This window comes from Pholcus phalangioides, unplaced genomic scaffold (genome assembly GCF_987345545.1).
Source record: "Pholcus phalangioides strain wild (caught in Gottingen) unplaced genomic scaffold, Ppha-v1.0 ptg000008l_1, whole genome shotgun sequence".
Taxonomy (NCBI): domain Eukaryota; kingdom Metazoa; phylum Arthropoda; class Arachnida; order Araneae; family Pholcidae; genus Pholcus; species Pholcus phalangioides.
Window position 1 is genome coordinate 53,351,607 of NW_028301601.1, and position 144,179 is coordinate 53,495,785.

A 144,179-nucleotide genomic window follows, 5' to 3' on the forward strand; every position below is an offset into this window, starting at 1 on the left:
GGGATAGAGCAGGCCAGGGAAGGGTGGTAATGTGGCGGAGGCAGTCTTGTGACATCCTTGCTGTGTGTGGCCTAGCATTGTCTTGTTGAAAAATGGCTCCTGGGAGCCCTGCCATGAGTGGCAACACATGTGGCTGAAGGATGTTATGGACGTACCGCTGGGCTGTCATTGTGCCATGGATCAATATTAGGGGTGACCGTGTATCGTAAGCAATGGCACCCCATACCATGACACCAGCTGTGGGAGCGGTGTGTCGCTGTAAAGCGAAGGCAGGATTGAAGCGTTCACCACGGGGCCTCCACACACGAACACGATTGTCATCACTGCTCAAGTTGAATCTCGATTCGTCGCTGAAGACGACCTGGTTCCATTCCGTTGCAGTCCAATCCCGTCGTGCTCGACACCACTCCAAACGGAGGCGTTGGTGGGTGGGTGTCATTGGCAGCACACGTAATGGGCGCCGCGATACCAGATGTCCTTCAGCCAGGCGCCTTGCGATGGTTCGGGAAGACACAGGGGCCCGTAGTGAAGCTGCTGCCTGTGTCTGGATAGCGGCCAATGAGGCAGTTGGCTCTACGCGTGCGTTTCGGATGATGTGACGGTCTGTCGAGGGCGTCCTGAATCTGGTCGCCGTGTAAATGACGTCTCTTCTGTCCACTGGTCCCAACACCTCCTCACAGTAAAATCAGAACGGCCTAGTTGACGAGCTACTCGCCGAGCTGACCACCCAGCTTCCATCATCCCGATGATTCTTCCCCTGTTTATACTCCAAGGAGAACGAAGTTCAACGCCCTCTAGTGGCATTACGTAATCACGCTGCATTTCTAATCATTTGCATATCTGCCCGACATGTACCTTCAGGCCAACTTTCGTTTCGATCCCACAATTATTTCTTGGTGCGCAAATTTTTATTTCAATGAGTGTACTTATAAAGAATCATAGCTCAAATTTTAAGCAGCAATGCACCGATTTAAGAAATGAACACAGATTGAAGTTCTAAATGCTTAAATTAAGTGAAATTTGAAGGGTGTATAGAAAACGCAAAAAAGAATAAATTTCAAATCTTGACTGGTCTTAAGAAACGTTCTCATTTTCTGCGAAGTACACACAAGGAATCAATGATAAACATATATCAGAAACATATATCATGTGGGACTAATAAGAGAACAAAAGGAGGAAAATAACTGATTCATTAAGGAAACAGCAAGTACATCAAAGACTTAAATAAATTCGAAAAAGTTTCTTGTGCGGAAATTCTCACGATGCGGTGCATCAATTAATAACTTTTTTTTTTGGTCCATTCATATTTAGGACGTGGAAACAACGAAGAAAAGATTACAGCAAAACGTCTATAATAACCCAAAACTAGTTTTGACTATTTGAGCTCTATCTATATATATACAGGGTGGCAACCAAGTCTATGTCCGTCTGTAGGTATGCAATCCAAAACCTTACAGCATGCTCCGATCCAAGACGAACCGACCCTCGGAAAAGCGGAAGGATGACTTTTTCGAGAATGAAACCGAGCATTCTATTCGATTTTTTGACCACCGCTGAACAATGTTCAGAAAACCTGAGACGCTCGTCAATGAGAATTCCCAAATCGGTGACCCTAGTTGCATCCGGGATAGTGGCACCATTCAACTCGTAAGAGAACCGTAAGTTGTTCGAACCGAAATGAGCGACCATGCACTTGCCAACGCTAAACATCATGCTCCATTCATTTGGCTCCAATCCTGTTTAAGTTGGTCTGGAGCAACTCCCTATCACTTTGATTCCCGACTATCCACATTCTCCACGCCATTTACGAATTTTCTAGCAATCCCATCGATACCCTGATCGGGTTTATCGATAAGAAGTGAAAAATGTATGGGGCAGGACACTTCCTGCCCCATTGAAGTTCGTTTTCTGTGGTTCCCAACTTCAAGGCGCGAATGCGAGCCGATCTCCCCGTTAAAAAGTTTCGCCACAGAGAGCAACAGGCCTACAACGTTACAAATATTCAATCACTAGCTGTAATACCCGGCGTTGCCCGGGTTTTCTTCAATGAGGCTTTTTGGATCATGCGATATCTCCCCCCCCTTTTTTGAGGGACATGCAAACCGTGTCTAAGTTAACCAATATGGCGACTCATGAAAGAAACAAATCTAGATTTAAAGAAACGCGAGATGAATATATATTTTTGCCCCCTTTTTTAAGGGGCGCTAAGTATTTCGATCCTCCCCCCCCCCCGCCCCTTTGACCTTCAAGTTATCCTTCTGCCTGTTTCAGCTTACAAAAATGCTTAGTTAAAGCTATGGAATTTCTTCAATATACTTTACGGGCCCATAATTAATTTTAAATATCCTAACCCCCCATGAATTTATGCAGTTGAATATTAAAAGACAATACGGAGCCATTAATTTTCATGCTTGAGAAGACATAAATAAAAAGTTGAAATCAATGTGTTATTGCCTGGATATCCAACTCGAAAGCAGGTCCGAGGCTAATTACTTCATATTTAATCTCCTGGGCTTCGTATATCTCTAAGCGAACTGAATATTTCAAAAATCGAGAATTCAATACAATTTTTAAAATTATTCATGTGACAGAAAACCCCACCAAATTTCCGCATTTCTACAGTAAAATCGGCAATTTTAACACTGATTTCTATTAGGATCACCTTTTTCCTGACCCTCAAAGCGATACTTATGATGATTATGACGTCATTCAAAAAACCTCATTACTGGGAGTATTGAAAATGCGGCAAACCATTATAAAGCCATAAATATTGTACATATACATATATTTACAGGATAAAAGAAGTGACAAACCGTTGTAAAGGCATATACACGTCTGAAACTCATTGCTAGGGAACCACGGTAACCGAAGTAAACGTTCGGAAAGTGATTGTTGAGGCCCAAAAAACATTGTTGCCCTACGGTTTTTTGCCCATTTGGGGCATTTGCCCTGCTCTGACAAAATTTTAAAGTAGCCTATCGTTTAAGTCGGGCCCCATTTGGTATATATCCAAAATTCGGCGACGATCGATCTAAAATTGTAGATTTGTATAGAGAACATACACACACAGACAGACAGAAAATCAATTTTATATATATGGATTACACTTCCCTCACAATTTAAAGTATAGATATAGCACTGAAATATCATACACAACACTAACTACACACTCAGACTGTTAGGTGCACTCACTTTATTCCAGACTCTTCCACGAAGCTGGGCTGGAAGAGATCTCGGAAACGGGATAAGTTCGGTGGCAGAGACCCTGGCGTTCATTCATTCATTGCTACAAACAAAGCTCCAACACGATCTCCAAGGAAAGGTGAAAGGACGCGGGTTCGATTCCCCGTAGGGGCAGTTGAATTTTCTCTCTTCCCTAAATATATCTTCGCATCAGCCAGCTGTTAATAACCTTCGTAAACAAAGAGTTGTTGGCATCTTTCATCCAATTCAAAATATAAAATGGAAAGAAAATTACCTCAGCTCATGCGCAAAGGCACTTCTGACTTTTTATACTCAAACTGGCCGCAGTAATGGACATTTCAAGAACCCTTTGCACACATAACATTAAGGTTAACGCAACAGGAACACACAGATCCCGATTTACTTAAATTAAAAGAAAAATACAGTAATACCCCGACTGTTTTTCGACTGTATTTTACAATGAAACCTGTACGAAACGGAACGTCAAGACATTGAAATAATATTTCATTTTACACAAGTTTCCATTTTTATAAAGGTGCACACGCACGCATAAAAGCAATAATCAATGAAGGGACTATTTGATTGATTCCGTCCAAACATAAAGTGTCCGTCTCCGATAGGTTTCACTGTAAAGTGACACTTCGGCTTACGAAGTTTTCGGCTTAACGGACGCGATTCCGGAACGAATTATCTTCGTTAGAAGTGCATTTGCAACGTATGACTTTGAGTACCTTCTACCTTTCACAAAAGACAACTGAAAAAAAAGAAGCAAATTTTCTACTCAGCCGTTTTCAGAGCAACATTTTTCTCGAATATTCCCGTAGACCAGGGGTTGAAAAGTCTAAATTTGAACTAATATAAAAAATGCTGGTCTGAAAAGTTCCGAGTCTTAACAAAAAACACACATTCTTCAATTCTCATATTGCCCCCCCCCCTCGCCCTAAAAAATCAAATGGCTCCTCTTATGACGGACTCGCGATGCGAGGATCCGGGTTCGAGCCCCACAGTGGTGGTCGGCTGAATTTGGTTTCCTGTGGTTCCCAACTTCAAGGCGCAAATGCGAGCCGATCTCCCCGTTAAAAAAAGTCTCGCCACAGAGAGCAACAGTCCTACAACGATAAATCATTCAATCATGACACTTCACTCATAGTTAGAAAAACTGGTGGCAGATGGCAGCACTACACATAACAAGCATTACAGGGAAACAAAAAAAACTTCACGTCAGGTTTCACTACACGTACACGCACATTCCCGCCACGAGTTCCGCGGGGGGGGGGGGGTCGGGGTGCATGTGTGGTGTAGCAGTAGTAGGTGGGGCCTCCAAAAAATGGCTCGGGGATCCATGATGTTCTTGGGTCAGCCACCTCGTTGGGCAATTTGCCTGTTGTGGCGTTGTATTTGTATTTCTAATTGTATTTGTATTTGTATTATGGGTCATGATCCCTTCGTTAGGAATCACTCCTCGGCCTAGAATGAAATCTCTCGCCATCCCATTGAAAAAGCTATTATTTTTCCTAGAAATTTCTTCGAGTTTGTACGACCTTGACTAAGAGAGAGAAAAAAAAAACAAACCCATGATATTTTAATTTAAGCCAATGGATTGACGGCCACACACTCTTATAATACAGAAAACAAACTCTTCATCAATAGCCATCAATCAAATATTACGGACAAATGAAATGCCTGAGATAAAAACCGCATCGAATCTTTTTTTCTTTCCGCGACGGCATTTCTGTCGCCCCGAGAGACGAATTGAGTGGAAATCTTATAATGATAGGCTTTATCCCCCCTCTTTTAACGGCCTATCTACGGGAATGAAGTCTATAATAAAAGCCTCCATCAAGGAATTTATTTTTGTCTGTGCCTTTTTTGTTTTTTCATCACCTCTTTCATCATTATCATTAAAAAGGAACCTTTGCTGTGAAAATAATAGTCCTTTCCTATATTTATGGTGGTATATATTTGATTTTCGGTAATCGTTTGTTTTATGACCACTTCATATTCAGTCGTATTTCTTGGTAAGATATTTCGGCATATTTTATCGGAGGGATAAAGTGGAAAGGACAATCGAAGAATCGCCATGCGTCTGGAAAATTTGTGGATGTTCTACTTTATTCAGTTGATGATTCGTAATTGGTAACAAAAACTAAGTTTATGTACTGCTCTTCTATAGCTAAAATATAAACTTCAACCTTTAGAAGTAGCTAACCAACTTCTAACGCTTCAGAAATATTTTGGCAATTATTCCACACAATAATAATTGCCAAAATATTTCTACTTGTAACTGACAGTCTCGAACAGGTTTCCACGATTAAATATTGTATACCCACGCTGAGTTGGCCTCTGGCTACGTCATGAAACGTAACGATGGGCGATTCCATTTATCTTCTTTCGGTAAAAAAGGTCGCTGGGGAAAGGAGCAGGTTGATATTTTCCGTTGGCATCTTTTAAGCTATTTTAGTGAGTTTTTTTCCCTATTTTTCGCCCCGTTTCCCCCCTCCTTGGAAAATGAACCCTCTCTTCGTGCGTCAAGGTCAGAGGCCAACTCGATATGGGCGTACAATACCTAGGTATTCATATTGGTCATAACCTTTGATGGAAAACTCACGTAAAATATTTGCAAAATAAACTTCGTTATGTAATTTACAAACTACATTACATTAAACCATATATAGATCGCTTTATTATTCATTATTTCATTCCCTACTATTATATGGTTTGGCTATCTGGGGTGGCGACTTCGTTTCAAATCTTACACCAATAATGAAACTCCAAAAAAAAAAGAGCCACAAGACTCATCACAAATGACTTTTTAACCCCTTCAAAACAACTTTTCCATAGTCTTGGAATCCTTCTGTTACGTCAGCTTTACTTCTACAAATCTACAATAATTATTTTTAAACGACAATTTGCTTTGCCTTTAAACGGTTCTCGTTTCCCAAATAGATTGAACAGAAAATGCTCCCTACTACTCATTCACGAAACTCATCTAAAGAAGCATTTTACTTACCTCATCCCGAAATTTTGCAACTCTTTACCACCTGATATCCTCAATATTACTAATTTATTACCTTTCAAAAGACACATGAAGCACAATATCTTTTTTCAATCAGTGCCATTGAGAGTTTCTTTTGATCATCTGTCCTATGCTCCTAACTCAGTTAAATTATTAATCTATTCGATCTTACGCATTGCAAATATTTTGTTCACTTATAAGTCACAGTGCTCATTATAAACTTGCAACTAGTATGGGTCTCTAGACCCCTTGCTTGATTTTTTTGTCGTCTCATTTTGCATTTATGTAACAAAATGAAACAATAAAGTGAATTGAATTGTATATACACGCTAATTTTAAAGGCATAATTACAAGTAAAACTAAACATTTTGTAGGAAAATAATTTTATTTAATATGGTAAACCGCTCTTTGGCGGACACTAAAAAAAAAATAATTCGTAAAAGAGCGGTGATCGTAAATCAGGGGTTTGAACTGCATACTCTTAATATACAAGGGGAAATTCTTATTTGACCGTAAAAGAGGGGTGACAGCATCTGAGGGGTATCTTTTAAGAGGGGTTTTACTGCAATATTTTAATACATAAATATTAATTATTTTAATACTAAATATTAAATAATATTTTAATATGTAATTATATTATGAGATAAACTTTATTTTAGGAGTGTGTAAAAGGTGCATGTACAGTTAAACAGTACTAGTAATGGAAATAATTTTGATGACTGCTGAATTGCTTCAGAAAAAAAAAAAAGATTAAACTACAGTAAAGGTAATACTTGGGGAAAAAGTATAATTAAAAATTATGTGCAAAAATTTTGTTTTATGTGCGGTTATGTGTGCGAGAGGTTTTTCTTCTTTACAATCTTTACCATTCGGGATGTCCTCGATGGAGATGAGCCATGAATAGTTTTGTAACCGTCTTCGAAGCTTGTTTGATCACTGCGTAACATTTGTACACCCTTCACGAGTCAGAATGCAACACAAGAGTGCTCTACAAGGTTAATAAAAGCACCTCTCGATGACCACTCTAGAGGTTCCTCCTGAATTGGCTTCAAATGTACACCTTTTAGACTTTGAAACACGTGCAGAAGCATTATCCTGTTGCAGCAAAAACTATCTGAAAGTTATAAGAGGTGCCTCAGAAAATATAAATTTTGCCGAAACTGTCTTGATATGAACCGGTAATATTTATTAAAGCCACTCGTGTCTATAGAAATAAAAATCACCCGGCTTTGATCTGCTCTTTTTCCGGTATTCGCTGCATTAGAACCGACTCCTAAATTGCTTCTCATCAAAGAAACCATCCTTATCCCACTTGTCACCGAAAGATACACGCTGTTTGTCCAATTCACGTCGCTTTTCTCTGGGCTGTTTTATAAGGGCATGTATTCGATTTTGCTTACTTGAATTATCCCATTAAGCACAATTCAACATGTGCAATAGGGTGGGGTCGAAAAAAAAAATGAATTTTTTATTTTCGAATTGTTATAGTGCGGAAGAGTTGCCTCCTTTAAATAATAAGAAAAACGACGCATAAAAATTTGAAATCGGTTCATATCTTCCGGCCGCGCACCGTACATGAAGTTTATGGAAATTGACGAAATCGAACATTTTTAATGTTAGATAACATTCTGCGATCGACACGCAAAAGTTTGTTCTGCTTATTTTATGGTTCAATAAAGTAAATTATATATATAAATTCAAACATCATTAATATTTCAATGAATATTGGTCGCGCAACGTGTCCCAAAAAACAGAAATTAACCCAAATTTCTACAAGTTTGATTGTGCAGCTTTTCCGCCCGATTTGTCAGAACAAAACTGACCCAGAATTCATCACGAGGAGGTAACTGCACGTCGAGTTCCACCCACACCCTACCCAATCAACCATCCAAAGTAGGCATGTGCGTGTGTGTGTGCACAATTTACATTAAATTTCAAAACTACTCACCAAAACTGACGCGTTCAAAATTTGACTTTTGGGAGAAATCAGGCATAACTGAGATGTTAATAATAGCGTAGATCCGATACACACACACATCTCTATTTTCATGTTTCCACACTTTAGTTGATTCCTCGATAATGAGTTTGATTCATCGCTCGACTGTCTGAGTTCGTCGGAGAAACTTTTCGGTGCGTCTGATGTGGTTAATGGTCGGAATTGATGAATGATTAATATCATCACATACTTCCCGTAGCATTGGTGAAAGGATACAACAGGCGAGTATTCCAGTAAATGATTTCTGTGTAATCGGTATCTTTTCAACGTTTAGCTTATGTAGCATGAAGTGCCTAACAGTTTTTCCCTTTAGAGGAAGATTATCTTGCTTTCAAAATTCTACTATATCTAAGCTCTCTGTCATCAACAGTCATAGCCAACATTAAATTTTCAGGGTGGACAAAGAACGCATTGTGTTCAATTACTGGATTAACAACTTTATATTCGACGAGCCAATGAATTTTCAGAGATATTGACCTTGGCCCGAGTCTATCTCGGGCTAGAAATCAGTGAACTTCCCTTTTGCGGGGAGGGCGTCTCAGCATCATGGGTCCTCTGGAAAAGTGCAGGGTCGTCTTAAGAGCCCCATCGGTCCCCCCCCCTGTATGCAATAATTTTTCTAAGGCTCCGTACTTGGATAGAAATGCCTGTCCAGTATGCTATTTACATATTGAAGCTCTCGAAAATTTTGATTAAATACCGTTATCATGAGCACCCCTTTCAAACTTGAGGAACCAGGCCGTTCCAGGGTGGGCCCACGTATTAAGACGGCACTGACAAAGTGTTCTGGGAGTCATTCGTACTTGGCTGGAGAAAAGTAATAGCTTACATGATGTAAGCTTTTTATTATTATTATTTTATATTACTTCTTACATAATTATACATGTAATTATTACTTCTGTAATAATTACATGTATAATTATTACAGAATGGATTATTACCACCATCCAGAAATTGTTGTACCAGATCTCATCATGTGTTCCCCCCCCCATGGATATGAGGGCCCGGGTCCTGCTCATATGGGCCCGAGGACTTAAATGGTCCTGGCTCCATGCTGTGCTGGATTCAGAAAGTATTAACATTTTCTCCCAGCACAATTCACTTGAAATCTATCACCTCTCTCTCTCAGGGCCCCTTCCGCATTCTGTCGTGGTTCCCCTTCATCTGATTTTCACCTATGTTCCCCCCCCCCCACCAGAATATCCCAGAGACGCTAGAGGGCCATATGGCACTATGTTAAGAACCACCGCAATCTAACATGTTATTAATAACATAAATCATTGATCTGAAATATCTGCTGCCACCTATTGAATAAAGCTGATATGATTTTTCCAGTGACATTTATAAAAATTTTTTGATTGGTGATATATATTGAAAAAAAATATAATATGGTGTAATAAAATATTTTTTTAAACAATAATATTTATTAAATTATCAAATTTGCTTGAAAATTTTACTGGTTAATGTTTTTGTGAAGTAAAGTAACATTAGTAAGCAAGCTCAGTTAAGCCGTCCTGGTTTATGAAAACACCGCATAACACTACTATTGTAACTCAATAGGACACTGTTTGATCCCAGTTATCTTTCAAAGTGAAAGACGACAGCTCTTGACAAAATTTATTGACATATATTGCTGTTTACAAATATCAACTGATAAATTTTTTTCAGTAAATTTGAAAATTATATATATATTATTGTTTTTTAAATATTACTAATGTAGTACAATATTTTTTTATCACTTTATCACGCTATTCAGAAGCCGGTCAGCAACTTCAATCGGAAAATTGTAACGGTTTTAATCGATAGGTGACAGCAAAATTTACAGTGAAATTATTTTTCTTTGCATGCTATAATACTGCAATAGTTTGCAACCTGATGCCATGTGGCCCGTTTGTGACCCTGGGAAACTATAAAAGTGGGGCCACAGATAGAAAGGGAGCCCCTGAAGGGGGTCACACAAACTGAAAGAGAGGTCATGAATTAGAGCTTTCAAGTGAAATTTGTACAGTATATATAATGCAACAACGCCATAAACAAATGTGCGATACGATAATGGATACAAATCAACTTACTCTAAGCAACGAGAGAGAAGAGGAATATTTGGTGGATCCTATTTGATTCGGGGTCCTGAGCTCAGGACCCCTTGTTCGTTCACCCGTTAGAATTGGCTTCACAAATTTTGAAGGCCAAGTATTTGATTATTTGGGAAAATTTCATAAGTATTTGTGAATTTAGAATGGGTCACGAAGTCGATCATGTTGTTGATTTTGGGTCACGGCTATAAAGGGTTAAGAACCCCTGGTTTCTATCATTGAACACCCCAGCATTATCTACTAATAAACCGCACAAGCAACTCATGAAAATTCGTTCGGGGAATTTCTAGCTAATCCGTTCATATGTATACCGGAATCAGTTGCGTAATCCTAATGTATGGATGCTATTTTAGTTATGCGTGTTTTGTAAATGAGGAGTGCTGCCATCTCTCTTCAATATTGGAAGTGGAAATTGCAGACGACGGAAATTTCGTCGTGCTGACGATTTGCTTCTTCTCTGTCGGGAGGCATTTTTGACTGAGTGGGACCCGTCCCTGCAAGCCTCAAGTGGGCCCATGCGTAAAGACTACTGTTAAACTGGCCATGCACATTCCTTTGCGGAATTAATAACGAACTGCCACATCCCGGAACGTGTCGTGAGTTTAATGTTGTCGGAGTTGTGCTCATTTCGTATGCTTGTTGGTGCTGCCATCTGCATGCGTGAAGACTGCTTTTCCCCCCTAACGCCGACTAAATTCACAGTTACGATATAGTGGTACTGGATGGTGGACAAAATTTTTGGGATCTCTTTCTATCAGAAAGAATCGGAAAACGTCAAAAATTCCATAAATTTGTCACCATTAAATCAGGTCGGAAAATGAATAAAATCTGTTCAAATCAGGCCATCGCCTATCTGGATCTAAGCAATTTTTGTGCGCATCTTTACACGACTCTCGGCACGTTATGATTTTAAACCGTCACCTGACAAGAACGAAATAAGTCGTCCAAGTCTATTTTGCTTTTAAACTTCAGCAATCATTGGGCTGGGTAGAGTGAGAATTTTTTTTTTTCATTAACTGCTTTGTCTTTCTAGGGCGCGAACGTCCTGGTGGTGCCGGGCGGCGATGCTGGCTATTGTTGGGTTGGGAATGGGGGGGGGGATGGAGGCATGGTGGCGAGAGGCTCCCTGGGATGGTGGGTTGGCTGATACACCGGTAGGTTTTCCCGTCACGTCCGCGGTCTTATGACCACTGTGTCATAAATTGCAATAGGGGATAGAGCCTGGACGTGCTCGGTTCATTCTGTATTCTGTCCTTCTTCTCAATCGGAAGGAACGAGAGATATCGAGTATCGACAAGCTCATGATATAGAAGAAGGTTGATGAATCCTTGAAGAGGGGGATATTAGAGTGATTTGTCTCATTTCCCCACTACTTTACCGTACATGCACCTCATACACATTCCTCAGTGAAATTTCTAACGAACTGGTGTGTTCCGGCGTGTGTGTATGTACATGCGTGGGGCCTAATATGCACAGGGTGGTTATAAATAAACTGACCCTACTCGGCTTAATTATATTACTTCACCAAACACCAACTCTGGCCATATCGCTGCATTGCAATTTACTGCCATTAGTGAGATGGGTTGGAAGTGAAGGTGCTGTCTATCGGTTGCCGCCTCGAGTTCGTTACGGAAAATATCTTATCTATATCCTCCCTTGGGTTCGAACTCGGGACCCTGACAACAACCTTCACGATGGTAGACGAGCATCTTACCACCATGCCACTCGGGCACTAGCTTAATCATACTGACACTACTATGTAGCCGTCCGTTGTGACGGACATATTTCATTGGAACTAGGTATATAAGTTATTTGGACCACGGAAATTATATCTGCGATAAAAAGCGCCACTTTTTTCACCTGGTGGTTAAAAATCGAACTATTTCTTTATTGAATATTTCTTTTCCCCCCATGGTCCCCATACATCCTATACACCAAGTTTGATCAAAATACATCAGTCAGAATGGGCTCTACATACGTCTGAGTAGTGTCAGTGTATTTATAACTACTCTGCAGTTATGTCGCCAAAGTTGCGCTTGTTTCGTTTTCTTGCTCTAGTGCTGCTATCTGTCGTTCATATTTTCAAATGAAGATGATAAATGCTTGAATTTTCGTGGTAGGAAAGTATAATGGTGAAGGTCTGCCCGTTCCTCTGTGGGGGGCGGGGGAGGACATTTTCAATCCATGAAATGCTGCGAGGTGAAGCCGTCTCTTCGTGTTCATATATCTTAATTTCAAGCTCATGATGCTGAAATATCAGAAAATATTTTAATATCGATCCGAATTCATTGAAAGTGAAATTTGAACTTATAAATTTAAATGAATATGTACACGTACATCTGAATGCGAAGAACAAATTCAATTTTAAAAAACGTGCAGCAAATTTTATCCCTCCCACTCACCCTTTTTTACTACATTTAAACCAGTGATTCCCAACGTGGGCGGTAGAAGCTACGGGTATAACATAAGATCCTAGGGGTTAGATTGCGTTGGGGGAGCTGGGAGAAAAAATTTCTGAAGAAGGGGGCGATGAAAGAAAAAATTTCTGAAGACGGGGGCAATGGGAGAGAAAATTTCTGAAGACGGGGGCGATGAAAGAAAAAATTTCTGAAGACGGGGGCGATGGGAAAAAAATTTCTGAAGAAGGGGGCGATGAAAGAAAAAATTTCTGAAGACGGGGGCGATGGGAGAGAAAATTTCTGAAGACGGGGGCGATGAAAGAAAAAATTTCTGAAGACGGGGGTGATGGGAAAAAAAATTTCTGAAGAAGGGGGCGATGAAAGAAAAAATTTCTGAAGACGGGGGCGATGGGAGAGAAAATATCTGAAGACGGGGGCGATGAAAGAAAAAATTTCTGAAGACGGGGGCGATGGGAGAAAAATTTCTGAAGACGGGGGCGATGGGAGAGAAAATTTCTGAAGACGGGGGCGATGAAAGAAAAAATTTCTGAAGACGGGGGCGATGGGAAAAAAAATTTCTGAAGAAGGGGGCGATGAAAGAAAAAATTTCTGAAGACGGGGGCGATGGGAGAGAAAATTTCTGAAGACGGGGGCGATGAAAGAAAAAATTTCTGAAGACGGGGGTGATGGGAAAAAAAATTGCTGAAGAAGGGGGCGATGAAAGAAAAAATTTCTGAAGACGGGGGCGATGGGAGAGAAAATTTCTGAAGACGGGGGCGATGAAAGAAAAAATTTCTGAAGACGGGGGCGATGGGAGAAAAAATTTCTGAAGAAGGGGGTTGATGGGACAAAAAAAAGGTTGGGAAACTACGGTTTAAACAAACAAACGTCATCCAAATTTGTAGCCAAAAATCTGACCGTAAATTGCTGACCATTTGTAGCAATAAAAACATGCTCAGACTAGAAAATATGGTCAGAAAATGCGTTCTGAGATGTCGGACCAGAAAACGATATCAAAGTATCACTCAGGTCACCAGAAACTCCGCTCGACAAACTCCTCGGATTACTCAGGCGATCTGCAAATATGACTCGGGTAACTTAACTTTGAATGAGCCAGGGGACACAAAAATGACCTGAATTTGTGCCGCGATCCACTAAAGTGATCTGTTAATACGCCGCGATAACGTATTGATGAGTAGTTATGTTCATGTATACAAGTAGGGGCAAAAAGGGGCTTCTGCCTCACCGCATCCTTCTAGTCCGCAGCCATCCCCCACTTTTCCGCAGCCAGCACCTGAGTCATTTTCTTCTGTGATAAGAGATCTTTCTTAAATAAAACTTTAGTGTCTGACATCAAGTCAACGCAGCTGTAATGACGTCAAAGATTTTTCAACGCTGTCCCCATTCCGCAGCCACCGCAACCTTCCATTCCGCAGCCATCACCCACTTTTCCGCAGCCAGCACCTGAGTCATTTTCTTCTGTGATCTTGAGGGGTCTTTCTTAAATCAAACTTTAGTGTCTGATCACTCCCATGACGTCAAAGATTTTTCAACGCTGCCCCCATTCCGCAGCCACCGCAACCTTCTATTCCGCAGCCATACCCCACTTTTCCGCAGCCAGCACCTGAGTCATTTTGTTTAGTGTGATAAGAGAATCACTTCTTTCTTGATTCAGAGGGATCTTTCCTAAATTAAACTTTAGTGTCTGATGTCAGGGGTTGCGTTAGCAAGCTAGATATTTAAATTTCTACCAGGGATCTTTCTCAAATTATCGTTTTTTAACTTAATTTTTTTCTGTCGTTATTCTAAGAGGGCTCAATTATTTTGAAATAAAAATCTCCCAAAATTATCGTTTTTATTTTTAGCCACTGCAAGTCGTGTGGGGTCGTTCTTGAATTAAACTTTTTCATATCATCCTAAAAAGTTTTCCCCAAGTCTCAACGATGATGTCACAACACTCCGTGATAGGATTTAGAAGGATCTTTCTTAAATTAACGTTTTTTAACTAACTTTTTTTCAAAGAGGTTTGATGAGGGCTTAAATTATTTTAAAATAAAAAATTATCGGGTTTTTTTTAGCCACTACGATGCAAGTCGTTCCTAAATTAAATTTTTTATGTCACATTTTCTAAGGTTCCAAGTTGTTATTCTTGTTCCAAGTTGTTACCAAGTTGGTATTTGTATTTGTATTTGTATTTGTAAAAGGGCTCGTCATATATTAAATTATCTTTTGGAATTTCTTATTTCTATCTCAAGTGATGAGATTTTTTTTTTTTTTCAAAGAGGGTGCAATTCCTAAATTATCGTTTGAAATTTTTTTTTTATCCCCATGTTCAAATCTGACTTTCAACCAAATAATGCGATTTTTCACAAGAGGGGACTTGTTCATAAATCAGCTAGTAAAAATGCATGTAAAAAGACTTTAAATCTTACGCAACAAAATATTTGAATAGTAATATATATATATATAATCACCACTTTATATTTTTGTATACGTCCTTCCAAATTAACGTTTTCACTAATACCATGATGTCACAACACTCCGTGATGGGGTATTTTTCAAAGAGGGGTTGTATCGTTTGGAAATTTTTTTTTTTTTGTGAAATTCGTCACAACTCTGACCTCACATCCGTCCCTAATGTTCTATACCTTTTTTCTTTTTTTTTTAAATTTCATGCCCATGACGTCGTCAGGTCATTATTCTGAAATATTTTTTTTTCACAGGGGTCGTTCTTGAATTATCGTTTACGCGTCGTTAAATTATCGTTTGGAAAACTTTTCATTCTGACATGTTTTTTACCATCGTGTAACTTCTCTTGAAATACGAGTTCGTTTACTTATCTGAGAAAATTTTCCGAGCTGTAAAATAAAAGAGTTACTACAAATGAATTGCAAAGTCTTTTTTACAAATCAAGTTTTCAATTATTCAATATTTTAAATAATTTTCTTCAATCATACATTTCAAATTTTCATAATTAATCAAATAATTCTCCGTGGCGTTATGATTTTCCACTAGAATTTCAGCGATGTCATGAAAGTCAAGGCATGATCGTAATATTTGTAATAATGTTAAGTTATCAAGCAACTGCGTGCCCAGCTGATAGCCCATGGCGCATCCACGACAACTAGATATTTTTTCCCCTTCGAAATCATAACTTCTTTTAAACTTCCGACTATAGCAACGGTAATGTAGAACTTGTGTTCATCACTTTAGCTTGATTTTTTCTTTTACGCTAACTCTTCTACTATTTTTTCCAATGACATCCTCTCTAATGTTCTGGGTACAGTAACATAAAGTTAATTTTTGTTGGAAAAACTATAAATTGCGAAAGAAGGAGGGAAAGCTCCAATACAATTCTTCCATCTACCGAGATATCACACTTAGTACGAGAAGAGGTCAAAGAGAAATCGAACTAGCGCAAAAACACTCTTGATCGCTATAGTTCATTCTTTCTTAACAGTCAACCAACAGGTAGACACTTTTTGCTTTCATAAAAAATAATATATATTTTTCACATGCATTTGTTAATCTTGAAGAAACCCCCGCGTCGTTTTAGTGATCTCACAGTCAAATAGTGTGATAAGACAAAATATTTTATCCGAATGTATATGATTTCCTGAAGTAACAAAAAAAAATTAAAGGTCATCTTTCAACGAAGAGTCAAGAATCACTTACCATGGTGGATACTCATTCATCGTTTATTGAGAGCATGCAAAAGAGTTAGCTTACAGTGTTTAGTACTAGCTTCAATCTTTTACCTGCAAACTTACGCATTTGTCAACATCGGGAAAAAATAACAGCGAAGAAGAAGATGCTATAGAAACAATAAAATCAAAAATATAGTAATACCAAGAGGCTTTGAAATACTTTTAACATATATTTATTTTTATTGATTATTCTAGATAATTTCTTTGAATCGTATCATCTCCCACCCAACTCAGCATTATCATCACCGCGATTCATTACTGGATCTCCATTTGGATTTACCCACATGTTTCCTCATTCGTAAAACGTTCTGGGTGCAGCTGTGAATCTGATAATATCGGGGTGGTCGCCCTTGATGGCGAACTTGAGATGTCGATTAAAAGAAAGTCATTGGCTGATTCACGATTATTCGCCCAATCTCGAACCCGTTGTTGAGTCTAAAAATGAAACATTTGGGGGAAAAAAAAACCTTTTATTTTAAAAATAGATAAATTTAAAGAATAATTTTGCTATTTTTTGAGTTTTCCTACAAAAAAAAATTTCAATTTTAGTGATGAGGATTATATAGACAACCGAAGAAAAAACTTTTATTTTGTTTTATTTTTTTATGTCCTCCTAGTATCACAAAACAGTTTGTGAAACTATGACGTTGAAATTGGATAAATCGTGTCGATCAAAAGACGTCTCGCACTTCGATAGTATGTTTAAAATGTTGATACTAATAGGAAAGCAATATTTTGTAGCATCGATTTTATTTTTCTATTGAGCATAAAAAATAGTTTAAACAAAATAATTGAAGAATTGTGTCAGGAATATTATGTTTATTACAACTGACTACATTCGAGACACTTTTAAAAATAGAGCAGTCTATACAAAACGTATGTTTTTAACTATAATTCAGAGATATTTTTTAGCTGTTACACATTATTTCATCGAAATTAGCTTATTTTTATACTTACGCTGAACATTTTACACTGAAAAACTAATGTATATAGTCATTTTTATACACTACGGGGCTATAGCAGTTGTCAATTCAATGAATTAGAAGTTCTAAGATATGCTAAATATTTTCGGAAATATGTTAATTTTTATGAAACAATACATGAAGTTTGAAAGAAAAGAAATTCAATATTTTATATTTAAACACTTGTAAAATACAACTGAGTATATAGCCAGTTCATTGCAGTTAGTATCACCTGAAAACCACGACTAAAAAATTTCATTAAAATATCGAACATACTTTTGAGAAGATGAGTTTTGCACGCAGTGAAGTAACGAAAAACACGAATCTTCATGAACACGTTTAAAAATTAATTGAGACCTATACTCTGGTTGAATTGACTCAGCTAGAATTTTTTTCATCACTTCATATGTATAAGAATAAAATAGTTGTGTATTTCTATGAAAAAAAAAGAATCGCTAATTTCCATGATTTTCGTCATTTGAAGATAGTCACAACCTTAAGTTCACATCGAGAAACGTTCATAACGTTATATAGATCGCTAATAAATGAGAGATGCACATCACACACTCCTTATTTTTACCTTTAAAAATCGAAAACGATGTTAACTCTGTTGGATAATTTTAACCGCTTGATGGGCGTACATATTTAAAATGCAGGTTAAACACAACCCGATAAAACCGACACCACCGATAATTCTTTTCATACTCTTTTAAATTTTCAAGACAAGAGAGGACGAAACTTTTTATAATTAAAGACTAATACAATGTTGTTAGAAAGAAAGTCAAAATTAACAGGAGAACCATATAAAACAATTGTTTTATTTCACAGTAAGAATCGATAAAACGGAATAAATTGAAAACTATATCAATTTTCCTTTTTTTTCTTCGTTAATGAATTTCCCTCCTCAGGAGACCTTTTCATAGATGACTGGGCATTCCCTTCCAAGGTATCACATATCTCATGTTATGCTCTCATTCTATGCTCATTTCAAACTGAGCGAAGTCATTAAGTAAATCACACTCATGCTGCATATTGTAGAACAGCCTAGAAAAATTCAGCTGAAATGTGAAGAAGAAAATCGCTGTCAAATTGAGGTGAGTATCCCGACACGCTCTCGCTGTTTAAACTCCCAATGACAAGTAACGCGGATAAAAAATTAATACGTACGGAAAATCGTGACGTGGAATACAACAATTTCAATTAGAGTGAAATTGATTCGAAGTATATTTTTGATAAGAAAGTTGCTGTCTTTTGAAAATGTCACTATCTTCATAAATCCGTAATTGTAATAGTTCAACCTCTCATAAGAAAGTCGCAAGCAGACGTGAAAAAAATTCTTCACCTCCATTCTTCAATTGGCATATATGAAGTAGTTGCATATCACACGACACCTGCGAGAACACTATGTATCGATCACATATTCAGAGACCCTCGCGAAGAATGGTAATGAAAATTTTTACAACGTTGAACCTCAGCGTGAAGAAAATTCCTCTTCCGTGCGTCATTCAGATCACTGTATAGACTTTTTTCCCCTTCACATCTCTGCTTCTACACTCCACAAACCAATATAGCACACATTTTTTTTAATTAATTTTTTTTTTCTGTTTAAAACATTTTTGTTTTTTCAATTTTTTAATATTTTTAAACTCTTCCCCAGATCTAGTTCTTACATTTTAACCACTCCCGGAACGCTAAAACTTTAGCTAAAGCACAATGGCCCTGCTGCTTTGGGTGATATGAACATGAAACCAGACTTTTCGAAACATTCATCGGGGAATCCAATAGTATATAGGATGGAAGACCGAATTGTCGCTGCAAAATTTTCGCTTTTTCTTCGAATTTCACGAAAATCGTATGATAATTTTCATTTATTCGGACCAAGTCTGCTACAACCATCTCGTACGGGTTAAAACCCAAGTACCACCCAAGTTTGCGTATGTTTCCATACACCCATGAAACCTGGGAGAATTCTCCATCACTTAAATCGTGAACACTAAATGATGCCTTATAAATGTTATGATATGGCTCATCTGTTTCCAAGTTAGAAAAACTTTATTCCTTAACAATAAATTCTCGCGATCTTAACCTATAACACTCAACATCTGACACGCATGCCACAGCAAACAGGAAGAAATTTACTTACTCATAGAGTGTAGAAACAGAGATGGAAAATCTAAATACACTAGCTGGAATCGAACGAAAGAAACAAGGTGATTACAGTTTATTAGACACTCGATCAAATATACTTAGATTAGGCCAAGCTGACGAGTTCCGCTTGTATAGAATTATGCTAAAATATCAAACTTCAACTAATTTGGGGGGGGGGGGGTGTTATGCCGCCATTGTAGCCGTAGTTAACATTTCAACCCTAAGTGGCTAAGAATAGAGGCATTAGTTAGTCAGTCACACGAGTGTTTGTCCATCCTTACGTCTCTTTTTTGATTCATATACCAATGTGTGTGATAATCAAGTGAAACCAACAGATCCGTAATATGCAACCCCTGATACGAGTTCATGAAGTGAGGGGTGCTAAACTGAGATAGTTGTAAATAGTCAAAAAAGTGGGTGATAAGAGGATCGAATGATAAGAGTGAGTTGTTATCTCGAACGTACTCATGCTAACTCATGCAACCTTCTCCTCAGATTCCATCACACATGATGTGTAGTATGTGTAGAGACAGATACATAAGCTCACTGCGAACAACCGAGAGTGCGTGATGAATTAAGTTACAAGTGTTTTTACAGAGGGGAAGGCTGGTGCGTCAATACCAAATCATTACCCCATGATAATGATAATCAGAAGAAAAAAAAAATAGTAAGAATTGTAATCGAAATCACATCAGACACTAATCAACAGTGGACACTTTTAATCGCAATATGATAGAGCACAACTTTTTTTTATTGCAATAAAAAAAGTTAAGTAAATGAAACCAAGGAAGCAAAAAAATAAATAAATAAATCTCTCTTCACACCAATTCCTTATACACTGTATTGCCTTCGCCTCATATACACGCAAGCTAGCAAAAAAAAAAAAAAAAAAGGAATTCATTAAAATTCATACAATGCATTACGTCTCCATCAATCAATCAAATGATTGATCTACGTACACCTTTCAACGTTGTTTCACACAAAGAAAAGTAAAAAAAAAATCAGTTTCCTACGAACAAACTCTAGCTGTGGGGGAAAAAAAAGAATCAGCATGCATCCCTCTCTCAATTTTACTCTGCTGAATTTTGCTGAAATCACCGTTCTTTCAAAAACTTACAAATTTTACGCTAAATTCCCGAATTTTACGTAGCAGTATTTTCAAATTTTTGTTAAATGTTTTGTTTGTCAAATTTTTGTTCAGCGACGTTGTACCATTAGTGCTTCTCAACGCGGAAACCAATGGCGGAGGGGGGGGGGCGACAATCAAAGAACGGTTCTTTGATTGTCGCCCCCCCCCCTCCGCCATTGGTTTCCGCGTTGAGAAGCACTAATGGTACAACGTCGCTGAACAAAAATTTGACAAACAAAACATTTAACAAAAATTTGAAAATACTGCTACGTAAAATTCGGGAATTTAGCGTAAAATTTGTAAGTTTTTGAAAGAACGGTGATTTCAGCAAAATTCAGCAGAGTAAAATTGAGAGAGGGATGCATGCTGATTCTTTTTTTTCCCCCACAGCTAGAGTTTGTTCGTAGGAAACTGATTTTTTTTTTACTTTTCTTTGTGTGAAACAACGTTGAAAGGTGTACGTAGATCAATCATTTGATTGATTGATGGAGACGTAATGCATTGTATGAATTTTAATGAATTCCTTTTTTTTTTTTTTTTTTGCTAGCTTGCGTGTATATGAGGCGAAGGCAATACAGTGTATAAGGAATTGGTGTGAAGAGAGATTTATTTATTTATTTTTTTGCTTCCTTGGTTTCATTTACTTAACTTTTTTTATTGCAATAAAAAAAAGTTGTGCTCTATCATATTGCGATTAAAAGTGTCCACTGTTGATTAGTGTCTGATGTGATTTCGATTACAATTCTTACTATTTTTTTTTTCTTCTGATTATCATTATCATGGGGTAATGATTTGGTATTGACGCACCAGCCTTCCCCTCTGTAAAAACACTTGTAACTTAATTCATCACGCACTCTCGGTTGTTCGCAGTGAGCTTATGTATCTGTCTCTACACATACTACACATCATGTGTGATGGAATCTGAGGAGAAGGTTGCATGAGTTAGCATGAGTACGTTCGAGATAACAACTCACTCTTATCATTCGATCCTCTTATCACCCACTTTTTTGACTATTTACAACTATCTCAGTTTAGCACCCCTCACTTCATGAACTCGTATCAGGGGTTGCATATTACGGATCTGTTGGTTTCACTTGATTATCACACACATTGGTATATGAATCAAAAAAGAGACGTAAGGATGGACAAACACTCGTGTGACTGACTAACTAATGCCTCTATTCTTAGCCACTTAGGGTTGAAATGTTAACTACGGCTACAATGGCGGCATAACACCCCCCCCCCCAAATTAGTTGAAGTTTGATATTTTAGCATAATTCTATACAAGCGGAACTCGTCAGCTTGGCCTAATCTAAGTATATTTGATCGAGTGTCTAATAAACTGTAATCACCTTGTTTCTTTCGTTCGATTCCAGCTAGTGTATTTAGATTTTCCATCTCTGTTTCTACACTCTATGAGTAAGTAAATTTCTTCCTGTTTGCTGTGGCATGCGTGTCAGATGTTGAGTGTTATAGGTTAAGATCGCGAGAATTTATTGTTAAGGAATAAAGTTTTTCTAACTTGGAAACAGATGAGCCATATCATAACATTTATAAGGCATCATTTAGTGTTCACGATTTAAGTGATGGAGAATTCTCCCAGGTTTCATGGGTGTATGGAAACATACGCAAACTTGGGTGGTACTTGGGTTTTAACCCGTACGAGATGGTTGTAGCAGACTTGGTCCGAATAAATGAAAATTATCATACGATTTTCGTGAAATTCGAAGAAAAAGCGAAAATTTTGCAGCGACAATTCGGTCTTCCATCCTATATACTATTGGATTCCCCGATGAATGTTTCGAAAAGTCTGGTTTCATGTTCATATCACCCAAAGCAGCAGGGCCATTGTGCTTTAGCTAAAGTTTTAGCGTTCCGGGAGTGGTTAAAATGTAAGAACTAGATCTGGGGAAGAGTTTAAAAATATTAAAAAATTGAAAAAACAAAAATGTTTTAAACAGAAAAAAAAAATTAATTAAAAAAAATGTGTGCTATATTGGTTTGTGGAGTGTAGAAGCAGAGATGTGAAGGGGAAAAAAGTCTATACAGTGATCTGAATGACGCACGGAAGAGGAATTTTCTTCACGCTGAGGTTCAACGTTGTAAAAATTTTCATTACCATTCTTCGCGAGGGTCTCTGAATATGTGATCGATACATAGTGTTCTCGCAGGTGTCGTGTGATATGCAACTACTTCATATATGCCAATTGAAGAATGGAGGTGAAGAATTTTTTTCACGTCTGCTTGCGACTTTCTTATGAGAGGTTGAACTATTACAATTACGGATTTATGAAGATAGTGACATTTTCAAAAGACAGCAACTTTCTTATCAAAAATATACTTCGAATCAATTTCACTCTAATTGAAATTGTTGTATTCCACGTCACGATTTTCCGTACGTATTAATTTTTTATCCGCGTTACTTGTCATTGGGAGTTTAAACAGCGAGAGCGTGTCGGGATACTCACCTCAATTTGACAGCGATTTTCTTCTTCACATTTCAGCTGAATTTTTCTAGGCTGTTCTACAATATGCAGCATGAGTGTGATTTACTTAATGACTTCGCTCAGTTTGAAATGAGCATAGAATGAGAGCATAACATGAGATATGTGATACCTTGGAAGGGAATGCCCAGTCATCTATGAAAAGGTCTCCTGAGGAGGGAAATTCATTAACGAAGAAAAAAAAGGAAAATTGATATAGTTTTCAATTTATTCCGTTTTATCGATTCTTACTGTGAAATAAAACAATTGTTTTATATGGTTCTCCTGTTAATTTTGACTTTCTTTCTAACAACATTGTATTAGTCTTTAATTATAAAAAGTTTCGTCCTCTCTTGTCTTGAAAATTTAAAAGAGTATGAAAAGAATTATCGGTGGTGTCGGTTTTATCGGGTTGTGTTTAACCTGCATTTTAAATATGTACGCCCATCAAGCGGTTAAAATTATCCAACAGAGTTAACATCGTTTTCGATTTTTAAAGGTAAAAATAAGGAGTGTGTGATGTGCATCTCTCATTTATTAGCGATCTATATAACGTTATGAACGTTTCTCGATGTGAACTTAAGGTTGTGACTATCTTCAAATGACGAAAATCATGGAAATTAGCGATTCTTTTTTTTTCATAGAAATACACAACTATTTTATTCTTATACATATGAAGTGATGAAAAAAATTCTAGCTGAGTCAATTCAACCAGAGTATAGGTCTCAATTAATTTTTAAACGTGTTCATGAAGATTCGTGTTTTTCGTTACTTCACTGCGTGCAAAACTCATCTTCTCAAAAGTATGTTCGATATTTTAATGAAATTTTTTAGTCGTGGTTTTCAGGTGATACTAACTGCAATGAACTGGCTATATACTCAGTTGTATTTTACAAGTGTTTAAATATAAAATATTGAATTTCTTTTCTTTCAAACTTCATGTATTGTTTCATAAAAATTAACATATTTCCGAAAATATTTAGCATATCTTAGAACTTCTAATTCATTGAATTGACAACTGCTATAGCCCCGTAGTGTATAAAAATGACTATATACATTAGTTTTTCAGTGTAAAATGTTCAGCGTAAGTATAAAAATAAGCTAATTTCGATGAAATAATGTGTAACAGCTAAAAAATATCTCTGAATTATAGTTAAAAACATACGTTTTGTATAGACTGCTCTATTTTTAAAAGTGTCTCGAATGTAGTCAGTTGTAATAAACATAATATTCCTGACACAATTCTTCAATTATTTTGTTTAAACTATTTTTTATGCTCAATAGAAAAATAAAATCGATGCTACAAAATATTGCTTTCCTATTAGTATCAACATTTTAAACATACTATCGAAGTGCGAGACGTCTTTTGATCGACACGATTTATCCAATTTCAACGTCATAGTTTCACAAACTGTTTTGTGATACTAGGAGGACATAAAAAAATAAAACAAAATAAAAGTTTTTTCTTCGGTTGTCTATATAATCCTCATCACTAAAATTGAAATTTTTTTTTGTAGGAAAACTCAAAAAATAGCAAAATTATTCTTTAAATTTATCTATTTTTAAAATAAAAGGTTTTTTTTTCCCCCAAATGTTTCATTTTTAGACTCAACAACGGGTTCGAGATTGGGCGAATAATCGTGAATCAGCCAATGACTTTCTTTTAATCGACATCTCAAGTTCGCCATCAAGGGCGACCACCCCGATATTATCAGATTCACAGCTGCACCCAGAACGTTTTACGAATGAGGAAACATGTGGGTAAATCCAAATGGAGATCCAGTAATGAATCGCGGTGATGATAATGCTGAGTTGGGTGGGAGATGATACGATTCAAAGAAATTATCTAGAATAATCAATAAAAATAAATATATGTTAAAAGTATTTCAAAGCCTCTTGGTATTACTATATTTTTGATTTTATTGTTTCTATAGCATCTTCTTCTTCGCTGTTATTTTTTCCCGATGTTGACAAATGCGTAAGTTTGCAGGTAAAAGATTGAAGCTAGTACTAAACACTGTAAGCTAACTCTTTTGCATGCTCTCAATAAACGATGAATGAGTATCCACCATGGTAAGTGATTCTTGACTCTTCGTTGAAAGATGACCTTTAATTTTTTTTTGTTACTTCAGGAAATCATATACATTCGGATAAAATATTTTGTCTTATCACACTATTTGACTGTGAGATCACTAAAACGACGCGGGGGTTTCTTCAAGATTAACAAATGCATGTGAAAAATATATATTATTTTTTATGAAAGCAAAAAGTGTCTACCTGTTGGTTGACTGTTAAGAAAGAATGAACTATAGCGATCAAGAGTGTTTTTGCGCTAGTTCGATTTCTCTTTGACCTCTTCTCGTACTAAGTGTGATATCTCGGTAGATGGAAGAATTGTATTGGAGCTTTCCCTCCTTCTTTCGCAATTTATAGTTTTTCCAACAAAAATTAACTTTATGTTACTGTACCCAGAACATTAGAGAGGATGTCATTGGAAAAAATAGTAGAAGAGTTAGCGTAAAAGAAAAAATCAAGCTAAAGTGATGAACACAAGTTCTACATTACCGTTGCTATAGTCGGAAGTTTAAAAGAAGTTATGATTTCGAAGGGGAAAAAATATCTAGTTGTCGTGGATGCGCCATGGGCTATCAGCTGGGCACGCAGTTGCTTGATAACTTAACATTATTACAAATATTACGATCATGCCTTGACTTTCATGACATCGCTGAAATTCTAGTGGAAAATCATAACGCCACGGAGAATTATTTGATTAATTATGAAAATTTGAAATGTATGATTGAAGAAAATTATTTAAAATATTGAATAATTGAAAACTTGATTTGTAAAAAAGACTTTGCAATTCATTTGTAGTAACTCTTTTATTTTACAGCTCGGAAAATTTTCTCAGATAAGTAAACGAACTCGTATTTCAAGAGAAGTTACACGATGGTAAAAAACATGTCAGAATGAAAAGTTTTCCAAACGATAATTTAACGACGCGTAAACGATAATTCAAGAACGACCCCTGTGAAAAAAAAATATTTCAGAATAATGACCTGACGACGTCATGGGCATGAAATTTAAAAAAAAAAGAAAAAAGGTATAGAACATTAGGGACGGATGTGAGGTCAGAGTTGTGACGAATTTCACAAAAAAAAAAAAATTTCCAAACGATACAACCCCTCTTTGAAAAATACCCCATCACGGAGTGTTGTGACATCATGGTATTAGTGAAAACGTTAATTTGGAAGGACGTATACAAAAATATAAAGTGGTGATTATATATATATATATTACTATTCAAATATTTTGTTGCGTAAGATTTAAAGTCTTTTTACATGCATTTTTACTAGCTGATTTATGAACAAGTCCCCTCTTGTGAAAAATCGCATTATTTGGTTGAAAGTCAGATTTGAACATGGGGATAAAAAAAAAATTTCAAACGATAATTTAGGAATTGCACCCTCTTTGAAAAAAAAAAAAAATCTCATCACTTGAGATAGAAATAAGAAATTCCAAAAGATAATTTAATATATGACGAGCCCTTTTACAAATACAAATACAAATACAAATACCAACTTGGTAACAACTTGGAACAAGAATAACAACTTGGAACCTTAGAAAATGTGACATAAAAAATTTAATTTAGGAACGACTTGCATCGTAGTGGCTAAAAAAAACCCGATAATTTTTTATTTTAAAATAATTTAAGCCCTCATCAAACCTCTTTGAAAAAAAGTTAGTTAAAAAACGTTAATTTAAGAAAGATCCTTCTAAATCCTATCACGGAGTGTTGTGACATCATCGTTGAGACTTGGGGAAAACTTTTTAGGATGATATGAAAAAGTTTAATTCAAGAACGACCCCACACGACTTGCAGTGGCTAAAAATAAAAACGATAATTTTGGGAGATTTTTATTTCAAAATAATTGAGCCCTCTTAGAATAACGACAGAAAAAAATTAAGTTAAAAAACGATAATTTGAGAAAGATCCCTGGTAGAAATTTAAATATCTAGCTTGCTAACGCAACCCCTGACATCAGACACTAAAGTTTAATTTAGGAAAGATCCCTCTGAATCAAGAAAGAAGTGATTCTCTTATCACACTAAACAAAATGACTCAGGTGCTGGCTGCGGAAAAGTGGGGTATGGCTGCGGAATAGAAGGTTGCGGTGGCTGCGGAATGGGGGCAGCGTTGAAAAATCTTTGACGTCATGGGAGTGATCAGACACTAAAGTTTGATTTAAGAAAGACCCCTCAAGATCACAGAAGAAAATGACTCAGGTGCTGGCTGCGGAAAAGTGGGTGATGGCTGCGGAATGGAAGGTTGCGGTGGCTGCGGAATGGGGACAGCGTTGAAAAATCTTTGACGTCATTACAGCTGCGTTGACTTGATGTCAGACACTAAAGTTTTATTTAAGAAAGATCTCTTATCACAGAAGAAAATGACTCAGGTGCTGGCTGCGGAAAAGTGGGGAATGGCTGCGGCTGCGGCGGCTGCGGTGAGGCAGAAGCCCCTTTTTGCCCCTACTTATACATTTTTGTTTGTTCTCTAATTGGCATGTAACAATACCATGTCTCAGGACCTGTGAAGTGCCCTGTTCGGCTCCCCCACAGCTGAGTCTTGCCTTCATTAGTTTCTTTAGCACAACATTTGATCCTCTGGTTGGTGGGCGCTCGGGAGTGCTCGTGGTCACACTGGGGGGATTTGTGTTGGAGGGCAGGGGTCCTGTTTTTTGTCTTTTTGTGTGGCTGATCTTGGGGATCCAGTGGGGAAAGATAAGTGCCCGAGTGGCATGGTGGTAAGATGCTCGTCTACCATCGTGAAGGTTGTTGTCAGGGTCCCGGGTTCGAACCCAAGGGAGGATATCGATAAGATATTTTCCCTAACGAACTCGAGGCGACCACCGATAGACAGCGCCTTCACTTCCAACCCATCTCACTAATGGCACTAAATTGCAATATAGCGATATGGCCAGAGTTGGTGTTTGGTGAAGTAGTGGGGAAAGATGATATCATAATCCGGCGGCGACCTTTCAGTTAGAAATTCCTTGGAATACGGACTGGGCCACCGTTCGGTTAGGACGTTAGGATGATGTTAATACGCCGCGGGTAAGTAACTCAAGTGATCTCGGAACGTGCCACGATCACGGCACATCACTTTCGAGCGATCCGTAAATGTGCCGCGGGCCGCTCAACTGATCTCGGACTATGCCACGGGCCGCCGCTCAATTCATCCGCGAACCATCCACGGACCACACAAGGGAACCTGGAAACACAAAACGTCACAGGCCGCTCAAGTGACGCGGAAACTGCGCACCGCGGGACATTTCAGCGATCTCTGAAAGATCCGCTGGGTTCATTTTTTTTTACAAAAAATTAGGTCTCAGTCGACGAGGGCCACGCCAGATCACTCCCAGAGCCGCATTCGGTTCGCTCGTGGACCCACGCGGTTGAGAGCGTGCGTAATATAAACCATTCCAATTAGTCCGCTAATGGATAGGAACGTTTCCCAGAAGCACGCGCAGGTGGGGTAAAAATAAAAGAAAATCCCCAAAAAAACCAAAAAAACTAAAATTTTTTAAGGAAGGAAAAGATTCAAGGAAAGATAAGAAAAAGAACAAAAAAAATACAAACACAAAAGATGTATTTTTCTATTAAGAGGAATATGCAAAAAACCCTCATATGGTTATTTGGTTCGTTCGATGATGATGATGATGATGATGATGAGGCGTTGTCACCTCGGACGGGCAGGGGGGGGGGAGGCTCTAATATATTATTTTATACTTGAGGTCTTTTTCCATTATTATCATTATTATTTCATTATTTTTTTGTCTCTTTCCTCCTCGTTTTTTTCTTTAAATTTCTTAAAACGCTTATTTACCGAAGAGAAGCGCCATCATCAATTCATCAACTCAAGAAACCGAACCACGTGCCGGCCACGCGCTTACACTTGCGTATGCATGTACGTACTTACGCTTACCTGCTTTTTCTTCTCATTTGATCGTTTTTAACGGTTTTATTTGGTTTTCTTTTTTTTAAAAAAGAAAGTGATGGGGGGAAGGTAAAAATTACGGATCCGAGTCGCTATATAGGTCTAAACTAAAAAGTTAACTTATACAGGGTGATTCAGGGAAGATGGGACAAACTTTAAGAGGTGGTAGCGCGCACGCACGCACGCACAAAATAATAATAATAATGTATTTTTTTTACTTATTTTTTACTTTTTTGCGTTTGTTTTTGTGTGTGTGCTACCAGCTCTTAGAGTTTTTCCCGTCTTTTCTAAATCACCTCGAACGTCACTTGGTGTGATCATATCGGACTCGGGGGTTTCTGATGTAAATATATCCAATTGATAACTATATCCAAGAAGAGATTGTCCTGGTTATATACTTATAGTTCACGCCACTTGGTGTGATCACGTCGGGACTCGGGATTTTTGATAACAATAACCAATTGATAACTACATTCGAAAATGTATTCTCTTGGTTATATACTTAGACTTCGATCTACCAGACATCCCCATATCCGTTGCTCTTTTGAAATATTCACTTTTCTGGTACAAAATTTTAATGTGCTTCCAGACAACATACTCTCTAAGTTTTGTTACAATGCCCCGCTTTTTAAAGCATGTTTTTTTTTTCAAATCAGAACAGATGGTGGGCTTTTTGCGTATGCAGGGCCGTCTTCAGAACATCATAAGCCCCCGGGTCAAGTGATTTTTTCGAATCAGTTAAGATCGGGAATTTCAGTTTAAGATCGAAGAATGGTGATTGATGTAAATAAATCACAATTATAAACCACGGGTTATAAATCACGAAATCGTCATAATAATCGTCACAATCGAAAATAGTTCTTGATAAAATTCGATCTGCTTCCCTTCATGAATTTTCATTGAATCAGTAACTATATCACATCGATGAAAGCTGTCGATCTGCTGCTGGGTTGATCTAATCGCTGCACCGTGTGGTCTGATTTGGTCCGAAGACATTCGTCAGCAATTGCTTCCTGTATCCTGCTTCTCGATAAGCGCACGTGGATCATACTATTCTCGACTATACTCTGGCTCTTCTTCTTCTTCTTCCTCGTCTCTAAACAGATGCGTCACAGAGAACGACAGACTTCAGACAGACATGCGTCACAGAGAATGAACATCTAAATGTAGGGGGGAAAAAAAGGGAAGAGATTATGCGAGTTTCTACTTTCAATTGGGAAGATAGATGGCAGCACCCGAAAGCAGAATATTCACGTCACTTACGTATATGCACAGTTGGATTCTACTGGAACAATTTTTTTTTTAATTTTATTTTTTTTTATTTGACAATACTACAAGTACAATCTGATACAAACACAGAAACAAAAACCACGTATAAATACATAGATTAGGAGCATTCACTCTGTGACCCCAAGCGACTAAGGTGTCCTTCCAGTAGTTCTACAAAAACAATCTGTTGGCACATGGCAACCGCCATTCATTTTTCACAATTTATGTTATTTTTAAAATAATCTTTTATCTTCTTTATAATTAATGTAAAGTAGTGAAAACAATTATTTAATATCAAGTTATATATGTACCCCCACTTTCCATCCCATTTGTATAATCGGTATTGCATACTGTTAGCCATCATTTGTTAAGCATTTTGTTATCAATTATCTGTATTTATTACACGATATTTATTACATATGGTTCATTGTATGAAAAAGATTTAGTATTTTAGGGGCAATGTAACAGAAACTCTTTCAAAACAATGTTTTATTGACTCCTGGCACTTGATAAATATTCCTATATCGAGTAGATGTTCTATTGCTTTTCATGGTTAGCCTTATATTATTTACTGTTGCGAATTTTATAATTCTATAGATTTGCCTTATGTTTAGGGTGTGATATTCTGTTATATTTTTGTTAGAGTTAGTACTTGTGTTATTAGTGATCTAATTTTATTGTAAGTGCTATTTAATCCTTTCATATTTGTATCATATGCCCCACACCAGGCACAAATTCCATATATTATTATTATTAAATAAATTCATGAGTAAAAGATGTCCTTTAGAAAGTTTTTATCAATCATGTATTTGAGTTTATATAGGTTTTACTTTATATAGTTAATTATATATGACACCTCTCTCATTTTCGAGGATGGAATTGTCTTAATGGTGGTAGATGATTCTTATACACATGCAGCAAAGTAAAGGATACTCTCTAATTACGTCCTGCTCTTTCATATCTCCAAGGCTGGTTCCGCGAAAATTGAATTTCAACTTTCCGGCAGATAAAGTAACTGTGCCTAATACAGCTATATATGAGAACGTCTAACAACATGAGTATTTGGTCCCACCTATAATCACCGAAAGTGATGATGAAACCCTTTCGGTATCACTACTTTTTGTGTGATAGACCAAAGTGTATCGCGATAAACCTCTTTACAGGGGCACAATACATCTAATTAATTATTTTTTTTTATCAACCAATCAATTAAAACCTTTTAAAACCAAGTAATACTCAAAAGCGCACTTTTCAATGACACCAACATCGCGCTGGTTTGGAAAAGACGCCAACAGCAGCATAAATTTGATGACACCTGATGAACATGTTGCCTCTTGATATAACGATATTCTGCGGAGCAAGAAATTTCGTTATAAGGTGGTAGGAAAAAAGTTTAAGAACAACCGAAAAATCACGACAATTCGATAACCTGTAGATGTAAATACAGTAAATGAAAATTTTGGAATCATAATTCCAAGTGAAATAATTTTCACGAGTGCTTCACTGCTCCAGAAAAAAAAAGAAGGAAAAAAGTTTAAATTGCAGTACAAGTCAAAACCTGGAAAAAACATAAGGACAATCAAAAATTATGCGCAGAAATGTTGTTTCAATCAAGAAAGACAATTTTTTTTACCTTATAATCTTTATCATTCGGGATCTCATTGATAAAGAGAAGCCATTAATAACTAGTTCTGTAACCGTTTCCCAAGCTTGTTTGATGCCTGCTATAAGACCATGTTTGTTTTCGCGTACCCCTTCACGAGTCAGAAAAGGAGCAACACAAGAGCGCTCTACAAGATAAGAAAAGGGTTTCGCGATGACCACTCGAGAGGTTCCTCCTGAATAGGCTCCAAATGTACACCTTTCAGACTTTGAAACACGTGCAGAAGCATTGTCTTGTTAGAATAAAAACTGTCTAAATGTTATAAGAGGTGCCTCAGAAAGTAGAAATTTTGCCGAAACTGTATTGATATGCCTATATTTCCAAGATATGGCTCTGCCATTGCTTAGGTCAGTAGTATTTATTAAAAGCACCGACTCCTCCTAAATTGCTTCTCATCAAAGAAAACATTCCTCGTCCCACTTGCCATCGAAAGATACACGCTGTTTGGCCAAGTCACATCGCTTTTCTCTGTGCTGTTTTATAAGGGGAGGTTGTACTTCGATTTTATACATCAGACATTTGAACTATTTTTATCACATTAGGCGCAATTCGACGTGTGTGTAAGGCAAGTTGTATTCCTTCTGAATTATTCCAGAGAGATTTTTTTTTTTACTTAAAAACTGTGAATAATCGTCTGTTTTTTTGAGAGATGAATGGTAAGATAAAGAAGCCTTCTTGTGCAAGCTTTCAGTCCATAACTTTCGGGCCTACTTACGAAAATTGCTGTAACCAGTTATTATTATATAACCAAGAGTCTTCAATCTCTTTTTAATTCTCGTCATTTCATGACCAGGCATCACGTTTGTTCTGAGAGCAAGCTTTTCGCCCCTTCAATAGCAGATAAATATGTCGTCTTTGACCGTCTTGACATTTTCAGGGGGGGGGGGGAAACCGATTTCACAGCGCATGACTGATGGAAACAGCCTCGGCTGTTACGCCAATATGAGAAAACATACAAACATCTTACCCCGACGTCAGAAAAAACAAAAGTGTGTCCTTATACTTTATTCAGGCTCTGACCTTTACTATAATTTAATTAAGCAATTTTTGGAGCAATCATCAAAATTATTTTCAGTGAAGAATGCTTAGTTCCACTTGTAATTTCCACTCTAAAATGTTCGTATACAGTATAATCTCTAATATCCGGCTCGCGATTAACCAGCCTAGTCGTTTGGTGCCATGACGTCAACAAATTATCGGAGCTGTAGCTAAACTTCGCTAAGTTCGTCGCTAATTTGGCGATATTTACATAGAAATGCGTTAATTTTCATTTTTACATAAGATCAGTACTATTTGGAGGCGAAAATTTCATAGTAAATGATAAATAAGAACTGTTTACATAATTTTCGTAAAAACGTTTATAGTCTTGGACTTCCTTTTTCTGTAATAAATCTTTAAAACATGCAGTACAAGTACAGCACGTAACAAACATTTACATTATGTATACATTTATGTATAAAGTACTGACCTATACCAATATTTTGTGACCAAAATATGAATAAGAGCGGTTTTTGCGGTCCGTCACTAGAGTGCGGGTCACGTCAAAGTACGTATTTAGTACATTTGTGCTAGAGAGCGCGTGGGTATCGTATAAATACGACGGGCATTGTAAGTGTGTATGGTGTTTGTGTTGCTAGGCAACGATTTCCATTGCTTCTTTCTAGAAGTTTAGTTTGTCGAGTTACTTGGTTTAATAGCTTCAGAACGTACAAGTCGTGTTTTGTAAATTTGAAGCTTGCTTTTACAACATCACAACATTGATAAAATGAGCCATTGTGACGAAAATCAAGAAGTATGTGCTGATGTATTATCGGATTTTTCGTATGATAATAATTCCGAAAGTCAAGATAACGATGAAAGCGACGATGATGACATTATTCGATCATTTTGATCATTTGATCCTATTATTGACATTATTCGACGTTCTCGAGTGTGTTCACTCCAAGAACTATTTCTAGCGGTTCTGATGAAGAAGCCGATGAATGGTCATCGATTGACAGTCCTCCAGTCCTTGAAGAATTTTTGGGTCATCTTGGGATAACTGATGTGACTAATGTTCCTGAATCCACAGTTGATGATGCAGCAAAGTTATTTACCGCTGACGACTTTTTTACATATTTAGTCACGGCAAGGGCGTAGCCAGGGGGGGGGGGACTTGGGGGTCTGGTCCCCCCCCCCGAAATGTGAGAAAATGACCGAAAAAAGGGAAAAAGATGGCCAAATCCATTGTTCTGTCACTTTGGTCCCCCCCCCCCCGAAATGAAAGTGGTCCCCCCCCGAACGAAATTTCTGGCTACGCCCCTGAGTCACGGAATCAAACAGATATTATTATCAAAATATCGATAAGTTTAAAATATCTCGCAAAAGTAGGTGGAGCATATATTTAAGTGTAAAATAAAAAACGTTTCGTTGGGAAAAACGGTGCAGTTATCGATTTATTGCGATTTTACTGAATGAGAGACCAAACTCCCGCGAAGCACCGGCTACACGCGTGATTCCGCGGCGAAATATACCCGCGTGCAAAGGGTGTTTTTTTTTTTTGATGGTATGGACAGTTGCGGATTAAAGTAGGTTGAGGCCCCTGGCGCTGAAGAAAATATTGGTCCCCCCCCCTTTAATTAGAAAAAAGTGTGGAGTTTTGGTTTTTCGGGGCCCTTTGGAAGTTGGGGCCCCGGTTGCGCCCGTTGCACCCGCCGTTAAATCCGCCTCTGGGTATGGGGGGAGAGTATAGAAAGCGAGCATTCATAGAACTCTGGCCTATCCGGCTTTTCTGTTATCCGGTCGGCCTTTCCGCCACATTAATCCGGATTCCACTGTATTTAAATACACAGGTTTTTCGAGTTACGGCAATTTTTCGGTTGCCTTCGAACTCCTTCCCAACACCTTATCAAGGTCCCACTGTAAATGGAAAACTTCATATCGAAAATAACCACACACGCAAACCATTCGAATCAATCAAACTCTCTTATTTCTACCCCAGAAAATATAAAAGTTGTGTTTATTTTGTTGGAAGAATTGCAATTTTTGCACAGTTCCCCTGCCGTTAATAATGATAATGAGAACAGACAAGAAAAGAAGAAGCTTCAACAGCAGCGAATACATACATACATAGGATGGCACGCGTCTACGTGTGTCGCGCGAACTGGTGCAGGTTCGCGTTATACGGGTAGGCAATAGGGCCTAATAATACAGATAATAAAAATAATAAGAAACCAAACAAAAAAATTGGCTCGATTTCTTCTCCACCTGCCACAAAAATAAATAAAAGTGGCACACGTTTCTTCTAATTTGCGACTCTTCTTGCGACTTCTCCTACACCTGTTTGCGGTGTTAATTCGTTAAAGGAATTAAATGATGATGTGGGCCTACTATCGAGACAAACAACGCCGTATCTTTTTGATAGGTATCGATGTAATTACTCATTCGACTCTTGGGCCAGGCCTTCCTTCCTTCCGGAGTGTTTGGTGGCTTTTTCGCCTTCCCAGTTCCGTTCCATAATGTATAAGGTCTCTATCATTTTATTACTAGGATCTATGTAGGCCCTTAGAAGCCTTTAATTATGTTGATTTTTTAGGAAACCTTTTAATGAATATCTCGGGATGGACGTCTTCATTCTCGAGTGAGTGTTTGTATGTGCAGAGCCATGTTTATGGTTTGGCCGCCTGTGTATGAATTTTTTTTTTCTCGTCCTATCCCCCATTATAGCCTAATTTTCTTGCCCGTTCCTCAAATTTGTAGACCCGACAAAGCTCGTCGAGCCCTTGCAAAGCCCGCTCAGCTCCCGCTCCTAAAAATACGCATCCTTCTTTAGCTCACTCATATCCTTGCACAATAGATCAGTGTTTTGGTCTCTCACTCATCTGAACCCTCCCCATTCTTTAGGTAATTATTTCGGTCATTCCCATGCTTACACACACTTGGGTCACTCTTTTGGTCGCTCATAAACCTGGTTCCTTCCTTTCTATGCTGCTTTTGTTCACGCCCACGCTCATATACTCTCTAGGCCACTCTTTTGGTAAATACTATGCTCACATGGACACCCTTTTGGTCTCACACATGCTTTCAAACTCGCTAGGTCACTGATTTGGTAACTCACATGCTTACAAACTCTATAGTTACACTTGGTCGCTTGCTGATTTGGTCCCACGCTCCTTAACTCTCTACGTTAATATTTTTATCATTCACATGCTTGTACACTGTTTTTGTTACTTACATCATACTCATCATACTCGAACACTCTCTAGCCCACTCTTTAGGTCACTCGCTAATTGATCTATCACTCACTACATCATTATTTGGGTCATTCGCATGCATGCATGCACACTAGTTTGGTCATTCACATGCATGCATGCACACTAGTTTGGTCACTCACATGCGTACAAACTCTCTAGGTCACGCTTGGATGCTCAGTGACCTCGTCCCTCACGCTTTAGGTCACTCTTTTGGTAGATCAATTACCTGGCTCGCTTCCTAGGTCACTCTTTTGGTAGATCAATTACCTGGCTCGCTTCCTTGGTCACTCTTTTGGTAGATCAATTACCTGGCTCGCTTCCTAGGTCACTCTTTTGGTAGATCAATTACCTGGCTCACTTCCTAGGTCACTCGTTGGCAAACCCTCTAGGTCAGTGGTTCTCAACCTTTGGAATCCCGCAGCCCGGTAAATCTCTTTTGCGTAAGTGAAAGGCTCAAGGCCTGGCCATACACACAACTAACGAGAAATTAATGGGAGAATGAAACTGCGAATCACACACGGCCCGCTGTGACTAGTGTTAGGGCCCGGCGGTTGAGAAACACTGCTTTCGGTCACTTACCCTCGCTGTGTAAGCAGAGACGGATTTATGAGTTACCCAGAAAATACTAATTTTCTGGGTAACTCATTTAACAAATTTGTTACCCATTCGAACTTGCGGTGATGTCCCGATCATCCTTTCCCATTTCATCCTTTTGCTGAGATAGTGCCGTTTCATCCTCAGGCGATAAATACCAGTTCAATTTCATCAACTCCATTCTCTTCCCGTTCGTATATTGACATCTTAAAAATGAGGCGCGAAGTTCATTTTAATATTTTTTGAGTCAAGAGCACCGGTGCCTGCCTATCATTAGGAGAAGAGCACCTATGTCAAGGGTCAACGCTAAAGAGAGTGTGGGTCGCTTCACTGGTTTAAAATGGGCCGCGGGCCGCTTTAGTGCTCTGGAACTATACTGCAGGCCACTTAAATTATCTGTAAATATACCGAAAGTCTGAAATGCTGTGATCTGCAAATGTGCCGCAGTCTATTTAAGGGTGCAAAATGTGCCGCCAAGTTTATTTTTACAAAATCTGGTTCGAGTTGGCGGACTACATCAGGTGACTCCTAAGGCCACATTTGTCCCGTGGGACATTGGTTGTATATGTATAACCTATATATGCATATGCTCAAACTATGATCAATATAAATGAGTGAATGTTCAAAACGGGTATCGACCTCGCGAGTACAGAATTGAGAGCACTCTCAGTACTTTAAAGAGCACCACGGTGCTTGCGGACTGTCATCGGCACGCAATTCGGATCAAACCCAGCTGCAGGAATATGCACATCTTAGGTCCTCTTTTATTTGACTTGGAAGGGGGTTAGAGAGGGGTTTTTCTAATTAAAGGGGGGATCAATAAGACACTCGCCTAAAGTACCAAAGGATGGCTAGAAGTGTCGCGAGTTCGATACCCGGTTCGTCCTTGTCAGAAAACTTTCCTGACACAGGATTACAACAGAAACGGCGACATGACCGCAGAAAAAATTGCTACCGCAGGGAGTTCCTCCCTTCGAGGGGTTAGCGTACCAACCTCTCGACGAGCATAAAAAACAATCCCGCCGTTCGGAATCGGCAATAAATTGTAGGTCCCGGTCTAATTAGCCCTCGTGTGCAGAAAATGACCGTGGTGCGACAAAAATGATCAAATGAAAGGGGGGTTAGAAACAAAAAACGGCTGAATAAAAGAGGATCAAGACACTTATTAATCAAACTTAGGATGAAATGGCGTTGTTTTGACTTGAGGATGAATCGGGAAGGGATGAAACGGTACTTTGTCGAACTCTCCTGTAAATATGGTTCTCCGTGTATGTGTTTTTTGTTTGAATATGACGGTTTACGTCGAGCTATTTTGTTGTTTGACAATGTCTTTGGAGCCTGAACTGTCAGCGTCTTTTTATCCGACTTCCCACGCAAGGGTGGCCACCCTTTACACGAGAAAAAAAATCTCTTCCAAATGGAGTCCAACAACGATGGCAGCTGACGATGATACCTATAACTGAAGATGATGAACAAAAAAGAAGGGCGTATGAGCTTGAAATCTGAGAGCCATTTCCCGTTGACGTCGAGCCCGATGGTGCTCTTGTTTGGTTTTTTTTATTTTGTCGTATTAAAAGGAGAGACATATCGTTGATTATTTCCATACAACCGCATCCCTTCTCTATTGTAGGCCCGATCGATGGCGTTTGAGCGACCTCCGTAAGAAGAACTCTCCGAGAGCATCACACACACACACACACACCATTCTTTTCCTATACAAATCCTATTCAAATTGTGTTTGAGTGGAGGGTGACTAGATTTCAAGATGACGAAAACGGTCATTTCTAGCTGATTGCCACCAAAATACAGTCGAGCTCAGTTATAATGACATCGAAGATTCAGTTAGTTTTTATCGTTGTAACCGAGGTGTGGTTATACGAGAGGTTGCCATTTTCGACACCATTTTTGATAAAAAAAATGCAATCAGATGCTGTCAAATGTGCTTTGCAATCGGTTATTTCATTATGATTATGGTGACCATATCATAATGAACGTGGCAAATAAGTGAGAAGAATATTTATACAGCCATATTCATTTTTACTCAATACCTTAATTTCTGATTTTAGTAAAGATTAATGATGTGAATTTCGTCCAAAAAAAACGAAGAAAACGGGAAATTTTTGTGATGGGAAAAGTCGGAAAGGGTGAAATTTTGGGTAAATACAATATTGTGTCTTGTATACGGGCCATGGTAATTTGGAGCACGTAGGAAAGCCTAACTTATTGAAAATCATTTTTCTTTTCCCTCTTTAGGTATCAAAAACGCCTTAAAACGACAAAAATGAGTCGTTATATCCGAGTTCGAGATATTTTAATTAATATTATTCTCTATGAGGATCCGCCCGGACAGCCAGTTCTTGGCTGTTAAACCTGTATCGTGATAAATGAGTTCGACTAGTTCTCATTCTCGCTTAATATAGATATTTTTTATTCTATTGTTCACGACCAAATTTTAGGTGGTTCCAGATGTTACGTTAACGCACATAATTCAGCTAGTGAAATGTCTACATAACGATACTCAAGGGACGGGTGAAACATATCATTAATAGATAGAATATAATTAACACTATGAAAAATGCATCGGAAAAGAAAGTAAAATCATTATACACTCGTGTGCAAAATTAAGAGAATTAGCACATTATGTCGAATTTCTGAAAAACTAGTGTACAGATTTCAATGAAATTTGGTACGAATACACAGTTATAACAGAGAAAGAAATGTACCATACAAAAGTCATAGTACGCACGCATGATTGCCAGTAAAGCTCATCATTGGAGGAATGTCCGAAATCGACTTTGTGAAAATGAGTTGGGGATATGGTCCCCTCTCACAGTCAGACAAGTCGCACAGCGCGACGGCATACTGGACACGAGGCAGTTGAGGAGCCCATGAGGCAATCGGTCCCACCACTGCAGCAATACAGTTTTCTTCTCCGAGTTGGTTCTCGTAGGTTTAATGGCGAGATGCAATTCCTCTCCCAACAGCGTCCCAGACATAGGGTTTCGGTCAGGAGATCTTGCTGGCAAATTCATGAGCCGAATATTTTCACTTTCCAGATAATCGTTGACCAGGTGAGCCCGATGTGGATGAGTCTTGTCGTCCATGAACAGGAACTGAGGGCCAACTTCGCCCCTCAAAAGTCGAACATAGGGCTCTAAGATCTCCTCTATATACTTCCTAGCAGTCAGGGAACCTCTGTCAAACACATGGAGGGGTCTGCGGCCATCCAACATGATGCTTGCCCAGACCATGACACCTCCACCACCATAGTTACCCCTTTTCCCTGATGTGGGAGGGATGGTATCGGGTAACAGCTCTCTCCAGGTGAAGGTACATCGAGAATCAGTGCCCATTCACAAATCTGGTCTTAATTGTTAAAGTTAGCTTATCTATGAGGAAATGCATCGACTTATATATGAAATATTTAAAAATTTGAATGTCTTAGAGCAGTGTTGTTCAACATTTTTACAGTTGCAGACTGGCGGAAATGTGAGAGATAATATGCGGACCAGCCAAAAATAAATAAATGGGAGAAATAAATTTGCAGACCGACAAAAAATAAATAGGGAGAAATGATTTGTGGTCCGACCGTACTGTGAGAAATAATATGCAGAAAGGTCAAAAATAGAGAAATAAATTTGTATACCGACAAAAATAAAGAGGAGAAATGATTTGCGGAAATGCCATAAATACAGTAAAATCTCTCTGTTGCGGACACCAGTGGGACGAAAAAAAAATTGTCCGTAAAAAACGGGTTGACCGTTAATCAGGGGGTTTGAAATGTATGCTTTTTTGTACAAGAGGAAATTATTATTTTGCCGTAAAACGGGGATGACCGCATCTGAGGGGGGTGTCCATTAAGAATGGTTTCACTGTAAATAAATGGGAGAAATAATTTGCAGACCGAAAAAAAAATATATAAAACAAATGGGTGTGTTGTGTGGGAGAAATAATTTGTGGAAAGACAATAAATAAATAAATTTGAGAAATAATTTGCAGACCAAAATAATATAAATCAAACAGGAGATTGTTTGCGGACCGGCAAAAAAAAAAAAATTAATGGGGAAAATAATTTCCGGAAGGGAAAAAAACAAACAGATGGGAGAAATAATTTTGAGGAAAGGCCAAAAATCAAGTTGTTTTCAATTACAGTCGAACCCCGTTTTAACGAATACCGTTATGACAAAAATTTCTTTTTAACGAACGCTTTTCTAATCCCCCCAGATAAGTTTATATAGGAACAATGCAAAACAAAATCGAATTCTTTTACAACGAAATTTCGTTATAACGAAGCGATTTCTCCGGTCTCTTGGAGTTCGTTATGATTCCACTGTACTTATACAATATAAAATGTTAAATATTTAACTAAGTTTGAATTAAACGTGTAGGTATTTCACCGGTTAATTTTTTATAAATGTATTTTCCATCGTAAGACGGTAATAATACAGTACATTGTGATAGCAATTGATTCACAAAGTTTTGTTGTTTCATTATCTAAAGAAATTCGATTTTTTTTTGTTACTTTTCTAATATCATTCACGAATGGTCATCCATTCTGTGTGGCCATTCTTCCCTCGTGAATTACGTTATTTAAATACCAATTTTTTATCACAAATAAGGGGGGTGTCATTATACTCTACGGTTTCGAAAATACATTGTACTATATTGCGTAACGTGACGCTTTATGAGCACGATACGCACGTGCGATGCTCACTTCTATGTGGTTTTTATTGCACGGTCTTTGCTCACCCTTCTGTGCAATATGATCTATGTGCGCGCGCGAGTACTGGTTGTTGAATAGCTTGGATTTGACATGATCGTATTATAAAAAACACGTGGTTTTAATATTCAATTCAAGCATAGAATAACGGTTAGTCTTTTTATGGGTGATTTTTTTTTTTTCAATCTTACTGTAGTTGGTTAGTGAGATCTTACGTAGAATTCACATGCAGCGAGAGCTTTACACGATACACGGATCAATTTTTTTCAAACAAGCACAGTAGAGTTTGACTATCCGGCCTAGTGTCTTGGCGCCACTGCATCGCCAATTCATCGGAGCTGTCGCAAAACTTCGCAAGTTTGTTACCAATTTGGCATTATTTACAGAGGAATTGGTTAATTTAATAATTTTATAATCAATAATGACTATTTATGGGTGAAAAATGAAAAGAGCTACTGTAAAACCTCCCTTTTGCGGATGCCGGTAGGAAAAAAAAACACAGTGAAACGCCTATTAACGTACACCCCTCAGATGGGGTCACTTCTATTTTACGGCAAAATAATAATTTCCCCTCGCATAATAAAAGTATGCTTTTCAAACACCTGATTAATGATCACCTCTCTTTTACGGACGAATTTTTTTGGTCTACCGGTATCTGCAAAAGAGCTACAGTCGGTGGTCCAGTTATATGGTATTTCAGCGGCTCCCGCGCCAGAAACTTGTATACTTTCGAGTGATCATATGACCTGACCATATCCACGGGACATTTCCGCAATTTTGGTGATCCTGACGTTTTTTTAAAAATAAAAATGTCCCGTTTTTTTTTTTTTTTTGGCTGTACTTAACCTTCGCAAATCTTTCTGCTGTAATTGGCAATTTAACTTGAATTCCACAAATACATTTTTTGGGCTGGAATTGATAACTTTACTTGCATTTGACAGTTTTTCGGTGATAATTGTCGATATCCCGTATCGATACCAATTTTCTGTATATTTAGGGAGGAAATATGGTAAGTTTAGGACAGTGCTTCCGAACTTTTTGATGTCGCGGATCCCCTGTAGCCTCAGAAGGTCAATATCGAAGCGACTCTCCCCCCATAAAATTCAAAATTTACTGGTTTTTTTTTATATTTTGTATATCATAAAATAGTGAATAAATTACAAATTCACAGTACAAAATATGCGTTTCACGTAATCATAGTAAATGAAAATGGACTCGCTGGCCTTTCACAAATTACTCACGGACTCCCAGGGGATCCGCGGACCTCAAGTTGCAAAACACTGGTCTAGGTATTTGTCATGTTATGTGCATTGATACTGATCTATAAGAACACGTTTCCTGGGACGGAATGGAAGCTCTAGGCGGGCCGCATTCGGCGTAGAAAGTTGTTCTATTGCTGTCTCGAAGTTGGCAACCACACAGATTCGAACCCAGGTCCTCGCTGCGCGATTCTATCGAAACCGGGTTAAAATAGTATCGTGACGTTAACTTGGGTCGCAGGGACATCCGAGATGGGTCGTACGAGTCCAATTACAGCCAGGGACTCTTGAGCCATGGGTCATGGCGCAAACTTGATTCACAGCGATTCCTGAGAAGGCTATTAGGAATCTACTCACAGCCAAGGGTTTTTGAGCTATGGGTCACAACCGAAACTGGATTCGCAGGGCTTCCCAGAAGAGCCACCCAAATCCACTTACAGTGAATGCACTTATTGTGTGTCTCCTTGGTTTCCCTATTTTCGAAGAGTAAGTACTCTGGAGCTGTGCCGCGGGCCACTTGAGTAATCTGGAGCTTGACCAGGCACTGCTCAAGTGATCTGAAGATGTGCTGTGGGACACATAAGTGATGTAGAACTGGAACACGAGTCACTTAAATGATCTGTAAACGTAGTGTGGGACACATAAGTGATGTAGAAGTGAACCATGGGTCACTTAAATAATCTGTAAATGTGCAACGGGTTACTTAATTGCTCTGGAACTGTGTCGCGGATCACTGATGTGACTGCAACTGTGACACGAATCACTTGACTGATCTGAAAATGTGCCGCGGGTCACTCAAATGATCTATAAATTTACCGCGGATAACTTGAGTTATCTGTAAATATGTCACGGGTGACTTAAGTGATTTGGAGTTGTGCCGCATGTCACTTGAATGATCTATAAATGTGCCACGGGCTGATTGAGTGCTGTGAAACTGTGCCGAGGCGATTTGTAAATATGCTGCGGCTCACTTAAGTGATCTGGAGCAGAGACGCGGGCCACTTGAGTGCTCTGGAACTGTGTCGCAGTTATGTAGCTATGCTGTGGGTCATTTGAGTGATCTGAAAATTTAGCGCCATTTAAACAATCTGGGAATATGCCGCGAACCACTTAATTGACGTGGAACTGCACAGCGGGTCCCTTAAGTCATATATAAATATGCCCCTTGGTTCATTTTTATATAGGTTTGAGGTCACGGGCCACATCAGCTAACTCCAAGGGCTGCATTTGAAACCACCCCCCCCCCACCCTTGTTCACAACAAGGAAACAACACCCTTTTCAAACGGGCTTATAAATTGCATATGCCTATCTAGCTCACTCTCACGTGAATAAAGTGACACTTGTGGCGGAAATTGTTCAAAATATCGTCACCTAAATTGGAATCAACCGATACATACACACACACAAAGATATTGGGGACATTGACTACAATATTTGACGTCATAACTCGTTGCAACGATTAGTTGTCCAAAATACGGGCTCGTACTTAAACACGACGTGAAACTTAATGAGATTTTCCACGAACAGGTGACGACAAGAATTTCGGTTTTTGTTCCTTTTCCTACTCACGAAATAAACAAAAAGAAGAGAAAAGCCGTCGTCCATCTGCTTCTCTGATTGGTTCTCTTTCCCGAATGAAAGCCTTGCATATATCATATCAGAACTACTACAATTATTATTATTATTACCCACATTGTTCTTCCAATAACTGGTTTCTCTTGGTAAAGATAAACGTTTCCGTCCTGAGTTGATAACCTCAAATCAATCAATATTTTTCCCTGATTGATTCACAACGAAGTACGTTCTTAATCAGTAAAAAAAATTTCAAGGACCTATTCCTTATATCATCAGCGTTTCTCAATCTATGGTCCGCATAGGTCAGAGGGTGGTCTTCAACTCATGTCCCGCGGGCCTCATTTCGCCGTCGGAGATTTTTGTGTCGTGGCCCTCTGATCATTCTCAGAAAATGGTTAGAAACATTGAAAGACGATGAATTCTAGAACTGATGAAGGAAATAATTTCTAAATTAAGGGAAGAAATAATTCTAGATTCAATGAAAGAAATAATTTCGGAATTAGTGAAAGAAATCATTCTATAGTTAATGAAGGAAATCATTCTAGAGTTAATGAAGGAAATCATTCTAGAGTTAATGAAGGAAATCATTCTAGAGTTAATGAAGGAAATCATTCTAGAGTTAATGAAGGAAATCATTCTAGAGTTAATGAAGGAAATCATTCTAGAGTTAATGAAGGAAATCATTCTAGAGTTAATGAAGGAAATCATTTTGGAGTTGATGAAAGAAACCGTTCTAGAGTTGAAAGAAAAATCATTCTAGAGTAAATGAAAAAAATCATTCTAGAGTAAATGAAAAAAATCATTCTAGAGTAAATGAAAAAAATCATTCTAGAGTAAATGAAAAAAATCATTCTAGAGTAAATGAAAAAAATCATTCTAGAGTAAATGAAAAAAATCATTCTAGAGTAAATGAAAAAAATCATTCTAGAGCTAATAAAAGAAAGAAATTCGGACTTGTGTGTGATGAAAAATAATTTTAGAAATATTGAAATAATTAAATAACCTTAATAACTTACAGAAATGTAAGTTAATCATTTTCAATTAAATTGATCAGAAACTTGTCAGAATTGTTGAAAAAAGTTATTTCGGAACTAATCAAAATTGATAATTAATGAAATAAATAACTTCAGAATTAACAGTTTCGCTGGCAAAAAATAAACACTAATAGAAGAAATTATTTGCAGATTAGCAGAACATGAATGAACAGGATAAACGTTTGCGGAGGAAAAAAATAAAGTAGAAAAATAATTTGCTCGTACCAGCAAAAAAATGTTTGGGACACTTATTATTTTTTTGCGGACCGGCGAAAATATGCAGAAAAAATAATTTGCAGACTGGAAAAAAAATTGAATAAATGAAAAAAAATGATTTGAGGACGGAAAAAAAATAAATAGAAGAACATTTTTTTTATGGACCGGCAAAAAATATAATAGGGGGAAAAAAATTGCGGACTGGGGAAAATTAATATGAGAAATTTATTTTTGTCCCTCCTATTTAAATAGGAAAAATAAATGTAATGCAATGTAATAAATAAATGTAAATAAATACAGAGGACGCTCTTGTTAATTTTCTTTCAAATGTGTATATAGCAGATAACAATAATTGTAAAGTTGCGTCATTATTTTTAGATATCAGCAAAGCTTTTGATACCGTGAATCATAGTATTCTTCTAACCAAACTAGAATATGCAGGAATTCGGGGTTTGCCACTTAAATTTTTCAAAACATATCTTACTAACAGAGTTCAAAGTGTGAAAGTAAATTCCGTTTTGAGTCCTAAAAGACAAATTACATCTGGTGTACCTCAAGGATCAGTACTTGAACCTATTTTATTCCTAATATATATAAATGACCTGTGTCAGGTCAAGGAAAAATCACTGCTTTTGCTGATGATTTAGCTCTTTGTTACTCTGAAAGCTCTTCAATTAACTTGAGGAATAACATGCAAAATGATCTTAACTCAATAAATATCTGGTTTGGAAATAATAATTTAAAATTAAATACAGATAAAACTAAATATATGTTATTTGGTTCTGGTACTTTCGATGATTTTGGTGACCTAAAATATCATAGTATGACAGATGGCTGTATCTCGGATTGTATGTGCACAGTTGTAAATAGAGTAGACACCTTTAAGTATCTAGGGATTTTTTTAGATTCAAAACTATCCTGGAAAACACATATTAATTATTTGAGTGTAGAATTAAATCGGAACATTAGGAAATTTTATTTCATCAGGAATAAATGTTCCCAATCCATTTTAAAACTTCTTTATTTTGCGTTGGTAGAATCTAGATTGAGTTACGGCATTACATGTTGGGGTGGGACATACTTCAGCAATCTTTCTTCACTTTTTGTCACACAGAAGTCCTTCATCCGTATCATTCTGAGTAAAAATAGACTCACGCATACATTTCCACTTTTCAATCAATTAAAGCTACTCCCTCTGCAACATTTGTACGTTTATAAAAGTTTAAAAATGTTTTATAAAAGAAGTGGCCATCTCAATCTGAAATTACATAAGTCTGGAATGCAATTTAGACGTCATACTATACAGGGACCAAGGCCAAATAAAACTCGTTTCCAAAAATTTTTCCTTTATTTAGCTTCCAAAATATTTAATTTACTTCCTCAGTTAATAAAAGAACAATCTTCATGTACATCTTTTTTTTATCAATTTAAAATCTTGGTTGTTAACTCAAGAAGATTTATATTATCTGTTTGATATTGTAATTTAATCTTCTTTTATCTTGCATACGCTGCTAAATGCCAAATTTTTTTTGTTTATCAATTCCATTCCTGTTGCCACTTATTTCTTGGTGTTATATATACGTGTGTTTTTTTCTTTCTTTTTTTTCTCTCGTTAGAGAGCTTAAATAAAGGAAATTTGAATTTTAGTTCGAAGAGGAATTGCTAGGGACTGGACGAGTCTTGATCCTTAGGTTGCGGGGGGGGGGGGGGGGGAGCTTCGGGAGATGCCCAGGCCATAATTTTCCCACAGGCCCCTTCTGTAGTAAATTTATAGAGTGGAAATCAAATTATATTTTCATATCGGGTCCCGAAGGGTTGAAGCTCCTGTAAGCCTTTCTGATAAAGATGTCATGGGTCTTTTCCTAATCTGTAATGAATTAAGCTTCAAGAAAAAAAAAATAAATAAAATAAATAAATAAATATATATATATATATAGTATATTATATTATATATATATATTTACATATATATATAGTAAGTACGAATACACAGGCAGCAAAAAATAAGTTCGAACAATTATGTTTCTTCAAATCAGAATTCAATTATCAACGCGTTAACTTCAATTGAATGTACGTCTTCATTCAAGTACATGACACCACACAAAAGAGAGGCTGGGCAAATATCCCAGGGACAGACACACCTTGTATTTTCTTAATTTTTCCCTCCCTATTGCATACAGTACATTTGCCATCACATAAACATGCGAGGTCCTCCCCACCACTGAATTTCATTTTCTATTGTTTTTCGGATATATTCAGTAATTCTAGATAGCCTCGGTCCCGTTTATCTCGGATTAGCGAGACTCTTCTGTAATCTGTTATTGCTAGAAGTCTAGTGCAGCGTTTCCCAACCTTTTGAAGTTCACAGCACCCTTCCTTTAATGCAGAATACAGTTTCACTACAACAAAAATCACTGAGCAAATATACGTCAACAGAGTTTTGTGAAATAAATCATTAATGCAAAACTTATGATTGATGCTTAGAGCGCAGGTACTTGAAATCAGACCTTACAGATAGGCCTTACAACGAAACACATAAATTGACCTCAATGTCTTGCAGTCTCCAATTTCTTGCTTTGTATTTTATTGTCGCAATAGCAGAGAAGGCTTGCTCGCATAGATATGAGTTGAAAAGGGTAAAAGTGCGTTAATTGCTTTCTTCATCAGATTAAAGATACTCCTCTCCCAGTCTAAGCTAAAAAAGCAGCCACCTCACTCTTGGTGAACGTACCTTTGAGTATGAAATCGGCGCAAAGATCAATAAATTCATCTTGTTCGCGTAAGCAGTGAAATCTATTTCCCCCCGCACTGTTTGCGAAATCAAATGGTGAGGCAACCAAATCGAGATTCTCAGTGGAAAGAAATGGAAAGTAGTATTTATTGCATCTTGCCATCTTGATGAGAGCTGACAAATGAGGTCTTCCAGCTTATCCGAAGGTGATGTCACTCTCAGCTATTACTGCGAAAGTTTCGAAAGCTGGCTGATGCGAAGATAAACCCAAGAAAAAAAAATTCAACTGGCCTTGTGGGGAATAGAACCCACGTCCTCTCACTTGCTGGGTGAGCGCCCTAGACCACTATACTACAAAGCCAATGAATCCTCTTTCCTTAGAGCTCGTGTACGCTGAACGTGGCAGTATATGGACAGCCATACCCAACTCGGGAGAAAGCTCGCATTGCTGAAACTGCCACAAATGGTGACTTGAATGACAGTAATTAATTCGACTTAGTCTATTTTAAGACGTTAGGTCGACAGTAATATTTTTGTTGATTTATTCCCATAAGTTCTCCGTGCCGCGGCACACCAGTTGGGAAAGACTGGTCTAGCGTCTTCACGAGAAGTGACCGTCCACTCCCCACATTGCCCAGACTTCAGACAGTGCATGAAATTATCGACCAGTTCCTGACCACTTCGCGAAGACGCTAGACTTCAGACATTAGACCGCAGCATCTATATACATTTATAACAACTTTCATACAGACAGTGTATTTGGTAGAAATATTCGCTCTTACTTCAAGATACAATGTCCGTCCGTTTTTTCGATTTTCTTCCTCGAGCACGAATTCTTTTGATATAATTATAACTTATCATAATGTCTCTGATTCCCGTGGCGATAAGGCTCCACTCGAAGGCAGGACTTGTCTTGATTTCTCTGTGTATAGGGACCTACGTATATAATAAGAGATTCATCCTCTTGATGTGGAAATAACATGGTCTTACTGTACGTTTATAATGAACCGACAACACAACCCTATCGGGACGTACAAACGGAGAAAAATTTCTGTTATTTCGTATCGAAAAAGAAATATGGCTTCGCGAGGTAAGTTGGAACAAAAGATGAACTTTGACATGAACGTCATTCCTCTCTCTTCTCTCCTTCTCATACAACATAGTAATGCCAAACTACAAAGAAATGCCCATTGGCTGTTCTACAAGTAATAAGAAATAGAGTCCAACTCGGTTATAACGACCTCGGTTGTAACGACACCTCGGAGTTAACTTGAATAATTGGAGGTCCGGGCTAATTCCCATAGAGAATAATATTAATGAACCTTGCGTATAATCCCAATGAAAACTCGACGAACTCGGATATAACGATAAATTTTTCGTTGCTTCTGCGTTTTCTCAACAACGTTTTCTCAAGAAAAATTCCTTGAAGCAATATGGGAACTGAAAATTTCACCGACAATTCGCAGCATTTTCGGCGAGAATTAGCGATGTCCCGTATTTACGATCTAAATTTCGGGAACGAATGTGGCCACTTTTAACAATATTAATGGAATGAACAATTTTATGCACAGCATATGATTGCAGCTGATTGTAGCTTTTAATTAAAGAAAAAATATTCTCGAAAACGTCAACCTCGGTTGTTATGAAAACTTGGCTATAACGGCAAAATTTCGCCGACTCTCCGACGTCGTTACAACCGAGTTCGACTGTATAAACCTTATCGGGAGCGATTTTAGGAAATTATCGCCCTTTTATTTCCGATCTGGAATCGACCAATCTGCGGATAAGTACACCAATTCGGCTGAACACAGTCCTTTGTTTTTTATCAGTCACTATAAGGACTGTTGGATCTTTGGCGAGAGAGTAAATATATATATAAACGAACAACACCTCATAAAATTTGTCCTTATCTGAATCACGCTCCCATCTACTGAATTGTCCGGTAGTAAAGCCATAGTCCGGGATTCTCTCTCTCTCTCTCTCTCGTCCCCGTTTTATCCCACGAAAAGACTCAGTGTTCCTTAAGTACCGGAACGTTCCGATCGTCAGTTTCGCGTTAAGTGGCGTTTCCGATCCCAATCGAACGATATAGGTGGAATAGAAGAGGGGAAAAGAATAAGTAAAAGAGTTGGGGGTAAATCCACCCCAATCTGGTCGGGAAAATCCCTTAAATATATATATATATAGAGAGAGAGAGAGGAGGAGGAGGAGGAGAAAGCAAACGCGAGTCATTGAGAGTCATAAATACCTTGGGAAAAGCCTGAAAAAATAAATAGTTTCGTCTTCTTTGCGTTTTGTTGGTATTGAAGTGAGATCAAAGGTCGACTCGATCAAAAAAACTCGGATTTGTGTGACTTGCTGAGCTCGAGAGAGAGAGAGAGAGAGAGAGAGATAGAACTGCGAAGGGTGCGAGTAGGTGGCTCTTGTCTGTGTATTCAAATGGTTCGTGTTAGACCTCCTTGAAATACAAGGCTGAGACTCAACCGCCATCTTTGAGCGAAAGTGTGACGTCAGTGTTACCGCTATGCCAAATCGCTGTTACCTATCCAGTTCTTTTTCCTTAGCGGTTAGACGCCACTTGGAGCCACATTTTAGCCAATTGGAGCTGCAAACCAGAATTTTGTTCAAATATGGATGGACGATCAGTAAGCCCCTCTTTTAAAGGCGCCATGCACACACCATCTATAGCAGAGGGCCGGTTTAGAGGGCAGCCAATGCCCGCAAACGGGCAGGTACTGCCAGAAATCCCTTCGAGCCATCTATAGCAGCAGGCCTTCGCGCGAAGCTCGTGAGGTCATGGTCATCTCACTTATAGTAATTGGATATAGCAGGCAGACGCATGCGCCATCTTTACCCTTTTTTGTAGTACATCCAATAAGTATAGGTGAGGTGACCATCTTCGGTGTCGTCACGAGCTACGCGCGGAGGCCTTCTGCTATAGATGGTGTCGGTCAGGACACCCGAGACACGTGTATGGTGACTCGGAACTGTAATTACCTTCCTGATTTCCGGTGCTTGACTTTCTGGATCTTCTTGAGCCTGACGGGCTTAATAGTGCGGGTGTAGATTAAGCGAGCATAAATAAAAGTTGAACAAGTCCCGAGTGAAGGTTTTTGAACAGCTGGCTAATGCGAAGATGAATTCAGGAAAGAAAGAAAATGAATTCAACTGGCCTTGCGGGGAACTGAACCCATATCCTCTCACTTGACGGGTGAGCGTGATAGACCACTGGACTACAAAGGCAACGAATATCTCAATCTTTCCTTTGTGCACTGAACGGGACCGTACATGGACGATCGGATCTGACTCAGGCCAAAGATCATAACTGCTCACACCGCTACAGCGGAGAGTGACATTATCCTTGGATAAGTCACCACCTGGTGGCAGTTTCAGCATTTCTGGGCTTTGGCCTCCGGTCCGACCGTCCATGTATGGTCCCGTACACACGTGCTCTAAGGAAAGATTGAGATTCGTAAAAGCTTTCTTAGTCTGTTGCGCTCACCCGCCAAGTGAGAAGACGCGAGATTCCTTTAAGAGCACCTTGAATTTTCTCCCTTTTCCCAAATTCGTCTTCGCATCAGCCAGTTGTTGAAAACCTCCGTATGGATAGCGGAGAGTGACATCACCCTCGGATAAGTCCCCGAGTGACTCAACTTTTTTTCGCTCATAGTCCCCTTTGGACAATATTTTGTTTTCGTGGCCCACCCCTGTCTTATCCAGAAATTTCCCTTACCCTCGTATAGAAACGCGAAACCCTTTTTACTTATTGAATTTATTTTTCATTTTTTGGGGAAATTTATGACGAATAAAAGTTTTATAAATAAGTTGTATTTCTCTAGACGCCCCCATCTTGGCTAGACATTCATCAGCATCTCTCTTGGGAAGGGGGGGGGGGTCTCATAAAATCCTGAAAGAACCCTACTTGACTCAAAATTACGTTCTCTTTCTCCCCTTTCCCCACCGGTGTGTATCACTTAAATGTCTCACATCTAGTCTCAGCATTTCTCAAGTCCATGTGATCCCCCTGATCCCCCTTCCACCGTTCTCCCATTTACTTAATTTTAACCCATGATCCACTCAGAATATTCCATGGCCGCCATTATCACGGTCTATCTTTTGAAGATGATAAAAAAAAAAAGAAATGATGGTCCAGTACGCTTATGGCGTTTTCCCGCTTACTACGAATTATTTTCATAGTCTCAAAACTCTAAGTAATTCTCATTACGATTTTTCCATTTTAAAAGCGTTTTCCCGCCTACAAGGTTTTTTCGTGGTGGTTTTTTTTTGAATAACGTTATAAGCGGGATCCACTGTACATATCCATGCGTGTGCGGCAAGAGGGACTGACCTGATGATTCCGTTCAATAAGGACTGTCTTAACGAGTTGCACGAGGCACACACGAATATTTTGGGGTCTTTTTCAAATTCTGGGTAAAAAGATATATTTCTCAGTAGTTGGAATACCAAACGAAATTCTGAATTGAAAAATGAAAAGGGATATTGATGTAAGAAGGAGCAAAAAAGGATTTGAAATAAATTTACGAAAAAGATCTGACAAGGATTCAGGCAATTCGTGGGAAACTTGCCACTGGAAGTCAGACAATTCTTGGAAAAGAATTAACGCAAAGAAAACGTCCACGAAAGGTCAAACAATACTTTTAAAATTTTCGAGGAGAATTCATAAAATGCTTAGAAAAACTACTGAAAGAAATTAGGGAGATACAAAAAGATATATATATATATATAGAGAGAGAGAGAGAGAGAGGGAGAGAGAGAGATTATACGCCTAAAACAGAAGTCTCCGGTGCATGGCCCGTGGGGTGACATGTGGTCCTTAACGCTTTTCGTAGTTGCCCGCCGACGGAATGGCTTGCATAATGATGGAATTCATAGATATGCTAGAAAGCTAACATCAATGAAAAAATGTATTCTAAAAGTTGGTGAAAGTAATTTCAAATTTACTTTGAAAAGAAAATTTCGGAACTAATTGAAAGAAATAATTTCAGAATTAACAGGAAAAAAATATTTCACAATTCATGAGAAAATTTACAATAATTGAAAATATTTCCGCAATAATTGAAAATATTTCCACAATAATTGAAAATATTTCCACAATAATTGAAAATATTTCTGCAATTATTGAAAGAAATAATCTCAAAATAATTGAAATCCATATTCAACAAAAAAAAAATATTAATTCGAAATTTTTTTATTGAGAATTCACGTTGAAGAACGAAACAAATCTCAGAATAAATAAAACTCTCAAATAAGCATAATAGGGCCTCCTGTTTGACTCGGAGCTCGTGGCTCCATTGAGCACACGGGTTAACACAGGGGCCCTCAACCTTTACCGAGCCGCGAGCACTGGCTATGCCCATCATCAAACGAAGAGCACCCTTTAGTAATCCTTAGATGTAATTTTTCACAGGGTGTTTAATTGAAGCTTTGATTAAGTGCTCACGAGCATAGAGCACTTTTGGGGCTACGGAGCTTCGGGCTTCGCGAGCAACAGGTTGAAGATGCCTGGGTTAACACGACAGACAGTATGAATCTAGATACCACAGTATGACTTGGCCCTCGGGCCTCATGGGAATATTTTTTGGCCCACAATGTAGGAAAGGTCGAAAACTCCTGACCTAAGGCCGGGATTACACTATAAAAATTTGACAAAAGTTTATTTATAAAATATGAAAAATGCATCCAATAAGCGCATTGATTACATTCATGCGAATGTAACCAAAAGGCTCATTGGTTGGTTTTTTTTTCAGGTTTTGTAAAAGATCTTTTGTCGACAGCCAGATAAATTTGGCCAATCAATGGAAAACTTTCCAGAGAAAGTTGGATGATTTCCCTACAGACAAAGCCTGGAGAAGTCTAAAGCCGGGATTACACTATAAAAGTTTGATGAAAGTACTTTTATAAAACTTCCGGCCTTCGGCCGGCATTACACTATAAAAATTTCATAAAAGTTCATTGATAAAACTCGAAAAATGCAACCAATAAGGGCGTCGGTTGCACTTGCTCGAATGTAACCTATGGGCTTTATTGGTTGGATTTTTTGTTTTATAAAAGGGATTTTATCATACTTTTATAGTGTAATACCGGCCTTAGATGCCAACAAAAAAATTATTGGTTACATTCTAGAAAATGCAACCGATGTTGACAATGCTGCGAATTGTCGGTGAAATCGCCAGTTACCATATTGCTTATGAAGCTTATCAATATGTATAAAAGGACTTTTATCAAACTTTTATAGTGCAATCCGGGCCTAAGGCTGGGACTACGCTATAAAAGTTTGATGAAAGATATTTTACAAAACTTGAAAAAAAAACAACAACCAATAAGCCTATTGTTGACATTCACTCGAATGTACCCAATACGCTTATTGGTTGCATTTTTCAAGTCTTATAAAATAACATTCATACAACTTTTATAGTGAAGCCTAAGAGAAGTCAGACAATCTTAAGGGAAACGAAAAGTGTCTGTGCTATCAACACAGCAGCAAGTGTAAACGTGAATACGTCTTTGCGACACATTTTGTCTGGTAAGTAAACCTGAAGGAGGAGTCTTCGCAGGCGTAGGGTCTTCTGTGATTTGTCTGAACGATATCCATGTTCATCTAGTATATCACGAGATGGTAAAACTGTACTGAGAGAGACTATAACTATACTAACGAGACTGTGATAAAACTTTCGAAAGCGGTCAGCAAAGGAATAAATAACATTGGTTTTTCCCTCAGCGATATCTATATAAGAAAAGCATTTCTCCCAATCTTCTGAACCCAAGGACAGTAAAATGTCTGAAACAATTCGATGCATCACAAACTTAGAACATGATTAGAGGGACCATATGATCCGTATTTTACGGGATATTCCTGTATTTGTTTTGGATATTCTAACTCTATTTTCATCCCGTTTTCCGATGAAATTATGATAGCTTTTAACAATTATAATTACGGTTCTCACATACTTGTTTTCAGTTGTTTTTTTTACATTTTTACGTGTATATTATTATCTCTCTCTTTTTTTTACTTGAACTACATTTCAATTCACTGGCCGTGTATTTCCAGTAGTCCTCCATTTCCGACCTTTGGTAAGTTTTGAATAATTTTAGCAATTATTGGCAACGTTTTTGGGGTGCGATCGGCGATGGCTTGTATTCTTGGTGTGTTCAATATATATATATACAAGAATATTATACAAGCCTTATATATATATATATATATATATATATATATATATATATATATATATATATATATATATATATATATATATATATATATATATATATTTATTTATTTATTTTGTTTGTTGTGATTTGCAGTAATCCTTTCATTTCCCTGTCAATCAGAAATAATTTGCAGCAAATTTTTCAATTTTTTTTTAATATTTTGGCTATACAATTACAGCGGTATCCCGTATTTGGGATAAAAATTTCCCGTATTTTCCTCGATGAAATATGTTATCCCAAGTATGAGGGTCTAGTATTTCATTTAAACTCATGAAAATATTATTAATAGAAATGGCAACAACTGTTTTTATTCACACAATTGTCACGGAGGGAGACAGAACTGAAGCCGCTGTGGACATCCCGTATAAAATCCGGGACTGTAGGACGTCTGTAATGGGAGGGGTGCGTGTGTTATGTGTCCATTAATTATTGGAAGGTGGAGCAATTCGAAGTTCTAGACAGAAATTGACTCTTTTTTCGAATCGTGTGTGGTATTGACTTTAAATCTAATGATAAACTCGTCGATAATCATATCCTTGTTTACGTTGAATCCCTCTGTAACGAGATTTTTTTTACGAGATGTAAATCCGCTACAACGATATTTTCTTATAAGTTACTTGAAATTATCTTCAATGCGTTTGGAGACATATGACTGGTTCTTGTTCTAGCAGGGGCATTTTGCGACAACGGTATGTTTCACTACGCACCGTACGAAAGCGTTGATATAGTTGCCGTTGTTGCTGTGCTTTTATGTACGGCACAGAAGTATAATGCAGTAAACTCCTCCAAAGGGCGGGAAACACACAACTGAGTTTTATTATGATTTAACACTCAATTAAAATGCCGTGCGAACAATAAATGCTCATATCATGGGCAGAGATACGGGGGGGGGGGGGGGCTCGCCTTCCCAGCGTCAAAGGTGAAGTCGCCTGATCTAATGCATATGCGTATATATGAGTTGACATCATCATCATCCCCCCCCCCCCCACCTCAGACTTTCAAGTCTATCTCCACTTATGACTCGTATGTGCATTCCTAGGGCGATTTAGAAGAGATGCCGACAGCGGCATGAAGTTAGTGTTGCGTGATGGCGATGCTTCCTCTTGATATAACGACAATCCTTCTAGACCAGCGGTTCCCAACCGCGGGTAAGCAAAAAGAAAATGGTAATGGCGGCCACCCATCTAAAAAAAGAACAAATTAATTAAAAAAAAAAGATTAAGAAGAATTTTTAAAAGTAGGTAAAGGTTTTTACTAATATTGCCAGGTGTAATATATTGACCTCCCTATCAATTAAATTTTCTAATAACAGAGGGGTTGAGTCTGCTTTAAGGATCAGCTTTCCCTCCCGCGCCCAACCTGTGATCCGGATTCGCGGATCTTTTTTCCGGCGTTTTCAATTTGATTGTTGACACATGCCGGGCTGTGCATAAAAGCGAAGAATTAATTCGTGTTGTGCCCACAACTTTTGTTGTGGACTTTTGTATTGAGGCGTGTGCGTGTTAATCACACAATTTCCTACGTCAACTTTTCTACCAAGCACCTAATACTCACGTGATTTACGCTATGGATCAGTGGCTAAAAACTGAAATGTGTGCGGAAGCGGACTGAAACACCAAAATTAAATACCGTGCACCCGTGAACGTGAAAACATATTTTGTATTTTCCAAAAGTGATCCTGATAAAGCTACCGAGACCTCCTACTATACATTAGCTATCGTATTGCGAGACGAGGAAAAAAATCACACCATTGGTGAAAAGATGCTGTTAGATGCATGTTTGCAGAGGAAAGTGCTCTTATAATGAGTTTAATATCTCTGTCAAATAATACGGTGTCTCGAAGAATACAGGACGCGTCAGCCGATGTTGAGAGCACAGTCATAAGTCACGTCAAAGGTTGTGAATTTTTTGTCTATCCAAGTCAATGAAAGTACCGACGTTGCACAATATCCTGTGCTACTCGCAACTGCTAAGTACTTGAAAGAGAATTCGAAGTAAATCTTTATATTTGTCACCTATCGAAGGGGTCATGCGACTGTTAAAGACTTATTTGAAGCAATTAATCATTATTTCGTTGAAAAAAGAATTCAATGGTCAAAATGCATTGGGCTTACCACAGATGGAAGAAAATCCACGGAAGGTTGCTACTTAGGCCTTCTTGCACGCGTGGCAGAAGTCGCCCCCAAAATGAAATGGACTCGCTGCTATATTCACAGACAGAGCCCGAAACCTTTGCCTCCAAATTTGCGAAACGTTCTTCATGAAGCGGTCAAGGTTGTCAACTTTGTCGAGGTGAATCCTACCAACTACAGGTTGTTTAAATTGTCGTGGGAAGACATGGGCAGCCTTCACAACGCTTTGCTTTTGCACACCGAAATAAGGTGGTTGTCCCGGGGTTAAGTCCTGACGTTGCTGTTCGAACTTCGGCACGAAGTACCCCAGTTTTAGGAAGTGTTCGAAACACTTCAGATTTCTTGCCACAAGCCGAGCTAAATTTAACAGTCGGCCACTTGGAAGGATTAAAATCCGCGTTTGAAAAATATTTTTCAGAGCTGGAAATGGGTGATCGGTGGACATCTAATCATTTCAAAGAAGAGTATTTTGAACCGGCTTCATTGTTGATTCCAGAAAAGGAGAAATTGCTAGAACTCGCATCAGATACCCCTCTGAAGATCCTCTTCAATGGCGGAATGGCGAACCTAGTCAGTTTCTGGGCTTGCCGCGTGACAAATACACTGAACTTTCTAGAAAAGCCATAATGTTTTTGTTGCCGTTTGTTAGAACGGAGCTTATTAAACGGGCGTTTTCTTCGTATACTTCCATAACAAATAAATATAGAAGCAAATTGAACGCGCTCCAGATCTGAGTTTGTATTAATCCTCTTTTGAGCTTAATTTTTCAAAACTTTGTAATTCAATGCAGTCCCAAACATCGCATTACTTTTTTTCCCAATCTTTGTGTCAATTTGTTTGCTTACTTCAAAAAGAAAAAAAGCTAAATAATGAAAACAAATAGAACTATTTAATGTAATTAAACATGTACCTATATTTTTTTTGAAGTTTTCGAAATCTGTAATGAGTGAAACAGATTGGGAGGGTGGGGGGAACGTCTGGAGGATTCGGAATCGGGGGTACGCGAAAAGGAACCGAGCCAGCTGGGAGTACGCGGACTGAAAAAGGTTGGGAACCTCTGTTCTAGACTGAAATTTGGTTTTTTGCGGAACTTATGTTCTACGTCAGGGCATCAGGGCATAAGGCTAGGCGCATGTTTTAAACCATAGTCTCCCAAACTTTTTGTTTCATCGCTCCCTTCATCAGAAATTTTTTCCTCTCATCACCCCCCAACTGAAGTAAACCCCATAGGATCCCATGTTGGATCAGTAGGTTCCATCGCCCCCTTGGATTATTCCATCGCCCACCAGGGGGCGATATTGCCCACTTTGGGAAACACTGTTTTAAACTATTCATGTGGTTTTTTTTTAACATTTTAAAACTAGCATTTCTTGTCTACACGGTAAAGATGAAAATCTGCTGCGTTACCCAGTCCGATTTTTATCGTAATCGATGCATTTTGAATATTTAACACGGTTTTTAATACCGGCTGATCAAAAGTTGTACTGCAAGTACTTAATACTTTTATTTAGTTAAGAAGTCTATTGAGGTGGTGCTTTTACGTTATTTCGACCGCTTGGTGACGTAATCACTCCCGGAATGTCATTTTAGAAGAAGAGGATACGAATGGATGATGATGACGATATCGGTTGGACTGGATGAAGATGAATGTGGAAATCGAAGAGCACAAGCATTGGCCATCACACAGTTTAAGCTTTTCCTTTATTTAAGCTTGTCGAAACCGCTATTTATTTCATTAATAATGTTATGGGGTGAAAATGAACAATTATTCTTGATAGCATCTGATATATTTCAAACAAATATCTTGAAAAACCCCAACCTCTATCCAAATCCTGTTTCGTATAAGTTCGGGACCCGGCCAAATATGCATTTTTGCCCCCCCCCCCTCCATTACATATATAGAGTCTTTCAAAGTGAAGGCGTGGGGAGGAGTCTGTGCCAATTTCGGGACCCATGAAAATTTATGGGTCCTGGGCATGTGCCTCGTTTTCTTCCCCCCCCCCCCGCCTCTTCTAACGGCAACTTCGTTATAAGAACAAAATTTCACGGTCCGTTATATCTGACTTTGGCTGTGTTTCAGGTGTTACGTTTCGAAACATTTGAAGGGTCTTTTACACCCGACAGAATTTTATCGGGTAAAATTCGAGAGAAGGTTCCACAAAAATTCAAGAATGCTTTGAAAAATTTCGAAGTCACTATAAAACTTATCTTTAAAAAAAAGATTACTAACCATCATATTCAACCAGGTCCGGAAAACCTCTCGTCTGTCTTCCGCGGTGAATTCTCGCCAAATTCCATCCCGAAATATCGCCAAGGGGAAACATATCGCCTCGTTGGATGCTAGAGATTGGGCGGGGATTTGAAAAGAAAGAAGGAAAAAAAAAAACCCGCCCCTCCATGAAAGATTTCTCTTCTTATGGTGGATTTGCAGACGACACTCCAGATGGATAGATACATATCTCGAGTTAAGTCATGGACCAACATGGGCTATAAACTGGAGCATCAACGCAAATTAAATTTCTTAATTAATCAATTTTATTAATTAACAATTAGGACGTCACGGGACAAGTAAGAAGATGTCACCTTTTCTAATTAACAATTTATCAAATGAAAAAAAAAAAAAACCCACTAAATTCAATTTAACAATTCTTGTTAAATAAGTTGTTAAACAATTGTTAAATTTTAACATATTCTTTTTCGATTTATCAATTGAATTTAACATTCAAGTTCAATTTTATGGCCACGTACTGTATGAGTACCAAAAAAAAATCGGATTTGCCAAATTTTTTTTTTTTTTATGGTTGAGACAATCAAATGAGTCTCTTAAAAAAATCAAAATTGAATGTGATTGAAAAGCCAATTTTGCGTTGATTTTAATCGATGTGATTATTAATATTTGTATTGCTTTGATGTTAGGTATCACCTGAATGCGTGAGAAGTTTCTAAAGGACATGACAATGTGTAAAGGATCCTCTTCGGTAACTGAATGGGACATAAATGACAATAACGTACCAAAGGTATGTTTTATTTAAATACTTATTATATTTGATTAAATAATTAAATTATATGTTTATTTGTTTAAAAAAGATCCATTTAATTCATTTAATTTATGTAGTAAGCTAAAAGAAATGAATGGAGGATATTTTATGTGAGTTTCTTACACACGGCAATGTAAAGACTCCTTTCATGTATTCATAAGTTTAATGTGCAGACACCTTTGTCCTTGCAGTATAGACTCCTTTAACGTATTGATAACTTTATCGTGGCATCGTTACAGGCTCAAAATATTATTGATAACTTTATCGTGGCGTCGTACAGGCTCAAAATATTATTGATAACTTTATCGTGGCGTCGTACAGGCTCAAAATATTATTGATAACTTTATCGTGGCGTCGTACAGGCTCAAAATATTATTGATAACTTTATCGTGGCGTCGTACAGGCTCAAAATATTATTGATAACTTTATCGTGGCACCGTACAGGCTCAAAATATTATTGATAACTTTATCGTGGCATCGTTACAGGCTCAAAATATTATTGGTAACTTTATCGTGGCGTCGTACAGGCTCAAAATATTATTGATAACTTTATCGTGGAATCGTACAGGCTCAAAATATTATTGATAACTTTATCGTGGCGTCGTACAGGCTCAAAATATTATTGATAACTTCACTGTGGCATCATAGACTCCTTTTGATGTATTGATAACTTTATCATGGCGCTATAGTTTCTCAACCGCCGTGCCGCGGCATCATTCATACCGAGCCGCGACTGCGTTTCCTTTTCCCCCCATTCATGTTCCGTTACTCATGTGTTTGACCGGGCCTCCCACGTACAAAAATAAATGAAACCGGGCCGTGGGCTTCCATAGGTTGAGAACCACTGCTATAGAGACTCCTTCAATGTGTTGATAATTTTATAATGGTATATAGACATTATAGATATGGCATTTTGTACAGACTCAATACATTTATTGATAGCTTAATCATGACATTATAGAGAATCCTTTTGATGTATTGATAACTTTATCACGGCATTATAGAAACTCCTTTATTTTTCATTTTCCTTTATTTATATATTAGTAACTTCATCATGTAATTATAGACTCCTTTGATGCATTATCAACTTTAACGTGACATTGTGGAGACTATATATTTATTGAACACTTCATGATAACATTATAAAGACTCATTTGATGCATTGATAACTTCATTATGGTATTATAGAGGCTTCTTTTGATGTATCGATAACTTTATAATGGCATTATAGAGACCCCTTCAATATATTTATAACTTTATCATGTCATATAGACATTATAGATATGACATTGTATACTTAATACATATATTGACAACTTCATCACGGCGTTATAGAGCGTCTTTTAATGCATCGTATTACACATTCGTGGGTTCCAAGGGGCAAGGATTTGTAAAGGGCTTCGTATGCGGATTTTCTGGTTTCGTTTGAAAAAAGAATGAAAAGTTAAATTAGTCCTGGTTAAAGCTCTGTCAATCTCCTTGTTGGGGGGGGGGGGGGGGCATGAAATTTATGTAGGTATCAATTTATACAATCATTTCTTTCGAAATATCCCTGAAATTCACCTCCATTATTGTTATTTTTTATAGGAATTATTATTTTTTCGCTATGAATTAGCTGATATAAAGCTGATATGTTTACTAACTTTTAATCCGTATCGAACAAATTTAGAAGGAAATTTAGTTAACAAGATGGCGTATTGTTTTTTTTTTGGTGGGGGGGGGGGGGGGAGAAGCGTCAATCGTAATCACCTGATAAAATTTGTCATTTATAGCAAATGATAAAAACGGATAATTTTTATAAGTACAATAAATCTCTCTGAAAAGATCACGTAGTGCTCTACAAGAAAGCGGTCCGTCGGAAATGTGCCTCCTTGATAAAGGGGTCAAATGATATATGGGGGGTAAAATTTTGGACTATATTACATAATGTTTCTTTTATACAGGTGGCCTTTCAGAGAGGTTCTACTTTAACTGATTCAAAATACAGATATTTATCTGTTATAAGTAATTTTTGTTCATAATTTTGTTCGACAAAATTCCGCTGAGCCGAGTAATTGAATGATTGAAACTATTATTAGTGTGGATAGGTTTTAGATTTAAATTCAGCCACCGCATGTCACCTATTCATTGTGAGATAAATCCATTTGTTGTAGTATGTCACTATATTTTAACAGAAATTTTACTCACCTCTGCAGAGCATATACTATAATTGGAGCGATATCGTAAAAAAATTGGTACATTATTGTGAGAGAAATTTATATAAATTTCAATAAAATTAATTCACTTTCGAGGGTTTCCCATGATACACTGAATAAGAGTCATCGATATCGACACACACAAAAAAATCTCACACACTTTTGAAAAACCAATAGAGAGAGATTGCTAAATTACCAATTACACGCAGAGCTAGGAAATATGGTAAGGAAATATGACGGCCCGGTACGGGGAAAAGATTTGTAGTCCTCTGCAATATCCGTATGCATGACCACAAGGTTACAAATTGACCAGACTCCAGTGTGAAGACCCACTGATCGACCGAATTTTTAAAAGTTTCTGCAATTTGTGAAACCACAGAAAATCCATATGCATTAGAGGTCCTGCTAAACGTCTTCACCAAAGGGGGGGGGGGTTGTTGTCAAAACTTGGCACAGGGAGTCCTTACGTATATGCATGTGTGTTTGATAATGAGACACAGGATTCGTATATTTACGTGACGCATTTATCAATTGAAAGAGTTTCAACCTAGGGCTCGTAGAAATGCATGATATAATAATAAATGCTGCATGATATAATAAATGCTTAAATAAAATTCATGATCAATGTATTATGATGCTGTTTTTAAGGCGTCTAATATTTTTGCGGTTTCACCCTTGGCTCCCGAATTAGTCCCGCTATGGTTATACCGCCATCATCGGAAAATATGTAACTCCAAAAGTCTAAATATTTATCGAAATGACTCTTCCACTAATAATGAATGTAATAGATTAATATCAAAAAATTTAGTTTCGAAACACAAATAGTTGTAAAGTTTCATTGAAACAGAGTAAATTTTTTTGCGAATGTTTAGTGCATGGAATAACAAGTCCCTACGCTCGTGGCACCCTTGTCTTTTAACGTAACGTAGGACCCCCACTTGTCCCCGACGGACCCTAAACAGCAGTATTACGTTACTCGGGATCATTATTCATATTACAAAGTATTATAAAACTAAATAAAAAATTTTTGGAACTTAACATTGGAAACTCTGGCCTATCTTACCGCACTCTGGGTTGCCGCCGAATACTGTTTTGGGAATCATCATTATTCAATGAGTAGTTATAAATCATATTAAGTAATTGAAAATAATAAGGGAGAAAACATCGCATAGGGATAATAAAGGAAATTAATATTTTGATTCAAAAGCTTTTCTTATTTCTATTATTTGACAGATGAAAGGTAAGAAAATGAAACTAAAGAAGCTGTTTTGTAATATAAAAAAGAAAAGAAAAAAAAAGGCTAATGGTTTCTTTTCTCGCACCATAATCATCAAAATGTATCATATCGTATTTATACTTTAGTCACGCATTTTACCAACCTGTTAGTCGACTCTTTACGAGCCTAAGAAATATGACCATCATAAAAGAAAAATGAAATAATAATAATAATAAAAGAAGAGAATGTCTTCTTATACATAAAAACGGACGGCTAAAACTTCTTGCAACCAGTTTACGGCCGGCCGTCGCCGTGTCGATCCGTCGGCTCGGAACGGAAGTTTTCGGCTCCCCGAACGGTGCCGCTGTTCAAAGCCGCAGATTGGCTCACCGTCGCCGGTTGCCGATCGCGTCTGCGGCTGCTGGAGGAATGCCGCGAGGGACAATTCGCGAGTCGATCGGTTCTAAGTTTATGGACCGCAATCTTATATATATAAATGTGAAAGTATGTATTGTCTGTATTCACGTTTGTTCTTTATACAAATCTACAATTTTGGACCGATCTTCGCCGAATTTTGCATATATACCAAACAGGACCGGGATTGAACCGTAGGCTGCTTTAAAAGTTCATCAGAGCTAGGCAAGTGCCCGAAATGAGCGAAAAATCGACGGGCAACAAAGGTTTCTCGGCCTTAACGATGACTTTCAGAATGTTTACTTTGCTCACCGTTGTTCCCCTAACAATGCGTATCAGACATGTGCATTCTTTTTACAATGGTTTGCCATTTCTTTAATGCTGCCAGTATTATGCATGATAGTTGAAGCCTTTGTAATGGTTGGTCACTTTTTCGATCCTCTCAGTAATTGAAGAAAACCCGGGCAGCGCCGGGTATTACAGCTAGTCTTATATATTTTAACGCTTACACGATGTAAAAGGCTGGATATGGGCAGGTGCGATCGTAAAAAAATGAGAGCCTAAAACCAGATTTTAATTTTGGAGCCGTAGTCTGATTAATGTCTGAGATAAGTGCATGAGATTTGCAGATGCAAAATTCATTCTCGTTGAGAATTTTCTTTCTTCTTTTACGTTGACTGTGTGAATTGAAGACATTTTGAGAAATCAGTCTCTCTCTCTCCAATTATAGATCGCTGCCAAATTTTGAATATTATATACCAAACAGGACCCGACATGAACGACAGGCTAGTTTTAGAATTTGTCAGAGTCAGACAAATGTCTGAAATGGTCGAGAGAAACTGCCCAACAACAATTTTTCCATCGTTTCAAGCATGGCTGTTGGAAAATGTTCTCTTCATTTATGCGGAATGCAATAATTTTTTGCCGAGATCTGCCCTCAGGGCTATTACAACGGCTTACAAAAGGCCAGGCAGGCTAATGAGCTTCATTTATCGTGGTTCTTAACATCATTTGACGTGTTTATGTCTTTACAAAAAATGGTTTGTAACACATCGAGTTCAGAGATAACACGGGCAGCTTCGGGCATTATCGCACGCGATCATATAATATAGCAATTTTTCTTTACAAAAAATTACTGCAACAGATACCGTAAGATCATCACATTTAATATATTTAAAATCATATAGCTACTTGTCTTCTTATACAGTAGTTTTAGCGTACATTAACTCGACAATTTTATTTAGAAGTATATACTTTGCACTGAAAACCTTGTGAACAATCGAAAATAATGGATAATTTCTAGCAAAAATAATATTCGCATTTTAAAAATGATATTTAAATACACGATAGATGGGAATCAAAAGTTGTGTATAGATAATCGCAGAATAATGATGAAAATTATTCAAATGCGTTTTCTTTTTCGATGTAGACTTTCTTCAGTTGAGTTCATATAATGTTTTATGGTTGTCCAATACACGTTTCGTTCAATATCTTTCAATGTTTGATTTATGCCGCGTATTGCGGTTATTTTATTTATGCTTACATGAAGTCGAATTGAACCGGAATCTTGAATCCATTTGCGAACGTAGACAATACAATAATTCGAATTCAGACCCGTTGAATCGGAGATTTGTCTGTGCTAACCAATCGGTTTTATCCTTCCTCCATGACCTGCCGACAAAGTTCAGTGACGTCCTCGGAACCCACGACCAAACACTACAATTTTATCCCACGTTTTCAGTCAATTTATTATAATTTGTGATTATGGGTGCTTAATGAAAGATTGACTAATCTTTGTGTTATGCTTGAAAAATGTTTGACAATAAGTTTTTAACAATAGCAACATTATCACGTTGAGAAATGATCTACGGGCAGCAAGTAGCTTCGAAAAAACAGTTGCGACGAATGCTGGAACGCGACAAAAGTGGAAAAGTTGTCCAAGCTATCTTGGCCGGGATGGGGTTTTTTGATACCCGATGCGAAAGAAAAAGAATTTATCGACTTTCCTATAAATATCTGTATGCATAGCATCCACGAAAGAAGAGGTTGACCGGGCTCTAGCAGCACCTCCTACTCTATCTCTAGGAGGTGCTGGCTGCTGGCGCTAGCCTAAGGCTCGGGGGGGGGGGATCTACACTTAGTAAATTATTTCTCCACTATAAAACAATAGTGAGGCTGCAAGTATCTCTCCAGAGATCGAGATCATTAACTCTATTTAAATCCATTTTAGAGCCACACGAAGAATCAAAGTCTAAAAGTTAGCTTCGGGTAGGGGGAGACCCTCAAGAAGGCATATTTTCAATATGACGCACAGTATCTATGTCTAATATCTATAATCTGGCATTTTGAACAGTGACTTTATTATAAAGCTAGGGCTACACTCGAGTCCAGCCTGGCTCAATAATCTCTCATTAACCAATATTTACTTCCAATGTTTGCCTCTCCCCCCCCCCCCCAATTGCAATGAAGCACCAGTAACATAGGCTGGCTTCACACCGGCCCAGTCTGGTCCAATATTCCTTGGCTAACACTCTCCATGTTTTGATTGTTTTCGTTATTCGACCAATGTGAGCCCAGACGATCCTAACCTTACATTTAGGTACTCGCAAGATGTGCAACTGGGATCGTTTCATAGACAGAATAAACATTAATTAACAACATTAATGAAAAACTATTATAGGGCCATTAAATATACACCACTGTGATATGTACTATGATATGCACTATGATATCAAACAATTTATGCATGTAATGAGCTTCACAATTATTGCATGCACAGAAATGTAGCAATATTGTAGAGAAGCTGAGAATGCAATCAAACTAGAATTATTACGACCTCACGACTATAACGTCAGTGAGCAGCGATCCTAGCCAATTCGTATAGAGAATGATGTTAATGAACTCTCCTAACGTGAACAAAATATATCGACTTCGGATAAAACGATAATTTTTTCAAGCATTTTTAAGTTTTGCTGTATTTTGACAAGAAATTCTTAGAATTTGAGCTCATTACAGTGACAATGCGATTGCTTTTTCTATGTGGCGATGAAAACGGAATTCGGGCTGCATGACTGTCTGCCAGTTATTGTTCAGTTCTCTCCTCCACTGTACAGAAGAACATTCGTGAAGATCCTAGAAACGGTGGTATTCCTATCAGCTGCAAGCATCTCAACAGGGATTGAGACCTTAAATGCTATAATCCACATGTAATCAATTTTCGTTATTTCCTCAAGCTTTGCTTTCTGTTTAACGGGACTTCTAGAATTCATTTTTAATAAAGCGGGGGTGGGGGGGGGGGTCTTAATATACTGTGTTCCACGGACCCTTTGTTCCAGTGAGATGCAGGTCAGGGATCCTTCCCCCCACCCCTTCTCCGCAAATAAGATAAAGGCCACGGAAAATTTTACTGAACACATATCGTAATGGGAAAAAAATTGTCTTCTCATCATGGCCCCACCATCTTGTAGCACATAACCTAGGCTCTGGGATCTTTGGCGGGTTCCCACGCCATGCTTTTCACGGGCCCTTCTATAGTGAATTTATAGCATGAAAAAAAATATAGTAATTGTCTCCCCGGCCCCAGAGCTCTGTCAGCTACAGCCGCTTTGTGGGGACCATGTTTCTCATTCAAGCCCGCTGAACCAATTAAAACCTCTCTCTCCAAGGATTTCTTCTCAAGAACCGCGTACATGAAATTCATACACATTCCTCTGGGAAATTTTCAACGATTTGGTTACACGCAGGAACGTACTATGCATGTGCAAACACGGAGTTACGTTGTCAGAGTTATGCTTATTTCGTGTTGTGCTGCCATCTGGAGTGAAAATGTCTGAATTTTCATGTTATGTGAGTATGGTGTTGATGGTCTGCTTGCTCTCTGCGGAGAGACTTTTCCAAATGCCGATCAACACTGCGCCGCCAACGGGGTTAGAACCTGAGTCCTCACGGTAAGAGTTTAGCACGATACCCACACGACCGCAGAGCGGCTGTTAAGAACCAACGGTTTAGCGCCTATTTCAAGTAAAAAGCTCTTACTTGTTACTATCAATCGATACATATCTCCGACTATTTTTTTTCTTCAAAGACCATCTCATGGGTGCGGTGCGGCGTAATATTTATTTTTGAGCAAGTAATGTCGGAGCATCTGATTATGAAATTTCCTTTTTCCCATATACCATGGTTCTTAAAAAACCTCAACTACTGTTTTAACAACAACTGTCATAACGACACTAATCCACGATCCCTTGAATGCCGTTATAACCGAGTTTAACAGTAAATAGTTGCGAGACAACATTTTGTAAATCGAATTCATAATCAGAAACCGCAAGCACACTATTTCCAACCGCATTATACGAGAAATACGCAGCGAAGAACTTGAATGAGGAAACAGAATCGGTTCCAAGAACTCTAACGAAAAATATAATGTATTCTGTACAGTAGCCGTATAATAATAACTGCTCTGATGCATATATATATATATACAGTATATAGTATTTCTCCTCACACACACACTTATGGGATCTTCCCTTATTTGAAATACAGTAAAGACCTTCATTAGCATAAGCAGTTAAGACACGGAAAGCAATTGAGCGATCTAACCTCAAACCGGACGAAGGAAAGTTATTTTCCATTTCGAGACATCATCGTCAGCATTAAGGAAACGCAGAGGTTCATTTACAGGGGAAGGGGATTAGCGGGTCATAGCCCTGGGTGGCAAATTTGAGTAGAGCGTGCGCAAGCAAGTGAATTACCAAAAGAGTGACTTAGAGAATATGCTAGCGTGGGAGTGACCAAAACGCGTGACGTGCAGAAAGCAAGTGACTATGTCGGCGAGTGACCACCTAGAGCCTATGCAAGTATCTGAGCGACCAAAATAGTGACCAGGAGAGCGAGAACAGTGAGTGTCCGAAAGAGTGACCAGGAGAGCGAGAACAGTGAGTGTTCGAAAGAGTGACCAAGAGAGAGCGTGGGCATGTGAATGACCAAACGTGTGACCTAAAGCGTGTGCAGGCATGTAGATGACCATACGGTGGACCTATAGATTGAAGGACCAAGTCAGTGAGCGACAAAAAAAGTGACTCCGAATAGTGTTTGAACATGGGGGTGAGCTGGAGAGTGGGCAAAGCATGTGAATGACCAAAACGGATGTAGGTCGATTGCTCTCACGATGAATCGTTTGGGAGTAAACCTGAGTCGATTGCCCTCACCTCAATTTAAAAATAAACAGGTGGTTTGCCCTCACCATCCAAATTTCTTAACATGGCAGATATACCCTTTATCTTAATTATTATTAGGCAAATTATCATTACTCAGACAGCAAGCGAAACATCGTTCCGCGTCCCACTTTTTCCTGTTACACTATATTGTTCGGCAATTGATAAAGGCACAAAGTAATCTGAACAAGTTTCATCCGAGATAGTTTGTGTGTAGTTATACGTACATAAAAAAAATATTCCTAAATTCCAAAATTTTTACATGCCCCGGGCATATCGAACAGTAGTGGGAGTCGTCCAGCCCTGGTTCCTATATTCAGAACATAAACAAATAATCGGAACAAAATACACTGCAACGGGCATCAATTTTTAGAACTTATTTCAATGGTTCAGTAAAACCGAAGCTAACTAAACCAATTAATTTTGATTGGAGGATATAATTAACTGCATCGAAGTTAAAAATCACGAATTCCAATAATTCTAACAAAGTAAACAAAAAATATTTTAACTGATATTTGAATGCACTGAATTTGACTCTATTAAGTTTAACTGTAATGAATTTTAATGAAATAATAATTTACGATTTTTGTGTTTCTTCAAATAAAAAGAGATAAACATATTTCTAGAACATTCATTAATTCAAAAATTAGTGTTTAAATTAACAGCAGATGGCAATAGTAAATTTTTTTTTTCTGGCTTGAGCATCAACACATTATTTAACTCTACTCTTAAATTCTTAACTAAATTGCACATAATGTTTGTATTATTAATGGTTTCTGAAATAATATATGTTTGAGAAATTCAAAATCTTCCATCATTTACATCATAGTTTCCCAAACTTTTTATTCCATCGCCTCCTTCTTCAGACATTTTTTTCTTTCATCGCCTCCCGACTCAAGCGAACCCATAAGAATCCTATGTTGTACTCGTAGCTTCTATCGTCCCGCTGGATAATTTCCATCACCCACCAGGGGGTAATATTCTACACTTTGAGAAACACTGACTTACATTATGGGGGGATTAATCGACTGAAATTTCGAAATCTCGATTGCCTACAACGACGAAAATCAGATTGGGGCAATCGACCTGCTGCGGGAACACTGAAAATTCAAAGCCATCTATTTTGAGAGCAATCGACAGAGCCCCTACCAAAACAGCGTGCAAGCATATGACAACCAAACGAGAGCAAGGGACCAGGTAAGTGAGCAACCGAAAGGGTGAGCGTGAGCAAGCATGAGAATGACAAAAAGAGTGATCTAGAGAGCGAGGACCAGGTCAGTGAGCACTCGAAAGAGTGAGGTAGTGACAGAGACGGGGGTCAAGAGGAATACTGCAGGGCTGTTAATTTGAGGAAGGACTCGACTAGACTAGGATGGGAGGCAAAATTCGTGTATCCCACAGGCGGCAAAATCACGGATCTGCGTCTGCGGAAACGTCTCATACAAAGAACAGACCAGTAAAGTACACGTAACGAATACAATGACTGCCAAAAATTCCAGACACGTTTCCGGTGTATTCGTCGTCGATGATAAGACATCTCTCCCACAAACGGCTAAAATTCTTAATATGAATTTTTTTCTTTTTGAATCTCTCGTGAGTACAGATTCTGTATATAAAGAAAAGGATGTGGTAGTTCTTCTGGACTTTATGACGCCATTTTTTTTTTGCACGTACAATTGAGGGCGGAGAAAGGAAGACAGTACTGTACACTAAGTACTAGGTCATCCTTCACACCAAAAACTTTTTACATTAAATTTTTTTATCAGTATATTTGTGTACAAGAGAGGAAACCGTTTTACCAGATCGTCGTTGTCAATAGTACTTTTTTTTATACGTACCTTTTGAATAGAGGGAGAAGATTCTTTGATGAAAGGTTCGGTAGAAAAAGAATGTGTCCTCCCTTCCTCATGTACTTAAGAGCTAGAGAAGTAGGAGAGGTCACGTGTCCCCCATTCACTGTACAAGGATGTACTGCTCTTATCCTGCCGCCCACGTAATATTATCCTCCAACCATAAGTAGGGGGAGAGAGAGAGAGAAAGGTACAAGTATAGGTACTACGAAGGGGTTATCTAGAGTTATCGTGCGGTGAATGTGCGGTATCCGATTCGCTTTCATCATTCATGAATGAATGAATGAAGAATGCGTTTTTTTTTTTAGTTTTTGTCATGATTTTTTTAAGATGGCAAGATGGGAAATTTTTTGGACGGGAATTTTTTTTTTTTTTTTTACCGTTTTTTGAGATTGGCTTTATTAAATGGAAAGGAGATTGTGCCCCATTTATTAGAGTTTTCCGCATCATTATTCTATTAATGCATTTCAAATATGATTAGCCGTGAATTATTTGAATCATTTCGATAGTGTTAATTGATTAACACGTCGGGAGTCATAGAGATTCTTGCGGAATAATTGATGTCTTTTCTAACCGTGTGCGGAAAATTCATCGCCAACAATTCACCGCCGGAAAATTCATCAACAACAATTCACCGAAACAAAAATTTACTGCTAGGAATATTCACCACTACGCAATTCACCGACATGACAATTCACAGCTAGAAAAATTCAACGACAAATAATTCATTTATACAATTCTCATTTTTGTGATAAAATAATTCATTGACAAAGTAACATAGTGAGTGGATCAGCAGGTGAGTGAGCTGATAAATAAGCAAAGTGAATCGAGAAGTTGGTGAGTGAGCAAAAAAGCAAGTGAGTCAAGGAGTTAGAGAGTGAGCAGGTGAGCAAATGAATGAGTTAATGAGCACATGAAGGAGTCAGCGAATGGAGGAAGTTAGTAAGTGAGTGAGTAAATGAAGGAATTAGCGTCTGTGCGTATGAGTAAGAGAGTAGATGAATATGCAAGTGAGTAGATGAATACGCGAGTATAGATGAATATGCAAGTGAGTAGATGAATACACGAATACATGAATATCCAAGTGAGTAGATGAATACGCGAATACATGAATATCCAAGTGAGTAGATGAATACAAGTGAGTTAGTGGGTGAGCAAGCGAGTGAGTGAAGAAACCGGGGATTGAGAAATTGAGTGAGATGAGTGAGTGAGTGGGTCATTCATTCAATCTCTCACTCACTCGATCACTCAAACGGTCACTTACTCAATCACTCACTCACTTGGTGACTCAACCAATTTCTCGCTCGTTCACTCATACAGTCACTCACTAGCTTATTCAATAGCGCATTAACTCACTTTCTCAATCTCTCTGTCACTCACTCACTTTCTCAATCTCTCTGTCACTCACTCACTTTCTCAATCTCTTTGTCACTCTCTCACTGATGATCAATTCTTGTAAGAGAATTGTTCTTTAGAAAATTTTCCTGACGGTGATTTATCTGTAGGTGAATTTTCGTTCAACCGATGGCATGCGACTTAATGTGGCCCTCGGAGTTGTCTCATGAGGCCTGAGACCTCAATCCTAATTTCGTAAAAGTGAACTGAATAAATGTTCATATGAGTTTGTTTTTTGATGAATGTGATGGTGATTAAAACAGTGATTTTTCCCCATTGGAGCCTTTCGCCTTTCATTGAGGCTTTTACTATTAATATAAATATTCTTGTGTTAAAAATTGCATCAAAATCAAAAATTTATGAAAAAATTGGAATTCATGAAACATTCTTATTCGATTATATTATAGCCCGATAATCGATTACAAACCACTCAAGGAGGCCTAACAAATAATTACTCGAGTGGCCCGCTGCAGCTTAATAATTTGAATGGCCCCACACTTTCCCAAATCATATAACTCGCCCACGCTCTCCAAAAGGTTGACAAAGCCCGCCCCCTCCTCAGTAACAGTTAACTTATGTTTAAGAAAAAAATCTTGACTAAAAAATTTAATTACTGTGAAAGTTTAATTTTATAGTGGAGAATCGATCCTTTTCAAAAAAAGTGGCGCCTTGGTATGGGTGAACTAACTTGTGCGGAAAAATTACGGACCCTACAAAATTGGCTCTATTGAGAGATAGCTTTTCAAAAGCGAAATTAAACCACATAATTTCTTTTTATCCCTTCATCATTATAAAGCGATTGAAAAAGAAACTAAATTAATTATTGGGTGAATGTTTTTATTTCACACCAACCATGGATTCAGTGCACTTTTGAATTTAATTGGCTGAGCGATGATGGAAGGAGTATGAGCGATTATAATCACATCAACGGCACCCCGATATACTAGTGAAGGTTCTAGGTTTTATTATTTAGACCCTTCTCAAATCTCTCCCACTTCAACATGCCAGCTTCTTTTTCTTCTTTCTTGCCCACAAGTCTTTTCCACACTTCTTTCGAAATCCCAGGCTGTGGTCTCCGGCCCTTATGTGCCACTGGGGGCACATGCAATTTTTCTCCCTAGACATTGGATTCAGTCACCCATTTTTGTCAAAATGGCTTATATGTTGCATTGAGTTGACGGCTGTCTTCATGGGGAGAACGACGCGAGTAATTCGAAACTTGCGAGCACGGGGCAAGAGGAGCCACTACTATAAATCTTTGCTAACTTTTCCGACACAACTTTGCCTCTTTTGAGGTAACGGAAGTAAGGGGCTTTGCATCAGTTCGGGGCTGTGAGCGGTTCTATCTATCTATCTATCCAGGTTTTATTTTCTCAATAGGTGATCAAAAATATGTCAGATAACTGATTAGATGATAGAGGCAGCAAAGAATGGACAATAGAACCTTTCCACGAGGGTCACTTTGAGATTTTCGAAAAACCCGCGCTTAGCAGAGGTGGCCAGTAAAGCGGAACTAATGCGTGTGGGAAATTCAGGACCAGAAAAATAATGGTCCTTTTGGGAGATGGACCATCAGAGAAGTTGGATTGTAATCGTTTGTGTCAGTTATTTTCGGGATCAATAGGCAATATAAGCACCATCGTTCTTATTTTCTAATTATAGTTTTTGATCACAGACAGGGCTGTATTTAGGTGATCATGGGATCAGGGGGGGGGAGGGTATTTTCCAATCTCCTTCTTTGGGGTCATTCAAGTATTACGTCAGCATCGAAGTGGGGGGGGTGCGGATTTGCTGACTTTTGATGACGAGGGGGGGGGGTTTGAAGGTTGCTTACATCATCAACCATCCTTTTTTGAAGGTATGAAATATTCTAAGCTGCTGACGAAATTTTGCTGACAAGGGGGGGGGGGGGGTTGAAAATGGCTAAAAATCTGCTGACGTAATATTTGAATGGCCCTTTTGAGCGATAATGCATGAAATAGAATTTGCTACATTATCAAAATAAATGAAGTATTGAGGTTGCAAATAGAGAAAGCTAAGGGTATTACACTACGTTCAAAACGTCAAATTCGGAGAAAATATTGATTCCCTTATTTTGAATTATTATGAAAGACCCCCAGTTCGTGGGATTGCAAAACTGGCATTTTTTTTCGTTTACATGACGCTTGGGACCGAAGTTACGTCCACCTTAGTGTTGCGTTTTTACGTACAAGTAATATGTGAATTAAAGCTTTAAACGCGTTTTATGAAGAATGTATATTTTTGACGTTTTACATGAGTTTGAAACATGATTTCTAATAATCTATTGATTGTATCATTTCGAAATTTTAATATGATATCTGTCCGCATATTGTTACGAAACTATGAACCGAAATTTGAGGACTGCTGCATGCGTTTGTCTAATTACAGTGTTTTATACACGATATGCCGAAGGAAATTTCAAAACATGCACATCAACGGATTTGGTTGCAACGCACGAGCATAAAATATAATCCTTTGAATTTTAGTTCATAACCTGTATCATTACTGCCTGAATGTGCTGCGATTCAGAGTTTTTTTTTTGAATCCTGTTAGGATACTACACGAATTTTTCTTAAAATTTGACATGAAAGTGACTTTTTTTATATAGAAAATGGCATAGGTAGAACAAAATTTATTATTGTTTTCGCCATTTTGCGGCACTTTCTATTAAAATATGTCATCAAAGTTCACTCTAGAACCATTTTATCGAAAAGTGCTAAGAAAGGTAGTGGGATACCTTAATAAAAATTTTCAGAATGAATAGAAATCTTTAATAACTTCAGGGGAACTTGTTTGGCTCTTGAACCAGGGTCTAAAGCTCCATTAGCATGGAATACGGTTGCCTGAAACGATCGAATCGTATGCTAATTGGCCTATATTCATGCTTATTGTGATCTTCTCAAAACAGGTAACAACGTGCTTAACGAATAGCTAACATCCAATGAAAACAGCAGCTCTGAATGTCCCGAAGGGCTAAATCATCTTCTCTGTATCATCCTATCCAGAACCGCAGTAAAGGTAATGATTCCCGTTAAGAGAATGGAAAAAAACCTAATGCGACCACCTCTTGAAACCCCAGACCGTTTCATCAACTGAATAACAACAACACAAGATCTTACATAGTAATTTCACTTCGCAATGAAGGAGAGAGCGGGGTCCTCAGTCCTCCCTTTCTCTATAGGTTACGGTAGTTCGGACGCGGGTGAAAAGGGTAAAAGTCATTATCTAATGGCTCAGCAATTGAGAATTCTAAAAAACGGGTCCGAAGCCAATCTGAGAAGCCGCGACTGCACTCATTATCATTTTTCTTCTCGAGAAAACCCAAACACGGCTTGAGAAAAGCCAAAGGGTCTGAGGGGTCATTTCAGAGGGGTGCCCGTTGGTAATTGCGGTGAAGACCGGCACTTCAGTTGGTCATCAATTTCTCTCGTGTTTTCTTGCATATCCTGTGTAGTATGTACAATGCTCTCACAAGAGCTTATTGATAATGTTCCTGTCTGGTCCATGGCGAGAAATCAAGTGCCATTTTTAAAATCAGATACATGAATCACGAATTAGTAGTATATTCAGGATATTTCCTTTCGTTCTTTAAAATCAAATATGGACCAGGCTCTATCGACTTTAGCCAATTTTAGCCATTGCCCCTGTACTCATGGTACTGAGAAAAATTATTTGCAATCAGTCACATATATTTGCTGTATTTGTCGGATTGGGTGGTGGCATTTGCCATCTCTTCTAATCAACTTTTCTATGAAAATTTCCAACTAGCTACAATGGTATTGTTGAGTTTAAATTTACAAATAGCAGTCATTGCACGAAATTTCCCGATTACTCGCGTATATGTTACTGTAAACGTGATAAATAAATTATTATATGCATAATAATTGGTTATGCATAATCACCAATCGTCTCGGCAAATTTAATAACTTTATCACTTTTACCGGCGATTATACATAATATCCAAACGTCGTTGATTATAGTTAAAGGTCGTGTGGGGAGTCCATTATATCGGGGAGGGGGGTACAATCAAAAAGTTTGTTAAATAGGAGTTTGTTATGTCGAGGTCCCATTGTAGAATTCATCAAGTAGGAGTTGATTATATAGAGGACCGATTGTGGAATTCGTTAAATAGGACTGTAAAGCCAGGTTTTCCTAGAAGCAGGTTCCTACAGCGCGTGCAGCGTGAAAACTCTAATTGGTCAAAAATACCTGAATTTCAAGTTTTTAACCAATCAACGATGCACACGGCGCAGAAATTCTACTCCTAGGAAAACCAAGCTTTATATTGGGGGCATGGTTGCCTAAGCGCAAAAAATTCGCCAAGTCGAAGAATTTGTTAAATGATAGCTCGTTATATCGGGGAACAGTCGTAAAATTTGTTAACTAAGAGTTAATTATATTCGGTTCAGACTGTGGATCACAAGTAAGCCTATGGGCATCTGAAAATGACAAGTCTTAGCACGGTAATATAGGAGCGATTTATCACACTTATTAATACGAAATAGTGATCATGCATATGTGATGAATTTAGTACGATTTATATCACGCTTATACTAACGACTCTTGGGTATTTATTATGCCTGATCGCTTCTAAAAGTAGGGAAATTTATCAAAATCGTCTGCGCTTATGCGAAATAACGCGATTTATCACATCTACCGTAACATTCAGGCCTATAATTAATTCTTTATTGACATCTACGAATACAGTCACGCGTGGTATGCGTTTCCCGGTTCTTTAATATGACTCTTTCTTTCCTATTCCATAGGTGACGAACTACGACCAGTTCCAAGAATGGACCGATGGCCATTGCCGCTACGTGTATCGGCCCGATTGCGAAGAAGCCCGACGTCACAGTTCCGGTTGGGCCATGCGCAACACCAACAACCACAACGTCCATATACTGAAGAAATCATGCTTGGGAGTTTTAGTCTGCAGCAATCGGTGTGTCTTGGACTCAGGGGACCAGGTGCATCTGAGACCGGCTATATGCGACAAGGCCAGGAAGAAACAGAGAGGTAAAAATACCACCGAAGGAAAATTTAATTGTAGACGGGTATAGGCTAGCAAAAAAAAAAGATAGTTTTTTTAGTTAGGAATAGAATCTAATTATAGCTTTTCGTTCGAGATGGCTCCTATCGACACGTGGCCCAGGGTGTCAGTCATAGTTAGAACTCGGTAGAGGAGGGGGAAGGGACCACCAAAGTAATAAAACAATAGATTTAACCTTCTTATTCCATATACAGGGCGATTATAATTAAAGTTCCTGTATTTTAAGTAGTTTTTCTCAAAAAGTGCTGATCCGAATGCATGGGAGATTCAAGCAAAAAAAAAGTTCAATTTTTGACCACCAGGTGAAAATGAGGAGCTTTTTTATTGCATTTTACATTTTCTCATGACCCTTATAGCGTATATACCAAGTTTCAATGTAATACCAGAATGAGCGCTGCACAGGTCTGAGTAGTTTCAATGTACTGACACTGCTCAGACAAATGTTGCATCCGCCAGTATACTAGCACTACTCCGACCTATGTAGCGTCCGTCCGGTTTCCATTGAAACTTAATATATACGCTATATGGCCTATGGAAAGAAAAAAAAATCAATAAAGAAGCGCCACTTTTTCATCTTATATCTCTCTCCTATGGTCTCATTGAGATATCCTATACATTTAGTTGTAGAGGGGGTGGGGGGGGGGATCGTGCCCCCAGACGATTAAAAATTTATTTTTTTTAAGCAAAAATATTTTTTTTTAAATTAAAATTCCGGAAGAAAATGCTTTCATATGTTATTACAATCAATTTCTGTTAATTTCAATGCCATTTGAAGGCTACGAACTCAAAATTTATTTTCAAGAAATTCAGTGCGACTCACCATCTAAGCTATATCTGGTAAACCTTTGGCCCGTAGACGAAATGTGACCCTGGGGTTTATCAGACGTGGCCTGCCCCCGTAAAACCGAATTTTGTAAAAACGAATCAAACAGCACATTTACAGATCGCCTAAACGACCCGTGACACAATGCCGGAGCATTTAAGCTACCGGTGGCATATGTTCAGATCACTCAAGTAGGCCCGTGGCATATTCACAGATCACGTAAGTGATCCGTAAAGATCCATATTAGAGATATTGAGTGACATGCGACATTAGCACTTCAGCGGCCCCCAGTGCGGTTCTACATCACTAACGTTACCAGCGGCACATTTCCAGATTACTTAAGTGATCCGCGGCATAATTATGGATCACTTGAGTGATGCGTAACACAGTTTCAGAGCACTTAAGCGGCCCGGACACATTTCCAGGTCACTTGGCTCCGTGAAATATTCAGAGATCACTAAAGTGGCTCCATAGAGAGTTTATCAATAGGTAGAATGCTAGTTCAGGTGCCCACAAGGCAAAGTGTTCCAGACTCTGCCACGAAGCTGGGCTGGAAGAGATCTCGGCAACGGGATAAGTCCAGTGGTAAAGTTCTGGCGTTCATTCATCATACCCACAAACCACCGAAAAATTTTCTAGTTTTTGGTGTACCGAGTAAGATGCCATTGAGAGTATTTAATATTTTTATAAAGGGTTATTGATGACGTAAGCATCATCCAAACCCACTTCTCCCGTCATGAAAAGTCAGAAAATATCGGAACCCCCCCCCCACACTCCCCCATTGAAGCTGACGTAATACTTGAATGACTCCTAATGGAATAATGGAACTGTCTAATGTGTATCACGAATTATGATACTTTTTATTATATTCAGAGTACGTTCCATAGATCCCTTGTGAAAGTTTTACGGCTGAGGAAATGTGAATGTGGTCAGTTGAAAGGAACTGATCAAAAACTGAAGAAAGGGCCTTTTTTACACCTGACACATGCCTAATCAATGAGGAAGCCATTAATAAACCAGCGCTACACCTATATAGATCATTGCGGCGGACATTACGGCCTGATTGAGACATTATGAACTGTGTGCGGAAATTTTTTCATCAAGGGAGCCTTCTGTCTTTCTACATAGCTTTGTATGGCGATAACGATAACTTATGGGGAAAAAAAGAGTCTGGCTTAGCCTCAAAATATGCAAAAGACTTTCAATGAAAAAAAAATGACAACCAGAAACCGAAGTCTTTATAATTATATACAGTAGACGCTCGTTATAACGACCCCACGTTATAGCGATCATTCCATTACAACGATCGTTAGGATAAGTTCCAAATGTTTTCAAAGAGTGATTATCATAAATGATAGAACTTCACTTCAACGACCCTCCCAATATAACGTTCTTCCCGGAGGGGGGAGGGACGAAGGAGGTCGTTGTATCGAACGCCGACTGTACAAAGTTTTTCCCCATGTTTTGACATTGGTCCGTTCCTTTTACTTTCCGAAAGCGAAAACAATACTCGAATGATAATATCATCCGTGATTCTAATAAGCCGCGTCGACTATATCAGCAACAAGATTGATAAGATGAAGGCAAGCCACAAATTGTCTTTGAAAACTACAATGATTTTAGAAGCGATTTGTAACGGCATGTCTATTGATAATAGCATAGATATAGCCAAAAATGTCCAGTCAACGCAGGAATCGTTTAATGCAGGAATGATAATATCTAAAAGATTATAACTAAATGGCCAGCCGAACTCTTATGTAATCCGTAAGCAATAAATCATTCCCACATTATTTTTCAACTGTCTTTAAATGCCATATACGAAGTCTATTACCTGGATCTTTCCTCATATAGGCAAGCCTTGTCCAAACAGAAAATGTTCCGGTAGGCTCGAAGTTCTAGCTTGTAGAGGTCACTGCGGTTATCCAGTGACGCACTTCTGGAGGCATACAGACCAGGCGATATTCTTCCAGGCGAAGGGCACGCACGACCACCCCAGACCCGAACCGAAAGCGACAGCGGATGCAAGGAGGACAACCGTCAACACGAACTCGCACCATGCTATCCACCAGTTGGCTACCAGGAAATGTAGGTCTCACAACTCTTCGTCGTCACCGTCGACGGATCCGGGGAGCAAGCTTGGACTCGAATTCCAGGTATTGAAAATTCTCACATTCCCGTTTCTCAACATTTCTGCATCCAGGGACCAGTAAAATCTCTGAAACAATTCGATGGGTCACTAATTTACAGCGTGAATAGTGTGACCACATGCATGGCCCCTACAAGGGGTGGGCTGACAAGGCTCCAGCCCTGGGGCCCGGGATGATTTTCATCATTTTTTCGTTTTTCACGCTATAAATTTATCATAAAGGGGCCCGTGAAAGATCCCAGCCTAGGGGCCCTGCTTCAGGATGTGGGGGCCATGACCACATGTCCCCAGTTATTTTACAGGATATTCTTGTATTTTCACGTATTTTTGGCCTTTCCGTCGTTATCTATACAAATTGTCCCGTTTTTTAAACGAAGCTTATTTGAATTTATAACCTTTACTAAAATCGCTAATGAAGATTGTTTCCATAACTTCAATAAAAATTGATAATTACGGAAATAATGTATAAATTTGTTAAGAATAGCAAATTTTCTCGCATTTAGCTTTTTTAATATTCAAATTTTCCGTATTTTCTCAATGAAATATGGTCACCAGGCGATGATGAACGACTTTGTTTTCGTGAAATGCATTTCCGTGTTCTGCGATTTGTAGCAGCCTTTTATTTCCCTAGCAATTCAACAATTTTGGCAAATTTATTTGAAATTGCATTTTTCGGCTTCAATAATCTGAAGCTATAACTGCAATAATAAAAAAGCCACAATAGATGCTGCAATAAACAATTAGGGGATATGCAGTTTTAATTTAATTGTGATTTTTGAACATTTCAATCGATAAAATATTGGCAAAGAACACATTTTTTTAAAAGTTGTATCGCAAGAGTTGATCATCAACTAAATTTTTATAAATTTAATAAATTTAAATAAATGAATTTATATATATAATGGACATCTTCCAACTGTTTTGAGCAGTGCATATGTTACGGTAAAAAAATGTGATAAATCAGTTATTATATATGATAACCGATTATTATGTATACTTACCAATCATCTCGGTAAGTTTGATAAATTTATCACTTTTACCGGCGAATATGCATAATACCCTAGCGTGATTGGTGAATTTGATAAATAAGAGAAAAATTCCGAATGAGTCTAATATGGGTGGTAAATACAGTCAAACCTGGATATAATGATAACAAATTTTACTATAGTACCCTGATATAATGATACAATACGCATATGAATTATGATGTAATACGATTCATCATGTTTACCAACGACGCGTTGATTGCGTACTTTTCATAATCACCGATTAAAGTGATAATTTTTTTAGTGCTTAGTTTCTTTTTCATTTGGCCTAGAAAATTGCTTATTAAATTTACCAACGACGCTTGGATGCTATGCATAATCTCCGGTAACCCTTTAAGATCGAGCTCGATCGATAGTTCGGATGAAATACTTTCCCGGTCCTAAAAGGTTATAAGTGATAAATTTAGGAGAAACTTATCAAACTTACCAAAAAAAATGCTCGGCAATTATGCATAATAACCACTTATTATGTACACCGGCTGTTATACATAACAACCCGTTTATCATATATGATATCCGGATTTATCACATTTACAACAGCGTAACATATATCCTGTATTTTTTCGATGAAATATACTGTAGCCCTTAAGCCGGGATTACACTATAAAAGTTTGATAAAAGTTTTTTTGTAAAACTTGCAAAATCCAACCAATAAGGTTATTGATTACATTCTAGAAATTGCGACCGGTGGCCTTATTAGTTGAATTTTTAAGGTTTATAAAAGGACTTTTACCAAACTTTTATAGTGTAATTCCGGCCTAAGGCTGGGATTACACTATAAAAGTTTCATAAAAGTTCATTTATAAAACTCGAAAAATACAACCAATACGGTGATTGATTGCATCTGCTAGAATGTTACCAATGCTCTTATTTGTTGCATTTTTCAACTTTTATAAAAGTACTTTTATCAAACTTTTATAGCGTAATCCCGACCTAAGAATGAATTTTTTATTTGATTCTATAAACACATTATTTCAATTATTAGTATAACAAGTGAATAATTTCTTTATTCAGTTAGATTTAAATTATCGAGCCCACCTGCGGACCACTTGTGCTGGTCCGCGGACCAAGGTTGAGAAACACTGGCATATGGTATTTCACGATAAAATCTGTTCGGGATTGTTTTAAAGCTTACAATCTTCGAAAGAGAAGCTCGGGAGGGCAGAAGTACCGTCATTTGCACACAAACCACACCTTACATGGTTATCACGTAGCAAACTAATACTGGGGAAAATACCATTCTATTTTTCGAGACCATTTTCGCAGAGAAAGTCTTTAGTTTTGATTACCACCCAATCACCACGAGAGAGCGGAATAAGGCATAAGATAATAATGATCGTTACTTACACCAACCAAGTAACAGACAAGAGGAAAGCATTTAACGTAATTTTAGGACATGCCGACTGTACTGTGCAGTCGGAATGGCGTCGGTTGGTTTACCTTAAGAGCACAACTTCCCTACCGCCGCCCCCCAAATCCGAAAAATAGAAAACAGGGCATTTTTTCTAGTCGTAAACATCTAAGAATATTATTTCAAGACGCAGTATATTTGTGGTTTTTTTTTTCTCTTCTCTCCCTAGCCCCAGTCGTAGGAGCGGGGGGGGGGGGGGACGACGACGACGACCCCATAACTTCCATCATCGCTATCGAATCTCATGAATAATAACAGGTGATTTTGTTTCAACGAGACCGAACCCTCTGGAAAAAAAAAAAAGGACTGGTAAAAGCGTTTAAAACCGACGTACCATACCAATGTCTGCTTGTTAGAATAATATGTACAGGAACTTGTTTCCACTTATTTTCCAAAAGGTGTCTTTGGCTTCTTTACAAGATTGATTGATAGTATCACCTTTTCCCTTGTCTCAATACAACAGAGTATTGGCTGCAATTACGTTAAACTCTGTCTTCTCCTCGGCTCAAAGACTTAACGTGAAATGGCCGGTTTTGAAGTACTACATACGTATATGTGTTTTCTGGCTGTAATTCCGATGGTGAAATACCTATTCGTATTTTGTACGGTAATTGCCGGAATTTAACTAAGCGCCATGACTCCGTTTTTCCCTTTCGTCTTGCCTTTTGGCAAAACGTTTTAAACCGTAATTCAATGATAACTGCATTTTTATATGTAGCGGAGACTGTTCTCTACCTTAAAACACTAGTTTCAAACTTTTTGGTTTTTCGGTTTTTACCGTAAAAAAATTTCACTAAATTTCTTTTTCAGTATGAAATATTCAATATTCAATATCTGAATATTGAATGAAATTTCGGGTGATATTTAAATTAACTTTCTGTTCTACTATAACCATAAGATATGGATATAAGAGCATGAATGAATGAACGCCAGAACTTTGCCACTGGACTTATCCCGTTGCCGAGATCTCTTCCAGCCCAGCTTCGTGGCAGAGCCTGGAACACTTTATTTAGTGTCAAAAAAAAAAACCATACAAACTTTTTTACTACATATTTTCCCCAGACAATTGGGTACTGTCGCGATTAACAAATTTTGTGGTGATCACAGACGAGATGGGATTAGGAGTTGGAGAAGTTTCGGGGTTTAGTTAAGATGAATGTACACATATTAGGATGGAGGTATGTTTTAAAAGCAATTGAGCCCCCGCCCCCCCCCCCCCCAGCCATCTCATCTGTTATCTTACACTTGCCATATTATATACACAGGATACAAATAGAAAGAGAAATGAGAATCTTATTGTGAAATAATATATATATATATATAGCGAGTCATCTCGCTTACCACCTTATTGGTGAGCAAATGGGTTTGATAACTTGCGACTAGAAGCCAGCATCAGTTTTATTGGGTTGAGTTCACTCGCTCCGGTGGATTTAATGAAAATATACAAAATAGAAGTATTGTGTGGGGGAATATATACAATTAGGGAGCACCCGTGGCATCTCGCTTAGCACCTTATTCGGTGAGCAACATGAATCCGACAATATGAGTACGCACGTGTGTTGTGGACATGAAATGCATGGACAACTTGAATGGAGGAAAGAGAAATACACACATTTATATACATATATATAACTGCCAGGTCGAGTCGTCTCGTCCTAAACCTATTTTGGTGATCAATGTGGGCTTGATTTAAATGGGGGATTGTCTGGAGAGGATATAAGAGCAAGCTAAAATATTCCAAAGTACAAAATTAGGTTTTGTAGAAAGTAAAATTACACACAAAGACAAAAAATATTAATTTTACTCAAAAAAATAATATAATGAGTGCTATTTTTAAGTATAAGTCAAAAATTGAAATAAAAATATCAAATTAATGACACAAATATTATTATTAATACATACAGAGCTTCCATAACTCCCCATTGCCTGACTTTTCTGGCAAACCGTTGATCCTACAGGCATACTTCCGACTAGAAAAGTATCCAAATAATGTTTAAAACTCAGATATGTCATACATGTTGCATGAGAGTTTTGTATAGTTAATAAAATGGAAATAAAAAAAATTCTTACGGACATCCTGTCCTCAAAAACAAAAAAGTTGTTGCCCTGTCTCTGCAGAGGTTTATTAGTTTATGCTGCTTTTTCTCACCGTTTGTCAGATTTTTTAACAAATATCTCAGTGAATATTGCACTTTTAAACGTGGAATTTTTTTCTGTTCGCCTCAGGAGGGACAGGGCAACAACTTTCTAACTGGGTTTTTGAGAACAGGGTGTCCGTACGAAAAGTTTATTTTTTTCACTTTGATAACTGTACAAAACCCTTTGCAACATGTGTGACGTATCTGAGTTTTAAATATTATTTGGATACTTTTTACAGTTAAGATATAGCATCCTCTAGGATCAAGCATGATAATCATGCCTCATCCTAGACACATCATAGCCTCTACGATCAACGGTTCGCCAGTAAAATTCGGGGAGGGGAATTATGAAATTACCTTGTATAAAGTTACAACAATGGAGTTAGAAACGTAATTATGTAGGATGAAATACATAACTATTGTATATTATACTCGTAGAGAGAAAAATTAAATGCTTTTAAAATCTTTAGTTCTGTCAGTTTCTTTGATGCTAGGAAATTCCATTATAGATACATACAACATCCGTGACGTCAGCATTTGCTATATCTGGCACTGATGGCACAAATCAAGTATTTTCTCAACTCTCCTCCTATGGAAGTACACTTGGTAGAAGTTTTTATTGCTTGCACATCCAACACTTAAACTTTGTTTTTTTTCTCCAACAAATTCGACCAGAAAATAACCAAAGGTGGTGGAAGAGAAGAAAAGAGGACTAAGTTTTTGTAGGAGAGAAGTAGGGAACTAAAATTTAAAATTTATTTAAACGCCAAAGAAGCAGTAGTGAAAATGGGTAAAAGTAGAAATATATTCCAAGGTAATATAAAAAAATTAAAGTTTTATATTGTACGAAGATATACTATCTTTTCTGTTTCAAGGTAGACGAAAAATAATATTTTTATTCGCAGCGCTTGTTATTATTGTGCAATTGGTATGATTCACCAGGGAAAAGCATAGATTATAATTACTAAAAATTACTAAAGTTCACTAAACTTCCAATGTTGAGAAGAAACAAGGCAAAAGCAAGCGCACAATACTGTTGCTAAAACGTGCCTACCTGCAAAATCTCTGTCAATGTCACAGACAAAGGGCTAAAACAACATTCAGTTTTGAGGTAATATATTTCTGATCTCTTTCACTCCAAAAACATCAGCTGGAATGGAGTAACACAACTAAAACTATTTCAATTGTTTCAAATATGGTCAAGGTACAACAGTCTCCCTTCCCCCCCCCCCCCTACATCGAAGAGAAATCGTATCTTTATAGTTTGCGTTACAACCGCAGATCACCAAACATGGAGAAACTTGAAGAGAATTTAGCCACTCTCCGACTTACGATCAAGTGCCGTTCTGACCACCGGTCCGTGAGATCTTAAAATGATTTTTTTTCCTAATGAGAGATGCGCTTTGAAGAAATCCTGAAGGTTTTTGACGTCGTGTTTGAAGAATGGAAATGTTTACCCCGTGAGTGTCCCTTTGGAAAGGCGAATAGATGAGAAAGGATGAAGTAAATCTGGGCACATCGTAAAAGAATTTTTACAGAAACTTTTATAGCGTAATACTGGCATGACAAGTCTTAATTTAAATAAAACCAGAACCAGAAGTTTCACGGTGATGCCTGGCCCTTAAAGTGGGCCAGCAGTCACCATAAGGGCTGGGGCCCCTTGGGAGCCCCGTATGAAGAGATAGACAAGAGAGTAATGTACGTGTAAAAAGTGCGTGTTTGTATGAGTTGGTAAAAGTTGACGAAGTCGGAATTTTTTAAGTTTAAATGGTTCAAGGAATTACATTTATATTTAATTTTACGACTGGTAAAACTGCCACCACTGCCTTCAAATTTTAGTATTATCAACTTTTGCAGTGAAGAAAGCATTGTCGGGCAACATCTTGGTCTCTGCTGCTCATCTCCCATTGGTTGAGACGTGGTTGTAATTTTGCAGTTATCAAAATCAAATATAATATTATTATACCCATAACTTATTTATCTTAAAACTAGATTGACGCGTTTTCAAAATCTTCATGTAACAACAAGTTAAAAAAACAAAATGGCAACATGCGCTTGTGCCGTTATGAGCAATGACGAATTGACTGTGGAAAAATTATTTTTTAGAAATTAAATACACTGTAAAAGAGTTTCTCGCTAGAACAGACTAGAGATAGTAGTACAGTATTATCTAGAGATAATTACAATGATAGAGTACTGTACAATGTCATAAAATGCCGCTAAAATTGTCAAACGTGCTGTCCCTAATTGATAAAAACAAAGATCTACATAAAATATATAAATTATATAAATTCTGTGCTCACACACTGATGGCAGAATGTCACAAGTCACTTTTGCCTAAAAAATTGAGTTGTTCGCATCCTGGTGATCGTCCGTCAAAATTTTGGAAGGTGACAAAATTTCGTCCACCTCTTTCGGTTTACGAGGAACCAACGGAGCCAAATTGCAATAAGTCAAAAAGCCACAGTATCGCATTTTTGCAAAATATTGTTTACAAGTTTGCCCTCGTGAAATATTGAAATAGTGATTTATTATATTTTGCCATCTCAGCACAGAATTGTAGTACCTATAACTTCCAAAAGGATCAGTAATGGATCAGTAGTTAACGAAAAGTGTGCTATCAGATCGGTTATGGCCATAGACTTAAGATATAAATAGACCGCGCACGCTATTCATAAAACTTGTCGAACGTGAAGAAAAGATGAGCAGTATTGTCGGGGAAAGAACAGGTTCTGCGCTATTACATTTGGCGCGTTTTCGCAGAAGCTAGGATGTTGCTGTAACGAAATTTGACTCAATTCGATCAAGTTGATGAAAACTTTCCTTCATTTTTTCAATGAATTTCACTCATTTTTATGTGAAATATTTAGGGAGTATCAGATTTGAAAAAATAAATTCTATAAAATAAACAAATATTGGAAAACGGAATTTTTTTATTTTCCATTAAGGGATAATTCTTAATAATTTCTTAACACATGGGTTTTTAAATTTTAATTGAATATATAATATTTGAAGGAAGTGAATATAAACAGTATAAATTTCATGAAATAAATTTTTTTGGCACAGTTTTTAATAGCTTTCTAAATATCTATACACACACAGGAAACAAAATATTGTATACAACAAATATATAATGTTTATGTTACTGTAAATTTGATAAATCCGTAGGGCGCGTTATCTTCAGAAATTATGCATAATAGTTGGTAAATATATGCATAATTACCAATATTTTTAGTAAGTTTGATGAATTTCGTAGCAGTTATCACTTTTTACGAATGAATCGAATAATTCTCAAAATGAAGTTAGTAAGTTTAATGAATATGGAAAAAATCCATGCTGAAATATCACTTTATTTCAACAACTTAGTTCTGTCCGTATGAGATGCGTGCACTACACATATTTCGCCCTAAAAATTAAATTAATAATAAATGCGAAGATAGAGAGAGATTTTTTTTCATCGGCTTAGTTCATGTTGGCTTTTGCTGTATTTATCAGCATATGCAAACATAACCGTTACGAAGAGGGGTAAAAATACTATTATTTTTAGAGGTTGTTATGCATTTTTATGCAAAACTGCAATTGTCTAGAGGGGGGGGGGGAAGTTTTCCTCACATTCTATTTAAATAGAATATTTTTCATAAATTTCTCCTTCTGAAAAGCATATTTTCTTCCAAGTTGAGCAAAACTCGAATGAACTCACTAGCTCGCCAAATCTCGCCAAATCTTGCGGAGACGTATATTTCAGTTAAAACTTCATAAAACTCACAATTTCAATCATTTATTGCCAAAAATTCTATTAAAACATTTAATAATGATTCATGACATTTGAATTTTACCAAAACTTGGAACTTTAATTGAATTAAATCCAAAATGGAGTCGTTAAAAACTGAGATTACGTCAGAAATCCATTGCATCGTCAATTTAATATTCCAATTTTTAATTTATAAGAAGGGGAATAAGCAAAAAAGTATTCCTTTGTGAAAGGATAATGTTCCTCCTTTCCTAAACCGGTCCGAACATCCGAAAGCTGCACACGTGGTGACCATTCTAATGAAAAATAAGACAGCACTTGGAGATCGTCGTACGAACAGCCATAAGGAAAGCATTGCCAGCGAGATTCCCTGACCAGCCTTTCGACCGGAGTCACGTGACTCCGGATCTTTGCTTCACATTGTAACCCCTCGCGCGCACTCTATAGTATTATTACTCTGTGGTTATGGCCCCTCTACAAGGTGGGATGTCAGAGCGTACCCTACCCCCCTTGGGTAGGGCCGTCTTAAGAGTATCATGGACCCCCGGGCCAATTTATTTTTCTGAGGCCCTACCAAACAAATTCTCGAAAATTTCAACCAGATCTCATTTTTGTGAGGCCCCTCTTCACTTGAGGTGCCCGGGTGATCCCATGCCTTAAGACGGCACTGCCTTTGGGCACAGGAAAACTACCATAATTTTTTGTTTCTTCATGCTATAAATTAACTATAGAAGAGCCCATGAAAAGTTTGGCTTGGGACTCACCAAAGATCTCAGCCTAGGAGCTCTGCTCCAGAATGTGAAGGGGGGTTTCAGGGGTGCCACAAGAAGTACATCGAATTAAAAATTACATTGAATCCATTGAGTAATGCCCGTTATACACCCAATCAGTGTGTTACACCACTTTGAGGTGCCGCAAAGTTTAATCCCATTTCCAATGGTGGCGTGAACGGAGAAGTTGGGGGTTCTCTGGTCTATGGATGATACTTTCTCCGCCTTCCCATGATGGAATTCCCGGGTAACCGTAACCGCAAGTAACAATAATAACGTTTTCGTTCTTTTATAATCCATGTATTCCACGAGCAACAAACTAACTGATCGCGAAAGTTTTCGCATCGGCCTTATTCCAGCTTTAACAGAACAACACAACGTGCGTAATAATTGTATTATTCTCTTCTTATTTTTCCTCTTCCGACATCAAACGTAATAATCCGCATCCAACACAGAGAACAACATGGAAGGTGTCTGTCGATATGGGGTGAGAAAACGCTTCCTGGACACGAAACATCCATTCGAGGCTCATATTTACGATCATTTACTCTCTAACGATGTTTTCAGATCGTGTGATGTATGAAGAGTCAGTACAAATGATTTTTTTTTATCGAGAAGCTTATGAATATTACACACTAGGTATTTTGGAGTATTATAGTATTTCATTTCATTTTTTTTCGGTGGCTATACTAACATGAATGCGCAAATGGGATTATAAAAACATTTCAGTTACGATAGCACTGCTCAATACTGATTTTGAGACGATTTACTGAGTATGAGACCATTTTAGTAAGTTTGATAAATTTCCCTAAATTTATCACTTTTACTGGCGAATTATCATAATAGCCAAGCGTCGTTGGTAAATTTAATAAATACCGAAAAAATTATCACTTTTGCAGTCGATAATGCATAATAGGCGCCGTTGGTAATTACGAGGAATCGTACTAAATTCCTCACATTTGGTGGTTATTATTCATAATCGCCATTTCGTACTGGCAAAAATGTTAAATCAATCCAATTACCGCAAAAAGATTTATCTCTTAGATGACTGCGCACGTGAGCGAGAGTCTGACCGCGATATAATAAATTCCGATTTAATGAACAAACTCCTATTCAACAAATTTTACGATTGTATCCCGAAGCAATGAACATTCATTTGACAAAGTTATTTTGTCGGACCCCGAAACAACGAACTCCCATTTAATAAATTTTTTTTTCGATTCAACGAAATTTTACAAGTTTTCACTCACAGATTCGCACAAAGACAGAATCGGGGGAAAAACGTTAAATGTTAAAATTGATTAAATAGGAGTTCGTTATATTGGGGTCCGACTAAACCCATCAAACCCACTACCGAGACTCATTTATGAATTTTTCCCACATTTATCAAATTCATCAATTACACTACGGTATTATGCATAACCACCAGTAAAAACGGTCAATTTCAAATGTTTATCATGTTTAACAGGCACGCTTGGGTATTATGTATCATCACCAGTAGAAGTGATAAATTTTTAGCATTTATCAAATTTACTAAGCACTTTTAAGTATTGTCGAAAAATGGCCCGTAAAAGTCACAAGTTAATCAAACTTTACGAGATGAATAGCGGTTATGCATTTATCGTAACATATTCATGATGCACATTAAAGTTACAAGATGAACAGACAGTGCTATGTCTGGGAATTCTAAAGAAGAATGTTAATTTAGGAGCGATACTCCGAAGACCAAGAAAAAAATATCGTTGTAGAGAGGTTATCGTTAAATCGAGAAGTACTTCTACGAAGAAATTGGCTTCACGGCAACTTCATTAACGCTTTCAAAGGAAAAATAGAGCAAAATATCGATGCTGTTAGACACTTCCGAAGAAAAACTAAAACTGTCAAGTGAATTGATGATAGATGTACGGGGTGATTATAAAAAAACTATCCCGACATATGGGCCCCTAACTATCATACCATTCACAGAAACTGAATGAAATTTTTGCATAAGGTACTTTGAGGTATACGCTCAAGAATGATATGGAAAACAACAGTGTCACTTTAACAGTTACGGTTACAGTGAGAAAATATCAAATGGCAACACCAAGTTTTTTGTATTGGAATGCGATCTCCATACTGAAAAACACTAAATAGCGTTGGAATGGCACCTGTAGCACGAAAATCCTCGGAGCTAGGCAAGGAAAAAGTAAAAAGGACTTTGCCGTGCACCAGAGCATTAATGTTCGTTTCATTCGTCACACCGTTTCTTCGGCTGAGATCCCAGCCTGATTAGTCCTCCACAAGGTCATGTGGAAAACACAATAAAATGCTTTATTTTATGCTGCTTCTGTGTCCTTATTGGTTGTCCTCACTTTTAGCCTATCTACCGTCTGTGATTTTGATGCTACAGTTGCCGTTCGAACGCTATTTAGGGTTTTTCACAATGGAGATCACATTCCAATGCAAAAAACTTGGTGTTGCCATTTGATATTTTCGAAATTTTCTCACTCTAACCGTAACTGTTAGAGTGACACTTTGTTTTCCACATCATTCTTGAGCGCATACATCAAAATACCTTATGCCAAAATTTCATTCAGTTTCTGTGAATGGTATGATAGTTGGGGGCCCATATGTCGGGATAGTTTTTTTATAATCACCCTGTATATATAGGTAGGTGACTTTAGAAATACTTGATAGGAGACAGGACGCGCAAAAATACATAGAGACACTAGAAAATCATTTCATTCTTTCTGGTTAAATTTTACGGGCGTGGGCAGAGAACTGATGCTTTTCAGCATAATACTCTCATGCATATGTAGAACGTTAGGAAAACCTATTTCCAAAATGAAAAATGTGAGTCTACTAGACTGAGAACCGATGAGTCCTGATCTCAGCCAGACAGAAAGTGTGTAAGGAGACTGTGCAGAGCACATAATGACTCATAAAGTCTACTCCAATGAGCGACAACAGTTTTGTTCAATGAACGTCTTGAAACATGTCATCGAAACTGAATGATATAATTTAGACCCACAAACTCCTACAAAGTTTAGTTGTTTCAATGGGAGATCACTTGTTTGATGTCGTTCAAAATACAGTCGAATTCGCTTATATTATAACGAACATGGATATTACGAATTTTTACGTATAACGATGCTTTTTCGTGTCCCGTGAATTTCGTTATACTATTTTAATTGCTCATAACGAGCCACCGATTTCAGCAAAGTACGCCTATAACAAATTTTCGACCGATTTTCAAACATGGAATTATTATAATTTCATTGTTATCTTATCTAAATTCTGTTCTGTAAATTTATCTTCCTGCCATTGATATATATCTCTTGTCTTTCCTTGGAAGACATTCTAGTAGGGCTGTTTCGGGTACTGTAAAATCCTATATTTTGTATTTTTTTCTCTGTTACATCTTGTTTGCAGAAAAGCTCATTGGGAAGGAAGGATTGAAGTTGTTTATCCCCAAGAATCCAGCCTCCAAACCACTTTTAGTACAGATTTGCCATTCTCAATCTAGATTCGGACATTGGTTGTAGTGGTTTGCAAATTAATTTTGAGAATTATCAAGTACAAAACGTTATGCTTCAAAAATTTCACCTATGCGGTTGATTAAAAGTCGTTGCACACTTTGGATTTCACTTCATTCATTTGATTCTTCGATTTACATAATTTTACTTACGTATGTAATCTTTGACGTGTCAATAAATTATGGTTTCGCCGGAGATGCCCGGGTCTCGCGCCGAAATTCTTACGCTGCTTGTTGCAACAGAGCCTGGGCGTATCGTGGTTTCTTCAGTTTCTCCAGTTGATTAAAAGCGCCACTGCGGTCATAATGACGGACTCACGTCGCGAGGATCCGGGTTCGAACCCCACCGTCACCGCAGTGGTGGTCGGCTGAAGTTGGTTTCCTGTGGTTCCCAACTTCGAGTCGCAAATGCGAGCCGATCTCCCCATTAAAAAGTCTCGCCATAGAGAGCAACAGGCCTACAACGATTAATTGTGCAATCATTACACTTCACTCATAGTTAGAAAAAACTGGTGGAAGATGGCAGCACTACACATAACAAGCATCACACAGAAACAAACTTCACATCAGGTTTCACTACACGTACACGCACATTCCCGCATGTACCAATTCGTTAGAGGTTCCGCAAACGAATATGGACGAGGTGCATGTCTGGGTTCAGTAGTAGTAGTTGATTAAAAGCCAAAAGTTAAAAAAGAAAGTGGGATACCAAAAAAAAAAAAGAGAGAGGAACGTCCGTGCTCTTACTGAAAGAAAAGTCTATATTACGCACGCTTATTTAGCAAAAATGATTTGGGGGGGGGGGGCGGTGGTGGGTGCAGGATCTTGGCTTCCCACGCTTTCCTATTGGAACCCCCCCCCCTTCCTTTAAGGAGCATTTAAAAATTTTCTATTCACTTTAAGCACTCAATTTTTTTCCCCAAATTTGAAATTTATTGCACGCACACATATACAACATATAATAAATAATACACACAAAAACAAAATATACCTACAATACAGACGTAATATACAAAAACATATATATAACCATTTATGTATTAACCCAAGGGATTACATTATCAAATACTATAGATATTTTTATACAATTTAACACGAGCATTTAGGATTTTAATTGATGTTTTTTTTTTCCCCCTCGAATCTTAAGTTCAACAGCATGCAACTCATTCAAAAATCACAAAAATTTACCCATATTTTGTGCCATAAAACTTTTTAAAATAGTTTCAATAAAACAAATCTTCGCTTTACAGTACGTAACACCATAGTGTTGAGAGGCACACAAAGTTTCAAGACATATGAATGAGTGGTGTTTGGAAAAAAAAATGTTACTTATCTAGCAAAACACTCAAGTTTTTTTGAGAAAAGAGCATTTTAGTGTGGAAAACATTAAAATATATAATTCCTAAAAGCAGTTATATTTCTAGTACAGGTAGAACAAAAAACTTGAACGCAGTTAGATGTAGAAAATTTCATAACTTGAAACTTGAAAAATTCAAAAATGTGTTTTTTTTTAAATAAAATTTGCGTGCACCAACCCTCTAAACGCAAAACGGTTAAAGTCCACAAAAATATCAAGGGGGAAAAAAAAGCAAAAAGCAATGATTGACACATATTTCTGGTGATGTATTTAATTACACGCGAGATTGTAATTAAATTTCTAATTTTTAATAAAAATTATATTATTTGAATCTATTCATTTTAAACTGCTCAGACTACTGAAACAACGCGTATCGTGCATGTAAAATGCTTTTATTTTGCTTAAATCGATCGCATAACTTTTCCAGTCAGTACGGATATAACGAAGTCCACGTATAACGAATAGGTCCTCTGTTTTTTTTTTGTTGCGGCTTCGTTATAAGCGGGTTCGACTGTAATTGGAATATTATCAGCTATTGATTAACACGTGTTTGTCAGAAATCCTATACATAATGTACTTGGTTATTCCATAAACTTTTGGGACAGTCTTCATTTGTATTTGTTTTTTATTTTGGTCTAAATATGACTTATTGAATGCCAATCGCATCAGACCTTCAATACGATATATTTTTTACACGTTCATACATCTATTTTCATTTGTCTGAAAAACCACTTTTTAGAGATTCTATAAACTTTTAGGACCCAGAAAGTACGCAATTCCAAATACGATTCGAAAAAAAAATACCGTTATTGAGGAATTTATCGTTATATCGAGCATGATTATAGCGAGTTTCCACTGTGTATATTTTATTAGGATACGAGAATTTTCTCTACATGATTCCGGTCTATGTTATTCGTGTCGTGTCAATATCCGATCCAGTAATAACAACAGTGGGGCGTTTTTAAAGCGTGATCCGAAAACGAGGTGTCGGGTTCCTCCTTTCCTCACGGTTCGAACATTTTGCAGATTTTCCTCCGAGACATTCGCTGATGATGCGTAAAAAACAAAAACAGGAACATTTTTACCCTTGCCTTTTTCATTATTATTGTTGTTATTATCGTCATCGCATAACACGGTAATGGCCGCTTTGAGTATGTGTTGGACCTGATGCGATTTTCACGCGCTTCTAGTAAAGTTTCTTGATGATTGTTTTTCCTGTTTGGATAGTTGAGATTTCATGTTTTCTGTCTATCGGAAAGCTAAAAACAGATTCTTTGGAACTTGCGATGAATGTGTAGGATTTTCGTTTGGGGCGCGAAACGCGTGAACTGGTCATACCACCAACAGTTATACTCGGTTATAACGACGTCAAGGGCTCCGTGAAATTGCCACTACAATCGAAGAGTTTTAGCGTTTTACGAAACTTCTTTTTGGACAAGAAATATAACAGATGTAATCAAATACTATGCATGGGGATGCTATTTAAACATGACTCAAGTGACCATATTTGAGAGAGATAAATATGGGAAATAAATAAATAATGTGATCTCCTCACGTATTCCCAAAGGATCAGCATGATTCCTGGTTAGTGCTAGTATATATCCATGCCTGAACCCAGGGATTTGAACCCACACCTGCACAGTCAGGGACTAGCTCCCTAACCACTCGACTGCCAGGTTGCAAAATATGAATCGTAATTATCACTGATTCTCGCCACAAATGTTACCAATTGTTGGCGAAATCACTGAATATTCCTTAAAAAATAACCCTTGTGATCAGAAATACAGACAGCACGCAAGTCTGCAGTGAATTAAAATGTTTCACATAACACATATTATAGTCACACACACACATATTCATGATAATATAATTCATAAATTATGCAAGTAATCTTCATCCCCGATTTTATTAATAGACTAGAAAAAACTACCCAGCGTTCCCTGATTGCAAAAATGGAGGAGAAAACATGTTAGAATTTGCATGATTACAAAAAACTGAAAAACAAAAAGTTAACTTGCGTAATTTAAAAAAAAAAATTGGAGAGAATATATGTTGCCGGCACAAAGCGTAGTTGACCCGGCCAATGTCCGATCAATGTCGACGATTGTTGTCGGGCTTTCGCCGGGCTCTATATATCGATCACTATGATTCGGGGATTGGTTATCGCCACATCCACGTATATAATTATGACCATTCATCATTCATAATTATGGTTAGCCAGGGAAACGCTAACGATCAAGGGATCCGGAGTATCGATATCTTAGGGAACCATATATAATGTCCGAAATTCATTCTTTATAAAAGAATTGGGCAAAAGTATGGGAATTTCCCAAACTCGGGTCATATAATTGCCTTTATTATGGTAAATAAATAAGATAAAAATAACGAAAAATGCGTCGTTAATTGTGTTTTCATTGGCGTAATAAGCAAGGCCCAGTACTATTCTCTATGGGAATCAGCTGGGACTGTAGATTATTGACGTTTAGCCGAGATGTCGCTGTAACCGAGTGAGACTGTAAAGTGAAACTCCATAGAAGATGATAAGAAAGGCGTTGTACCTCGCTTGCCGCGGAGAAGCTGAAGATTTCCGCCACAGATGTGGGCGAAACGTCAGAAATTCAATTTCTTAGACCAGCGGTTCTCAACTTATGCTCCGTGTGCATTTCCCAGGGGCTCCGCGGCCAATCGAGAATAATAAAATAAATCAATAAATTTGATAAACAAACAAAAAGAAAGAGGCCTACAGGATGTACCGCCATAAAAAAAATATACTAAAAAGGGCTCTTCGAGTTAAACAGGGCTCCGCCAGAGAAATTATTCACTGAAAAGGGCTCCGTGAGTCAGAAAAGGTTGAGAACCGCTGTCTTAGACCATCGCATAACAACCCGGAAAAAACGTATGCAAATTGTTATTGATCAGTTGATTAATAAAATTTGGTCAGTTGTTTCACACTGAACTAACTGAACAAACTGAGCACGACCAGGCACTATCGCATCAGCTATGTAAGGTCAGTGTCCCCTAGTCGTGCCGGAAAAACTCCAACTGATAGTCCGGCTAGGTAAGCAAGGGAACAGGGGGAGAGAGAAAAAAAAAATAAAGAAAAGAAAGACAACAAAAAATGATAATGATAGCAATACAAAATTAGCCCAACCTGGGACTATGCAAAAATTACAAAAAAAAAAGTACAACAGCAATAGCCGTGAAAGGCTTTTAGGCTGGGATTACAATATAAAAGGTATAAAAGTTTGTTAAAGATCTTTCACAAAACTTAAAATTGCATCGGCGTTCGCTCAAATGTTACCGATGTGCTGCTTATTCGTCCATTTTTCGAGTTTGATGAAAGAACTTTTGTCTAACTTTTACAGTGTAATCCCATCCTTTGACATATATATAAGGCAGTATAGCGGCGATGGATCCATGTGGGCACAGATGGTGGACCCAAGAATACAAAGCTGCCAAGAAAAGAGTTGAAATGCGCGCGAACGGGAAGCCCATGGTGGGAGGGTGACTTTTACACTGTCAAAGGTTTACCGTACAACGCTTTTTTGTACTACACAAAAGTATTACTATTATTATTACTATTACACAGAAAGTAGCTTCGCGGCACTTTGATTGAAACTATCGGAAGAATACGGTGCAAAGTACCGATATTGATTGAACGCCCTTCAAAAAGAAATTTTGAAATATATTGAATGGAATTTGTGTGGAACGAAGTATTAAAAATATCGCTGTAGCAGTTGTTTAATCTCCTAAAAAAAATATTGTTGTAGAGGGATTCATCGTAGTAAAGGATATCGTTACATTGAGAAAGTTTAAGATTAGAGATTATAGGTAATTTCGAGCAAGATACTCTATGACAAAATATTGCTGTAGCGAGGTTTCACTGAAAACCAACACGCGAAGTTCAATTTCTCAATTGATCATAATGTATCGAAATTCCCTGCCTGCGTGTTGTACTTGAGAGCACAGAGATTTCCACTCAAGCAAATTCGAGAGGCTGTCTCGTTTCCATGTGTCGGATCTTTCCTGCAGGAAATGGCACCACATTATAACTCATGTGTGTGTGTGTGTTTTCTCTCAGTTTCACGGAAACCCTATCAAATTCAATCACGACCTTGTTCAGTCAAGAGTAAAAACACTAGACAGAGAGAGAGAGAGAGAGCGAGATACACTTGTTTGCGCTTTTCCACACAAAACAGCTGTATTAGTTCCCACTGTACTCTTTTCCGTATAAAGGCATTTATGTACCTATGTGTACACTGGTTTTCTTCGCGGTTTTGGCAACAGTCTCTCTCTCTCTCTCTCCACCAATCAAGGCGACATCTGGTGAGCGGCGTCCGTCGATAATTTCCTCGGTGAAGTTGAGCGATAACCTTCTCTCTCGGTATAAACTGCGTGGTCTGTACATTGGTGTATATATATAGAGAGAGAGAAAGAGAGATGTGTGCGCGTATATATATATATATATAAAAGCGTGGAGATTTCCGTGTTTATGTAAGAAAATTACGGGTTATATGTTTGAACTGGCAAAAGGATGGCAAGCGTTTGTTTGCTGGTTTTGATTTTCCGTGAAACATCAAAGGGGAGAATCAATTGAATACAAGTTTTCGATTTTGAGCGTCTGATCTTTGGTCGTTGGAATTTCCGTTTGGGAAGATGCGATAGATGATGCCTTTGATCAGTTTGTCTCGCGTCGCGGTAAATGCTGTTTCCTCCGATCATTTTTATTATAATAAGAATCAAAGAGAGATTCTTTTGATCCAACAAAGCAAGTGTAGAAATTTTGCGATCATGTCTGATGAATCGATTTGTCGACTTCAACTGCTGCCATAGTTGGAATTAGTTTCGGTTTTTGAGCGAAACTTAGTGAGCGTTAGAGATTGATAATGATTTTTTTTTTTATCGGCTCACGATATAGCAAATCAATAGACTTTTCTGGATGTTTTGACGAGGTGAACTTCAGGGGGAAAAAAAAGTTCCGTCGTTTATAGCGACAATCGAACTCAGGATATCTTGCAACCCGGGAGAGCGTACTGACCATTACGCCAACAGCAACGAATTTTTTTTCCACTTATCACCTTCTCTTATAAGCTTTTGGCTACAAATTTTTATTTGAGGTATCGGCGATAAATCTGGTAATCTTGCCTTAACCTAACCACACATTATAAATAGATAAGAAAAAAAAAATAGAAAAAGGAAACATTGTAATAGATAAGTAGATAAGAGAAATATACAGCACATTTATCTTTTTTTCCCACCCTCGACCTACGTGTTGTTCTCTTTCGCTCTTACTAACAGAAGTATATAAAAAACGGTGGGAAAAAAACAACCTCGGCTCATAGGGTTACAATAAAGATTCGCGATGATAATGAGGAGAGAGGACAAAAACACAGAGAACAGGTTTGACTTTATTCCACTGGCGTTTGGACGAAATTTTTCATACGTGATCGTAAAAGGGGTTAAAACACACATAGTAGCATTCTCTTAACTTCAGCGAATGACCTCCAGGTGGCGGCAGAAGAGATGAGTAATGCTTTTCTTTCTCCGCCCACGATACAGATAATTAATAGACTTTCTAGATATTATGCCGTGGTGAACTCAGAAAAAAAGTTCCGTTGTTTTCACCATAACCTCTTGAAAACTGAGAAAGTGCATTGACTATTATACCACAGAGACGAGATATTTCTTCTTGTAAGTAGTCAGGTGGACTCTTCCCCTCGTTCACTATGCACACTCTCGGTAATCATACACTCCCTCCTCCGCTCCGTTCGAGGAGTCTGTATTCGCATATGCCGGGGGCATTGACGGAGCAGCAACTACGAGGACAAAACTGTAGTGAGTTGCCCTATGGTAACAGGCTGGGCGGACTTGGCGTGGAAGCATTCACACACGTTCATATTATATTTTTCCTCCGTACGGACGGATCACGCAGCCTACTTATCCAGTGGTTATCATTCACAGACGTAGTTTCGGTTTCGGAAAATGTGTGTGTTTTGCATAAATTTTGAGAAAAATCGGAAGAGACGAAGGATATTTTTCGAGTTGGTCATTGAAGGAGCAACTTCTCGACTTCACACATCTCTCCGATAAATCTCAATGCCAACTACTGTATGGGGTGGGAGGGGAAGGAAGCACAGGCACAGTTTATTATATATTTCTTTGAATCGAAAACGAGCAGCCAATCAATGTGTTACAAAAGAAAAAATCATAGGCAAAAATATATCGCAACGGGACGTATTTCTATTTGAGTGCATTTTTTAGAAGTTTTTAGGACATAAAAATCCTTTCTCTAGTAATCTGATTCTTCCGTTCAAAAAAATGAATTCTTCAATTCAAATATGCAAGACCACTAAACCAAACATGACCCCTACGGGATATGAGCAGATAGTTAGCAGAAAGAACATGAAAGAAGTACAAAATTCTAGCAACATAAGTACGTTAGGGCCACGCATATACACACGCGTTCCTGCATGCACCTATTCGTTAGAGATTCCGTAGAGTTCCGCCGAGAATACGAGGTGTGGAATGTGTGTACGTATAGTGAACCTTCCGTGAAGTTTGTTTCTGTGTACTACTTTTTGCCATCAATTTTTTTTTTAAACTATGAGTTGTTTCTCAAAACGTTGGGCTTAGTTGTTTCTCAACTCATAGCGAGTGAAGTGTAAAGAATAAACAATCATACTGTTGTAGGCCTGCTGCTCTCTGCGGAGAGACTTCTTAACGGGGAGATCGGCTCGCATTCGCGCCTCGAAGTTGGGAACCGCAGAAACCAACTTCAGCCGACCACCAGTGCAGCGACGTTGGGCTTTGAACCCGGATCCTCGCGATGCGAGCCCGTCACTATGACCATTCGACCACCACAGCGGCCCACTTAAAGTACTTCCATCACGCCATACGTTGACAGTTTGGTCAGGCCAATACCAACTCTGAAACTTGTTCCTTAGATACCAAAAAAAAAAAAAAAAAACTGGAAGATCAAGAATTATTTTTTAATTGCAACTAAGCACAACTAAACATAGACATATTTCATGTACTGATAAATTTACTTTAACTGTACATAACACACAACGTTCAGTGGCGTACGCAGGAGAGGGGATGGTGCTCAAGGTACCCCCCCCCCCCAAAGCCGACTAAAAATTTGAAGGGAAAAAAAGTTATATTTTTGCGAAAAAATTAAAATAGCGAACGAAAATAACCTTTATGTGCTATATTAAACAATTTCTGTTAATTTAAATGCTGTTTAAAGGGTGGTAACTCAAAGTTTCGGGAAGAAAAAATTTTCGCCCCCCCCCCCCCTCGAAAGGTCGATCCTACGTACGCCCCTGATAACACTTATGCTAATTCGATTGAATTCATATATACATACATGGACTATTGTCTCGCAGATATCGTTCAAAGACAGCAAGCGCCATGATATCAGCCCGTCTTGGAGGAACAACGGCAGTATTTACGGACCTCCTCGGTTGGAACCTCTGGATTATGATCTCCAAATACCTGCAAAGAATGGTGAGTTTTATATCAGTTTTTTTTCTTCTATTTTTTTTTTTTTTCAGTGATGATCGAAGAAATGGATTTTTGATGGGATAATGTATGTAGGGTAAAATAACTTCACCGATACATGGAAACAAAAATCAACAAATACGAATGAAATTTGAGATATAGGTATTTCAAAGTATCGTTCGTAGAGAATGAAAGGAGGGAAGAAACCCTGCTCACACGGTTACGGTTACAACAAAATTTCGAAAAAGACGTATGTAACACACATTTTTATGCATTGCAAAGTGATCGACGCAGTGGAAAACAATAAATGGCGTGGGAAAAATACCTGTAGCACCAAAAAAAAAACGCCGGCTCATGACGCAGACAAAAAAAAAAGAACTATCTAACTAAGAAGTTGGTACGCTAACCCCTCGGTGGGGAGACTTGCATTGATTGTATCCATGTTTCTACTGTGACAGCTAAGGTTTCGTTTTTATTTTTCATGTTAAAGCGCATACTTAGAAACACCTATTCCTCGAATTTCCTTCGCATTCGCCGATTTTTGCTGCCGCTAGGGCTCGTACACCGGCAAATATATTTCATGACACCCTGTATATTTCTGTTTTCGATTCAACCCAGCAGGTGAAACCCAGTGTTCCTGTCCGCCTTTCGAGTGCTTCTGCTCCAAAGTCAAGACTACGAGCGGCCGCCAATCGTCTTGCAACGGGGACATGACGGGCAACAGCTCATCGACGGCAGCTTACGCATCCAACGCCACGGCGGAGAGTATGCTCAACTCGACGACGGGAGTGACGATAGACATCCACGCTGAGAGTGTCTTCGAGGCTATCGACAGGGTGCTCGAAGACGTCGCCATCGAGAAAGTCACGTCTTACTTCCAACACGGGCAGACTTACCACCACTTCCCTTCTTCGTCTCCTACTAGTCAAGCGACTGCGCGGGTCGCGTCCGATTTCGACCAAGCGTACTACAGTTCATTCGGTGATGGTAAGTACTATTTGCACTCAGAAATATCACTTTGCTCCATTCTGATTCGTTATACTTGTTTTACATATACAGTCGGCCACCGCTTATCGAGTAACGCAGGGGTCTTCAACCCGTGGCCCTCCGAAGCCCTTTGCTGTGATTCGCCGACAATTTAAAAAAAAAAAAAAAAAGCTACTTTCCACAGAAAAACTATTAAATTCGAAAAAGAATTCGTTTAAAGAGAGCTCTGGCAACATCCGCTATAGTAGACTGCTATAGCTGGTTTTGGCTGTGGCCACTGAAAATCTGTACTGCTGTATTTAGAAACTGTGAGATACTACCGAGATTCAATAGTAATGTTGTGCATTTGAATACCTAGGGCGATAACGATACAAAGGGCCGTCGTAACGAATTCGGGAATCCTGAGCCAAAACAGTTTTCGACGGTATGTGATTTCATACAGGTTACATATTTCGAAAGACAAAATTCGGCATCCAAAACGTATACATACAACTACAGAATTTACAGAAATGTTCAAAAACACCTTAATGAAAGAAACAATCTTATTATTATTGAAAAAAATTCATAATTGATGAAAAGTTATAATTTATGAAAAAATAGTAACAGAATTGCGGAAAGGGGAATAATTGCAGAACTACTGACGGAAATAATTTCAGAATTATTTAGAATAGTTTCAGAATTATATTGGGAATAATTTCAGAATTATCGAGAATAGTTTCAGAATTATTGAGAATAGTTTCAGAACTATATTGGGAATAATTTCAGAATTATATTGGGAATAATTTCAAAATTATTGAGAATAGTTTCAGAATTATATTGGGAATAATTTCAGAATTATTGAGAATAGTTTCAGAATTATATTGGGAATAATTTCAGAACTATTGAGAATAGTTTCAGTATTATATTGGGAATAATTTCAGAATTATCGAGAATAGTTTCAGAATTATTGAGAATAGTTTCAGAACTATATTGGGAATAATTTCAGAATTATATTAGGAATAATTTCAGAATTATTGAGAATAGTTTCAGAATTATATTGGGAATAATTTCAAAATTATTGAGAATAGTTTCAGAATTATATTGGGAATAATTTCAGAATTATATTGGGAATAATTTCTGAATTATTGAGAATAGTTTCTGAATTATTGAGAATAGTTTCAGAATTATTGAGAATAGTTTCAGAATTATATTGGGAATAATTTCAGAATTATTGAGAATAGTTTCAGAATTATTGAGAATAGTTACCGATTCGTTGGGGGTTCCGCGGGTGAAGGGGGGGTGCATGTGTGGCAGTAGTAGGTAGGGCCTCCAAAAAATGGCTCGGGGATCCATGATGTTCTTAAGTCAGCCACCTCGTTGGGCAATTTGCCTGTTGTGGCGTGGTATTTGTATTAGTATTTGTATTAGTTTCAGAATTATATTGGGAATAATTTCAGAATTATATTGGGAATAATTTCAGAATTATATTAGGAATAATTTCAGAATTATTGGGAATAATTGCATTGTCAAGAATAATTTCAGGAATTTTAAAAGCAACAATTCATGAAAAATTGTTGAAAAAAAATTCTATATTTTCTGATAATTTAAAATTAATGAAAAAGATAATTTCATAATTATCGGGACAAATTTCAAATTTAATGAAAGAAATAATTTATTAAAAAGAGTCAATTAATTAATTAATTTTTTTTTTGAAAAGTTAATTAATTAAACGAATTTATTTGAAAATAAACAAAAATCCAAATTTAATTTTGAAATAAATTCAAGAGTAAATAAAAGTGTTGAAAAAATTTGGGGAACCCTGTTTAATAACCGAGAATACCACAGCATGACTTGGTGGCCCGCGGGTTTCGCAGAAAGTTTATTTTGGCCCACAATGTCTGAAATGTTGAAGACCTCTGGAGTAAGGAACAATTTGATCCGCTTATACTGATAAAATCATCTGGAATCAAAATTTCTTCCTGGTGACAGATGTTGAAGATCCCGCTTAATGTGATAATTGCTGTAACTTTTCCCTGCATAATCGAATACTCGAATTCATACGATATCAATCAATCACTAAGAACACAATATTTTATCGAATGAAGCTTTCATAAATTAAGTAAAATATGTGAACAGTTAAAATTTATAGAAAATATGTATTTCATGCCATGTAATGTTAAAGTTATGTTCCGTAAATTGAATTATTTTTGCTCTTTGTTTAGCCAATAGAGGACGCTAGCTTTTGAAATAAAAGAATTTTTTTTTGAAAAAAAATCTACACAAACGCTATGGCTTCATGCAATGTCTTAAAATTAGAAGAAGAAAAAAAACTCGAAAAGAAAGAATTTCTATTTGTGAAACATTGAAAAATTTTGAATGCAATATTAATGATAATAATAAACTCAAACTGAAATTGCTAAAAAGCATGGAATTTCGGAAGCTCTGCTATATCGGGTTATGCACTCGTGTGCAAAATTAAGAGAATTTGCACATTTGTGTCTATTTTTCCACAAAAAGTACTGAACCAAAGGTACTAATAACGCCACCGAAGAAGTATGTAAATATTCAGTGTCGAATACGTAAGCGTACACGTACGTGTGGGCGGAGCTGTGACCACGAGGGGGGGGGCGGGTATGATAAGGGCACGAGGCGTTTTCCACGATTCGTGTGCTCGTACTCCTCGGCGACATTCGCTATGTTTCTCGCAAGAGTTTGGTAAATTTTACAAGCTATCAGATAAAATGAGTAGCCACAAACGTATGGATGACGGAATGAGATGGAGACTCGTCGGTAGATTGGAGGCAGGGTAATCACAAGTGCAGGTGGCTACACAGCTCGATGGTAACGTCGCCAGTGTCATCTGCAATCTGTGGAAACAGTTTCAGGACACTGGATTCATATCGAGAAGACCTGGACAAGGTCGTCGAAGAGCCAAAACGACCAATGAGGATCGTTATTTGGCACTTTCAGTGCGGCACCACAGGACTCTACAGCATCACAGCTCTCACTTGAGCTGCATGCTACCACTGGAACTCGAGTTTCACGGTTTACTGTTGCCCGAAGGCTCCATGAGAGAGGGCCTTATGCCAGAAGACCCGCTGTTTGCATCCCGCTAACTGCAAATACTAAACTGCTACTAAACTAATTTCTTCTTGGTATTGGAATTTTATTTTCCGCTAGTGTATTTCATATAGTTGAACAGTCCTTGTTGTTGCCAAAAATACTGTAAAACCATGCGAAAGCTTTGTGTTTTGGCATTTGATTTTTTTTCTCATATTAACCATTACAAAAGAAAAGGGGGGGGGGGAAAGGGAAAATTGAATTTTTTAATCCCCCTTTTCTCATAAATTATGTTTCTTTTCTGTGTGTGTGTTTTCTTTTATATTTCTCTTTTTCCGTTATAGTTTGTTGATACTTCGTTTTTATTATAATACAAATACAACGCCATAACAGGCAAATTGCCCAACGAGGTGGCTGACTTAAGAACATCATGGATCCCCGAGCCATTTTTTGGAGGCCCTACCTACTACTGCTACACCACACATGCACCCCGCCCCGCGGAACCCCCAACGAATCGGTACATGCGGGAATGTGCGTGCACGTGTAGTGAAACCTGACGTGAAGTTTTTTGTTTCTCTGTAATGCTTGTTATGTGTAGTGCTGCTATCCGCCACCAGTTTTTCCAGCCACGAGTGAAGTGCTATGATTGAATGATTTATCGTTGTAGGACTGCTGCTCTCTGTGGCGAGACTTTTTAACGGGGAGATCGGCTCGCATTTGCGCCGCCTTGAAGTTGGGAACCACAGAAAACCAACTTCAGCCGACCACCACTGTGGGGTTCGAACCCGGATCTTCGCATCGCGAGTCCGTCACTATAACCACTCGACCACCACAGCGGCTAAGCAACTGTATTCATAATTATTCATTATAAACTTGAAATCTATCGACTATGGGTCCCTAGACCCCTTGGCTGATTTTTTCCGTCTCACCTTGTATTTTAGTAAGAAATTGAAACAATAAAGGGAATTGAATTAAACCGATCTCACACAAGCAGGACCGTCTTAATGAGTTTGAGGGTCCCTTTCTGTCAAAAATATCTCCTGGAACTAATTTGACTAGTATTCAATAAAACGAAATATTGTAAGAAATAAATCGGAATGAATAACTATATCCAATTATTTTGGGGGTTCTCCTCGGCCCAGGGCCATATTGCCCTCTGCTTCACAAGCGTATGCTCTACTATCACATGTCACGTGTAAAAATAAAAAAGGGATGGGACAGAGGAGGAAGAATTGTATTAAGCGAGTTACACCCTCGGTAATCTGCATTTTTATATCCTTTACACCTCTCGAAATACATTTCGATTAGAAAAATTTACATCACGCCGTATTTATATAATACACGAGAGATATTCATCGGCATTATCATAAATGGTCGATGCGTCATGTCAAGATTGTCGGGCGCAAGGCCGTTCTGATGCCCACGGCGCGTCGGATTTTATGTTGCCGTCTAATTAACGTCGATCCGATGCTTAATTGAAGAGGGGCCCCCACGGTTTTTTCTTTTATTGATGGCGATGGGGCTCGTCGATAAAGCGGGGGGAATGGAAAATAAAAAAAAGAAAAAGATAACCATCTAATGTATAATGAGAACTGATATTCCGCTTATTTATTTTTTAATGGTTTATAGTAATAGCGACATCTTAATCAAGTTGTCAACGATGAATGTCAATTTTGGCTCTGCCCTGCGGAACCTGATCTGGTTGTGATGTCTCAATTCGGACACCACTTAATGTTTATTGATGAGTTCGTGTAAAGTGAGGCAAGATTAATAACACAGGAGAGGTTTATTTTCTTATCTGTTTTAGATTATTAATCGAGATTAAGAAATGAGAATGCCTTATCACGTTGTTGTTGTTGTTGTTTTTTTTGTTTGGATCGAGGCTTATCCCGTGACCAGAGAGATTAATGATTGGTTTTTCGTGTTGTAATATTCAGAGAAATTTCTGAGGTTGGGAATCGTTTTTCATGGTCAGTTCTTATATAGGGTAGTTGTAATCAAACATAACAAACATAGACGGTACTTAGGCATTGTTCCGATGCAGTTTTCAATCTTTTTACCCCGTGGCACGCTTTGCACTTACAGTCAAACTTCCTCGGAACACTTTATTTGATTTTTTTTTCAAAAAGTAATTTTAATAATTTGTTAACAATATATATATTTTTTGTCATTATCATTAGCTAGTTATAATACTCGGAGCTGCTCGGGTATTTTCTTCAATTACTGGGAGGATTGGAAAAGTGACAAACCATTATAAAGAAATAAACTATTATACATAAATACCAGCAGCATTAAAGAAGTGACAAACCATTGTAAAGGCATGTGCAAGTCTGAAACGCATTGCTAGGGAACCACGGTAGCCAAAGCAAACATTCCGAAAGAGATTCTTGAGGCCCAGGAACCATTGTTGTCCGGCTGTTTTTCCGCCCATTTCGGGCGTTTGCTCAGCTCTGACGAACTTTTAAAGTAGCCTATCGCTCTTAGTCGGGTTCTGTTTGGCATATATGCGAATTTTTTTTGCGACGATCGGTCTAAAATTGTAGGTTTGTATAGAGAACGCACGCGCACGCGCACACGCAGAGAAAATCAATTTTATATACGTGGATTAATAGGGCTCGCATTTTTATGACAAGTCGTATTTTGGGCATTTTCAAGCTATTTGTCATATTTTAAGCATTTGAGAGCAATCAGTCATATTTTAGGAATTTTCAAAAAAAATTGTTCATATTTTTTTATTATTTATCACCGACTACATTGATCTATCGCCAATTCTTTTTTTTTTCCCTTTCGAGGGAGGGGGTGGGGGCATTTTGCTTTCCCGATAGCCACTGCTTTATTCTTGAGTGCTTGCTATGCTTCTGAATGGGAACCAACCATGGATGGCACGCCAGGACAGAAAGAGATCTTATCCATTTGGGCACACGCGCGCGAAATCCTCGAGTCCAATGCGTTTTCGTGTTTGAAGTTAGAGCCGTAAGTAGTTTTTTCAGGAGGTTTTAACTTAGTTTTGCAGATGCTCTCTTTCCCCTCAGCTGCTGTGCTGCTCTGTGAGCATTGTGATGGACTTGTATCGCAAGGACAAGCACCGTTTCATTAGAAGTTAATCGGGGGGAATGCTTATGAGGGGGAATGTCCGATTAAGAAGTAGCAGCTTTCTCCCCCCCCCCCCTTATGCGTTATGTTTTGAAGTAAATATCTTTTCTTTTTTTCAATTTTTATCTCAAATCCCCCCTCCCCCCAAGATTGCTATCTGGGGTAGACCCCCCCCCCTCCCCCAGTTCTGGCCTTACGCAGATTTTAGTGCTCAGAGAGAAGAAAATTAAGGAAAATTTATTCCAGGAGTTCAGTAAGAATATCTTCAGTAGACGATAATCCGGCGTTTCCTAGGCGAGTTTTCTTTGATCATAGAAGAAGAAGACTCGTCGCTGCATGTCTGTGCACAGAAGTTTCAGACAACGGTCTGAAACTTCTGTGTAATAGCAGGCCGACGCATGTAATATCTTTACCTTTTTTGCATTATATCCAATGGCAATAGGAGAAATGGCCTTCTTCATTGACGTCACAAGCTTCGTGCGGAAGACTTGTTCTATGGGTGGTGTTGGGTGGCCACGGGAGAGTCGTCATGAGAGGTGGTAAGGTGGTGGTGGTGGTCCAGGAGCGTCGCCTTCAGATGTGTGGCCCCTGGTGGATCTCTTCTAGCAGTGTTGACCGATGTTGGAACGAGAGAGGAGGCCTCGGGAGAGCCGTCATGAGAGGGTGGTGGCCCAGGAGCATCGTCTTCTATGATCTGGCTGGGTAGAGGTTGACGTTCCTTAGTAAGGAAAACATTGCATGCCCCCCCCCCCCCAGGAGACTCGTAGGGACTCGTAAGGACAAGACCCCATGTACCTTAGGGGAAAAAGCCTCGTTTTCCACAACTTTTTCTCGAACTTCCCAGTTTCGTTCCACATGATTGGTCGCGGAAGACCAAGACGTGACAATACCGTCAGGCTTTCACTCTTTTTTCGGCAAAAACCCGTGAAAAAGATGACTAACTTGGGAGGGGAGGAGAAGGGAGAGAGAACAAAATGAATGTCTAAACACATGATTTTGCAAAAATCTGGAATTTTTGTGCGCGTGATATTTCGTGAAAGAGCCACACTCAAGGGGCCAAAGAACCGCATGTGGCTCGCGAGCCGCGGTTTGCCGACCCCTGACCTATCCCAACACAGGCAGCGAAACTATAATACGCATGTTTTCAGCAGCGACATCTAAGAAACGCGATTTTTAAAAATTTATGTGATCTCTAGAAAACCATATACAATGGTTAACAAATCTTTTCCAGGTTTGACGAACAATAATGAAATAGTGTTACAACAAAAAATAATTAGCACAGTAAACAGTAATAGTAATCTTACCTAGTTCGAATTTTAATAAACACATCATTAAAATAGTAAATATCATGAAAAAAAATTTATTTACGTAAATTCGCTTCATAGGCCACTGCACTGTTACCCCCGAGGTACGTTTCTTAACCACTTGCTAAAACCGTGCATCCGCTTCTTCTATAAATTGACTTGCCCCAGCGTAGAACGGGCTCCCTAAGGGCCGTATTCACCAACATGGTTGAAAAACTGTAGTCACAATTTTTGGATACGAAATCAAGTTTAACCAATCCGTGTCGATGAAAAAAATTGTGACTATAGTTTAAACCATGTCGGTGAATAGGTCGCTAACGAAAAGTAAAAATTCAACTACATGTGCTCAGACGCCATTTATTATATGGCTTCGTGCAACAGTGATTCTGACATCTCGATATATACATCTTGCCATCTATAATTTTATAGATACATATTTTTAATTGGGTTGCTGTTTTTTTTTTAAATACATGACATCCATATTTTTATGGGCATCTTTTTATCAGCACCTCGTTGGGCATTTTGCCTGTTGTGGCGTTGTATTTGTATTGTATTGTATATAATCTAGTTTTCAGCTACTTTAATCTACCTAAAAACTTTATATTTCCTGCAAAAAAAATGAAATAAGAGCTAAAAAAAATTTTAATTTAAAAATAAAAAAAAGGTAATAAGAGTGAATTTTTTAATTAAAAAATTAAGTGTGATTTTCTGTAATTGTGTCTGTTATTCCTAGTCGTAGGCATATGAATATAATGTGGGAAAAAAGTGTCATTTTCTGTGCAGAAAAAAATTGATACCCATGAGGCAAGTGGTTAAATCTATAGTAGAAATTTGACGTATTTATTAAATTTACCAACGACACTTCGTGACGATACATTATGCATAATCTCCGGTAAAAGTGATACTTTTTTTTAAGTATTTATCAAATTTACCAACGTGTTCCTGGTGGGATTTATGCATATTCGCCGGTAAAAGTGATAAATTTATCATTTGATCATTTTTTTGTCTCACCACGGTGATTTTTTACACACGAGGGCTATTTGACCGGGACCTACAATTCAATGATGATTCCAAACGGCAGCCTGTTTTATGCTCACCGAGAGGTTGGTGCGCTAACCCCCTCGAGATGTGGGATTCCCTGTGGTAGCAATCTTTTTCTGTGGTCACGTGGACTTCCGGGTATCTGTCCGTCCGAGATGGGAAGCGGGGTGTTTCCGGTCTTCAAAGGACAAAGGTCTTCCGGACTCGGCAACGGGATGAGTCCAGTGGCAAAGTTCTGGAGTTCATTCTTTGTGCTGTTGTATCCTCTGTGTCAGGAAAGTTTCTGACAAGTACGAACCGGGTATCAAACTCGCGACACCTCTTTCGTACTTTAGGCAAGTATCTTATCGACCTGGACTAACACGCCCATAAATTTTTCAAACTTACTAAGAGGATTGGTAAGTATGCATAATAACCGGCTATTTATTTGTAAGAACAAATTTATCACACTTACTGTCACACATATATTTACACAAGTGAGTGTCACTTTGAATCTCATATTCGAATTCATATCGCCAAAGGGTCCTCTAGGTACCCGAAAATAGGAGGCTCCGAACTCGTATAATCTTTCTCTTCGTTATATGTCTGTCCTCGCACATGTTTTTTTTTGTAATTTTATATGAATGCACATGGCTAGGGGTCCCATGATATATATATATATATATATATATATATATATTCGTTAATAATTATATAATAATAATAATATTAATATATTATATATATATATGTTACGGTAAAAGCCCGAAGAGTGGTAAATCCTAGGTTTTACCAAGCCCTTTGGTAAAAGCTGACATTCAGTAACTTTCATGAAAATTAGTGAAAATGCGAATTTACTAATTTTCATAAATTTGAAAGCTTTTTATTTATTAATCACAACGATTTTGATGCTTTTAGTAATTTTCACGAATTTGAATGACTAATTAGTTAATTAATTATGATCTTATTAGCATCAGGATCATTGTGATTCATAAATGAAAAGCTTTCGAATTTAAGAAAATTAGAAAATTCGCATTTTTACTCATTTTCATGAAAGTTACTAAATGTCAGCTTTTACCAAAGGGCTTAGTAAAACCTAGGATTTACCGGTAAAAGTAGTAAAGGTACTTCGGGCTTTTACCGTAACACATATATATATAGGGACCCCCAATTATTACAATTTTTCTTCTTTTAACTCAGAATTTTTTCCGGCACGACCACGCCCTATTGGCAATGAGCTTATATCGCGTAAGCGACAGAGCCTGGCCGTGGTCGGTCCGTTCTGTTCTGTGTGTTGTGATTGATTTTTTATAGACATTCACGATTTTCGTACAGGATACGACACGGAGTTCGAGAAAGTTTGTCCCGCTGGCTACGGCATCGCAGAGAACAGTCATACGTCAATACCGTTGTCAGTCATGGACTATCATCACCACCACCACCACCAACCGCATCACCAGCAGGACGAACCAGCGTACTCGTCGGTACAAACCCGTCACTGCGCGGATGCGCCCAGCTACTCGGACGGAGCGGACAGTAGCCTGACGCCGCCGGTGGTCTTCCTGGGCGTTTCCAAAGACTGCTCGTCCTCTTATTCGACGTCGTCGTCGTCCTTCGCTGACATCGAGGACATGGACGTCCTGCAGCCGTCAGACATTCTAGTCCTAGACCGTCCTCTGAAGGATATCCATCATCATCACGATCATCAACACCAGCAGCAGCAGCAGCATCAAAATCACCATTCCTCGAGTAGTCCGCCATCTTGGCTAGGTCCGCCAACTCACGCGACACCGGTAGCCGTTTCCGCAGTTAACAGCGACGAGATGCATCACCATCAGGATGATGATGGTGGTGTTGGTAGGCAGGACTACGTGGTGGCGTCGCTGGACGATCCCGACGCGTCGCAGAGGTTCTTTGCGGCGTTGGACAACTTGCTGCTGCAGGATTACGGAGACAGAGAGATGCAGGGATTTGGAGACGAGGACAAGCAATGTTCGATGCAAGGTAATTGTCAAAACTTTCTTTCACTTAAGGCGCATATCCTGACACAGTGACATAGTAGTGACATAGCGTCAACTACTACTACTAACTAACGCATATCTTCTCAAAATTTTAAAAGTCAATCCAGGGTTTCTCGCTTAGGCAAGCAAGGCACATGCCCAGGGCCCACAAATTTTCGGGGCCCATTACAATGCCAAAATTGACATTTTCTTTCGATATTTTAATTTTTCACAAATATATTTTACAAATACTTCAATTTTTGATCGTCTTGGGAGGGGGGGGGGGAGCAGGGGCACCTCTAACCCCTGCGCACGCCTCTGCCTCGAAGAATGCTTTATATGAAGGGGACCCTAAATAAGTCATGTTTGTCCAAGGCCCGAACTTATGAGAGACAAACTGAGTCAATCATATTAATCCAAATCGATACTCGCGTTGATATTTCACCGTCGTCATCTACTATGTAGAGGACAATCCATCTAGCGCAGGGTTCTTCAACGCATGGCCCTCGGAGCTTTTTTTTTTCGTAGCCGATCATTTTCAGTAGATGGTTGAAAACATTGCAAAATGATTAAGTCTGGAGTTAATGAAAGGAATAGTTTCAGAAATAAATATTTTTAGAGTAAATGAAAGAAATAGTATCTGAACAAATTGAAGAAAACTTTCAATTAATGAAAGAATTAATTTCCAAAATTGATAAAAACACAGAATTAATGAAATAAATAAATAAATAAATCGTTTAATGTTCTAAGCTTCGCGAAGTGCGAGTCCGTAGCAACTGTTCATCGTGCTTTTCGTCGACAATACCCTGGTGTTGAACTTTCTACCACTCACAGCATTAGGCGACGGTATAAACAATTCCGAGACACGGATTGTCTGTATAAAGGGAAGTCCTCTGGCCGTCAGACGAACATGTGGGGCGCATCCGACAGAGTTTCGCATATAGTCCACTGAAATCCACTCGCGGTGGATGCAAACAGGCTCGCAGAAGTTTGGGGCGAATTTGAATCGTTGAGAATTTGGATGAATTTGAGTTGAGTCGAACATTCACCGAAGGAAAATTTAGCGCTAGGAAAATTCACCGACCAACAGTTCGATGCGAGGGGTCAGTTAGCGAGGGAGTGAGCGATTGAGTTACTGAGTCAGTGAGAGAGGAAGTGAGTGAATTATGAGTTACTGAGTCAGTGAGAGAGGAAGTGAGTGAATTATGAGTTACTGAGTCAGTAAGCCAGTAAGTCAGTCCGTTAGTGAGCGAGTTACTGAGTCCGTGTGCGAGTGAGTGAAGGTTAGTTAGTCAGTTTTAACCTAGTAGTGTCACAAATTATTAAAAAATCCGATTGTTCTATATTATATGGTTTATATATTACAATATTGACCTAATGTCATATACAGCTTCAGCGGTTTCGGCTCGGCGTGATTTCAACGTATGTCCCCCTCCCATATTGAACCCACCCCTTACGACCCCCTTAGGGGTCGAATATGGGAAAAACCCTTTCTTAGTGAGTCTTTACGTCGGGAAACAAAACTATTCGCAAAATTTTATATTTATAGCTTCAGCGGTTTTGGCTCGGCGATGTCGAATCTGTTACACACAGGACATGTTATTTTGTATATAGTATAAAGATGTGTGTAGATACGCACTAAGACGGGATTTCTGGAAGTTCATCACCCATGGGGATCATGAGGTGTTCAAGTGGTATGGGAGGGAATCATCGCTGAGTGAAATTGAGTTTGCAGAATCCACACCAGTGAAGTAACAGCTAGTTCAACATAAAATATCCATTGGTTACTGATGATCAACAATGTTTTTTATAATATCAAAGTGATAACAGGAGATGATTTTAAGCATTTTTAGGGAGTTAATTCATCGCGTATCTACTTACTTTATTATCTTTTAATTCTCTGTTATTATTCCTTTTAACGTTTCGTTAGAAGATTATGAGTAAATCATAGAGTTAACGCGTGAAATTGTTGAATATACCCTCTCTTGTATTGTGCAACAGCAATTTGTTATTTCTTCCGTATCACCTAAATTTCTTCTAATAAAGTCATTATTAAAACTTTCCGCCATATCTTTAGGATCACTCACTAGGTCACTCACTCACTTAGTCATTCACTCACTGGGTCATTCACTTACTCACTCATCCACTCAGCATAGCTCACTGACTCACGGATTCAGTAGCTCGATCACTCACTCACTCAGTAGCTCACTCACGGAATCAGTAGCTCACTCACTTCCTCACTCACGGAATCAGTAGCTCACTCACTTCCTCACTCACGGAATCAGTAGCTCACTCAATCACTTACTCACTCACTGACTCAGTAACTCAATCGCTCACTCCCTCGCTTACTGACTCGCATCGAATTGTCGTCGGTGAATTTTCCTAGCGGTGAATTGTTGGTTGGTGAATTTTCCTAGTGGCGGAATACGTGTGGATCACGTTGTTATTATTATTGCATGGTGGTGAATTGTTGGTTGGTGAATTTTCCTAGTGGTGAATTGTATGGCGGTGAATTTTCCTAGTGGTGAATTGTATGGCGGTGAATTGTTGGTCGGTGAATTTTCCGTAAACCATATGCCGTGCATCCCAAGGTGAACATATTGAGCACCTTTAATTTGGTTTTTAAAAAAACTTCATGATTAGCCTTGTAATATTAAATTAATCTTAAGTGAGTTCTATGCTCTTTTCGTATTATACGCATTTCAAATGAGGTGATTCTTTTTGAAACACCCTGTATATTGGTATACAAAATAAAAAACAAGTTAATTTACCACTCGACAGCCGCCTGGCAGTCGAGTGGTTAGGGAGCTAGCTTCTCACTGTGCAGGTCTGCGTTCGAATCCCGGTTCGGGCATGGATGTTTACTAACATTAACAAATTCCCTGGACGGATCATGCTGATCCCTTGGGAATACGTGTGGATCACGTTATTATTATTTATATAAAACATTTTTGATGTTGTCTATGGTTTTTAAACTGTTAATAAATATTTCGCGGCAACCAGACGTAGTGTGTTTTCAACGTGAATTGATTGCCCATTTTATCAGCGGGCACTCTTCCATCTTTTGAAATATTAGTTTTCCTGACGGAGAAGATAAGGGCTTGGTGCTCGGTACTTCACACCAGCGATCAACCGCAAAAATAACAGCGTTACCGTAGTCCTGACGCTTCTGTGTGAGGTTTTCACGGTTCTCAGAATAAACATACCAATTGTTTATTTCTTCTTTCGATAACCGTTTCCCAGTTATTTCATTTCAAAATCAGGGATAAAATAACGTTGTCAGCTTCATACAACGTAATGACTCAGGTGGAAGGTCGCGGTATTAAAACTTACCCCCAGGTCGACTCTCACGATCCGCCATTAATGTGCAAAGTGTGACGTCAGTATTATCGCTTTACGACAAAATCGAGTCGCCATAGCATGGCTAACAAATAATCATCACCGAGTTCAGATGACACAGGGTGCGGCAAAACTCACGTTTTTTTAAACGATTTTCGAGTTATAAGCAGGATCGGCAACACTGATTGCACATTAATGGCGGACGGTGAATCCGCTATGAATTCCACGGGCACAGTTCCACGGCACTTAAATGGACCGCGGTACGCCTGCTCTAAAAGGTTGAGTCCTTGCGCTTTAACTTAATGCCAATGTTCTACTTATTAACAATAATTATTAATCACTTATACTAATTAACGGATTCACATTCATAGCCTACCGTAACTTTTCACTACTTGTCTTTCAGATTCCGTTCACGTCACGTGGGATCCATACTACCACGGCCATCACCAGCCCTCGGCGGTGGATTTCAACCACAGGAGCCAAATACACGACACCGTCAGTGCTTGCTTCTCGTGCTTGAACCAGAACGCCACGATCGACGCCGTCATGGCCGGTAGCGGTGGTGGTGGTGGCATGGACGACAAGGACTCGTTGAAACTCGCGTCGGAATGCGTGCAGTCAATAGAAAACGCGTTGCCACCGCCGTCACCTTACAACGAGGACACCAACTACAGCTCGATGTTCTCCATAACGCTACAGCCCAGTAAGAAACAGCAACAACAACTTTCACCCGGTGAAAACGTGGTGGTTACGGCGGCTTCGTTCCCCGATCCTACTAGTTCCATGACCGACAATAACAACAAACCAGAAGTTATATTACCTGTAAGGACGACGGACATGGTATTTTGATTGTTGTTTTCTTTTCCGGGTGAGAAATTATTAAAAATTTATTGAATATTAAATCTGTTGCGTCATTAATTTCATGATTCCCATACGGAGGTTTTCGAGATGGAAAACGTCTTCAAAATCGATGCCGGGTGTGGGAAGATTGCATTTTGCACCCAAATGAGCGCCAGTTTCTGTCGAAGTCGTTTCAAACTTCTTTAACTCGGCTACAAATAGACATAGAGCACCCATCTTTGCCGCGTTTTGAAGAGGAAGAATGAATGTTTTTGCCAGTATTACTTCGACATTCTCTCTCGTGGTAGCTGGACATCGGGAACTAACTAACCGTATGATGGCTCGGTCCATATCCTACAGGACTTCTAACCGAAAAGCTAACACCGATGAACATATTTTCAATATGGTTAAAATGCAAAATGAAATAATACATATATGCTCATCCCATAAGCATTCCACAATTTCGAAACATTTCAGAAATAATTATGCATACAAGCATAGTAAAATAACAAGCAAAATAAAATAGTACATATGTGTATCCCCCATACACATTCCACAATTTCCAAACATTTCAGAGACAGAAATACAGACAAAAATGTGCACATATTATTATCAGATAACCCAATCACATATGACTAGTCATCAGAGATGCAATACGCTACCAGAGCGTGTACTATAACACACAGAGGTTATTGAATTCTGATCACATTACTAGTCTATTCCGTAGCAGGGATTTGCTTCGAGCAACAGGCGGCGAGTAATCTGATAAGATTGAAGTTGTGGGATGTGTCCAAGTCTGGAGGTAGGCTAGCAGAAGGTCTAGTCTTGGTGTGCCACATATGCATTAAGTGAGGACTTGCGACTTAAGAACCTTGGGAACTACACGCGTGCAGAATGAACTCACGATTTTCGACACGTGGCGATCATATCTCAAAGACCAATCATCCGATTCGAGTGAACCAATCCAACCAAGTGAAACAGTGTTTTGCAGAGGAATGTATGCGTGAGTTGTAACACATACACTCTAGAGCAAGGGTCTTCAACCCATTGGCCGCGGGCCCAAGGCAGTAGCGTGGGGGACTCGGGGGGGTCTGGTCTCCCCCCTCGAAATGTGTGCCGCCACCCCCCCCCCCTGAACGAAATTTCTGGCTACGGGCCTGCGCGGGCCATATCTGGCCCTCAGAGCTTTTTGTCGGAGTGGTTGAAAACATTGAAAAATGGTTAATTCTAGAATTAGTGAAAGAAATAATATCGGAAGATGAAAGAAATAATTCTAGAAGAAATGAAGGAAAAATAATTTGGAAACAAATTGATGAAAACTCGGAATTAATGAAAGAAATAATTTTTGAAACAAATAATTTTTGAAACAAATAATTTCAGAATTAGTGAAAAAAACAACAACTTGTAAATCAATAAGAGAAATAATTTCTGATAGACATTATTTCACAATCAATGAAAGAATAATTGCATAATTACTGAAAGAAATAATTTCGAGATATAGGAATATCGAGAAGGAAAATAATTTCAGAAAATTACCGCAATAAATAATTACAGAATCATTTAAAGTGATTTCAAATTGAAATTAATCTCGGAATTAATTAATTTTCGCCAGTAATTAATCAAAAAAAAAATTCAGAACTGATGAAAAAAGTTATTAAAACAACTAATCTCAAAATTAATAATTAATAAAACTAAATAATTTCATAACGAATTAGAAGTCTCAAATTATTTTTGACCCTGTTTAACTCGGAGACTCTATTGGGCCCGTTCTATTAAGATGTCACTGAATTACGTGAGTTGGTGGGTTGCTAGCGGGCTTCGTGGGAAGTTTAAATCTGGCCTCATAGTTTTACGTTTGTACCTCAGAAACTTGTAAAGATACGAGGCTGTCAATATGAGAAAGTTTGAAAATTTCCCGATTTTCTCAAAATGTCCGGATATAACAGGGCAAAGTACAACCAGAATTACAAAAATCTGGAATGAATGCGTAGAATTCCATTATAAGAGAATGTGTGACACCGAAAACATCCGGCCTTAACCCACTTCATTAATTAGTCATTCTTCTCCCCCCCCCCAATTATAGTTCTCATTAGAAGTATCCCTCTAGGATCAACGGTTCGTCAGTAATTTAGGGCGTGGGCGGGGATACGGGGGGGGGGGCGTGGGGGGCATCCCCCCCCCAGCATCAAAGGTAAAGTCAACTGATCTAATGCGTACATGTATAGATGAATTGACATCATCATAATCTTGCCCCTCCCCAGCAATAATAACCGTGCCCCCCCCCCACCAGAGTTCCAAGTCTACCTCCACCTATGATTTAGGGCCAAGTGTCTCAAGGCATCACCCTGTAGGCAACGTAAGCCCGGCATCTGACCAGCCTGGGTAAGGTGTGGATGATGATTATTACTAGGGCTAGGATTTCCACGACTCTGCATATTTTTATAATGAATTTTGCAAGTTTCGCTATTTTTATGCCACTAAAGCATTTTTTCATCATTTTCAGTAGCTTTAGGGCATTTTTCAAGATCTTCAGATTATATGGCATATTTTCACATTTCGGAGCGTTATTTTGCACATATTTCATCATAACAATGTGAAGAGAGATTGATTCTCCCCCCCCCCACCCCCCACAAACTCTCTCTTCCCCTAACTTCATTTTCCGCAATTGGCGATTTTAGCAACAACTGGCAATTTTAGTTACCTTCAACATCGTTTTCACAGCAATGATTGGCGATTTTTCTGTGATATTATCCAGCCAGGGCCATAACTAGGACTTTTGTTGCACGGGGCACACATGATTTTGCCGCCCCCTACAACTTTAAAATTCCACAATTTCAAGATGATTTTCTTTATTTCCACCTGAAATTCCCACCCCGCCTTAAATTTTACCACCCGTCGCAGTTGCTCCCTCCACCCTCCCCTCCCCCTCTAGTTCTGGCCCTGTTAGCAGCTATTGACAATTTTATTTGTGTACCTTTGCTTTCATTTTTAACAATGATTGGTGAGTTCTTGTAAGTTCCTTCCCGCGCGAATTAAAGCCGGGTTTTCCTAGGAACAGGTTTCCTGCGCCTCGCGCAACGTGATTCGCCCAGCGCAACACGCCGTCCACTCGCCAATGAGAAAAGCAGCACGACTGTTTTCCTACAGAGCGCAATACGCCTCACGACAGCGCTTTACGTCGGGCGTGATTGGCCGGCCGACTGCTTCTGCTTAGAATGGAGTGGGGCCCCGGCCAATACCTTCTGCTCTAGAAGGTATTGCCCCGGCGGGGGCAGACCAGGTGGCTTGCGAGTCGGGGGGATGTTCGCCGGGCCCGGATGCCAGGAGAGTTCTTCCAGCATGGCCCAGCCGCAGCATGGTAATCCGCTTATATCCCGCAAGGGACAGAGCGCGGGGGGGGGGGCATGTTTGGTGTTATGGCCGACTGCTTCTGGAGGAGTGAAATGCGTCGTGCGCCGCGCGTTCTGCCGATGTTCTTTCCCTTCCCTTCAAACCGGAGCATGTAGACGACAGAGTAGCTGTGATGCGAAGGCCACATACTATAATATAGCGGCCCTGATCTGATGCGCCACGCTAGGAAAACACAAACGCGTAGCGTGATTATGTAACACGTTTCCGCCGGCGCGAAATGGTATAATTCGGTTCACGCGGCACAAAAAAAAAGCCTATTCCTAGGAAAAATCCGGCTTTTTATGATTACAAAAATCTTTTTTACGTTGCTGAGATGTATTTAAACCAGCGTTTTTTCCAAACTTTTCGTTCTATATCACTCGCTTTTTCAGAATTTTCTCTCTCATCGCCCCCAACTCAAATTCATAGGATCGTAAGTTATATCCTTAGCTTCTTAGCCCCCTCCTCAGAGGCAATATCGCCCACTTTGGGAAACACTGATCTAAACGGAAGCTAAGATTCCCCCCCCCCCGTCACACATTTACATTGGGCGGTGAACTCGAGAAATCAGTGGTCACTAGAATCGGAGGGGCGCGGCAAACCACGGGCTGCTAAATCGTAAATACGCCTCCGTACCAGTGCCGTCTTAAATCATGGGCCCCACCCGGGCACGGCCAGAGGGCCTCAAGAGAAGGGCGTCGCAAAAGTTATAACTGGTTGAAATTGCCGAGAGTTTACCAGATAAGGCCTCAGAAAAATCAATTGGCCCGGGGGCCCCGATGCTCTTAAGACGGTATGCTCTGTACATGCAGTTTCGGAAATTTTGTTTTTGCATGGCCTACTTGGGCACGGCACGGGAGGGGCATCAGGAGACAGGGGGGGGGGGGGGCTACCCTCACAAAAATGAGATCTTATTGAATTTTTTATGAATTTTCCAGATAGGGCCTCAACCCCCTGTGCGGTCGTGTGGGCATCGTGCTGGACGTTGCTAATGCCGAACTAAATGCCATTACTCTGAAGCAAAAATTTCATCCCAATGTTACTATGCACGATTGACGTTTTCACGAAACTGCGGCAGTGTCCGCCCGCCGCGTCCCTGCCTATTCTTTTCTTGCTCTAGGACTGCATTTAATGTCGTCACCACCCTCTGGAGCTTTTTCTGCAGTTTCTCGTTTCCTCGAAGCTATGCTCGGCCATTTGAAGGGGGGGGGGGGGATGATGACAAGATCTATTTGTTTGCGGGTGATAACGATCTCCCGTTTCTGAAGCGACGAAAGCGCGTCACGTTTTACCCAAAAAAAGGCGTCTCTTCGACTGGTTTCCGTGAACACACAAAATGCTTTCTATTTGAAAAGAAATGGTAAAAACCTTGAACTAAATGCCAAACAAGAAAAAAACCGAATTCCGAAACTGCATGTACAGAGCAGGGCCGTCTTAAGAGCATCGGGGGCCCCCGGGCGAACTGATTTTTCTGAGGCCCCTATCTGGTAAACTCTCCGCAATTTCAACCAGTTATAACTTTTGCGACGCCCTTCTCTTGAGGCCCTCTGGCCGTGCCCGGGTGGGGGCCCATGCGTTAAGACGGCACTGGTACGGGGGCGTATTTACGATTTAGCCGCCCGTGGTTTGCCGCGCCCCTCCGATTCTAGTCTAATTTCATTGACCACTGATTTCTCGAGTTCACCGCCCAATTCCATAAACCACTTGACCCTCCACTCCTGTAAATACACCGATGTCTCTAATACGCTGTTTTGCACACTGGCATGCTCACGCACACTTTCTAGATACAGTTCCGTCTTCATTCATGGGCCTACTTGGGCACGGCACGGGAGGGGCATCAAGAGACAAGGAGGGCTACCCTCACAAAAATGAGATCTTGTTGAATTTTTTATGAATTTTCCAGATAGGGCCTCAACCCCTGTGCGGTCGTGTTGGCATCGTGATGGACTCTCACCCTGAGGATCCACTTTGGGATCCCGTTGACGGCACAGTGGTGGTAGGCTGAAGTTGGTTTTATGCGGTTTCCCAGCTTTGAGGCTCAAATGCGAGCCGGTGTCACATTTAAAAAGTCTCTCTCTCCTCAGAGCAGGCAGGCCTACAACATGATACTAACATGACACGAAAATTCAAGAATTTAAATCTTTTATTTCAGAAAATGGAAAACAGGTGGCAGCATGAGCACTAAACAAGCGCAACTCTACAACAGTAGTTATATTAGGGCCACACACAATCACTCAGAACAATTATTCCAGCATGTGCCGATTCGTTAGAAATTCCGAAGAGGAATATGTACGAGGTACATGTACGGTTAAGTAGTAGTAGTGGTAATTTAGGCCTCAGAAAATTCACTTGGACCAGGGACCCGTGATGCTCTTAAGATGGCCTTGTTGGTCATTCATAAGCTTACACACTGTTTTTTTTTTTCACTCACATGCTCACACTCTCTATATCACTCTTTTAGTTGCTCACGGATCTGGCCCTTCTCTTTCTAATTGACTCTTTTGATCATTCACATGTTTGCACACGCTCTAGGTCACTCGTTTGGCATATTCATGCATATTCTCTATCATGTAGGTCATTCGTTTGATCACTCGCTGATCTATATATTCCTTCACTCTCTGGGAAGACGCGGGTCTATGGTGGGCTACACGAATTTTGCCGCTTTTTTCCCATTCCTAAAATTTGCCCCCCCCCCTTAACTCGCCTCCCTGAGCCATATCCCGCTGACCCCCGGTAAATACGCCGCTGTGTATGTATTTATGCGGTTCTATTTTGCATTTAAACTCATTGAAATCAATTTCATTGAGCTTCAGTGATGGAAAAATAAACGTTAAAACGAACTCCTATAAGATTTGAAAATATATTTATTCATAATGAGCGATATTTTTAGATTAGAGTTTAAAAAATTACGTTTATTTATTTATTTTTTGTCAACAATTTCAGATTTTTTTTTGTGTTTTAAAGTTCATGAATAGCATTCGAATTTGCTGACTCTTCAGATGATACCTTTCATACCGTACAAAGCCCGGGCTCAATTGAAAATTGCCAATTTTAGTCATTGCCCCAGATGAGGGGCTTCAGATTATATGGCATATTTCCACATTTCGGAGCGTTATTTTGCATATTTCAGCATAACAATGAAGAGAGATTCCCCCCTTTCCCCCTCCCCCAAACTCTCTCATCCCTAACTTCATTTTCCGCAATTGGCGATTTTAGCAACAACTGGCAAATTTCACTTACCTTCGACATCGTTTTCACAGCAATGATTGGCGATTTTTCTGTGATATTAGTCAGCCGGGGCCGTAAATAGGACTTTTGTCGAACCTGGGCAAACATGATTTTGCCGCCAATACAACTTTAAAATTCGACAATTTTAAGATGATTTTCTTTATTGCCCTGCTTTATTATGCATATATGAATTACAAATGTAATTTGCAAGCGCGACAATAAAACGCATTAAGAAAAAAATTACAAATGGTAAGAAAATTTTGGTAGATTTAAAAATTTAAATAAAAGCCACTCTGCGTTGAGAAAAAACGGAAGAAATATATTAAAAAAAAACTCGTAACACACGAGGACTGTCCCGTAATACGGGACACAAGTCACAAGTTGTCCGTAAAATTGGTTTGGTCCTTGGTTCAGAAAGGTTGAGGAAACGCTGCCCCCTATGGGAACGGGGGGAGGTGCCAAGGTTGGTCTGGTGGGAAATTCAGTACTTGTATCCGTGTTATATTCACTGACTTAGCTAAGGAAGTCAAAACTGTCCAAACTGTCCAAAAGTCCAAACTGTCATCATCGGGACTAAATAGATTGATACTGAGAGAAACATCACCGGGGTGGGTACGTGATGCGTTCTTCAGATATTTCCGATGAACCCAGTATATAATAATCCGAACGAGCAGATGTTTGACATGTGTACGACGGACGGAACGTCGTATTGACAAATGAACGACACTGTCAAATGGGATCGGCGTCGACAGGTATCCAATTGTTAACTCGTCGGCTTAAGAACTTTCGTGTATATAAGACGATGATCCATCGATCTAATGTCTCCTGTTATCGCGTAACGTTCGTCGCCGATTGATAACGACCGAATAATTGCCGGATTTCTTTCGGCAAAATAGAAAAATTTTTTTCTTTGCATTATTAGTTTTTGTTGTTGTTGTAAAAAAATGCGTCTTCGGTTTCGTTTCTTCGTGGACACGCCCTTGAAGATTCCATTTCGAGAGCCGGGACGACGCGTAAAACAAAAATAAATCAATTCGAATTACTATGTAATAAATCGTTGTTCACGTGATGGTAAATGGAGATACGGTCATTCCTCGACTTACGAATAGGATTCGTTCAGAGTTGTTGTTTTACAGTCCGCAAGTTGAAATCTCGCCAACTTTTCGAAGATTGGCTAATTTAAGATCAGTAACAGAATGGATAGAGGCGTTAGGTCGTTACTTCCTTGAGACCCTCTCGGAGGTGATAGACAGGTCTATGGTTAGGATATACAGAGTGATTATAACTAAAGTTCTCGTACTCTGAGTGGTTTTTCTCAAAAACTGCTTATCCGAATACAGCCAAATGTTTAGGATATCTTAATGAGATCACGGGAGAGAGATTTATGAAAAATAAATAAAAGTTCAATTTTCGACCACCAGAGGTAAAAAGTGGCACTTTTTACTGAATTTTCCTTTTTCTCATGGACCATATAGCATATAAAAAAGTTTCAATGGAATACATCCTCCAGAACGGGCACTACGTAGGTCGAAGTATTGTCAGTATACCGATGGGTGCTAAATTGGTCTCTGAGCAGTGTCAATATGCTGAAACTACTCATACAGATATAATGCCCATTCTGGTAGACGTATTCCATTGAAACTTGGTATATACGCTGTATGGACCGTAGGAAAATGTGAAGTGCAATAAAAAAGTGCCAACTTTTCACCTGGTGGTCGAAAATTGGGCTATTTTATTATTTTATAAATCTCTCACCCATGGCCTCATTAAGATATCCTAAAAATTTGGCTATATTCTGTAATTCTAATAAAAACTACTTATAGTTATATATAGGGAACCTTTTGATAAAAATTATCCTGCATTTTAAATACTAACAAAGACCTATACCACCTGAAAGTCTATCGCCACGAACACTATATCTTTCGGTTCGTAACACGAACGTTCGTAAATCAAGAGTGGGTGAGCTCGGAATTTTATTCAACGCATAGATATGCCTATATTTTCGAAATTGAGCTCAATTTTGCTTCAAATTATATCACTTTCAGTGATTATCACACAGAAAAGGCCTTATGCTGCAGCGGAGCTGTATTATCGGACCGGGTTCGAACCCCACAGTGGTGGTCGGCTGAAGTTGGTTTTCTGTGGTTCCCAACTTCAAGGCGCAAATGCGAGCCGATCTCCCCGTTAAAAAGTCTCGCCACAGAGAGCAACAGGCCAACAAACAGTACAAATATTCAGTCACTACACATCACTCACTTCCCTTCTGTGGAGATGTAGATGACAGCACTGAAAAATCATACACAACACTAGATACGTACTCAGACTGTTAGGTACACACACTGACAATTCCGGCACAACACACTAGGTAGTAAATTGCCTATGTCGATAGACCTGAGTTGTGCTCGGTTTGAAAAAAAAGTGCACTACACATAACGAACATTACACAGCAGCAAACTTCATGGAAGGTTCACCATACGTACACAACACACATTCCTATATGTACCAATTCGTTAGAAGTTCCGCAGATTAATATGGACGAGGTACATGTATGGTTTAGTGGCAGCCTGTTTGTGAAGTGACCTGAGATCGCTGGACGAAGTCCGATAACATGATTGGGGGAGGGAGGATTAGCCAGTTAAGGGTATTTTTGCCGTGCTAATGTTGTAGAAGGAATGGGGCAACACTTCCTTCAACAATTCAAACATAACTAAACATTTATTGTACAACTAACGCAACAAGAACGTATTACATTGATATGAGCGGACCGCGTGACTGTCTGGTTTGAGCGGCAAACGCATGTCCCGTTCCTCCATCGCGCAGGCGTGCTCTTTTCCCTATTACGCGGACAGCGCCATCCCGTGGTGGACGCTTTCGCCACACTAATTACGTCCATGTTAGCTATGGTAGCCCATCAAACCGCAGTCAAGATGTGGTAATAATTTTTTTTTTCGCCAAAATTTTGCAGGAAAAAAAATTATATTCTTTTATATAATTATTTTTATTGTTTTTTTTCCTTCTCGTCACATGGAGCTAACCCGATACAGCTGCTATATATAGCCATGTATCACACGCTGGCGGTGAAAAAAAAATGAATTTGGCGCCTACTGGACCGTTCCACACCAGCACATCGGACTTGGCCAAAGATCTACTGCCACTTCGCGAATTGGCTGGCCAAATCACGAATCATTTCTGAAAATCTCATTTGGGGAAAAAACTTCCAGATAATACACAAATTGGCCGCACTTGGTGCTCTTTGGCAATATAATATGCAGATTTCTTCAGATTTATCGAACCCTCCTCCAGTGATGAGAACGTCGGAATTTATTTTTCCTAATCACAATATCTTCGTCGTATCCCTTCACCGAAATCACTGGCACTGTTGTGGTCGAGTGGTAACAGTGGCGGACACGCACCGCGAGAAACTGGGTTCGAACCCTACCACTGTCACAGTGGTGGTGGGCTGGAGTTGGTTTCTGTGAGTCCCAACTTCGAGGCGCGAATGCGAGCCGATCTCCCCGTTTAAAAGTATCACCACAGAGGGCCATGTTATTACATCGGTGCAATTAATCAATCATTATACTTCGCTGGTTTAGGGAAAATGGTTTGATAAAATGGCGGTATAGAGGGCAGCACTACACATAGTAAACTTCACGTCAGGTCCACATAATACGTACACACAAATTACGCCGTGTACCCGTTCGTTAGAGATTCAGTAGAGGAATGTGTACGTATAGGATAAACTAGTGTAGTAGTAGCACTAAAAATTCACACGCAACACCTTATACACATTCAGACTGTTTAGGTATACACACACACACTTCGGGCACAACTCAATCGGTAGGACAGACCACTGTTGAGCTCGATTCGAAAGAAAGAAAGTAACGACACTGCGGAAACAAAAGTGCAACTTCAACTATGGGCACCCTGTACACGTCAAACGTATATCCGGACGACCTTGACTGTGAAAACAGAAGCCAGAAACGCGGGAAAAAAATAGGAATGTAGAGCAAAGTCGCAGAGCATTCGTTTTCCCGCTATTGCACACGTTTTCTCGTTGTTTAATTTAAAGGTCGAGTTTCAAGATCTCAACGATAGCGATTAGAGTTGCGCGTTTCTTCTTGTTTTGGTTGTTTTTCGTTTTAGGGTCGCCAAAGGTTAAATAGAAATGAATTATTCAAAAGATGTGAAACGATTTCTCAAAAAAAGACGTAACGCAGAGACGCAATTCTCCCTGTTTTTCCCCAATTAATCCAAAGAAACACGAGATGACGCGATGCAACACAGCTTATATAACTGACGCCGAAGTTATACAGTCGCTAATGACTTCAATTAATCGATAATTAATTTACCGTCTGGATTATATTCGAAAGAAATTAATAATTTTCATATACGGTGACGTTCTCATTAAGGCAAAGAAGCGTCATCTGTTGAAGGATTACTGCAAATTGCTTTGCTATATTGGGTGACGTTTGATTCATTATCGGAGAACTGATACTGCCGATAGTTACTAATTAAGTCGTCTTTTAAATGTATTTTATGATTTTCTTATGCAATAATAAAATAGGAACTAACTTTTTAAAGGAATATGTTTTATATCATTAACGCGTTTTATTAAATTGTTTAGTATAATACAAAAAAAAGAGTTACTGTACTGCGGAAAGGAAACCAAAGATATGGAAATACAGATTGTGAACAATATTTACTTGAAAAATATCATTTAAGAAATTGAGTGATCTTAAATAAACCTTCAGAAATGTATGCACTTATATTCTGAATGTAAAATGGCAATTAGACCCATTTTACTCGTTGCTGCTATAGTCAGAATGTTACCTGAGTAAAACCAATGAAATTTTTAGATCCTGGGTTATATGCACTAAATAAGTGGCGAAATATGCGAATGAGGTCTCAAAACTGTCAAAATATGCGAATGAGGTCTCAAAACTGCCAAAATATGCGAATGAGGTCTTAAAACTGCCAAAATATAGGAATGAGCTCTTAAAACTGTCAAAATATGCATTAAGAAACCCCAGAATATGCAATAAAGATCCTGGAAAAGTTGAAAATTCCGAAATACGTACCAAAATTGAGAAAATATGCATTAAAAAAAAATCACCGTGCAAACAAAGGTAGATGTGTTTTTAAAATGCATCTTTTCTATTTCTTACTGCATATGTATTCATATAAAAAATATAAATATCCCCATGTATATACCACATATGCATACTTTTTATTCAGACATTTCCAGTTTGTTGTGGCTGTTCAGTAACGAAAATAACAGTAACGAAAGAATTTTGACTTACAATAAAACGGTTAATATTCGTAAAATACTTTGCAAGTATCTATTATCATTAAATCCCATCTGCGGAAAGAAAACCGAAGATATGAAAATACATATTATGAACAATATTTATATGCATTATTAATGCTAAAAGAGGCCAAAATGTGCGAATGTAATTCATGTAATCCCGGCTCTAAATTGGAAAAGATTTCAAAATGTCAAAACTCCGTAACCTTCTCAACGCTCCGAGGTTCATTAGAAATGAAGATATAAGAAAGGACAATCTCTCTCGTATCGAAACAATCACAAATCATGCCAAAAAATTGCTAAAAACTTCAATCGATCATTGAATGAATGTGAATTTCAACATTCGAGGGAAATCGTTCCATATCCCTGTACAAAAATTTGATAGCACTAAAAAATTTTCTGACGGTCATTAGACCTGACATAAAAGGAAAATAACGTGTAAGTAATTCACATATTCATTTCGTATTATTCACGGTTTCACCATGTTAACGTGATATTAGTGTTTCACATGTAAAAATATCCATCATGATAATATTTTAGGTGATGGTATTATACAGGGTGATTACTTAATTTTCCCTTGCCTCATTCTACTGGTGAACCGTCGCCCTACGGGCGTACTTTCAATCAGAAAACGTATTCAAACATCATGTAGAACTCGGATATACAGGGTGAACAGCAAACAGGGGTGTATGGCATTTTACTGGTGGACCGTTGATCCTAGAGGTATATAGGCTACTTCCAATTTAAAAAAAAGTTTCTAAATAACGTGTGTGTGTAGTATTCAGATATGTCATTCATGTTTCAAGGGGTTGTATAGTTATCAAAATAACTGATCCCAACAAAAGAAATTCCATGTTTCTCAGTGCAATATTTACTGAGATGCTGGAATTCAAAAAAACGGAGCAAATTTGGGGAAAAACAGCGTTAAATGCGGTTAAAACGGTGTCCCGCATTTAGAGAGCCGTTTTTTTCCAACTTTTCTCCGTTTTTAAAATTCAAATACCTGAGTGAATATTGCCCTTCGAAACATAGAATTTTTTTGTTGGCATCAGGAGAGACAGGGCAACAAATTTCTGTTTGGGTTTTGAGGCACACGGGGACTGTATAAAAATTATTTTTATTTTATTTTAATAACTATACAACCCCTTCGAACATGGATGACATATCTGACTACTACACGTTATTTGGAAACTTTTTCTAATTGGAACTATACCTCTAGGATCAACGGTTCACCAGTAAAATGCCGTACTCCCTGTTTGCTATGCTATGTATACGCCATTTATGTTGCAAATAAATATACAGTCGAATCCCGTTATAACGAACTGCAAGAGACCGGAGAAATCACTTCGTTATAACAAATTTCGTTATAAAGGAATTCTAGGTTTTTGTATTGTTTTAATGTGAGCTTATCTGGTGGATTAGAAAAGTATTCGTTAAAACGAGATTTTCGCTATAACGGTATTTGTTAAAACGGGATTCGTCTGCATAGGTATTATAATATAAAATTCAACCTTTTATACGGACACCCCTATATTCAATAAATTAATTGGAAAATTGTTGCCCTGTTTCTCTCGAGTCCAAGAAAAAAAAATAAAACCGCATTTCCTAGTGCAATATTCGCAGAGATATTTGAATTCAAAAATTGGAGAAAAGTTACGAATGAGGAAAAAGAAGCGAGAACAGAAAATTGCTTTTTTTTCCACCTCAAGATGGCGGACGACGAGTCCGCTAGGTACTCCGGACACAGAAGAGACATAAAAGAACAAATGACAGGCGCATCCAGGGCAATGTGTCGGGGAAGTGACTTATTGTGGAGGCACTTATTTGTGGATCATCCTGTATTTTACGCGATTGTGCCCATACAATCATAATTGCCTTAACGGAGTTTCCGTAGTTTCTACGGATTTCTACCATAAAATACCGCGGAGTCGTGAAAAACTACGGAAATCTGTAGTTCTTTTTAAGAAACCTCTTTCATTCAAGGATTTCTCTGAATTCCATTATCCCATCGACTGCAAAATGACGTCACACAACAACCGCATTCCAAAGAATAAATATCAAATTATTAACAAATCAACCAATGACTTGAAAAGGTGCCTCAACTAACCATGGCCTAGAGCAGCGGAGCCGTGTGCACTTCCAAGGGGCACCGGGGCCACTCAAGGATAATAAAATAAATCAATAAATTTGATAAACAAACAAAAAAAAGAGGCCTGAAGGGTACCGCCATATATAAATAATATACTAAAAAGGGCTCCGCCGTAGAAATTATACACTGAAAAGGGCTGCGCGAGTCAGAAAAGGTCGAGAACCGCTGGCCTAGAGCATAGTTTCCCAACCTTTTGTTTTCGCGTCGCCCCCTTCTTTAGAATTTTTTTTTCTCCCATCGCCCCCTTCCCCCCAGCGCAATCTAACCCATAGAATCCTATGTTATACCCGTAGCTTCTACCGTCCCTCCCCGGAACATTCCATCGCCCCTCAGGGGGCGTTAACGCCCACGTTGGGAATCACTGGCCTAGAGTTATTTTTTGATAAAGAAACGAGATTTTTCAAATTTCACTCACAGATTGGAACGGAAAACTCACAGATTGGAATCAATGCATATAAAATTTATTTTGTGTGTGTGTGTGTGTGTGTCTGTCCTCTATACAAATCTACAATTTGAAACCGATCTTTGTCAAATTTTGCATGGGTACCAAACAGGCCGCCCCAATTTAGGGCAAATACCCGACATTGTCAAAAAACTGTCCAGCACTAATTACTTTGGGAATGTCTACTTTTGTTATCTTTGGTTCCCAGACAATGGTTTGTTCATTTTGGATCATTTTTGTCGCACCACGGTAATTTTTCTGCACACGAGGGCTAATTAGACCGGGACCTACCATTTACTGCCGATTCCGAACGGCAGGCTTGTTTATTTATACTCATCGAGAGGTTTGTGGGGAACCCCTCGATGGGGAACTCTCTGCGGTAGCAATTTTTTACTGCGGTCAAGTCACCGTTTTTGTTGTACCCATGTGTCACGAAAGTTTTTTCTGACAAGGACGAAGCGGGTATCGAACTCGCGACACCTCTGAACATCCTTTGGTACTTTAGGCGAGTATCTTATCGACCTGGGCTACAGCCATCACCTCCTAGAGATAGAAGGTCTCTGCAGTGTTTGCCATAAACCTCATTCAGACTACCTAACAAGTTTGCCACATTTTCAAACACAGCATCCTATTTCGTTTCTTCTTATTTTGGCGTAGAATCTTCCTGATTGGCTCACAAATACCGCGTAGTGATTTGATGTGGGACATGGAAATCGCCAATTCTGAACCCGAGATCGTTTCTTTTCCTCACAACGATGATACTGGCACGAGCAGGGAATTTTTTTTTCCCTGAATATTCTGAGGGAAAATGGACTGCTTACTGACGTCACAAGCTGAGTGCGGAGGCCTTCTATCTCTTGGAGGTTCTGCTACAGCGCCCGTGGTGGTTTGTCACTTTTTTAATGCTCCCAGTGTATGAAGAAAACCCTGGGGCAGTGTCAATATATTCTTCTATAGCAGAAGCCCGTGACGTCACCGAAGTCGCCCATTTCACCTATAGTCAATTGGATATTCTACAAAAATGGGTAGAGATTTCGCATACGTCGGAGACACAGTGGGAACAGCCCACTAACACACATAGCATATGTATGCACATTCATAGCGTACAATCACTTGGTGACTCATACGGTAACTCACCCACTCACTTGGTCATTCATACGATTACTCACTTGGTCATTCATACGATTACTCACTTGGTCATTCATACGATTACTCACTTGGTCATTCATACGATTACTCACTCATACGGTCACTCACCCACACACTTGGTGATTTATATAGTTACTTATGCGGTCATTCATCCCCTCACTCGGTCATTCATACGGTCACTCACTCACTCACTCATACGGTCACTTGTTCATTCATACGATCACTCACTCACTCACTCACTCATACGGTCACTTGTTCATTCATACGGTCACTCACCCACACACTTGGTCATTTATATGGTTACGTATGCGGACATTCATCCACTCACTCGGTCACTCATACGGTCATTTACCCATTCACACTTGGTCTGTCCGGGGCGAATGTGTTAGGTAAAATGTCGGAGGCGAATTTTCCTGATCCCAGATGGCGTGGTAGACGATAGAGAAATTCTGTTCATTAATTTTTCCGTACGATTACTTTACAACCGACCGAATGAAGAAGAACATGCGTGACATGAATTACACGCAAAATACAGGTTTTTACCCTAAGAGACGGGACGACTTTCGTTATCCCTTATGTTGAATACTGTATTACCCGGGACGCGCCGAATCTTGATTACACCCGTTGAGCGAGTGACTTTAAAAGCGATCAAGATTTTTCAATTTACTTGCCCAGCTGCTCTCCACGATGCCGTTTTAAAAGGCGATCGCTCCCGCTGTGGCCACCCGCCGGGCCACAGCGGGAGACAATCCACTCTGGTAATTCATACCAACCTTTAACAATGTACAGGTGCGCTACTGGAAGTCACGGAGGCGAAGACTCTATTCGGAAGATGCGTCGCCATGAATTTTTAGTCCATTTTACCGAAGGGGAGGATCCACAAATTATAGCCAAGAAGAATATAAATCTCTTTTAAACAGTAGCAATTTAAGAGGGGGCCACAGAAAGTGGTTCCGAGGAACCGTAATTTAGTATCGGAAAGAATTTTCAAGGTGACCCGATTATATAAATAGGATTAATTTTGTGTGATTCTTTCAAAAAAAGAAATCGATGTTATTTGCATAAGCGCCATGGTGAGTAGTAAAATTGCAATTTTTGAGATTATTATTACATGCCCAGAGGCTCATTTATGGTTTCACCGCCTGTGGGCTACACGAACTTGACTTCCATTCCATTCCAGTCTAATTTTTTTGATTACTCTTCCCTCGAATTCGCCACCCGTTTGGCTTCCCCCGCCACTCCTTCAAAAACACCTATGTCTCTAAGTCACTCTTTTGGTCATTCTCATGCTCATGAACTCTCCGAGTCATTCTTTAAATCATACTTGCACATGCTCTAGAGTCCCTCACTGACCTGGTTCCTTACTATGTCCACTCGTTTGGTCATTCACATGCTTGTTCACGCTTCAAGTCACTTTTTGTTCATTCAAGTGCTTGCAAACCACTCTAGGTCACTCACTGACCCAGTCCCTTGCTGTTTGGGCAGAGGGTTATGCAAGTTTCGCCGCCGCTCAAGTATTACGTCAGCAAATTTTTAGTCATTTTTGACTCCCTCCCCCCCTTGTCAGCAAAATTTCGTCAGAACTGCCCCCAACCTTCTAACGCATATTGGTGGGATCAGAAACGAACGTGACCCATCCTTTAAGCCACATATGGTAAACCCTTGACCCGTGGACCAAATGCTACCCTGAAGGTTATCTGATGTAGCTTGCCCCCCTCAAACCCAATTTTGTAAAAATTAACTAAGCGGCACATTTATAGATCGCTGAAATGACCAGTGGTGCAATTCCAGAGAATTTAAGAGGCCCACTCTAGTAGGATCACACAATTAGGTCCGTGGCACAATCACATATCACTTAAGCGACCCGCTGACACCGTTCCAGGACACTACGGGCCGTATTCACCGACATGGTTTAAACCTGTAGTTACAATTTTTGGATAAGAGATCAACATAGATTGGTTAAAACCTTGAATTTAACCAATCCGTGTCCATCCCTTATCAAAAAATTGTGACTATAGCTTAAGCCATGTCGGTGAATACCGCCCTTAAGCGATCCGTGGCACATTTAGATATCCCTTGAGTGACATGTAACACAGTTTTAGAGCACTTAAGTGTCCGCCAGAGCGGTTCTACATGACTCCAGTTACCCGCCGCACATTCCCAGATTACTTAAGTGATCCACAACATAATTACGCATCACTTGAGTGATGCGTGGCACAGTTACAGAGCACTCAAGCTATATCCACGGCATGCCAATCAAATTCAGAAATTGAATTGATTTGCTTTCGTTGAAAATCAAATTAGATGTAAATATTGATTCAAATATGATATAGTCATGTTTTGTATAGAACACGATTTATGAGACATCTAATCGATTTTTTTCAAACAAATCAAATTAATTCACAAACTTTTAATAAAAATTTTCAATCGAATTTAACTCGAATTGATCGAGTCGATCAACTCTTAAATTTTTTACTGCGATTCACGAGTTGATCGATTAATCGGACCAGCCCTAGTTATATCCGAGATCGAATGCGTAGAGTCTTTTCCCGACTTACGAACACGATCCGTTGGTCGTCCGCAATCCGACACATCACGCCAATTGAGGACCAAAAAACAGAAAGGAGGAAGACAGAAAGATCTGGTTTGATTATTTTATGCTAAAGTCAAAATCATAACAATCCAAGACCGAGAAAAATGTTCAGTTCGCAACTCGAAAAATCCGTTCATAAGTCGGGGGGGAACGACAGTATAAAATACATAAAAAAACAACAAATTTGTCCTTCGATTTGAAAGAACAAGCGCTATGTCTCTCCGCGTGTGTTACAATATACGTAGCCTATAGGTCCATATCCTTGAGCAGAAACGTTCTTCCTTCCTCTTGGGATCTTCGTAAACGCCTTCGAAACTCATTAAACACATAAAAAAGAACAAAATTGGGAGGGTGTAAAATTAAAAGATTCCGCACACACATGGAAGAAGACGTTGTTACTAACGAACGCACAGCGCCACTTTCTTTCATTTTTCGAACCGTAAGCGCCACCGCCCCGGAAAGGCACAACCATTTTCCGAGATAGATATTATCAATCGCACAACTACTGTAGAAAAAAAAAACCTAAAAATGGCGCTACCGCACCACACACGTTACGTAATTACGTGCAATTTTCGGAGCAATTATCGTGTTTACCTCTCGTGTGTGTCTACACTAAAATACACCACACGCGTGTATTTTGGAAAGGTCGCGTGGAAGAGAGAGAGAGAAATGCATTTTTTTAGGCATTATACAAAAATTGCTGTTTGTGTAGAGATGATACTGATCAAGTGTGTAGGTCAGTATTACATATAGGTCAGTATAATAAATAGGTAATGAGTGTGCTGATATATTATGTACACTTTCGTGTGGAAATCTTGTGACGGGGGGACACCTGACCGCAATGGCGGTCATCATCTTTCCTGATCAACGAAGAATTTCTTTCAGTTCGTGTAACCAAAATACGGTACAAGTAAGAAGGTGATCTAAGGCAGTGGTTCTCAACCTTTGGAAGCCCGCGTCCCGGTTGATTTCTTTTTTGTGGAGGAGGAAGACCTGTCATACACACACACGGATAATAGGGAATTATTGGGGGAAAATGAGACAGTGTATCATTCACGGCCTGGTTTGACTGATGTCGGGGCCCGGTACCGGGCCTCGGTCCGGCGGTTGAGAAACACTGATCTGAGGCATACATGAGGTTGAACTCGTGACTCGTGGACCAAATGTAGACATATCACTTAAGCATCCTAGCGGCTCATTTCCGGATCACTTAAGGAACTAGCTTCCAGGGCTTGCTTCCTAATATGTTTGGGCTATGAGAAAGTACAAAGCGGCACAGTTCCACATCACTCGAGTTACGCTTGGCACTGCTCCAAATTACTCCAACAGTTCGCGACACATTTTCTGATTACTCAAGTGATCCGCGTACATTTACAAATTACTTGAGTGGCCTGCAGGACGGTTTCAGAGCATTTAAGCAACCTTCGGTGCAGTTTCACATCGCTTATGTTACCCACGGCACAGTTCTGCATCACTCAAGTTACTCATGGCACAGTTCCAGATCTCACTCGCGACACATTTACAGATCACTAAAGTGATTCGCGACGGGCCCCATGTGGCCCCGCAAGGTTTCAGCTACGAGTTTGGCCAGCTGGAGGGAACGTGAATGTGCTCAATCAATGAAAAAATTAATACTTTGACGAAGTCTTTTTTTGCGTTGTCTTGAATGAAAAAATTATTTTTAACTACCCCTCCTCCCACCTTTCAAGAATTCCACCATTGGGACATTTCAAGTCCTGCAGTCCGATAATGTGGGGCCTCTGTGGGATATTGCTGCTTTTCCGGTGGAAGCCTATCAATTGGAAATTCGCAACTTACGCCTACGCGGCACAGCATTTACCCTCTGGTAACATAGGGTCCATTTGTTCATTGTCATCTTTGGGCGTTGCATCGTGACATATACCTTCTGAAAACGAAGCCTCTTGAAAATCTTCACCTTACGGCCGGCTTTGAAGCCCGACAATGGGACTTTGAGTGGCGGGCTTCCGAGTGAGCCCCAGTGCTCGGTTGAGCCCTTGCTGCATTAGCCATGGTGGCCGGCAGGCCCCGAAACCAGCCAATGGGTCTTTGGGTGGAAATCTCCCCATTGTTCAGTTGAGCCCTTGCAGCCTTTCCGTAATTGCCGGCCATCTGGTATGGCGAACAATGGTCCCCCTCTCCTTTTATGTAGAGGTCCCACAGGCGGGCCCCGCACGCGCACACAGTTCGGCGTCCCGACTGTCGGCTCTATTACTTTTCCTAAAAAGAGTGATGTACTTGGTTGGCACAAGTGGCATTCTTATGCACATATGAAGTGAACACAATGCTAATTACATAAAAGACAGAAAATATATGTGCAGAAATTCCAAGATCGCAATATTCCAGCAGGTCCGATACAACAGAGGAATAGAATTTTCACATTTTCGCGTTCCCATTTTTCCCGAACGTCCAACGTCGGGGAGTGTGGGCGCCGAAATGAATGCTTGCCTCGGGTGGCGGCAGAGTACATTTCTTAAATTAAATAAATTTTTGTCCCGAAATATCGGAATGGCGTCTAAAATTTCAATCCCGACAGCGGTGTGCCAATTAAGTCCTATACAATGTTAATTGAAAATAACTGAAGTGAAAAATAAATATCAATTTTAAATATTAATTAATATTAATTTTTTTTTTTGTAATGAAAAAAAACTGCTTTAGGAGTAAAACTATTCACTTGTGCTGAAGTGTTAGTGAGGGTCCGGGTGAGCAATTTGTCCTGCAGCAAAATTACACATGGTGCCCCATTGATTCATTGTAGGATGCAGAATGAAGTTTTATTGGATTATTCTCAAACATTGGTGGCCTGAGTTGCCCCAACTCAGAATTTTACTCTGCCGTTATTGGTTGGCACCACACGCAACAGAAACGACATCGTTATCCTCGGGTCATCCCTTTCAGGGGCCCAATCTGTAATTGTTCCGATCAGTAAAACGAAGGAGAGATTCCCCCACACATACTCAGAAGGGACCCCCGCCACATAAAAGTTTTATTAATTCGCCGACACAAGCCGCGCTAATCTATACAGGGCTCTAATACCATTTATCTTATCGGGATCCGTCTCCTTCAGTCTAAAACGACCGCCCCGTGGCAGCAAGAAATTACGGACCCTTTAAAAAAATACAGACGTCTATCTAAGGGACCCAAAGCCGATAATTTGCCGAGCCGTGCGTACTGCCACCTTAAATTACTCGGTAGGTGGCGACCAATAAGGGTCTAGGTATTTTTGGTTGACTCGGTGGCATTTATAAACAAACAACAACCTTATAATAGTACTTATTATGTAGTAATATTCATCTCGTTATCTGATTTATTATTTCCGAGAGAAGTGGACGCGGGTCCATGGCCCCCCCTCCGTTTGATACCGTAATAATTAATGATGACCGAGGGCGCGAGATTGTCTGTCTGACGAGTGTGGGTCATGGTGGAAAAACGCGAGGAAATTCTCGCGATGTTTCGACTGATTTGATCGATAATTACTGTGTCGTCGAGTATTTTACGATGTGATAAAGTATTTTTTTATGTATTAAAAGTACAGTTTTTTTAACCGCGAGAGGTATTTTTGGTTGCTGAACTGTCTGTGGGTGAACTTTATAATGAGGTACCGTGTATATTCGGATTCGATCACGGTCGTTTCAGGCACACGCGGCGCGGGGGTCGTCTTGACGAGTCTGAGGCACAAAAATATGTTTCAGAGCCTCCAGTCGCCCCCAACATATTGGAGCGTCAAACATACATGTAATAATTGTCATTGCTTCGATGTGATAAGATCATACTCTAAGAATTTTATTTGGGGGAATGATCGTGAAAACACAAGTAAAAAAAAAAGAGTGACGTAAAATTGTCGTTATATCCAAGGTCGTTACATTTTCATCGACGTTACAGGCAAGGTTTGTTAGAATTTTTCTTTGAGAACGAATCCGAAGAGCAAATTATTGACGTTGTATCCGAGGCATCGTTACAAAAGAAGTTGTTAAAGCTGAGTTTGCTATACAGTGGAACTTTGGTTAACGAGCTTAATTCGTTCTGCCAACGTGCTCGTTATTCGAATCAAACTTCCATATAGGAAATAATGGTCATTCACATAATTCATTCCACGCATCAAAATGCTAGAAATATCATTTTTCGATTTTGTGGAAAAGGGCAAGTTCACTACAAACTTGCAGCATCTTGACTGATACCGAAACTACTGCTGTATGTATGGCCGACTCTGAGGTAACGAAAATACAGCTCCAGAAGAATTAGAAAAAAGTAACAATGAAAAATGCTTAAACACTTGTTGTAAAAACGCTATACCATTTTCTGGAGAACACTGAGTAGATAGGGCCCGAAACACATTTGCAGCTCTTGCTAGTATAGATGGAACTGTAAAGGCTCAACGAAAAGAGAAAAAAATATGCATCAATCTATGCTTACGGATTATTTTAAATAAGGTATTTAAATAGAATTAAATTGAACACAAAAAATATTCGAACGTATTTTAATATATTTGCATAAAATGTGATTGAACATTTTTGGTAGTGAAACTTAACCAATAATTTCATTAGTATTTAGTAAAATACTGTATACATGCATACATTATATATATACAACCTCTGGCAATAAAGTTCGGTGAATGAAGTCAGAACGGCCGATCTGACAACACTGGTGAAGCAAAACGCTGCACATGCGTAGTGGCAGGTGTTGACCATCTGCCGCCACCGTTGTTCAGTTGAGCGTCGTTTGTGTTCCGTGAAAGACTTGTTTTACAAAGTGCTTGTTTAGTGCGCTGGTTCTTAACTGAGAACAGGAAAATCCACAAGGAATTTCTACCTGAGGGAACGACGATGAATGCTGCAAGGTACATTGAAATTTTGACCCGTTTCATGAAACGTCTACGCAGGGTACGACCTCAGTACGCACAACAAGGTTCATGGTTTCTTGTTCACGACAATGCTCGCCCTCGCGCACAGCCAATATCGTCAAACAGTTCCTGGCAAAAAAAAGGGTGGTGCAAATTGAACATCCACCATACTCGCCAGATTTCAATCCTCCAGACTTCTTCCTATTCACACGACTCAAACTCGCATTGAAAGGAAAGAGATTTGACGATATTCCTGACATCCACGTGACGAGGCTTTTGAACTCCATCCCAAAAGAAGACTTGCAAAGTTTCCAGGACATGTATAGGAGATCTCAGAGGTGCATAGTAATGGGAGGTGACTATTTCGAAGGACAGTAAGGTTACATTTCATCTACGTTAATGTTACAGGACTATTCACCGAGCTTTATTGTCAGAGGCTGTATATATATATAGTACGCGCGCGGGATTTTTTAGTTTTTATCAATCGAATTTTTCACCATTTTTATCATGTTTTTTTTTTTTTTTCTTACTAAAGGAACTCAATCTCTCGAAATTTTTTCCGGCCAAATTTTTTTCTGAAACCAAATATTGGAAAAATTGCAATCTGCGGAAATTAAATAATTAGAGAAAACGATTTGCTGACTGGCAAAAAATGAATAAATAAGAAGATTTTACGAACCGGCAGAAATAATTATGTAAAATAATTTGTGGACTGCCAAAAGATAAATAAATGCGAAGAACATTCTGTAGGTCAGCTGACAGCAAAAACAGAAATAATAATTCAGACGCAGTATTTTATTCTGGTATTATGCAGCGGCTACGTAGAATAAGTGAACCTTTTCGCGGACAGGCAGCGGTTGAAGAACACTGCACTAGGTGTCAAAGGTGAATTAATTACCTTAAGAATAACCAACAATAGCCGTCTAAGAAAATGTCTCCATCTTGGGTTTAGCGTAACAATATCTGCGTAATCTCAGCCCTTTTCAAAGCGGCATGTTCCTTCATGTTGGGGAGAACAAAAAATCGAATTTTTTTGAGACTGTTTTATGGTCTCGGGGATCATTTTTTTTTTTGTGACTGAATCAGAATGAACGGAAGTTTAAAAACTTTGATTTTGAGGGAAGATGACACGTATTATATTATGCACGTGTTTTCCCTCGTATAGAGATAGAAGATACATATCTATCGTACAAGAGAGGAAAAAATGGAGACCCTTTGTGGGAAATTCGTACAGCAGCTGCCCTACCAGCATATACGTCATACCATGAATCTCCACCCAATCCATACACACCAGCCATACAATATACTGAAATATACAAAAGCTATACAACATTAAAATACGTTTCACTATTCATCAAATATTGGCTATTTCAATATTATGATGTTACCTATCACTTCCTAAAATATTTAGAAAATTTTATTAAATTTTTGAATTTTAATGCGGGTGAAGGGAAATTGAAAGCAAAGTTTTTAAATAAGTGTAGATTTGTTTTTGAAAAAAAAAATTAAGATTTCATTGTCACTGTGATTTTTTTAAAAATGATAATATAAGTTTAAAAAAAAATTACTTAATAACATTTACTTAATTACTTACATTAATTTTTGAATTTTATACAAACATTCTAATAACCATACAAATTTAAATAAGATTATAAAATTATCGAAATTAACGCAATACATTCAAGTCTTTCAATTTACAAAAAGAACAACAAAAAATTGATAAAATATCGAAATATTTGTTTAGATTAACGTTCGATGCAATAAAATATTTTTAACGAATGTGCAATGAAAATTTTCGAATCAGAAATTCAGAGAACAATTTCCAAGATTTCACATTTGAAATTTAAATTCGATTACAAATAGAAATTGAAGATTTCCCCAATTTATCATGAAAAAATCGAAAAATTTTCTAAACAAATTTTTGTACAGCAAGGAATTTTTACGAAAATGATATCTATATATCAGAAATTTTCCATAAAATTATCCTTAAATTTTTTTTTCTTCTTGTCTTAAAATATATTACCCCCACTAAAATTTAAGGGAATTAAAATTAAATACCGAAATGAGAAACTGAAAGGGAGTTTAAATAAAAAATTAAATAATAGTGCACGTAATGTTTGAAATTTGAAATAGGAAGAAAAACAGTTTTTGACATACACTGCTCAAAACAATTAGGGGAGCAAGCAAAAAAGTGAAGAAACCCGTGCGAGACAGCCACGTATTGGCATACAATGGATAGCACACGCGTATCAATGCGCAATACAGAAAAAAGACGTAAAAAAATTTGGAATTAAGCTCTAATTCTTTGAAAATATGGAAAAAACATGAAAAGATGATTTAGGGCAACAATTTGGTTACATGTAAACGATAAAAAAAGTACTGTTTAAACATGATGCATGAGTTTTAATAGGGCGTGTGGTCTCCTCGAACAGCTAAGACTGCTGCACACCTGTTTGCCATGGATGCGATGAGGTTATCGATCAGACTTTGGGGAATACTGTTCCACTCCTCAAGAAGTGCAATCTGCAAGTCTCGGACAGTAACAGGCGGCCTTGGTCGGGCAGCAATGCGTCGTCCGTGCATGTCCCAAACATGCTCGATTGGATTCAGGTCAGGAGAGCACGCTGGCCATTCCATACGCTGTATTGTTTCAGCTTCAAGCATGTTCTCCACCAGACGAGCTCTATGCGGTCGGGCATTATCATCGTGGAAAGCAAAGGAATCTCCAATGGCTCCAGCGTAAGGGATGACATGAGGTGGCAGTATCTCGTCTGCATACGTTCGGGCCGTCAAAGTGTCATTCC

The 144,179-nt window shown here is 38.7% G+C and overlaps 1 protein-coding gene across 2 annotated transcripts; it reads left to right on the plus strand.

Moving 5' to 3' along the window:
- The first annotated feature begins 60,212 nt into the window (after positions 1-60,212).
- LOC149084513 (uncharacterized) lies at positions 60,213-118,320 on the plus strand. 2 transcript variants are annotated; one of them, XM_089235493.1, is made up of 8 exons: positions 60,213-60,359; positions 60,708-60,808; positions 77,900-78,149; positions 80,858-81,159; positions 102,525-102,645; positions 103,258-103,626; positions 113,418-114,086; positions 117,825-118,320. In XM_089235493.1, the coding sequence occupies exons 2-8, from the start codon at positions 60,719-60,721 to the stop codon at positions 118,268-118,270; spliced, it is 2,247 nt and encodes a 748-aa protein (XP_089091619.1). In that variant the 5' UTR covers positions 60,213-60,359; positions 60,708-60,718; the 3' UTR covers positions 118,271-118,320. The 2 variants fall into 2 exon arrangements, with proteins under 2 accessions (XP_089091619.1, XP_089091618.1); XM_089235492.1 differs by having other exon boundaries at positions 60,278-60,359; positions 103,261-103,626; positions 117,825-118,278.
- The last annotated feature ends 25,859 nt before the right edge of the window (positions 118,321-144,179 follow it).

Coding starts and splice junctions, on each gene's coding strand:
- LOC149084513 (XM_089235493.1), top strand. CDS start 60,719: ATGCGTGAGAAGTTTCTAAAGGACATGACAATGTGTAAAGGATCCTCT. Junction 102,646..103,257: donor CCAAATACCTGCAAAGAATG/GTGAGTTTTATA, acceptor GATTCAACCCAG/CAGGTGAAACCCAGTGTTCC. Junction 103,627..113,417: donor CTACAGTTCATTCGGTGATG/GTAAGTACTATT, acceptor ATTTTCGTACAG/GATACGACACGGAGTTCGAG.